This window comes from Anas acuta, chromosome 2 (assembly GCF_963932015.1).
Source record: "Anas acuta chromosome 2, bAnaAcu1.1, whole genome shotgun sequence".
Taxonomy (NCBI): domain Eukaryota; kingdom Metazoa; phylum Chordata; class Aves; order Anseriformes; family Anatidae; genus Anas; species Anas acuta.
In genome coordinates, this window is record NC_088980.1 from 27,032,731 (window position 1) to 27,138,155 (window position 105,425).

General features: G+C 38.2%; 2 protein-coding genes across 4 annotated transcripts; one reads left to right on the forward strand and one right to left on the reverse strand.

Moving 5' to 3' along the window:
• Positions 1–1,047: 1,047 nt before the first annotated feature.
• On the reverse strand, positions 1,048–3,904 carry RPA3 (replication protein A3). Its single transcript, XM_068674026.1, has 4 exons — positions 3,745–3,904; positions 3,580–3,654; positions 2,076–2,184; positions 1,048–1,602 (listed from the first exon to the last, which is right to left on the reverse strand). The coding sequence occupies exons 1-4, from the start codon at positions 3,844–3,846 to the stop codon at positions 1,520–1,522; spliced, it is 369 nt and encodes a 122-aa protein (XP_068530127.1). The 5' UTR covers positions 3,847–3,904; the 3' UTR covers positions 1,048–1,519.
• A 12-nt stretch (positions 3,905–3,916) lies between these two features.
• UMAD1 (UBAP1-MVB12-associated (UMA) domain containing 1) lies at positions 3,917–83,486 on the forward strand. Of its 3 annotated transcripts, none has more exons than XM_068674022.1 (4): positions 3,917–4,029; positions 9,334–9,446; positions 63,769–63,854; positions 81,880–83,486. In XM_068674022.1, exons 2-4 carry the CDS (start codon positions 9,365–9,367, stop codon positions 82,135–82,137), a joined length of 426 nt encoding a protein of 141 aa, XP_068530123.1. In that variant the 5' UTR covers positions 3,917–4,029; positions 9,334–9,364; the 3' UTR covers positions 82,138–83,486. The 3 variants fall into 3 exon arrangements, with proteins under 3 accessions (XP_068530123.1, XP_068530126.1, XP_068530124.1); XM_068674025.1 differs by lacking the exon at positions 3,917–4,029 and adding an exon at positions 7,020–7,060; XM_068674023.1 differs by lacking the exon at positions 3,917–4,029 and adding an exon at positions 7,956–8,074.
• Positions 83,487–105,425: the final 21,939 nt, after the last annotated feature.

Sequence of the window (105,425 nt, forward strand, 5' to 3'; positions counted from 1 at the left end):
TGTCAGGGTAAAGTGCTATAGCCATCTAGTGGTGGAATCTAGTCTTTTAGGCTCAGATAGGCCTTGGTAAGGACTACTTGCACGTAACATTTTACTGAACATACATGTATATATAAGCACGTATTTTTTTCTAAAGAATAATTCCTAAGAATTAAATGCTAGTAAAATAACCATGTAATTATTAACAACATTTTATTTTGCTAAGCACTAAAATATAGCAGGGACAGCATTACAGGACAAAGCGTGGTATTGTGCCATTGGCACCTTCTTGTTTGCTGTATGAGACTGACCCACACTTCAGATGTTGTTCTTCCTTCCAGTGACAGTAACTTTGTCACTTTCTGTCTTCTAAGTATCTGGAAAAAACAGATCACCTGTTAACTTGATCACCCACCCTGTGGATGGGTGAACTAATAATCCATTAATGATTTGCACAAATTAAGAGTAGGGCTGTCATTTGTGGTAACTTTGATAAATAAGGAGTCTTTAAAACATAAATTTCTTGACTGAAAATTGAGATATCCATGAACAAGCACAATGCTAGCAATCTTAATAAGGCACTAAATCTCATTGTTAAAACTGCAGCCTGTTTTTCTTAAATATTAATGAACATGGATCCAAATAAAATATTTATTTAAAATGCTTTGAACTGTTTCACTTTTTACTTCATAGTAAGTATTTCAGAAGTTAGATTTCACTTTGTGTTACTTTAAGAAGTGTAAGAATTCTATGTGCTGTTAAATAGCCTGGATAGTAATGAAACTGGGAATTGTGTGGAAGTTTGTATGATTAAAGTCATCATGACATGCCAGCTGAATCCTGGTACTTCTACCTTGACGTCCACCAAGAACGAAGGTTGTGATGGGAACTCAATAGCACTTGAAATTCTCAAGCTCAATTAGACACTTACAGCTTTAAACTGTTTAACATCAGTGCAAAAGGCAAGTACCTAGTACTCAATTTCGTTAAATTATGTGTGCAGGTAGAATAGGAATCACCCTGTATCACTGAAAACAGCACTCAAAGATAAAATACTGACACAAGTAGTTAAACATAATCAGACCTTTTTATTGTAGAAGTGACCATTATCAAGATGCAAAATAAATCTCCCCTCCCCATTTAATAAATTGATACCAAAGCAAATGAAATTAAAAAATATTTTTTACATTAAAACCCCACCGAATGTCTTCAATACAAGTTTTGTGTTAAATATCCTGGAACCTCAATAAACAACAACAACAAAAAAATGCCTACAAAACTTCCATTTCTAGCAAGTCAAATCCTGCAAGAGACCATTCCTCATGAATGCAAAAGGGTTAAATATATACAGACAGTGAGACAGCCACAGAAATGTTCTGCTTCTTCCTTTTCAATTTCAGAGAAAGTAAATTTCACCAGCCACACCTGGTGCATACAACAGCTGCATGGTGGAAACTAATGCAACTATTATCATGCTGTCAAGCAGGAAAGCTAAGGTACTGCTGCACCCTCTGAAGCTCTAAATATATGCTAAGAAGAATCAATTGTTCCTCCCGGTGCCAAATGGGAAGTATTCAGGGAATTCGTGAATAATTTTCAGTGCTTCGTTGTAGAGTTCCAGATCTGAAAGAGGGCAAGGAAAAGCTTGTTAAGTTCCCCACTAGCAAACCACAGCATTAAAGCACTGCTTATTTGAAAGCAGTACAGCAGAGTGTTTTCAGTCCCTCTCACCCTCCCCAGTTTTCCCAAGCCTGCCACATCTCATTGCTTTCTACCTGGAGGATTATTTTTTTGACCTGCTAACTGGACAATCACAAAAGGAGTACAAGGCAAGGGAAGACAAAGAATCCGGGACTGGGAGAATGATCAGACCAAGACAAGGACCTTGACCAGCTCAGGCCTTGAGTCAGTCCCTGCTTTTCACCTGTAAAACAGCATATTCAGTATGTAATTCCCACACCTGTGTCCATTTACTATTTTTCAGTGAGCTTGAAGAATAACGTTGTCCATAAGAACAGATAATCATGCTCTTCTCACTTAATGAAGAAATGTTCAGAACACGAATTTGATTTCTCTTAACATATATCCTTACTTACCAAATGGACTTTTATCTTCTCTGAACTGGACGTATGACATGCACATAATGGTTGCCTGATTTGTTACTCTTCCCACCACTTCAATAACTCCTGAGATCTCTTCATCTAGCTAGAAAACACACCAAAAATCAAATTAGCATCACCAAATTACCTGCTGATTCTGCTGCACAGCACTGGAGCTAGGAACAACAAATTGCTTGAAATTCCATATCAAGCAATACGCTGCTACTGGGGAAACTACTGGAAATGTGGTACCACTTCACTTATGTCCTTCCAATATAGAACTCCTGCACGTTATTTCTGCACATACCAAGTTTCTTCCTTACATACTTATTACAGCAGTGGAACAGGCTGTGAAGTGGCTAACACTGTAGCTACATATTTATAAAATTTACCCATTTACTCTTTCCCAGAAAGCTGGAGAATCATTGGTTGGATGCTGACATGCAACGTTGTAACAGTCCAACACAGGAAACACACAGACTCAGGAAAGATTTACATACAGGCCAGAACTTCTAGGAAAGACATTTTCTTGCTATTTGGAAATGAAGACAGCAAGTTTCACAATTGTACGACAGAACTCCTCACTAGAAGAAACTGCATTTTTTTTTTTTAATCAACAGGACTCAAGTCTTGAAAGTCAAGGTATCACATTCAAATATTTCATATCAAAATGGACAGACTTGCCAGCATTTAACGACTCATTCAGCGGGAAAAATGGGACAACTACTGACATGCTCAATTTAGCCATCAAGCGGTGTCATAGCCATAATAATCCTTCAGTCACAACATTTCTCAGAGGCAAAAATAAACACACAGAAGAAAATGCCTGGGTCTTAGCCCATTACCAATACTTGACATCAAAGCTATATTTCTGCACATTAGTTACAATGCAATGGGTATAGGAATTGCTTAGTTGACTTTCTAACCAATAAGTAATTCCTATACTTGAAGCATTCACATTTTCAAAGATTGGAATGCTATTCATTCTTAAGAAAGAACGCTTTGAGCAAACTCTGAAGTTTACTGAAATGCTACGAGAAGTATTTTAGGATGGGAGTGAAAGGTCAACTCAACAAACTCCTAAGAATGTCATATTCTTGAGGTTTTTGGATTATCTTTAAAAAATACTCTCTTAGGGATAGGAAGACAGTGAATAAAAAGGCAAAGGAAGAAGTGCAAGGAAAATGAAACTAAGATGAGGAAGACAAAGTAGCCACACAGGGATGTGTCTGAAAAGGAAGGAAATGCCTCTCCCAACTCCAGCCGAAAATTTATAGGCTGGTATGATGCTGGAAGGGACCCACGAGGGCCACCGAGTCTAACTGCTGGCTCCACACAGAACCACCCCACGGCCGAGGATAACTGACAAAGATAACTAATTAACATCAAGACCGCGGTAGCTGGCTTGAAGATGGGCGGAGCAGGGACGGTGCCAAACGGCGAAGCGGGAAAATTGCGCCCAGATTTAAAAACAGGAACCCGAGGAGAGGCCGTAACTCACGGGCTCGCTCAGCTCCACGGTGGCCTGCTTGCCCTCGCCGTCCACCAGCACGAAGAGCTTCCCGCTGGGGTGCACCTGCAAAACAAACCGCGTGTCCCCGGGGGCTCCGACACCCTCGCAGCATCCCCCAGCGGCCGGGCCCGACCCCGTGCCGCGTCCCCAGACCTTGTGGAGCCGCCCCACGAAGCAGACGGGCCGGCCGATGTGCTGCGCCAGCTGGGCGGCGGCGATGCGGTGCCGCGGCGCCTCATGCGCGTCCTCCATCATGGCGGCGGCTCCCCCCCCCGTGGCGGCCGCCCCTTCCCGCCCGTCTCCCTTAGCAACGGGGAAGCGGGGAGGAAGGGGCGAGGTTTGGCCAATCGGCTGGCCGCGCTGCTCTGACGTCAGCGGAAGAGCGGGCGTTGCTAGGGGGGACTCGGCGAGGCGGAAGTGGAGGCGGCGGCCGGGCCGGTGGGTGACCGCGGGCCGGGGCGGGGGAGGCGGGCGCTTGGTGTTTCTGGTTCCCTTCGGTTTTAAAAGCTATGGAAATAAATATTCAGATTGAATTTAAGAAAAAATGCCTTCCTTAGTGTTTTGTTAAGTATATAAATATATCTATATTGGTATTTGTACTCCTCTTGGCGCTTATTTTCCTTCCTTATACTGTGAAAAAGCCTAAACTACGGGAATAAGACTGATGTTAATGCCAGATAAAGAAATAATCTATCTATTTATTTATTTATTTAATTATTCACATATTAAATTATACTAGGTTAAAAGCTTTTAAACTCATCTCCTGGCGTCACAGAAAAAAAAATCTTTTTGACATGCGTGGTCTTGACCCTAAATTGGTCGGTTTCGTGTCCTAAGCGGGTTGTGCAGTGCTATGAACTGTGCGGCCTCGCTGCGCTTGCTGTTAGTTTATTGACGAATAACGGTGGGTGTTTACATGGAGGAGAGAATCGCCCTCTTGTTTTCTGTTTCCATAGTCTGTGTAGCTTAAACAGCCGCCTGTGAAATGAGTCTGTTTCTTAAAGATCAGCTTTGCATCTTTTCTGAGCTATTTTCATCATTTATTTACCAGCAGTGCCACTGCAGTTCTGCTTTGCTGAATTCCCAAGCATCCTCTCTTTACCTTAGTCTACATCTTTGCAATTCTGCTTTGCTGAATTCCCAAGCATCCTCTCTTTATCTTAGTCTACATCTTTGCTTTTTTTTTTTTAAATACTGAATTATCTTCCTTCTTCTGCCACTTGTGAACATGCAGGAGAAAGCTGAAAAGTAATGCTAAAAATGCTAGGGTCCTTACTGCATACAAAAAATGGTATTGGGATGTAACATATTGGTTTGGCTCAAAGGTCACCCATAGCTCTTGTCGAAGGAGACTGGCAAAGTGCACGAGGAATAAATTAACCCCTTTGTGCAGCTCTGTAACTCATCTTTGCCCAATCCCATGTATGGTCTCAGAGCCTCACGTAAAGACAAAATATTTCTTGCAGCCTCACAGAATTGTTACAGTTTGCAGTTTATTACTTGTTAATGACTGAAGCGGTGCCAAAAGCATTATTCTTAACAACTGAGATTGGAGAAAGGAAAAAAAAACTATGCTCGCTTTTTGGTGAGGGGGAAACATGAGGAGACGGGAATTGCATATTCCTGCCAAGGGAGATTTTTATCTTTAGGCAGTGAATTCAATTTCAGGTCTCTTACAGAAATACAATTAAACCCATCTGGAAGTGGAAAGTGCTGTGCTATATAGGATAGATTACTGCAGAAACGTGGTGCTGTCTCTGACTGGTGGATGTGTTTTCTGTGATTTTGTGCTGACTGCTTCATTTAAAAAAAAAAAGCAGAACATGAATAAACCCACCACCATCGACAAAAAATCCTTTAATGCTTTTCTGTCTGGTTTATGTGAACATGCATCCAGATTTGCCAGCTTCAGATTTAGTTTTTACTCTGAAATGAAATTTGTGCAGAAATCAGTTGTTTTCAGCTTTAGTTAAATGAAACCTCAACTTACCTACAAGTAGTAAAACTCAGCCTGACTCTGTAAGTGCTTAAACTGTGCTCCTATCTTCCAGAGCGTGAGTGTTTCCATTCAACTCTGTGTTTCTTTGTTCTGTTTTTAACATGTAATTCAAGAAACAGTGTTTGCATTTCACATTGCTGGAGAGATTTATATTTGCTTTTGAAGTACCAGTTGATAAAATTCTTAAAGAGAGCAAATATCACTAATGTATTGCCCATCTAGGACTTTTCCTTTACCTATACCATACTTAATACAGCTCTACTTGTTGTTTCTGTGCCCCCCCCCCTCCTTTTTTTCTTTTTTGTTTCTTATTTAATTTAAAGTTAATTGTATTCAGGAACGATACTGAAATATAGCAAGTAATAGTCAGTGAGTTCCTGCCTCCACATCAGTTACACAGACCTGGGTGATCTACAGGCACAAGTTTTGTTTTGAAGTGGTGAACACCCAGAGAAGGAAATGGCCTCACAAAGCATGCTCTTCTGTTTTAATATGCAGATTCCTTACCACCCTCCCAACATTCACAATCCCCAAGCACAGCGTATTTCTCACTGCTGGCCCAGTGGTTTTATCAGAGTAAGAATTTGAGGCCTGAGTTTATGGGGTACTTTGTTTCTTTTTCTGCTTCAAACAAAAAGATGTGTTTATTTCTCTAGAAGGAAAAACAAATAAACTGCTGGCTGTGCAATTTAGGTAAAGAAGCCACTTCACAAACTGAAAGCTACAAAGTAAAGATTGAGCCTTATGTAGATAGGATGAGTTTCATCTTTTTCTCAGTATCCCATTTTTTTCCCAAAAGTTTCATCTTTTGTCAACAGCAACAAAAAAAGAGCACATGAAAGTGCTTGTAATGTTAATTTGGCTAGATCAAATCATACCGATTGTTAATCTACTCTGAGTTGTAATGGCTGCAGTGTTTGTTTTTTTGTTGTTGTTGTTTTTCAAAACACTGAAGATTATGTTAAATATGCAGGATTTAAAAGATTACATTCATGGTTTCCTATACAACTTTATTGTGCAGATGTTACGTATATATGTAAGATGCTTTTCTGTGTGCAAGCAAGAGAGGAGGGAGAACGGTGCCCGACACAGCTGCAAACTGTACGGTAACACAGATCTCCAAGAGAAAAATGTGATTGGAGCAACTGCAGCTCTGGCACCTTAAGTGGCTGGCTGGAATCTGAGTCTTTACCAAAGCTACCTATAAGATTTTACACATCACGTTGATTTTCCTTCTTGTTGCGTGCTTAGGAAGAAGGTAAAATTGCATTTTAAACTGTTCCACAACTGCCTCCCCTTCATACATCATTGGAGCAGAAACCTGACTCTGGAGCATTGCAGCACAGGTTTTTACCACTTGAACTATGGGACTGACAACCCTAATTGGTAGCAGCAGAAGACTTATTCCCTAAGGGCTAAAAAAGGAATATGCTGCTGGCGCCATGTGTTGAGCCCGGGCGTGGGGGGAAGGTAAGGAATAAATGAGGCAATTAGGAGTTTGCGCTATGCAATCTCCACGGGGCTGGAAATATCAGTATTTCACGTGCTAAGGTAAGAAAACAAGCGCAAAAGAATAAAGTGCAGATAATTAACATTTATTTTTGGTATTACCACGTACCTGAGACTGGCTGGTTGATTGATAGAAATTCCACTGCGTCAGCATAGCAAGCAGTAGCTGGCCAGCCTCTGGGGTACTCTATTTCATTCGTGGGTATCGGCCCCCGGCTTGAATCGCTGCTGATTTTTGCAACGTGCTATTTATACGCCCTTCTGAAAGCTGATGCTTACACTTCAGAAAGGGCTTTCTGTGATGTGCTGCGTGCAAGTATTTGATGTGCTCCTAACGGCAGGGTGCGAGGTGGTTTATACTTGGTGAATAGTTGGTGCTGATTGTCAAGTGAAGTGCTGCAGGTCACTGGCCAGGGCACAAAAAGTCTTGCTTATGGTATCATGAATACTTGGGTGGGAAGTGAGGAATTTTGGCAAATAATTAATCCAGCAGTTTGGTTTTATATTTTTTTGAATACAAATATTACATTGTGGTCTTCTGTGGTTCACTCATCATAATTCTTCTTTGTTAGATATAGTGCAAACCAATATTATCAGTGGTGTGCCTATTTTCTTCAGGTTTGGCTTTGATTTTCCTGGGTGTGTATGTTAGGGTGTATGCGTTGCTGTCAGTTTGTCACTCCCTTCACCTTGAAATGTGTGTCGGGGAAGTTAATCAGGGTTCTACTCCTCAAACTCTGCCTTGGACTCAAAAATTATTCGACTTTCTCTATTTGATACTGCTATGTTAGCAGAGAAAGGTTTTCTGTACCTTTCCTTAAACCCTGGTGGCTGTTTGACACCCGGCACTTTGAGCCAGACCACGTGCAGGCTGCTGCGCAGGGCAGCGATGTCCAGGGGCCCGTGGCAGCACTCGGGGCACTTCTCTGCCAGGGAGCTGGAGGAGGGCTAATAATGTCCAAGTGGCAGCTGCTGGTGAGTGCTGCTTTCCTTTTTTTGTTGTCTCAGCTCTGTAGAAGTGTTAGAGTTAGAGTTGCTGCACTGCACGGTGTGCACTTTATATAGAGCACAGAAAGTAGGTGGTGGCACATCAGTAGTCCTCTCAGTCAGCTGAACCTGTACATACGTGCTTTGTGGCTTCTGTTGTTTGGTCTTCAGAAGAGTGCGGCTTGCTTAGGAAGTTTTTCTTACAACCCCGGTAATTAAAGGAATGAATCTTCCTCAAGTCTGCAACTTAAAGTTCAGAATCATTAGAGAATTTGCTTAGAACAACGTTTCTTGATCTGTCCAACTATATGGGATGCATAGGACTTAATTTGGTAAAAGCTGGCCCCTTTGGCCATCGTGTGGCTAATGCTTATAAGGTTTTTCAGATGGATTTGTCCTTTTTAAGCTATTAACATTGCTTCAATATTGTCTTCTGCCCCTGAAAGAGATACTGAGCGTAATCTTTTCCAGTTAACACATCCATCCCATTCGTGTTATGCTTTACCTGCTTTTTTCTAGCTGATGTGAAGTCATAGTTCCTACCCAGTTTGGAAGATTATGAATTATTGAGTGAATTACTGTTATGAAAAACTGCTCAATCCTGTTGCAGTTTCTTTTAAGGGAGTTAGTGTTAACTTAATCAAATGCACCAAAATGTTAAGCTGTCTGTAGGTTTACAAACTTGAAAAATGAAAATGGATATTTGCAGATATTGTGTATTTTGTTGTTGTTGTTTTATCTTTATAACTGATGCACAGATGCTTAAGACTTAGTATCTACTGTAACTTCATTCAGTATCTACTGTTAGTTCATTCAAGTACTGCTGCATTATGAAGTTGCATTTCCTATAGGATTGTGTTTTGGGCTTCCAAGTTTAAGAACTTGAGAACTAACTACAGTTAGTTTGTGTAACAACAGCTTGAAGTAGCAGAAGAACACGGAAAAGTGCTTGGTAAAAGCTTACAGTAGTTTCCTTCTTTTACTTTCCCTTAGAAAGATTGATATTTTTTTTAATAGTTCTACTCCATAACTTCATAGAAGAGCCTTTTGTAATTTATTCTTTTTGCTTGTTGAAGTCAATTGCTACATTAACAAGGTACTCTGTCTGATGTGCAAATGCCTGCTACTTCAACTCTGTTAATAGAGATTTAGCTGTATTATCATGTATTTTGCATTCAGAGGGGTATGAACTTCTTATGCTATTCTGCTATCTTGTATTTACTTAACGTGTATTGTCTTCGTTTTAGATAACAACTTAGAGGAAGAAAAAAAGAGGCTATGTTCAGCTTCTTCCGAAAAAGTCAAGATTCAAAGAAGATTGCAGTGCCAGAGAGAGAAGCAGATGGATTTGTTATTGTGGGTAAGTGATGCTTCTGTATGAAATGATTCTTGTCATCTTTGAAATGTAAAGAGGTCTTTGAGATGCTTAGATCAAATAAAAAGATTTAAAATAAGCCATGACAAAAATTACTCGGAATTCTTACTGTTCCTGAAGGAGTTTATATGCCTACCCTCATTATACAGACTAAATAGCTGAAACTTTGTGTCTTCATGTTGTTTTCTGAATAGGTGCAAACTCTTATTCAAGATCATTGAAAATGCAATTTTGTATTTTCCTTTCATATTATAAACAAGGAGACGTTATTTCCTTACAGAGCAAGAAACTTCAAAGTTGATGCTTCTAGCTTTATGGTTAGGGTTAAGAATATATCATTGCAGCTGTTAGATGACTTTCGTTATTAGTTTCCCTCCTTTTGGCGTTACCCCAAATGTCTTTTTATATTAGAAGGCAAGGTGAGTGGGTGTTCTAATTCAGAATGTGACTCTTGATTAGTTTAAAACCCTAAACTGATTTATTTTCATCAAAGTCTTTATGTTATTCAAAATTTAATCTCGAGTGTGTTCACCTGTGAACTGGCCAAATCTGCAGCTTTAGGTAAGCTCTTTCACAGTCCTGTAGGATGGCTCAAGCATGCAGGGGATACAGAAATTATTGTTGCCAAGCTGCAACTGATCCTTTCCATTTTTTCTTCTTTTGAAAAATTGAGTTTTCTTCCTTGTAAGACTATCATCATTAATACTCAGTTTCTGCTGCTTTAATTTACTGAGTTCTTATCAGGAATCTTGCAGTGTTTACCTATGCAAATGTTGCTTGAGCATTCTGAAATCGAGAGAGCCGCTGGATTATCAAAATCTAATAATACGAGAGACTACTGGAACTCATTCTTAGGAGAGCTTACTTACATCCTTTGTAATAGTTTTCCATTAAAATAAATATCCCCAACTATCTACCAGTTGTTAAAATAGATCTGATTTCACATGTGACTCTGTGTTTTGATGTCTACATCAAATTGCTCCAGCACTTTCACTCTGGAAAGGTGGAAGGGGATACACCATTATCCCGCAAAATTTGGAGGCTATTTAGAGCTTCAAATTGTGTAATAGGCAGAGAGATCTGCATCCAAAGATTGCTTATGTGCCACAACTGCTGGTCCCAATTCTGTTTTTAATTTAGCTTTGTTCCTTTTTCCTTAAATGCTCTCAGTGACTATTTAAATTTTGAAGAATTATCAATTATGCTTTAATTTTCTGTTATTTCTATTTACTATTTTTTTGTTTGGACAGCAATTAATTTTGCAGACCATGATGAAATAGACTGTCTATTCATCCTAACTTCTACTTGGCAAAAGAATTACTGTCAGTCTCACCAGTTGAGCACATTGTCTTGCTGTGTACAGATAGTTGCAGAATTAAATACATGTAAGTAGATATGTAGAAGTTTTGTTTGTCTATGAATAGTGGCAGTCCAAAAACCATAGCTATTCTGCAAGTTTGTTTTTTCTTGCTCAGATGGGAGGTATTGAAACTTTTTAAAATTCAGATGTAAGTGTTCTAGAACACCACCACTAAAAGCCTTCAGCTAATCTCAGCAGTAGTTTAAGGACAGCCATCTTTAGAACTGCACTTCCAGGTTGTTAATGTGAATACTGCTTTAGGCAGTGAACAGTGTCAAAGGGAGGTAAGAATTAAGTTTTGTATGTTTTAGGTTGGTTCCTAAATCCAGTCTTTCATTCAAAGCATATAAGAACAAAAAGCCTCATTCACTAATACTCTGTGGACAAGTGAGGAAGTTCTTTGCTTCTCTTTCATGGAGAAAAAAGAGAAAAATACATCTTCAGGGGATGCTTTCTCCTGATTTCCACTCTTGTAATACGGAGAAGCTTGTCTGTTACAAATTCCTTGCAAGGCTGTTCATACCATGCACCACTAATAAGGGCATTAAGGAATCTTACTGGGGGTCTCAAAGAGACTTATCAAGAAATAATCAAATGCTGTGTCCTTCACAAGTATAAAATAAGTCTATATAATAATGTAATGAGAGTATTTGGCATCCCAATTCAGTGTAGATGAAATTAACAATATGTAATTATTTTCTCTCTGTATCATCTGATTTTTGAAAACGGGGGAAAGAGGTTTGATGTTTATTGAGAAAGTACCACCAGAGCTATCCCCTGTGAAATCTTGAGGATATTTTTTGCTTTTTTTTTTTCTTAACTCCTTCAAGTGCTGTTATGTGTTTCAATATTTTAAAAATATACTTGTAGAATATTTATATATTTGGAATTTCAATATCTGAATTAAATTCTTCTAGTAAAAGGACAACTCATAAAAACATCAGAAGCAGCAAAAATCAACTTTGCAGCATAGTAACTCAAAGAAATTCTGTATTTTAATTTTAGGGAGAAATCATTGCCTACAGAGGAGCTAAGAAAAAAATATCGACTCATTCTCTACAAAATAAATATAAAATATGATTTTAATAACAAAAACTGAAGCATTTTTATGCCTGATTACCAGTTCACCCATTTTCCAGATGCTGGTCGTCTCATCTCTTTGTGAATCTGAAAAAGTGATGCTTGTTTTGAAACAAGCACAGCTATTATTCTGAAAAATATGAGATATGCACAGCACATGCAATTGATTTTAAACCGTGAATCAAACATAGAGGTATGAAAAATGTTTTAAGGGTTTGTCTGATCATCACAAATTGCTTTTCAAGTTAATGTTCTGAATGCCATTGTTTGTTTTGAGTTAGCTTAGGGTTCTTGAAGAGCAGCTGTTTTTTAAGGATTTTTTTTGGCTTTTATTACACACATTCCAGTCTATCATCCATTCTTATTATTGATAGCCATGTAGAAGAAGACGTGTTAGTACTAGTGCATTGGTTTGACACACAGCTGAAAATCTCCCATCAGATATCAAAGATGCACGTGATTGGTACTCCTATTATCTGTCAAAGATCACGAATTGGAGAATTGAGGCAGCAGTGCTGTTTCTGTGTGTTTTTTTGGCAAGACGATCAGAAACTCTGCAAACATCCACATAACGCTGATGGTTCTGCTGTGATGGGTGGTGAGAGGTTTTTCTGTTAGTTTGAAGACAACTGAAATCTTACTTGTTGCAGGATATTGTTCTGCACGTTCTCTTAAAAAACTACTGCTAACTGTTCATTTTTTTTCAGATTTATTTTAAGATGCTGATGTGCAGGGTCTTAATTACTCTTGCAGCAAAATTAGAAATAAGCCAGTGTTCAGGAGCAGCGAGGGCGGCTGCTCCATAGGGCAGGTAAGCCTGCAGCCAGTGGAGGTGATGAGAGGACAGGCAGGCACGGGCAGAGACCTCGCCAAGGAGGGGCATAGCCCCATGCTGCCTAAACAAGGAGACCAGAACATCTCTAAGCTGTGGGAAAAATCCTGGTCCACGTCCTTTCGTTCTGCTACATCAGTGCCATCCATGGGCACAGACAGCCAAACCCATGGAGCTGGGGAAGAGGCTGCAGAGCCTGATGGGTGCACTTGGGGCTGGACAGAGTTGACTTCCTAGTATTTGGAGGAGATCTTTGACGGTGCCCAATTTCAAGTCTGCTTTATCTATTTTTATTTATGTTTTGAAGACCGTTCTGTTTCATGGATTTAAGAGTTGTTTTATTGTTTTGTTTTGTTTCAGGGGACTTTTTATGTGGCAAATTGGAATGGAGTAAGTGGCTTGGAGAAATAGTTCAGTTGCTGATACTGATAAGCCTGATTTGTAAAAGTATCTAACTTTTAGGGACTATTATTGCAGCTGACTGTCACCTAGAGGTCTTTTTCTGAGGTCAAACTATTCAGTTGCAGAATTTTTCAAAGATACAAGAGTAAGTATTCAAGGAAAAAATGGCAAGGTATGGGATTCTCAGTGGAGTGGAATTACTGTCACAGTCACAGAGGAGTTATGATCATGACTAGAAGGGTTGGCAGGAACTTCGAGAAGACAGGTCTTTTCTATAAGCCTACCTTTTCCCGACTGCCTTCTAGATTCTTGGAGGCCATGCAGAAATAGTAAACAACTTTTGGATTAATACCTGTTTATTACGTTTATCATTACTAGAGTAAGTGTGATTTTTGCCTGTTACTTTTCCTCTAAAAAGAATACAAGTAGTCATACACAAAAAAAAAAAAAAAAAAAATTTCAAACCACTTTTGCCGTTAAGGAGAAGGACTTGTGATATTTAAGTGAATCCAGGTGAATTGAATTAACCACTGCTCCTGTCTAAAGAGAAGGAGTTCAACTACACAAGTGTGGTCAGACTTGCAACTAGTTTGATAAATTATGGTAGCAGATATTCTTGTGTCCAAATTTTAGTTGTCAGTTATGACTTCCTATCTTAACCCAATCTCTGCAAAGCAATCATACTTTGGTTTTATCTGCAGTGAAGTACTTGAACCTTCCTCTGATATATTCAGAATGTATATTACTGAGTTAATTCAGTATTATAACTCCTTTTATATGGACTTATCCTCATCTGTAGGCAGAAGCATCATCATTTAGCTATGAGACTGTGAAAGGTATGATTTACAGCCACCTGAATGTTTCCCTGTGTTAACTGTAGTTACATTGCAAATTAATATCCTTAAATCAGGAAGTCTTCTGTACCAGAGATATAAAATAGTAAAATGATTGACACCAGTCAGTCTTTAGTTTTGGAAAACAGAAAAACTATGTTTTTTTGTAGAGTAATATTGCATATATTGTTTCTCTCGTCATTTCTGTGTTTCCATTAATTTAATCTACATACGGATATTTTTGGGGGTACTCTATTTTGGAATGAAGAACTGGTTAAATTGCACATTTGAATTAAGGGACACCCACATTGTCACTCAATGTGTAAATATGTCTTAAAATAAAATCTGTATTGTTTACATGTTGTCCTTAGTAAAATAGATCTCTACATCCATGTTGAAGATCTTAAATTTGGGGTTCTGAGAAAAATCTGCAGTTTTAAAATTTTCAAGAGTGAATGTATTATGACAGAGAAATATACTGACCCTTCCAAATAAAAGGACTACCTCCATACTATTTTATTAGTACAATTCAAACAGTTTTTTGGCTTTTCCTGTGTGTATGTATACCTCGGAGATGAAATGCATCAAGAAAGATCTGTAAGATCTTGGTGTTGCTGCTGCTGTTTGGTTTCTATGAGTTGGTAGTGACGTGTAGTAGATTCCTGTGAATCTCTACGCTGTTTTTTTCATTAATATTTGAAGAGCTTTTAGTGGCACTAGTAAGGAAGGCCGGGATGTTGCAGTGTTTTAAAATATACTATTACGTTTAAGAAATGCACGAGGCTTTGTACCAGTTGGAAAAAAGCAGTGGCTCACAGTCCTCTTTCTTTCTGCATCAGTAGGCTTATGTTATGTTTTTGTTTTATTTTTTTTTTTATATGAGTGTTTGTGTATCTCTTTCCAATGTTGCAGTTTTCCAAAAAAAAAAAAAAAGCTGCCTTTTTTTTTGTTTGTTTATGTTTAGGTTTAAAACCTTTAATACTAACTTTACAATAATCTGAGATTTTAGGGAATTCTATATAATATTTCATATGTGTTAACTTACACCAAGGTAAGTGATTGCTTTGGTGCACTCCAAGAAGTTGCTGTATTAAGTGACCTATTTCTTGAACTGCTGCTTTCTGGATTTTAAACTTAAAAATAGCTCATCTGGGCATTGAATTTTCCAGTTAGAGTTGACTGAAAAGAGAGGGGGGAAGAACTCAGAAAGAGAAGAAACAGTCCTCTCCTGTTACTGATCTTTAGCAGCATAAGGAGGTAATGGCTACCCTCCATTCAGTAATGAAGTCAAACTAATCCTCCTGGGTACTGATTTTTTCACAAAAACAAACTGCATTTTTCCATAGTACCGCTAGATGGTGATTTCTCTTGTATTCAGTAGTTGTAGTGCTTTTCTCTGTCTCGCTCATACGCCCGCGCGCGTGCACACAAAGTCGAGGAGTAGTAATTATCAGTACACCATTTTATTAGACTGTAGGTTTTCATCAGATTTATAAAAAGCTTTTAAAAACCTAATATCAAATTTATAATGGCATTCCAGACTAATAAAAATAATGAAGCTTGAAATGTTGACAGCATGTATCTAGATGTTGGCTTGTAATTCCTTCCAAGCAGATCTGTTGAGGCCCATGTGGGACCTAAATAACACAAAGAAGTAAATTTGCATATTTTACAGCAGGGGGAAAAACAGAATGCAAAAACATGAATAATTAGGAGCACAAGCTTCATGCTATATTAATACTGTTGAAAAGCATGTGTTGATTGTATTCTGAAAGCCAGTAGTGATTTGGTTGAGTGAACTCAGTCAGCATCTCTTATGCAGATTAAAGGAACTGGGTTACAGAACAACCGAAATTCATTGTTTTGCTGCATAAGTAGGTATATTTCTTAAAGGAAATATTTTTTCCTAAACGCTGTACAGTGCAGAAAATCTTTTTTTTAATGCCTCATCAAAGTGGATTTTTCTGTCAACAAAGGACTGTTGGATTGTTCATTTACTGGTGTACTTCTAGATTTTAAAATAGTTTTCTCAGTCACAGATCAGATGTTAGAATGTTTAGCACTTTAGTGTACATGACCTACTTTTCATTTCATTACATTTTTCTTTGCTTTCCTAGGCTTGAGACCCTATAAACACAATTATGATATGTATTTGATTTTTTAATTTAAATTTGCAAAAATGCCTTTTAAATGTTAGCATACAGATGAATTTTGAGTATGAATAATGCAAATCAATGTATTTATGTCTGTTGGTTACAATGAAAGATATATAACATACTTTTTATGATAAAAATGCTTTAAAATGGTAAAAAGGCATTAACACATTTTTTTTTCTTTGATGGTTAGGCTAAATGCTGTCTTGGCCCCTTTATTCACAGCTATATTAAAGTTATCTCATTTTGAATTTGACTAAAGGAAGGAGAAAAGAAGGAAGATAAATACTTTTTGTTTAACTCTTATAGCAGTTTTATTCCTGGGGAGGAAAAAATAAGTTTAAATATTTGCTGGTGTATTAGAGGTAATTATTTTGAGGCTTTAAGATAGATGAAATTGCACAGAAACAAACATTTTTAATCAGTCTTTTAAGTACATATTCTTAATTTGCATAACCAAAGGAGGAAAATGGTAAAATGTACCATTCTTCTTAGAAATTGATGTAATTGTAAGAGGTTAAAGAGGCATCTGGCAAAAGGTTGTTTTGAGGTCACACATGCATTTGACAGTTTGCTGCCAGCCCTCTAAGAAAATATTGGTTGGAGTTGTGTTCCTGTTTTTCATATTAACTGCCTTCTGACTTGATATATAATAGTCACCTTCTAAGTGTGCAGGTCTCCAAAGTGCTCCTGAGAGGTTTGTTCCTACTGATTGTAAAACTTGAAAATAGTGATGGAAGCAGAATATGCTTAAGAAAATCCCCTTCCCCCAGCCCCTTTTACTCCCCCCCCCACTTATCCTCAGGAAAGATCTGGGCATTCCTTGGACTTGACAGTCCTGCAGCGATGTATTTACATAGTTGTCCTCATGTTCTTTAACCCTTGTTCATAGTGTTCTGTTCGCTTCTGACACCTGGATTCTGGCAATTTTACTCCCATACATAGTACAATGATACTAAGTATGTAGCGCCTTAGTCTGGTGACGGTGGTCTGTGTAGCGTTCTTGAAGCAATGTGTGGTTGGAATATAAGAAAGGAAAATCCTGGCTGCTTATTGTAAGAACAGCAAAATGTAGAGTAGAAGTAGGGATTTTCAAATGCTGGCTGTAAACTTTATTTCCCAACTTATGCTGGTCCTTAAATCGATTCTAGCAGCAGAAACTTCTTTATGATGCAGAGAAAATTGTTCAAGATCTGTAGGAAAATGAGGTTTGGACTAAAAAAGGCATCAGACGAACTTACGGCTCGGCTAACTGAAAAACAGAGTGGTGGAAAATGTGTTCCAGGAGTGTAAGTTGCTATCCTGGCAAATGATAAATTCAGGTTGGAGTCTGTCTTTTAGCAATTTACAGCATAGTTAGAACATCATTCTTTCCAAAGAGAGCCCTAGTCATTAGCCCATGCAATCACTGTCTGTCTGGTTGAAGTCATTCAGCCTTACACAGATGTTAACCACTGTTAATTTTCTCCGAAGGAAATGTCATGTTGAGCTGATTTTACACACGTCCCCTCCTATCTCTGGTAAATGTTTTGGTGCATTTTTTCATTAGATGAAGAAAAGATACCAAACTGTAGACTGTTTACCTCTTTTTATCTGAGAGACGTGAGAGCCTGAGAGACATTGTCTTATTTTTATGTGTTTTTATTTTTTTATTTAGGTAATATAAAGGAACTCAAACAGTTTACCTTCTGTGTTTCACAAATGTTTCAGGTCACTAACATTGTAGGCATCCATGTGAAAAGTGACTTGTTACCTTGTGCATAAAGGTGTTTTTTCCCTAGCTGCTCTTTCTTGATACACTAGTTAGAACCTTTCAGTAAGGGCCAAAGAAATTAAAGGATATGGATGATTTATCCAGGCAATTGTTTTGCACTTCAGCGCTATTTCATCTACTTTTGCCATTACACATCTTTGGTGCTTGCCAAAAATGTAATGTACTTTCTGATCTCTGCTCATGCAGACGAATGATCTTCAGCTTCTTCATGCTGCTTTCCCCCAGCAATTGAGGGCTGCACAGAGTCAGTTCTGAAATTATTCTCTCTTCTATCTGCCAGAAGTAAGCTTTTGTTCACAACATTGACCAGGGATTACTATATGGATTTTTGTTTGTTTGTTTTGGGAGCGTGGGTGATCATGATCACTTCCCTTTATGATTTTTGCATGTTTAAATAAATTATTCTTGTAATGCTACCACTGTTATGAGGATATCCTGTGACATGATATAAAAAAAAAAGTTTTTAAAAAAAGAGTGGGGGTGTGTGGAATGAGGGAATAAAAGGCCTTCCTAAAGTCGTGGGCTGCCTTGGGACAGCATGAGCAATTTGAAAAGTTTGTGTAATGTTTCTGTAATAATTAGCATACAGTTTGATGTTGTTATAGTTAACTGTGTTGATCACAAGCTGCAATCACAATCTTAATTTTGTGTATTGGTTCCTCAGTTTAAGCTTGGTAACTTGCTACAAAAGCTGTGTGTGTGGCAAAAATGATGATGGGACAGAAAATCATGCAAAAGCTTAAGTCAGTTGAAGTCAGGAATATTGTTAAGATGTGAATGTCTCTGCTTTGACCCCTTCTCAGCAGTTGTGATAAATGTGGGACTTCAAATACACTCAGTACATATATACAGCCTTTTATGTCCTTGGTTTTTTGTGCTAGTGTTGCTGGTGTGGTTGTTTTTGTTTGTTTGTTTTTGTCAGGGCATCTAGGTGAATATGGATTTCTGTATTTTGTCTAGGAGAATGAGCACAAACTGTGGAGAGAGCTCTCGTAGCCAGTATTAGTAAGCTGTCGGTTGTGAGTGTGTCTTTTGGTTTGTTCTGGTGTTTTCTTTTTGTTTTCTTCCAGTTATGCCCAGATTAATGACGAGGTCTTTAGCATCTGACCACCATTAAACACATACAGTATTCTCATTATTTTTTCAAAACAGGCAAACTTCCTTAAAATGATTCAGAGTCCCAGGCCTATCCTGGGGGAGGCAGGGAGAGGATTTTTCCTGACAGACCATATCATTCTAAAGCTCTTTCTGCTCAGACCTGTCTAGACCAGGAATATACTGCAGTTGCTCAGGAGTTCAAGCTCATAGCTTTCCTGTTCCAGGGTGAGTAAGGGGGAGGAACAACATAAACCCCCTGGGATTACTTTTTATCCTTGTTTCATTTTGTATGTTTTTTTTTGTTTTTTTTTTGTTTTTTTTTGAGAAGTAGAGAATGGGAATTCATGGCTATTTCTTTGCCTTTTTTTTTTTTTTTTTTTTAAAGGAAACCTGCCTAAATTTCTTCCGAATGATTTCATGTTTGGTTCTTGCTGCTGGGGAAAGCTACAACAAAAGAAGATTTGATTTACAAAAGCATTACCATAGCTGTTGTATCAGAAAGCAGTCAGTATTATCTTTAAAGCATGGATATTAAGTACACATACCAGTGCACACTTTATTAGGATAGAGAATAAGGAGAGAGATTTGTTTTTTTCCTAGAACTATTTTCTTTTACTAACTCACAAATTAAGTCAACACAGTTATGAGGAGGTGCACAAGGAGGAGCTTTGCTAAGATTTAAAGGAAATTGGATATACTGACTCAAGTTGAATATAAACTTCATATTTCTTCATATATAGAAGAATATAAACTTCATATATTCATATGTATATACAGATTCTGAACTTACAAAAATTTACTCCTGCTTTACTGCTCTGTGAGCTAGAGCTGAGACCCAGAAAGAAGCCACACAGAGTTTCCAACTTGTGCATTTTGTTATAGAAAATTAGGAAAGAGTGAGCTGATAAATTGAATTAAACATCTCTGAAATTCAGCTTACGGAATGTTTTGAGCATATTTGCCTAAAATGACCCACTAACCAAGGAGTAAGCTTGAATTCTTGGTATGCTCTGGAGCTAAAGTGTTAGAATCAAGGCACTGTACATCAGGCACATCTGTCCACTTGATTCAAAACCAAAAGCTGAAGTTACAAAATGTTCTTCTTGAAATGCGTTTGGTGTCTATTTGTGCTTATTCAAGCATTCATCCAAGAAGTAGGAGACCTCAAAATCTAGTTTTGCATGGGCTTAGCACATTGTCTAGCATCAAAGTCTAGAACAGCCCAGAAGGGAGGACAACCACTATTTATTCTGTTTGCACAGTGGTTCTACTTCAATAATGCACAATGTAGGAACTTCTCTGATACTGCATAACTCATTGAGCTGCAGCGATATCAGAGTAGGGAAACTGGAATAGTGGTCTCTGCTCCCTAGCCGGTGTATGTTGTAATTTTTGTTTTCTTTAATTGAGATGACAAAAGATTAAAAACAAAAAGACCATAAAACAGTGTGAAGAGACGTTAACGTGTTGCCATCTCTTAGGCATCAGGCTCTTGGCCCCTTTGTGGCTTGGTTCAACTCTGTCCAAGGTGACCATTCCTTTCTGTGTGAGCCAGGTCCAGCCTCTAATGGAAGGGGAAAAAGGTGCCCCAAGCAAATTCAAGTATAGGTGACCAGGAGGGCTCTTTGTGATGGGCAGGACCCTGAATACCTTCAGACTGTGGAGCCCAAATCTCATGTTCATTGCATCTAGGGTGGGCCGGTTAGGAAGTGAGGAGAAAAGTGAGATCTGCTCTGGTTTCCCCTGTTCGTTTGTTTTTCAGGAAAAAAAAAAAAAAAAAAAAAAAAAAGGTGCTGGTTATGCTTGCAGTGTGCCACAAGGGAGGCAAGGCAAGGCAGGAGTTAAGCTGCTTCCCGGTCAGATCCAGGACACTTCTGTTCATGTGCAGAAGCTACAGCTAATGAATTTAGATCTGTAATTCTTTTTGTGGCTTGAGACAGCTGCTTTTTTTGATTATTGTTTTGGATATGCCTTTCCAGACATCATACCCATCCTAATCTTGTTGTTGATAGCAAAATATGCGTACTGTGTGAAGATAATGAGTTGTGGTTTGTTATAATATGCTTTTGATTTTAAATAGAATTTGACTACAGTTTAGTACTATATCAGATCTTTGCTATTAGACTAAATTACCATTTTAGAAATATTAAGAAAATATGAGGAGAAAAAACTTTAAGCAAAACAATTAAAGATCATACTTTTTGGCAACTTGTCACAGCCTTAAGCTGGGAGGTGTGTTGCAGGCACAGGTTTCGAGCAGCAGAGCTCCTCTGGGCTCCCTCTGCTGCCAGCACTGAGACCTGACCAGTGTGGACCTTTTCCAGCTCCTTTGGGGACTGGGGCTGACAACACTGGCTTGTAAAAGAAATGGGGTTGTCTTCTCTTTAAATCAAACAAATAAATAAGTAAAAGCTGTCTGCCACATTCTTGTTCTATGTGTGATTGTAAGAAGTTATTGAATATTTTACATTTTGAAGTTCTCAGTAAATACTCAGTAAATATTATTTCTCTGCATATATATATATATATATATATATATATATATATGTACGTATATATTTTAAGCCTGAAGCAGGCAGTACTGCTGTGGAAATTGGTTTAAAATAAAACAGGGCTTTTACCTGTTAATAAGGGTCTAGAGCACAAGTTTTATGAGGGGCGGTTGAGGGAACTGGGGTTGTTTAGTCTGGAGAAGAGGAGGCTCAGGGGAGACCTCATTGCTCTCTACAACTACCTGAAAGCAAGGTGTGGGGAGCTGGGGGTCGGCCTCTTCTCACAGGTAACTAGCAATAGGATTAGAGGGAATGGCCTCAAGCTGTGCCAGGGGAGGTTCAGGTTGGAAATGAGGAGACATTTCTGCTCAGAAAGAGCAGTTGGGCATTGGGACAGGTTGCCCAGGTAGACTCACTGACCCTGGGGGTGGTCAAGGAAATGTTGGATGTGGTTTAGTGGGTGGCATTGGTGGTAGGGGGATGGTTGGACCAGACAATCTTGGAGGTCTTTTCCAACCATTACAATTCCATGATTCCATGATATTCTCCTGATACCTTTCACTGGTTGAGCAACACAAGCTTAACCTTAAGCAGGTACATGTATCTTTCAGCTGCCCATCTTATTCACTTACCTTCTTAGCAGCTACACTTGAGCAATAAATGCTTTCTTTTATAGCCTCTCTTTGATAAATTAGATGGAAAGCTAAAGATGTTCATATTGTTCTTTTGTGTTCTCATTTGAGAAGGCGTGGTATGTGTGTTTTTGCCTACTACCTCCCTCGTCTCCTCTCCCACCCTCTCCCTTGGGTCCAGTGAAACTTCCGAATCCTCTGCATGTTCCTGGCAGCATAAGACATCTGTTTGCTTACAGCCTGTACCTAAAGTCAATGAACTTCATGTGCAGAGGATAAATTACAAAGTTAAGGCCTTTCTGGTGAGAACATGTCTAGGCACTTCTGATCTAGACTCTGAAGATCAACCTTAATGTGGGACAGAAACAACATGTTATTAGGGGCTCTTACTTCAAAACCTCTCTTTCCGCTCTGCTACTGATGGCTTTTCTCAAATATACCCTCTGTTATCTTTGCCAAATGGAGAACAACCAACAATTAATTTTGTTGTCTTGTCTGTGTGACTTAAACTAACAGAAGTGCTCACATGTGACATTTGGAGTGTTAAGGGCCAGCCTGTCAATCTAACGTGTCAAAGTCCAGTGTGTTCAGCCCCTTTTGAAAGGACTGAAAGGATGATGTGCCACAACGATGACCTGCAAGCAGAAGATGATAGCTGGTATACTGTGGGGATGTTATTTGACTTCTGCTCATAGTTCTACTCTGTGAGTGTGTCTCATGTGTTTTTTGTTACTGTTAAACCACCCGGAAGAACAGAACTGGTGTTGAAATTAAAAAACAAAAAAAAAAGAGCAGTTGGTGGGGACTTGGGCTATATTCTTTAAGATAATTAAACAGATAAATGCAATATAAACTGCATCCAGAAATAATCTGCAAGCTAGAACAGAATGTAACATTGTCCTTGTCCTCCTTTTCTCCCTCCAAAACACCCAGTGCTTCTAGCTGGGATGCCATATTCAGAATTAGAAATTGAAGGCCCTGTATGAAACGTAGTTGCTGTAGTACAATGTGCAGGTATTTAGAATAAGTAATATGACCCTCACTGCTTTAGAAATGTGCTGAATTGCTAGTCAAGTGCATTTAGTATTTCCAGTTGTTGAAATCCTCTCTACTTTTAAATATTTAAAGTTTCTGGTATATTTATTAAAGACAGTTAAAAGAGTCTTGGATTGTATATTTGGCAGACAAAATGCATCTAAAGGAACATGTATAAGCTCTCTCTCTCTGTGTATATATATATATATATATATATATATATATATATATATATATATATATGCACGCATTACATTTGATGGGATACTAGTTAATACAAAATAATTTTCCTCCTTAAATGGAAGCATGTCTTGACATCTTATTCGTACTTACTGAAGCACCATTAAGCTAAGCATGGTGGACTCTCACTGAGGTATCTAGTGAAGAAACTTGGGGACAGTTTGTATATTCCCTTGAAACCTTAAAAAACATGTGGATTGAGGGTCATGGTCATGTCTCTGGCCTTCTTGCTCTCCCAAGTTGGATTTATATGCAATTATTTTTGTTGGTTGAGCTCTTCGGGTTCTCTTGGTGGTGACAGTAAGCCATGATACAGTTATGAGAGAAATGTTTGGATGTTTTGGATCTTGATGTAAGTTTTGATGTAGATGGGTTGAATAAATATAGCTTGAATAAATATAAATTAAGTAAACAGCGTTATGGATGGGAGAGGCTACGTTATATTTAGTTTGATGTAAACTGAGTGTCTGGTTACCTTTTTCCCCCTAAAATCAGCCCATATTTTAGCATTGAACGATAATTGTTGCCTTTATTTTCATGTTTTACAAAATACAGAGGAAATATTACACTGTGGAATTGATTCTTAATGAATGTTACTAAAATTTTGCTGCACTACCTGCTTCTGAACAAAATATTTTTAGTGCATTAAATGTATATGGTTTTCAGTTGCCAATCTGAGTTTAATGAATTATTTTTGTCACAGTGAATTGAAGAAGTAGCTTCAATTAAAATAAGTGTGTGCACTGGAAATGATTTTGGTGTAGTACTGAAAAGATCAAAGTTAAATTCTAAGTTAATCAAGTGAAGCAGAGTTCCACAGTTCCTGACTTTTTGCTGTTAGATCTCCCATTGAACACCCTCAAACAGTCAAATAACAGGTAAGCAGAGTAGAAAAAGACAAAAAGGGTAAATATCTGGTCCAGTCTCACAACACCATTTCTTTCTGGCATTCACTGGAAGAATGCCAGGATGTAGGGAGGAGTATTAGTATCATCCATGATCATGCCCTCTTGACAGAGGCGAATTTCAGAGCATTAAACATTGCATGTAATGGAACTACAGCAATTAAATTGTAGATGCTCTGTAAATGCCTTGGAACATGAGAAGAAATGGGGAAGGGACCAAGTATGTCTTTAATTTACCCTTGAACTAACCAAATTCAGGTGGCCTGTCCACTAGATTAGTTTGTCCATGTAAATTAGAGTGCCCTTCTGCCCCTAAACCTAACAAATTTTAAAATGAATAGGTAGACAAGTAGAAAAAACGTAACTTACAAAAGACATAATGCAAAATATTAGCTATCCCTGTTCAGAATTCATCTTCTGGTGCTCAAAAGACTTAAATCTTAGTGTAATGAATAGCTCTTGGCCAGATTCCAGGCATTTGGAGGGAAACTTTAGGTTATAATTATGTTTTACAGCTTCTTTTAATTAAAAAAAAAAAATACAAAACAACTCCACGCTGCCAACAATTTACTTTGTATTTAAGTGCTTTCGTTAAAATAAATGTTGTACCATTGTGGAAATTTAGTTCTTAAGGAAATGAATATAATTGTTTGTAGTTTTTATATGTGAATATATTCTGCAGAGATATGTGATTATCTATGCAAATTGTTAGTTTTGAGACCTGGTCACAGCAAAGTTGTTTTTCCCTGTGTAAACTGAAAGTAGTGTTAGTGTGCTTTCTAGTGAGGTTCCCTACTAGTTTTTGCACTGGATATAAGTTGAAAGCTGATGACATCTATTTTGTATGCAGCTGTCTGTGCATTTTCAGTATAGGAGGAAATACAATCAGTTCTACATGACTGGATTACTATAAATAGTTCTAGAAAATACCTTCATTTCCTCTCCAGATTTATTTTTGTCATATGCATTACTGACTCTTTAAAAATCTGTGTGATGTAATGAAAGTTGAGTATGATATATTTATTTTAAACATTTGAAGTTATGGCACAGAATGGTGCCTGTGCCCAAGAAAAATAGTAACAAAATAAAGTGTGTCTTATCCGAAAAAAAAAAGGCATGCTTTGTTCATTGGTTTTTAGGGAGGTAAAGAATTTACTTATCATAGATCAGTCATGATCTTTGGCATTAAAAAAATAAATAGTTTTTTTGGTAACAGTTCACTTCTGCATTGATGGAAAAAATATCAGTCTTAGTTTTTCTTTCCAGAGGAAGCTAATTAAATAAAAAATTATATATGTATATATTTACAGTATTTCTAACTTACTATTTATTTCTAGGTGTAAAAATTGAAGTTCTAATAGGATAGTTATGCTCTTTAAATGTATCATCATCTACTAAACTTGTGGCTTGCAGGCTTCTAACTAGGTAAGAAAATTATGCATTCTGTGAGTCAAATGAGTGCTCTACAATGAAATAAATATATAATGCCTCCAAAAGTAAAAACTTTTCAAAATAACTGCTAGTTGCATCACGAGCAAAACCAATATAGTCTGGCCTCCTGTGGCTTTGTTACATGCTAGCCTTAGCTAGCACGTAACTTCTTTTTCTCCTGCAGTCCCATCATTTCACCCATGAAGCTGTCCTTTAACTCTGGCCTTGCAGCATGGCAAGAACTGGCACTCTGGAGACAAGCTAGTGTGCTTGTCCGAAGTCATGCAGTCATGCATCTCAGCTGGCACTCTCATCCTGGCAGAATGCTTAGCTCTGGGCTGCTGGTGGGCGACAAAAGGCTTTGAGAGGCAGCGTGCAGTCGTGCAACCCTTGCCTGTGCTGAGCTGGTTTAGCAGCTCTATTTTAGAGACTTTCCTGAGGCTTAATTGACTCAGGTCAATGATCATAAAGTTATTAATGAGTAACGAAGGAAAACAGGCCATGCAACTGCAAAAACCTATTTTTTTTTTGTACCTGTGAAGGGGTATTGTTATTCTAAACTAACCTTTTGTTTTAGAAATAATTTCCAACCTTTTACAATTTTTTTCATTTGTTGCAACATTTACATAAAACTTTATTAAAAGTAGGAAAAATCTTAAACTTTGACTAGCTGCTGTTATTTTTCTTTTAAAATGGAGTGGTTCAGCACTGTATTTTATTGTGCGGTGTTGTGCATATATACAAGACTAGGTAGTTAAGGTTTACAAAAACTCAAGTGTCTGTAGCTCAGCTGGTTTCACAGCACAATTGCAGTCTTGCTATACTGTAACTGTTTTGGTTTGGTATGGTGTTTATTTTATTATTATTATTATTATTTTTGATTTAGAATAGAACAACAGTTCAGTTGGAAGGGCCACACAAAGACCATGGAGTCTCTGCCCGACCCCTCCAGGACTGACCATAAGCAGAAGCATGTCACCGAGGGCATTGTCCAAACGTCCCTTGAGCACTGACAGGCACGGGGCACCACCCATCACGATGTCTGTTCTGTTTGTTTGTCTGGAATTATCAGATTTGTTTTTTTTTTTTTACACCCTAGGGTGGGAAATAGTTAAGAGATTCCTTGAAGGAAAAGTGCTGGAGTGTGCAGCTCTTAGCATGGTCTGCCAGTGTGCAGAAGACATTTGTTCCCATTCCCTACTATCTCCATCAGGGAGAATAAAATTCTGTTCACATCACTTCATAAATTCTGCAGTTTTTTACCCCACACTTAATCTTTTTTTTTTTTTTTTTTTTTGGTGGTGTTAGTGGTCATTTTTTGATTTTAAGAAGTCTATACTTGACTTGCCTTGGTAAGAAAGGAATTCTCAGGAGTCCCACAAAAAGGTGGTATGTTTCAGTTGAGAAAAACATTAGCACTGGTGGTTCCCATGGACTGCATTCTCACTGTTCTATGTGGCACGTCAGTTTTTCATCATTTGTGCCCATGCCAGAGGAAGTTGAGAAGCCATCTAGCTCTTACATAAACTTGGGTGTTACGGGATGTGCTTTCCTGACAGAAAACTCGTTGAAACCCGCAAATTAAAGTAGATGCAAATGTGTGCAAGGTATCAAGAAGTAAGCGTGCAGTGAAACAAATGTGCAGGAGCATGCATTGGGTGGGGTGACTGCAGAAATAAAGCTATGAACTTTGCAGTCTCTAAAAGCATCTTACTAGGTAAATTGAAAGTCTGGCACTGGTGAGCTCACAGGTTTGAGCAGTAACAACTATAGGCAACTTGGCTGAGAGCAACCACATGCCAAAAGCCACCTTGAGAATATGTAAGGCAATGATGGGTCACAGGTGCATCATTCTGTAGAAGAAAGTTGCTTGCTTTTGCGAATATCTGTGCTAACTAGATACCTGGATTATTTGATATCTCAGACGGAGTTCTCAAAAAAGGAGTAGCGATAATACAAGATAAATGTTTTAGAACAAACAAAGTTTGGGGTTTTTAGAAGTCCCATGAAAGGGGACTGCTTCGATCCTAAGAGCACAAGTTTCCACCTGGGGTTGTAGTGAAAGTGACTGAGAATAGATGAATGAAGAGTGATATGTAGTAGAAGAAAGCAGACAACTCTACGGAAGTATTGCTTGATAGCTTCAGATCCACGTAACTATTAAAACCAAGTGTCATCCAAACAATACAGATTCCTAAATTGATTGATGTTGTTGGAAAAAATACTGATGTAGTGCTTGGATGTATATGGATGCATCTGTGTAGCCATTGCAAATTTGATGTTTAAGCTGGTAGATTTCAGGGTGTTTTCAACTGAAGCTTAGGTGGTTTTACTGGTATGTTTAAGGTGCTTACTACAACACCTGGTTACATTTAAGAAAGCATGTTTCTTAAATTAGAACTTTTTCAGAAGTGGAGTGAAAGCAGTTTTTTTCACAGGAATTATGTACGTATGCTGTGTCCCACAGTGAATTCAGGTTGAAGAAGGTTGGGAAACTTATTCCAGTGCTAGCATAAAAGATAGCTGACTAACAGCAGACTCAGGTGAATTTGGAACATTTTGTCAGGCTGCAAAAAAAAATAAATATCTGTAAATCTTCAAGAGAAGTAGAATTATAATCTGTATTTCTGCTCTCTATATACAGACTTCTCTGTTTTTTCTCCTTCCTCCATGTTGACCAGGTTAGCTTTCATTAAGAATTGTGAAGTCTTGATATGATTAAGTGAAGTTTATAGAAAGTTAAACAGTTTTGTATACTTAACACATTGAGATAAGGTGCTTAATATTGCCTAAAGATAGTACCTTCAAGTTTATTTTTAATAAAGTATAAGTGCTTAAGAATTCACAAGTGCTGAGCAGAGCATTTGTCACCTTGAAAGTTTACAGTGGCAAGTCTTAGCTTGTACTAACTCAGTGGGGAGGAGACATCTTTTAGTTTTTCCATTCACCATGCTGATTTGTGAGTATAACACAGTGTAGCTGGTAGATTTGATTTGATATTGAAAGAGTTCTACATTGTCTCCATTGCTGTAAGTCCTTGTAGTAAGTAAACGTTGGTAAATTTTGGGGGCCTAGAAAATACAGAATAGAAGCATGTAGCCCTTTCTGCTGTATTTGAAGCTTATTCTCAAGTATAAGCTTCAAGTATTCAAGTATAAACTTCAAAAGTATATAAAAATATACTTTTATACTTTAAAAGTATACCCACACTTTTAAAGTAGATTTTGGGAAACAGATGGGTAAGGGCAGAACTAATACCAAACTATTGCCCATTTTCTGAAATCTTCAGATTGTTGATGGATAAAAAGCAAGAAAAAACAGGATAAAGTCCTAGTGGTTGTATTATGTAGGAAGAGATGGATAAGGTGAATCTCATGTTTTTTTCAAATAATAAAATTCAACAAGACAAAGACAAAATATCTTATTTTGCTGTCTTGCACAGATTTTAATTCTAGCATTTATCCACATGTTCTTTTGTTTCGTTGCTTGTCTGGTATAGACCAAATACTGTAGTGAACAGTAAATTTGGCTAGATTGACAAAGCTGCAATTAAGATGAAGATGTTCATATGCCATGCGTAAATCAGGTTTGCTGTGCTTCATCTTTAAATTATGTTTCAGTAGAGGTGACTGGAACATTATCCTTCCATTTCTTCACCTAAAGCTCTGCGGAAATGTCAGAATATGAAGGTACAGTAATACAAAAAAATGTTTGGTATAAAAGTAAGGGAGCTGCAGCAATTCATGAAATGGATTGTGTTACGCAGGGAAGTTGAGTGAGGTCTGGTTGTGTTTGCTCTGCTGACCAAAGCTTAATGCTATTATCAGCCAAGGAAGATTGATTGACTTCTCCTTCACTTCCTTATGCACTTCTGTTGATGAAGTCTTCTGTGGCATCTGCACAATAGTAGAAGCTTAGTATTTTGGCCTCTTTGTGGAAATGTAAATAAGTCTGTTAGGACTTCTGGTTCTGTATACTCATGTGTTACTGATCCAGATCTCATATGATATATCTGCACCAATTATGGATATTATTTCCCACACTGTTGAATTCCATCCTTTCCATATGCAAAGTGAACTGTAGTTGAATCTTCCAGTGCCACAGCTGGTAAGTACATAAGTCAATGTATATGTGTTAAATTAATTGTTCTGTGTGTTCAGGACAGTGTGTTCCAGAGCAAGAGAGCTACCCCTGCCCACCTGGCCACATGTTGACCACGCTGATGTCTCACAACCTGATTACTCTAGATGATTTTGCCAGTTGGTGCTGCATCAAGGTTGAAGATTTTATAGTTACTGGAAGACAAAAGGAGTTAGGTCTGTTCTAGAGGGGGACTTCCCTGTTCTAGGTGGAGCAATTTCCCTTCTCTGTACATAGTCCACCAGGGGGAGATGAACACCAAAATTTGCCAGAAGAGCACATGAGCAGAAGGTTTGGCTAGGCCTGGCTTTTTTCATCTGAGTACAACACCTCATTGCCACTCCTGTGTGTCAGAATCAAGATGTGAAGTGGTGGGTGCTCTTGAGCAAATAATAAGGCCATCACTGTATTTTAAACTTTTTGCTGCTATGTCTTTGCCTTAGTAAAATGTTATAGGAAAGAATAACAGTGATACTGCTGCAGATTTTCTTAAGCCCTTCTGTGTGGATGGTCTGTGGCTTTTGCAGTTGATTTCACTCATCTTCATTGTGTCTGGGTTTGTCTGTATGGATAAGCCCAGCCAGAGTCCAGTTCATTTTGCAGGTAGGTTTTCTAGACGTGGAACTTCCACGCTGATTTTAAATGCAACAGAGTTTACCTGTGCCTGAGCTGATGACCTGCTGAGAGGAAGGTTTTGGAGATCTTGAACCTACTGACACAGTAATGGAGCTACATGGTTCAAGGTGGAGCTGCCTTGTCTCCTGCTGGTGTAGAAAGGTTGTCAATGGAGCTTGTCTGCCATCATATAGCTATATACGCACATCCTCAGTCTCAGTGGCAAATGTGTTACTTATTTGTGTCTTGTGTCCAGAAACCATGTGGTTTAAAAGATTATCGAGGTGATACTTCAAGTTCATAAGACCAGTAGAACTTAAATATGTAACAGCTACTAGTCATATATATACATATATATATATATATATATGAAATTTATACCATAACTTATTGTCAAATATAACGCAGGGAGGCTGCATTTGAACTTCAGGTCACATGTCTTACAGTCGTTTTAGCAGATTCAAGGAAAGGAAACCATACTAAATGCCTTTTTTGTGTATCAAAACCCAATCCAAACCTGTTTATTAAGAAGTTCACTTAAATCTGTTATCAACTGTTACCATTTTCCCAGTAGAGATTATTTTTAGTGAAGCGTTTTGATTGCATTTGGGCACTTTCCTTAAAGCCTAGTATTTAACTCAAATAACTATAACATTTTGTCATTCTTAAAAAAGCATATGCTGTGATAGACTTTCTTCAGTTGTGTCCAAATGTCATGTCGTCTTCAGAAACTGAAGTAGAGTTGTGCTTTTGAGTTGTTTTTTTTTTCTTATTGCAACTTATTGATCAAGTGGTCAGAGACAGATCATTTGATTTTTAGAACAATCATCTCCTTCCCTGTGCATTAGTAAACAGAAGAAATGGAAAAAAATATATATGTAGATTCTACCTAATTTTAGATCTTCATTGGCAGACCCTGTACATTGTCAAGGCACAGTATAGCATCTTACATGGCAGGGTATCTGAATATCTCTTCCTATTCTTCACACTGTGCTTACCAGAAATCTGCTGTTTTTATAGTAATGTTGTCTATGGTTCTGGCCCACTCTTCAGATAAATAGGTTGTCCAAAATAGGATGGAAACAAACGTCTGAGGATTTGGGGACTTGCCAATAAAAAAAATTGTTTACTTCTCCGCAAGGATATGTTTAATGCTTCCTTAACTAAAATAAAAAAATAGTGAGTAATCTCTTCTGTGGCCAAATGTGCTGGATATGAATACTTCCTTGATTGAGAGAAGTCAAAAAGGCTTCTCCTGCTCTGTGAATCTGATACCAGCATATGACTTCGCTGTTCTTACAGATGTTATGTTGTTCAAAACATCAGCTGAGTGGGGATGCATAGAAATATTCATTTAGCCATAGGTGTTGCCACGTTTTGTAAAGATTTATTTTAACACTGTTAAGACTATAGTCATTTGCATTTTATCTTGGTCTAAAAGTGTTTTGTATATATTTGTAGTTGACAAGAAAAAGAAAGTTGGAGAGAGGACAATGTTTTTTTTTTTTTCCGCATTTTGTTTAAAATAACATAGCAAAATTAGCCAGGTTGGCAGGGCCTGATGTTAGAAGTCTTATGAGGAGTTTTCCATTAACTGGAAAATCCTGTAGATGTCAACTTACAAGGTAAAATAGTTAAAGTTGTGTACAACATATCGTAAATAGTTGTCAGATATATTTACATTTGATTTTTGCCATGGTATTTCTGGCCAGCTGCTGATTTTAGGAGAGCCACTAAAATTGCAGATGTGGAATATTTTGAAGACTCTTTTGGTTTTGATATTTTTGTTTGCTCAAGAATTTTTTTCTTTGACAGATAGCATAAATCTGGTGTAGTGAAAAGTTGTACAGATGATCTGTAATAGTTCAATCTCAGCTGATCTGTAATAGTTCAATCTAACTGTTTACTAAAGAGCTTGTCTGTTTCTTTGCTGTTTGTTTGATATTAAGGACCACATTTACCTACTTGGAAGGCATGGGGAAATTCAGACTTTACCAGTAATTATTTCCCTTTAGAACTTTATCCTGATTTGTGCATGTTGATGGTTTTGTGTTTGTTTGGTTTTTGTATTGTAAATTTCTATGGTGAACCAGGTTAATTTCCCACTACATCCTGTGATAAGCATGTTTAGCTAGCAGAGAACCTCATCCTTGATCTTTTTCTTTCACTTTTGTGTTTGTCTGGTCCTGAATAATGTATTAAAAATGAATTCACTGAGATCTCTTGTTGACATTTGTATTCAGTGAGTCACTGTAGTGTATTGCTGTATGATTAAGATCTATTTTGGCTTTTAATCATACATCCACGCAGTGTAATCTTGAAAACAATTATTTGAACATTGAAAATTCTGATTTCTGTCTTACCAATTTATTGAAGTCTAAATCTCTGTAAGATACAAAACTTAGAGGCTCTCCATTGGCTGAATAAATCAGGACTCAGCTGTAGCACACTTCTTGTGCAGCAAACACTTTCATTGGTAATAACACAGATAGTTTTGGTGACCCAGTACAGACTCTGTAGTATAGTAAACAGAAGTTTTCATCAAGTGTGCCAATTAAGGACACTCCTAGTGCTTTACAAGAAGACATCTAGAATCTAAGCTTCAGCTAATTAATTTCAAATGACGCAAACAACCTGCTAGAGTGGAGAGTAACTTGTTCCTTCAATTGTGATTGAAAGAATTCTGTCATTTGGTTACCATGTGAAACAAGAATAAGAAAAACCCCAAACCCACTTATTGTAAGACCTGGGGTAAGTAGTTTTTTTGTACATGAAAAGTTATACTGTCTGTAAAATGATTGTAGGGTGGATACAGAGCATATATAAAGCAAATCAATGTGTCATTTGCCAAATAACACATGTGGAAATCTATATTCCATTGTTTATTGTAATTACTCCTAACCATGACATTTGCTGTCTTGCATGCTATTTTGGGAGAGGCTTGCAGATTGTTTTTTTGCAAGCCTATATGTGTAACCCCTGAAAAGTAACAGCCACACACATTCCATGTGCCAACGTTACTGGTGTGGCTTTGCATTGGTTGGGTAAAGAACTGATCAAGGAATCAGCTATGTGTTGGTAGTCTGGCCAGGATGGTGATGTGGTGGCAGTGTGGCCTTTTTCTGCTGCAGCTTGTACTTCAGTTGGTTATATTGACTGTGAAAACAGCCCTGGTGTATACACCTCTGTGTGTGTACTACTAAATTTTTGAGAAGAAAAATGTGATGAGGAAAATCTAGCACAATTTATGACATGATTATTACAGTTCTTGGAATTTTTGTTGTAAATGCTCTTGTTTTTTCATGTGTGAATTCTAGGGTGCTTTGATCAGAAGAGGTATGTAGGGCAATGCAAGGGAGGCTTGTTTTCAGTAGTGGTTCTTTTTCTGAAAAATGACCACTTTTAAAACTCAAGAGTAGGAAAAAATACCAAGAAATATATCTCACAATTAAGCAGAAAATATGTTGAAGTAAATGAAAACTCAGTTTGAGTTAGTGTATCATCCCTGTAGTGATTTCACGCACACAGTTATTCAGTAGTTCACCCTCTGGGTGTTGGTCTAACTTGATAGTCTTACTGAATTTAATTGCCTTTGTGTTGCACAGGTAGACTCAGCAGGTTAAACTATTGAGGAGGTAGAGATCACAATACAGTATGCAGATCTCTGACGGGCTTTTGTGGCCCTTTAGGCTTGGTTAGAATTTTCTGTAGGTGCAAAATTCTGTTCTGACAAAGTTTAAGGCAAATACAGGCCTTGGTTTCTAGGTAAGGAATATACTTTAAGCAGCTGATAGAGTCTTGGTATTAAACAAGAAAAAATTTCTTCCATAAAAAATCAGACTGAAAACTTCTAATTTCTGAGTTCATTTATGGTGTGTTTTGACATTTATTTTATGACTAACAGTGTTTTTCGTGCAGTTTCTTTTTATTTTACTTTTTGTTTTTGCAAGAGTATCGCCAAACTGAGCAAAGATTAGTGCATTCTTAACATTCAGAAAGACCCTCCTCCCTCCCCCCCATATGTTTAACATGTTGGGGATTTTAGGCATTCTCACTTAACAGTTTAAAACCAGGACATACTGCTTCATAGGAAATCTTAAGAAGTTTGTGTGAAAACCCTAGTAAAACTAGCTCCTTCCTTGCACTGTGTTTCAGTGCTATTTGCAGCTTTGCTTAAAATCACACAGATGGAGAGGGTTCTTAAATGCCAGCAAAGATCGATGTGCATGCTTTTCATAGGCATGGTATTTTACCTGTATTTGCAGTAATGAAAAATATAATATTAATATTTTTTTCAGTTTTTAAAAGAAAAAGGTTGTCTAGTTTGCCTGATTACTTGATTGTGACTTCCTGTTAGGTGACATCATTTAGAAATTTGTTTTTACCGAAAAGTTCTGTTAAATGCAGACCAAGAGTAATTTGCTCCTTAAAATTGTGGGGTAGGAGGGTATGTGAAAATAGATATCTATTCGATACCTACAGAATGTACAGCTTTAATTTACCATTCTGAACCTTTGGGTCTCAATCTAGTGCTGTATTCAAATCCTAGCCTTCACAGAGCATGGGACTAGGGGCATGTCAGTTCAAAACAATTATTCGTGTACTGTCACTGCTCACTAACCTTAGGAAAATATGCAGATACTGACACAATGTATTACCAATATAATGTTTCAGTCTTGATCAGCCATACTTTTAAAAACTCGTAGTTTGTCAAGAATTAAATCTCACTTTGAGATACACATGCACATTAAAAATCTGTAACCAATTCAACTTTCAAATAATGTGCAAGTAGCCAATGAAAAAAACTACAGAATGAAAGAGAAAAATCACCTCTGCTTTAATGTATAAACAATGTTCTTGTAGAGCATTGGCCAAGTAATAAATCTTCATATTTACCAAACTTTTATGTAACAGAAATATATATCCAATTGATAAGAGTTTGGTTTTTATAGCTTCATTTATGGCACTATCCCCATCCCCAGAACTCGGAATGTAATAAATGACTCCCAGCAGCAGATCAACTGAATTATAGTTTAATGCAATAGTGATGGGTACAGTGGAGGAGTGATTACACTGCCTGAACACTCCTGCTGGCTACTCATTAGAGGAACGGACATTGGATTATTTTCTGAGAGTCTTGTTCTGAAGTCCTTGCTGAAGCAAAACTCTTTTTTTCAAAAAAGATTTTATTGGGTTAGTTCAGGGGCTATAGCTTGAAAAGAAACAGTCCATTAGAGCAAAATAAAAGGTAATAAACTACCTTAATTTCTGTATTGGACATGGACATATTAAAGGCCAAAGCCAGACACTTCACTTTAGGGATGCAATAAAAAAGGTTGCACATAGCTTCCAGAAAATTACAGCTGCAGTTACTTACTCTCTTTTCCATCTCATCCCCTTTGTCTTTGTAATAAAAGCTATATTTCAGCTCATATTTAAACAAAATCATTGTATAGCAGTAATTCCTGTTGGGTAATAACTTAGTTTTGTCTAGCAGCCAACTGTATGATACAGTGATATGGAAGGTGTGTGCATATCACAATTAACTTTTTTGTGATATGCATACCCTAAGAATTTGTCATCTGAAAGATAGATAAGAGATGCATAAATCAATAAAAATATGGAAGGTTGTGGAGGTGTTTGTCTTGGTTTTTGGTTTTGGTTTTGATTTCCTCTGAAATAAAGTTGGGATGGTTGTTACCAAGTGGCAATTTGGTCTACATGTTCCAGCAGGGTTTGGGGAACTGTCTTGAAAACTCTTATGAATATTGTAATTTGGAAAAGAAAAATAGCAGCAATAAACATAGAGAAGGTTTATTCAGATGAAGGAGCTAATATGGAAAGGTTAGAAATGAGATGGAGTCAGAAAAGGATCTTAGAATGATTTTGGCATCAGCAGTAATTTGGTAATTATCTGGAGCACATCTTCACAGTCTGAGCTGTAATGATGCCTAAGCCATGCACACAGCAGTCGAGGTGGGGCGGCTAAATGCAGCAGGAGGGAGGATCACCTGGCTGGCTGTGCTATGCTCAGGGCACCCCAAAATGGGGTTTGCCCTCCTGGCTGCCAAGGCACGCTGCTGGCTCTCTCTGCACCTGCTGTCACTGGCACCCCCAGGTCCCTTTCTGCTGAGCTGCTCCCAGCCACTCGTCACCCAGCCTGGGCCTGGCATCGCTCCATCCCAGCTGCAGCACCCGGCATTTCCCTTGTTGAGTTCCACGCCACTGATGGCTGTCCAGTGCAGTCATGTCTAGTCTGTCTAGATCCCTCTGCGAGGCCTCTCTTCCCTCCAGGGAAGTTAACAGCACCTTCCAGTTCAGTGTCATTGGCAAACTTCCCGAGGATGTACTCCACTCCTGCATCCTGATCACCGATACAAATGTGGGACAGGACTGGCCCTACAGCTGAGCCCTGTGGAACATCTCTAGTGACCAACCACCAGCCAGATGTAGCCTCATTTACTGCAACCCTTTGAACTTTACCATTGAGCCAGTTCATCACCTCGGATAGCGTGAACCTGTTCATCTCACAGTTGGCCAACTTGTCCAGGAGGGTGCTGTGAGGGACGGTATCAAAGACCTTACTGAAATCCAGAAAGATTATATCCACTGCCTTCCCTTCATCCACCAAGTAGGTGACCTTATCATAGAAGGAAATCAAATTGTTATCTGGACTGTGATAACATGCGAGGCCATACATGAGGTTTTGTACAGATGGTGTCAGTTATGGAACCGAGAACCAAACTCAGGAAATGCACAAGTTAAGGCTTGATTACACCGTGTTAACTGTTTGTCTGTACATGTCACAGTAACGGCTCTAATTAATGACAACAGGCTATTTTAAAACAGAAATGTTTAAGATGTGACCGTGTGTTGCCTTCTGTGCTTAAAAATGATCTTTGCCTTGTGCCATGAATTATTTGGTCTAATGTCTTTGAACTTAAAATTACAGAAATGTAATTGAATTTGCTTCATGTTTCAAAAGCAGATTAGTCTTTGAATTTTTAGTTCAGATCTTCTCTCGCTAAATCACGTTGTATGAAAACATACTTGCATGCTATATTGAAAGCTTCCGTATTTCTGCCCTACTTCTGAAAGGCAAGTAGGAAGTGTGAGGTAACCTGAGCTCTCTGCAGCTAGCATAAAGTTTGTCTTTCAGGATTATTTTTTATTCATTTAAGTCGTATTTTACATATTTTATCTGTTTGTTTGGTAAAAAGCCTTGAGGCAGGACAACTGTCAAAGGCAGAGGTAATATCTCCCATTAACCACAAATGTCTTTACAAAAAAAAACAAACAAGACTAGGTTTTTGGAGAGACTAGCCCTTCTTCAGGTGTAAAAAGGAAAGCTGCAGCTCCTCAGCCACATAGCATCCGAGACAGCGGCTCAAAATGTAGGTAAACAGCCCCATCCTGGGAAGAGAAATGGCTGGTGCTTTTGAAAGGGGAGGAAGAGCTGATGAGGTGGGAAGAAAGATGACGGATTCATTTTTTTTTACAGGGAGAAAATAAGCATTTAGAATTGCTGTGAAATGAGGATCTTTTCTGAGGCCATGATTTTTAGTGTCCATCAGATAAAATAACAGGTAGTACTTACAAACCGTGTAAATCTGTAGTCAGCTTTGAACAATCATTTTGCATTTGTTGCTCGTTTTTGAAGCTATAGCTTCCAGTTTTAGGCTCAAAGGGTGTCTGAGACCCAAAGCCTAATATTTCTGTCTACTCTAGTTGATCTAATAAGATATATTACACTACCTCTGCCTATAGACTTTGTCCTGCCTGCAGTTCTTAGACCTTTATAACTACAACAACATTGTCACAGTTGCTTTTAAAAGTCACTTGCTATTTGTTCATGCTCTAACACTTTTATTTTATTCTGGTACCTACCCATTTTTTGTACGCTTTTGCCTTTTGTTAAGAAACCAATCTTAAATAACACCTTTTGACTGACAACCAAAACAATTCCTGTTTTATTACTTGATCTTTTGGCAGTTACGTATGCTAGCTTTTTAATTTTGAGTTCACATACTTTAACTGTTGTAAAAGTAGTAGAAAGATCCTGTTCTTCTTTGGCAAATCAATTTTAGTTATCTGAGAGTGTGCATGGTAATACCAAGAGGTCATCCTGGATATTTTCCCCTTCACTCTTTCTTTAACAGCCATTTTACATCTACCATAATCTACTATGTGGGTTCTCTGTCAGGTTTGGGATCTCTAGCACTTGTTCTAGCACTTGTTTTTCAGTGAGATAAGTAGACATTAGTATCCCAAAGATAGCTCCATTATATTATTACTAGATCCATTATATTATTATTAGGACCAAAGCAAAGCATGCGCTTCAAATGGCAAGTCGAGCTTATTTAAAGTGCCAGCCCAATTTAACTTTTCTCGCAGTCCCAGTAAATGCAGCACTTGTGTTTGTCTGTTGTTTCCAAGGCAATTATTCGCATACGTTTAAAAAGCAATCAGATCTGGTCTGTTAGGTCAAGATAATATGAACATAAATGCACATTCTTACTAATAAGCTTCCCTAAAATATAAAGTAGAAAAACAAATGTAGTGTGAAATGTTATGTAAAACGCAGGCATGGCGTAATTAACAAAGGACAGTAGAAATGCTGTTTGTTAGGACTCGAATAGTAACAGTCAATTAATTTCTCACAACGGGAAACAGCAAAGCATTTAACAAAGAAACATCATCTGTCTCTACAGCATGAAGGCTATACAAAGAATCACAAAACTGAGACAATTAATAGATCAGAAGTCAAGAAGTTTTGTGTTGATTTTTTTTTTTAAAGGGTGTTTGCAAATAAATCTGTGTATGTTTTAATAATAGATTTTTTTTTTTAAATAGCAGATGAATGATGCTATTTTATATAAAAACAAATACACAAAGCACAGCTAGGTGTGTAGGTTGTGGTAAATGTGATTGTAGGCTTGATAATCTAGGTATAGCAATCGTTATTCAAACTAACTGCAAAAATCTCAAATTATCAGCTGAAAGTTAGCAAGTAAGGATATGATTAATGTTTCTTCCCTTCCTTTTCCTTAGTAGCTGAATAATGGCAGTGTTTTAAGTTAGAAAAACAGGGAGGTGAGGAAGCATTATTGTGTTATATGCAGAGAGAAAACAGTTAGAAACAAATCAAGAACTCTCGTTACAGAGTCAAATCTTACTATAAAACATTTGGCTTTTCTACTTCAATACTTTAAAGTGCCCCCCAGAAAGCATTGGTGACTGTGTTAACTCACTAGGCTCTAATGTAGGTGCCTTCATTGAATTCCTTGTATTGGATCATGTGGTTATCTGTGTAAAGCTCATTTTTGATATATAGATAGTGGAACCTTCCTCCTCCAAGAGTAGGTTTAATCCTGTATCACTAAAGCTGCCTACTTACTTTTCATAGGACTGGGATCAAACCCCATGAGAGGATACAAGGATATTTTAAAGGTAACACAATTAAGGGAAGCAATAACACTATCTGAAAACATTGTTATCTGGAATTTCTGGCTTCTCTGCAGCTTTTCCAAGCATTACGTGTCAGGGCTATTGGAATAGTACAAATTTCCATTTAGTCTCCAAATCGCATGGGGATCTGAGTGGCATTTTTTTTATGTATTTTTTTTTATGTATTATGAAGAAGACTGACGCCAAGTAGATGTTCAGGAGAGTTTTAAAAGATGTGCTAAGTTTGCTAATGATAACAGCTGGTCTTTACTTGTTTACTTAATGATTTTAAAATTTCTATTGCAAAACATACATAACTTCATAGTACTCCTCTGGTTATGAGCAAAAAAAAAACACACAAAAAAAAACCACAAATCCTTCCTTCTTTCCCCATCCAACATTAATAATAATAATAATAATAAAGGAAATATTGGGCCTCATTTAAAAGGGAGAGGTAAAAATGCAATCCTAATCTAAGTCAACTCCAGAAACAGTGAACAGGAAGGGAACAGAATGTGGGGGGGGAAAACAACTTGACTCTGCATTGCCTCTTTTACCTACAAATGAATGGTGCCAACAAGAATATGGACTTGTTGGAAATTAAGTAAAGCAATCCTTATCAGAGCACACAAAGAGTAAAATAAATATGTCTGAGTTGTAGGCATTTTGAATGTGGTTTTTATCGGCTTCTGGGCCAGTACAGTAGTTGTTAGTCTCTGCAGCCTAGCCCAAGGACCATACGTAGTGTAATATTCTTGATCTAGTGGTGCTGCAGTCAGATAAGAGCATGCAAACCTTGTCCAACAGCTTGTTTTGTCTTTGGTTTGCATGCTTACAACTTTTTTTTTTTTTCTTCTGCAGTGTTTTAAGACCTTTGTCCACTGTAGAGGTGATTTAAATGTAATGTTGGGCAACAGTGGCAACATCCTAGAAATTGTGAATGCCCCAAAACATTTGGTATTCAGTGTTTGAAAATGTACTGATATCTTAGGATACACAGAATAGGAATTACAGACTCAAATGCAAATGAAATCTGGGGTATGCACAGCATGGTGTTTTACACTAAATCCCAGGTTGCAATTTAAAGAAGTCATTTGGATTCCATTGGACATGCATGAAGTGATTTTTTTAAAAATTCCTCTCTTTCATTTTCAGCAGAGCTATAATAGTTTTTTTGTTTTGTTTTGTGTTTTTTTTCTTCTCCTCTGTGGGGGTACTACTCTGCCATTGCAACTATAAAATGCCAGCAGCTTCTGCTGTGAAGAATTTTAAGGAAATATTCTATTTATGGTGGGTAATTTCAGAGCAGGAGGAATTTGAAAACAATCCCTCATGCCTGCCCCTGAAGAAACCCATCACAAATATTTAATATAAAATAGCACCAAAGAAATGGTGCATTATTATTGGTGGACTTGTATATTAAAACTTGGTGCAGTAAACACTGTCCTACTAACGTGTAATAAGTGATGAAATTTTAGAGCTCAGTGGATCACTGTTTTTTTATTATTATCTGAAATTGTCTGTAATATTATCTGCAATAGTTATCTTTTGGTTTTCACACACACACCCCAGTTCTGAGGCACAGTCCAGAACTAGCTTCAAGTACCATTTTAAAACATCCTTTTGTTTAAAAGGAAAAAAAAAAAAAAGGCAAGATAATTTGTGAATAGTGGAGACTAATCTCATGGGGCTTCACCCAGAAGAGGCTCCCACTTAAGGTGTCGATAGGACTGATGAGTTAATTTAACAGATCTGTGTCACCAAGAGGGGCTTGGCCTTTTCTCCCCTGTGCCTGGAGTCAGTCTCGCCACTTGTCTGATTTCTTGGTAATTTGATTCATTTCACTAAGCTGGTGAAAAACAAGTCACCCCCCCCCCCCCCCCCCCCCACACACACACACGTGTTGGGGTTTCCTGCCTGCTTAGCAAACTGAACTCTCAGCAAAGCATCAGGTGATGAGCAGACACGGTGTGAAGGGCCAGCACTTCTGCTGGCAGCAAGGACTTAATTTGGTCTATAATTTGTAAGAAACAAAGTCATGTTACTTCAGGTAAATGCTTTGTAAAATCAGCTCGAGATACTATTCAGAGGTAATGTGTTCTGAGCTGCAGTAAAAGCGCAGAGATGCTCTGCTGGTGTTGAACAAAGGTGCAGCAGTAATGAGAGCACAGAAAGGAAGTGGCAGAACTGCGTAGAAGAGCTTCATTAAGAGCAAAGAAAGACAGGAGGTGTTGAACGAAGGGATGACTTTTTTTTTTGTTCTGCTAGCAATAGCCCTGGAAGATGAATATTGCTGTCAAGAACCTCCAATCTAAGCTGTGGGGAGTATCTTTTAGCCCACAGCAGCACAGTCTTCCCAAATGTTAATTCCTATTTACCTTAACTTGTAAATGGGCCCAAGCAGCATTACGGCATATTTTTCTGCTGTTTCACAAATAAATAATTTTCTAAGTCTTTAACCCTTTTATAGCCAGTACCCTGATGTTTGCATTGGTTCATTAGACCAAAGAAATATATATTGATCACTAACAAATGTTTTATTAGTTAAATGAAAGCTTGCAGACAGCAATATGCTGATTTTGTGTACTAGTTACATCACTCCTCTAATCTCAAAAATATGCAAATGATAAAATCAGCCTTTGACAGTTCTCTGAAATGGTGCAAATTTAGCAAGAAATATGACCAAAACTGTGCAGAAGCCACTTGGCCTCTGATCTAATGCTGAGAAAGGAGGTCACCCTGCAAACTGGGTGGTGTCTTTGTGAAATGTGACAATGGAAACTTGGCCACACAGTGGCTCTAGTAGCGTAGACCAAAGCTTTTGTAGGCAAGTTATATTACAAAAACACAGAGCCTTTGTTTTCTGCTCCCGCTCCGTATGTCAGTGACCTTAGCCTCTCAGTCTTACCTTCCAGGCCTGTAGCTTGCTGCTCACACTGCCTCTTTCTGAACTGACTTATTACCTTCTCAGGACAAAGTTGTGTCAATAAGTGCTGTGTAAGGAAATAAAATTGTCACCTATCATGATCAATAAAACAGAATGCAAACTATAAAGCTCATCCTTCAATGACTGTCTATACAATCATTGCTCTAGGTTGCTCACCCATGTCTTGAATGTTGGGATAGAAAAATAATAAGGGAATGAGAAGGTAAGCTTTATGGGATATGGAAAGCATTCCATCACAGTAAAAAGACGCTAGTGTTGCTTTTTCCTACATGTCCACTTATTTTTAATGTTAGTGTAGCAGTACTGAAGCTAATCCATTGTCTCTTGAAATTACCTCTTTCAGTTGTCCAGAGAGAAAAGGACCTGTATAATTATTCTTTTTTGAATGGAAAAAATGTCATGGATTCTGAATCTGGATATGTTGTATGTTTCCAAGCATTAGTATTAGCACTGCTATTTTCAAATTAATGGAAGTGCAGATGACTGAGAACAAAGGGTTCATGTGATTTGAATGGTTTTAATCCTGGATTATTTCAGCCAGAACTCGACCTTAAAACATACTAATACTAAGTGGGAGGAAAATGCCTGGGATTTTACTGCTTTTCATAGTAAGTGACAATGTATATAGCTTGTTCAAAACATTTATCAAGATTCACTTCTAAACAAAGATTATGATAGTATCCAGTTGATTCCATTACTGCTAGGATATTTTATCAAAGTGGGAATTGAATCCAAACACTCCCTCTTGCCCGCTGGAATACTCTTAGGTCTGTTTATTTCTGCTTCTGATATTATTTTTGATCTAGACTTTGGAGATTGTGCCTTGTGCTCTGTCACAAAATCCCCATCAATCTTAACTAGCTGGGATTTCAGAAAAGGTATTTTATTGCCTTGTAATACCCAGCACAAACCTTCATACCGGCTAAATGACTAACAACAACTGCTGTATGTGTATGGTGCATTTTGGTGTTCATAAAGTTATATCGATTGTGGTTAGTTTTTATTTTACTTTTCTGAATGTCTGAACGAGGTTAGCTTCCTTTTGAAGTAGCTATTTACGAAGAATGTGTTTGTAAGTGCAGACCTCAAGACTTTTTTGAAGCTGACTCATTTTTGACCTTAGTTTATGTACTCTTTACTAGCTTTCTCTTGAGCCCTTGAGGAATGTCACCTGATTTATCTTACTAACATTGCTGCAGTAGCAGGTCTTCCATCTGAGTGAATTGGAGAGTATTATCAAAAGTAAAAACTACAATAGTGGTTTCATAATACTCTGTTATATTTAAAAACAGTTTCTTTAATTTGCACCGTAATGATGATTCTGCATTTAATTTAATTCAGATCCTCCTTACTAGCTAATGTTCTTGATAAAGCAGTTATTACATTATTAAAGATCGGACTCTTCTCTTAACTTTCTCAGTCTCCCAGTTAAGAAATACTCAGTTGCCAAACAAGTAATCCATAGAGTGCAAAAATGGTGTCACGGGAGATGCACAACATAACAGATCAAATGGATTTTCCACCAAAACTTGTAGTATTTGTCTCTCCCCATCCCACTGCCACATGTTTGATGAATTCAAGTGAGACGTTTTCCTGCTGGGCCCACCCATGATTTAATGGTGAGCTTTGAATCAGGGGAGCAGCCAGCAAAGAAGTACCTTGGTCTCTCTCTAAAAATCTTGGAGAGCTTGGAGTAGATAAGGATGCAAATATTCAAAAGTGAATATAGGTTCAGTAAGTAGGTCCTGGGGGTCCTGTCAGTCCCTCCTTCTTCCCCTCTGCTCCTTGCACATGACAGTTAACCTGAAGAAAAAATTAAAATAAAAAAAGAGAGTGAGAATTACACTGGTGGTTTTTGGGAATTATTGCAGTCCTGACTTCTATGGATTTGTCTCATTTGCAAGATCTGTCAGAAGGTTTTTCTGCAGTTGGAGTGTTACTTTCTGTCTGTCCCTCTCCTTTGTTCACAAAACCTGTGAAGATGTAATTGGTTTTGAGACTTACATCCATTTGTCACTTGGTCGAAATGGGTTGCTTGCTCCTCTTAGAAGACCACATTGAAATAGCGGCTGTTGCATGCATTGTTGAATGTGTTGGTTTTTTTTTTTGTGTGTGTGTGTTTTTGTTTGTTTGTTTGTTTTTCAGTCTTAATGTGGCATGAATATTGCTAGAAACTGTACTTTGAGGAAAATTTTAAGCACTCTCTCTTTACTGAGTTATAATGTATAGAGTAGTGCGCATAATTCTCCAAATACCAGAAATTCGACAATATTTTCAAGTCTTTTCCTTGCCAGGTGGGCTCCATACAGCCTGAATTTTCCTTGTCTTCTGAAGTAGCAGTGTTGAAAATGGAAAGCACAGCAGGATTCTTTTCTCTGTCTTTCGATAAATATGTATGCTAGAGTGAAAATCAAATGCATTTTCAATGTGTTAGGCTCTGTTCTTAGCATTAGTATAGAAAATTCATATTTCTATTTTGTATGCAGTCTTATTAAAGTGAAAGTATTGTTCAACAATTACTAAAGAGTAACTCTAAAATTAAGTAAAAAAGTACTTCTGTTTAACAAAGTTCAAAATTCATGCTGAATTTAACTGCTTGAAAGACAATTAAAAAAAATGGAAGTGGCAGAATAACTTTGTGACAGGAGCTGCAGTTAAACCCTTGTAAATCCTTATTTTTCTTAGGGACAAAACTTTTCTATTAAAAATAAAATACCCAAACAGATCAGTTCTGTGCCATGGAATATAAGGTTTTCAGAAAATAGTCTTTCCTTTGAAATCTTTGTTTGTTTGCAGATAAACATTCTTTCTCTTCATCTTTCACAGTGTCTTTTTTCTTTGCAGCAGAGACTAAAAAAAAATCTTTAGAAGCAATTTACAAACCTGCTAACCTCTTCATATGGAGTATATTGATTTGTGAAGCAAAACCCATCAACCATTTTGTTTTCAAAATGCTGAGTTGTTTTTTTTCTGTTTGTTTTTGTTTTTGTTTTTTAATACTTAAAAGATATCCAGTGGTGGTAGTTTATTATCCTCAGTTACTACTCTCAGACTACATTTTAAAAGCAACAAAAATTTTAGTTTTGCTTGAATTTAATTTTGCTAAAATGCTGCAGTGCTATGTATAGCCTAAAAATTGTTCTCATTAATTGGCAACACAAAGTCAAAACTTTTCTAATTCCTAAAGATAAAAAGAAAAGTAAGATAGATTAAGTTTTTTGTTTTTTCCTCTTATTCTGTGCTAAAAATACAGTGTTCTGAAGCATTGTATAATGTATAATGTCTACAGTGTATTTAACCTGGTTTGTCGTAATCTAGCTCAACTACAATAGGAATAAAGACAAAATAAATTAAATAAAGACAATATTTTAAAGAAAATTCCCCAATGAAACTCAACTTTTTTTTATGACCTAATTTGCCCCACTTTGACTGTAGCAAGATTGTTTTATTTCATATGCTGTAGAAAAAACAGGTAAGTTCTTGGAGTGCAAGTGATCAGGCGTTGACTGACATTTTTTCTTGATGAATAAAATTATGGCTTCTTTCCATCATTGTGTTAACATATATAAATAATTATTATATCTCCCTTGAGTTATCGTATCACTGAATATGGCACTAAACAGCATGAGTAAAGATCGGCTGATGAGCAGTATCTCTTGGGTTATTTTTTTGTTTAAAGTTGAGCACTGCTGTTCCTATTTAATAAATCTGCAAACTTGTTGTAAATAATTATTAAGGGCATCTCCAGGAACCCATGGGGTGTGTGTGTGCATGCTTGGGGGAGGGGTTGTTTTTGGTTTTGTTTTTTTTTTTTTAATTCATAGAGGAACACTGACGTAGAAATCAAAAGTCCAGACTAAAAAGAAAACACTTGTTTCCAGAATAGAGGAGACCTTTTTTCTTCTTCATCGTCTTTTCTTTTCTTTTTTTAAAGTCTTTGACAATTTGGGAGTAGTGTGGTTTGTTTTTATTGTGAAAACTCTCAGGAAGAACAATTCATAGTCGGTGCCATTCTTCCCAGCTGAATGGTGCTCGGTTTGTGAAATGGAGCAGCTGCGGTAGTTTTAGCTTGGCTCACAAAACCATTTGCTTTTTAATCAAGAACTTCAGATTCTGCGGTGGTTGTTCATGATGGAGATGGCCAGCTCTGCCCTGTGAGACAGCTGTAGTATAATTGAGACAGACTATGTGAAGCAAATATAAATGCCGAATGGGTGTCTTAAAAGCAGAAAACTGTTCACTAAACTGTTACTGAATTTTTAAAGGGTTGAGAAGCATTTATACAGATGGGAATTTACTACATGATGAAACATTTTACATAGAGAAATGTTCTTAAATATATTGCATAAAAAAGGGCTTAAGTGTTCAGCATTAGCATGGAAGTTATAGCATGGAATAATAATGCAGGTTTTGGTGACAATGTGTGTGTACATAACTGCACACCAAGAAATGCTCCACATTTCCAAAAACTTTGTTACAAATATAGCTGAGGTCTCTTTCTTAAATTGTCTGGGATGTGTTGTTTATCTGCATGGCAATACTTAATGCATGTTATACTTTAATACATATGCTTATTTTAACAAATAATGTCGCTTGTATTTTATCAGGTGGAATAGAAGGTTACTGGAGGCACAAGGGGCAGTCATTAATCTTTAGTGGCAGTTACGGCAGTTACACATTTAGAAGAACTTTTTGAAGCAGGTTAAGTACAGGGAAATAAGTGTTCCATCCCCTATAATGTGAAACCTCAGACTGACAGTTTGTTTTAGAAGGGAATTTTCTAAATAGCAGTGTTTGACTGAAACAAAAATATCTTGTTTCGGATCACAAATCAGAAAGTGCTGCCCATGTGAAAGAGAAAAGAAAAAAAAAAGAGAAGAGAAAAAAAATTGAGTTTTAACATTTTGTAGTAATTCTATAGCCACAGCTAATAAGTAGTTTGAACTTGAAGTGGCCAGTTGTATGTTTCATGCTGAACTATACATTCCTCATATACGTGACCAGTTTGCTATGGATCTGTGTTTAATTATACAGATCAGAGTGTTTCACTCTTTCCAGACCATCTATTTCATTCTTTTGATGCCTTTTACATAACATTTAGCCTAACTTTTAAAAAATAATAAATACTATTTCCAGTTGTATAAAGGGACCCCTGAAGATAGCAGTCCTTGCGGCAGATACTATCTTGCTCCTCTGTGTCCTCCTTTGTTTTCAAACACTTTGTCCCATTTTATGTTTCCGATGTGTGCAGTCTCTAACCTCTTTGATGCTGACTAATTGGGGGGGGTGGGGAAGACAATGTAAAAGGGTTAATCCGTTACACTGGTATTAATGAGTCAGCTGGATCCCTGCCATTCTCTCTTTTCTGGTTCACTTAGCACCGATTATCACAAATGACACTTAGTTTTGTGGGGAGCAAGCTGGAAGGATGTCAGGTAAAGCAGACCTTGGACAAGAACAGCCCTGGTCTCAGGTTAATACAGGTAAATGTATCCATGCCATGTGGGTCGAGATAAGAAAATAATCCTGTTTTCCTGCTGGACCCCTGGGAACAATGGGAGTGTTGGTAGGGCTGGGATATTTTAAGCTTACACGTGGTAGATCAAAAAGTGGTCAAGTTGTGCTCTGAACTCCCTTCTCTGATGTGCTGCTGGAAGCTCTGGCTGTGGGTGTGCTCACCTGGCACCGTTTTAGAAGTCAGGTGATAAAGGAAGAAAGTCACTATTTGCATAGCTGTGCAACTATTTGCAGGGTCTGTTCAACCTAAAGCCCCTGTCTTAAACCCAACATCTCTTGTAACGTATTAATACAGCAATAATGTTTCTATGATCTATCCTGAGCTTTTAATTTATGATTCTGGGAAAGTAGTAAAGAGATGCTAATTCCAAGATGTAGTGTGTTTTCATTACTTTTGATTGCAACTACAACAATAAACTGATTAAAGCAGCAGATGGGGAGAAGGAAGTCATGCTTCTGAAGGCTTTTGTAGTTGTTGCTTTTTACGGTGCTTTTTATTAATTTAGAAGCAAATTCAAGCAAGGCAAACTCCGAATCCCTGTCTTATATGTATACATTGGAAGAAGCTTTGAGTCCAGACAAAGCATCTGCTCCTGTCCCCTGCTGCTTCTGGCTTGGATCTTCCCATGATTAAGGCAGAGATCCATGTTCACAGGTCATTCTTTCACTGCAGGCATTGTTTTGCCTGCACTGATGCCTAAAAGGAAGCATATGCGGGGCGGCAGCAATTTGGGATGGACCTCAGGTAGCTAAAGGGGGTGGGGGCATCTCTTGTGCTCTGAAGCATTTTCTTCTCCCCCCAAATCTCTTCAGTGGCTGGGGGCTGTAGAAGCATGCCCACAACCCCCCTCTGAACTTGCTGTCAGTATTAGCAGAGCTTTTCTCCCGATTGCAGCCCTTCAGGAGGGCTGCCTAGATAAGATCTACCCTTCATGCTGCAGAATGCTGCAGGAATCAGCAATTAGATCATTTACAGGAGTGTTTGACTTCAGATCCCTTCATTTGGGAGCAATTCTTCTAACTTAGTCACTGGATGGAAAGACACTTCTCTGCATATGGAGCAGGTGTATAATTTAGGTGCCTCCTTCACACCTTTTGAAGAAGTCTGTTAGCAGTAACAGCGTGGTCTCCTAACTTAGGTGTCTGTTGAGCTGTTCCCTTCCCCTTAAATGAGCCCCAAAGTAGTCTGTACATTTGTACACCACACCTACATTTTAGCACACTCAAAACAGGCATGGTCTTCTATCTTTCAAGTTGCCTAGAAGTTGGAGACTGGTTTTGAGGCCTTAGTTCCTAATTAATCCCTTTAAGGCAGGACAGTAAAGCAAAGGAATTCTGTCTAACGACAAAAGCTTTACAGTTAACTACTGTGGGATATCTCAAAGGCAAAATCCTTCATGTCATCTTCTCTCGTGTCTGATCTTAGAGTTACTCATCTTAGAGCTGTTTGGCTAGTATTGTTTTTGAGAGAGAGGATAATCTGATTTTGTCAGCTTGTTGCCACCCAAAATCAAAGGTTCTACTTTCCTTCACTTCAGTGGATCTTTCTTTGCTCCCAGCTTCAATGTTTCCTGGACTTCTTTGTGAACCAGCTCAATTCTCAGAAAAAAATGTTGTGAAGATTTCTGCTGGGTTAGGTCGCAGGAAGGGCAGGGCATTTGAGGGTGAGGGAAGAAGAATTCCGTTCCTCAGTGGCAGCAAGCAATTCTGTCAGCTCTCCTGGTCCCACACACCTTATCCAAGCAAAAATTGAAGATGACTGATCACATTGCACACAGCAATAGTTGCTCTGTTGAGGAAATCTCTCTGTCTTAGGCTAGCTCTGTATGTAGCTGGGTTGATTTTTTGGCCTCCTGGGGGAGGGCCAGGTTCTTCATCCCACTGCAGACTCTGCAGGCTCGCCATTTGATTTTCTGCAATTTTGTGAGCTGTTTCTCTTCTGGGTTAGTGTTGTGTTGCCCTAGCAAAGGGAATTGGCTCAAAGGGGTTGAGTGATAGAGCCAGGGAAGGGAAGAAGGAAGACAGAGTGCTGAGGAAAAGGGAAGAGTGAATGGAAACACATCCTTGAGCATGGGTGAGCTGCTCGATTACCTCCTAGTGTCTCATGGGGCAGTACTATTCAGGTGCCTGCTAGTGAGACTAAGAAGACAGCAAATTCAGCCAGCAGAAAGAGACACCTTTTGGATTAGAGTGCTGAACCGAAGCCCTCGAGGAACTGGACTAGTCCCAAAATGGATGAGGTCAAAGGCAAGAGCAAACAGCCCAAAGCAAAGAGGAAGGAAGGGCCTATACACTGTGGCAGCACTGAGTTGTCCCGATGGCAACCATGTGTGATATGTGTCCTGTGGCAGTGTTTGTGTTTGTAGGCCTCTGGGCACTCAGCCTGCCTTCCTCACCTCCTCTTAGAAGGAGATTTGTAATTATTTGCCTTCGAGACAGATGCCGTGTTCTTTGGCAAAGAAAGGAGTATCATTTAGAGCTCATGGCCCTTGGTTTTATTTTTTCCCCTTCTATTTTTTGTCACATACCAGGCTGCAAAATGATTGTGGGCAGGTTGTGGCACAATAATTTCAGGTTCCAAATACAGGACATGCTTCCGAGTAGAGTACATGTAATATGATAACTTCATTATGGAAACTGAATTTGGTCTTGTTTGGGGAAAATCATTAATCTACCATAGCAGCTGCCTATCAGATACAAATGTTCAGGCCTTTGTGACCTAGAAATTCATCTGCTAGTCCTCCACCAGTTGAATAGGATCCCTTTGTGTGGGCTGGGTTAGTTTGCTGGCTTGTTTTATATGAAAACAGCACAGTGATAGTGTTGGTTCATGCTTTTCTCTAAATGAGTACTGAATTCAAAATTAAGTTGGTTAGGAATATGGCTAAAAATGGGAAAGAATATGGCTATGAATGTTTTGGTGTCAACTTTGCAAAATTCCCCATCTTCAGGGTTCACGTAAGTGCATCCTAAACAGAACTTATAAAAGTTGCATGACCTTACATACATTTTAAGTGATATACCAACAAGAAATAAAGTACTTGCCTGGGCTCTTTGACCAAGTAAAATTTCAGATTTTCCATAAAATTATTTTGCCCGTAATAATTCTTAAAGCCCATTTATGTAAATCCTGACAGATGTGTCATCCGGACTAATGTTGTTTGCTTCAAGAGGTGGCTCCTTGAACACAGCGATTCAGCTTTGCATGGTGGGTGTTGACTTGTCTGATTCCCAGGGGTTGCCAACACAAAAGCTTATGCAAGTTTCTCAAGAGGATAAAGCAAAAGATAGCTGTGCTGTTGACCACTTGGGAGGGAAAAGGGGAAAACTAAAAATACATATTTCTCTCATTTCTTACATCCCACTGATATCAGTATCTGTTCTGGGAAAAAAAAAAAAAAAAAAAAAAAAGAGCATTTCCTAATATAATAAATTGTTCTTTTTTTTTTTTTTCCTGTTCTGGTTCAATGGGCTGAGGTGGCTGACAAGACCTCAGTGGGAGTCACCACAAAGACAACTGCAGGAGTAGCGGGGCATCGATGGGACCAGGGGAAGAGGCAGGGCTGCTCCTTTTGGCAGCACTGAGCTGTGAGCCTGGCTCAGCCACGGGGTGAAAACTCACCCTTGGGTGATAGCGATCGTGCTACATATTGAATGACACTTCTTCAAATAGCAGCCAGACGGGAGTTGCCAGATGTGTGTGGTTTGTTTTTGTAGGGTGGCTTTGGCTGTTTTCGGTGTGTTGGGTTTCGAAATAGATACTCAGTTTTCATGCAATGACACAATCATTCTGCAGAAAAGTTGCATGTATTGGGCATACCTGGGAACTTGACATTGAGCAACTAGGTAAGCTGGAAAAATTTGTACATCAGACTCTGAATCAGTCTGCCTATTGGATTTGGGGGAGTTTACGAGCCTTTGTACTGCTGAATCTTGCAAGCTTGACAGCCTGGGACAGCTTCATCTTTGAGCATTAGGATGTTTTTCTCATATCTGATAGCCCCCTTTAACATCACTGCCTTGCACCTCGGGCTCCCATATGTCTGACGTTCTCTGGGAACCCTGGCTGCAGAGCATGAAACCCACTGCAGGTCACCCCACCAGGTCCCAGGGGCTGCTGGGGAGGTGCGTGGTTGCTGCATCAGGAAACCAGAAGTGCTGCTCGTCAAAAACTGCCTGTCTCCCTTTGTGCTCTTGAAGCTCACGCAATCCTACGTGGGTTCCTTGTCAATGGGTTTGGACAGTTGAAATGCTTTGGTTTCAGTTGGAAGATGCCGTTTCCTTGCAGAGTTCAGGGAAGGGATTAATGTACAGTGTAGGCATAACTTGGTATATATGATCGCTGCCGTCAGGCACTTCCACAGCATTAACAGTTGGTGATAAAAGTCAGAGCCGGCTGTGGTCTTTGTTAAGTTTCTCCTTGCATTATAAGAATATAGTACAAAGCCCTGGCAATTTTATTTTAATGAAAAATTGAAATACTGCACATTTTTTAAAGTAATTTCTTCCTCGTTGCTTTGTGGGCAGTGTTAATATCACTTTCTTGTGTGTATGCAAATGTTTGGACGTTTCATTGAACAACACAAGCAAAAACATTCCAGCTAGACTTTTTTGATCTGTTATCATTGTAAACAGATATTTTAACATTTTTTTCTTTTAGACTACATAAACTATGCTTTTCTGTCTCTTCAGAAATTGTCACTTTCTCTCCCCCGCTATTTCTTTAATAGCTTCTGCCTTCCTTTTAGTATGGTTTTAAGGAATTCTGCTAGTGTTTTTTTGCTGATGCTTCAAATTCTCACAAATCTATGCCATTCTGTGTAACACAGAAATGCAGTTTGAGGGCCCAAGCAGTGGTTAGAAAGGTTTTAACGTACTTAATCAAACATACTAAAAATCTGTGAATTTTTGATGCTATTTATCCCACTGTCTTTAAAATCATGTGGTCTACTGATCATATGTTAAAGTGAACATTTCCATGTTGTTTACCTACAAGTCAAAAGTAAACAAGAAGTTCCATGCTGTAGTTTCTTCTACAAAGATAGATTTAAAATAAAGTTCCTAGAAGTACTAACCCTGCTTAAACCACAAAAGTAATCGGAAAATAACACTTTAATCCTACTTAATCCACATTATTGACCTCTGTGCTCTAAATAAATAAATAAATAAATAAAAATATGCAGTCCTTTAATCATCTGTATGAAGCTAGTTATTCATGAGAGAAGTCTGATCCAAAGATTAGCTACTGTGCTGTTTTTGCCATTTCTGAGGACGGGTTAAATGGATTCATGTTTAATTTTTTGAGGAGACTGCCTACTTGTTAACCTCTTTTGTTAGTTTGCTTTTCAATGTTATTATCTTTTTCCTAACATTGAAGTAAATCAGATGGTGGTAGCAATAAAATGAAATTAATATTAGAAGCCAAAACTAATATTTCAAGAAGTTTTGGAGTCAGAGACACTTTGCTTTTTTCATTAAATAATGTATTACAATTGCTTTTGGATGTAGGTTTTCTTTTTTTATATTCACAATCTCTGTATAACAATTGTGAGTGTATTCAGAAACTTGTGTTTGTTAGTATGCAAACTCCTAACAGAGAACTTACGCTTCTTTTTAGAGGAAAGCAAAATATGCTGTGCTCTAAAATATCATGCAAGCATATGTCTGAAATGCAAAAGCAGAAAAAAGAGGGTAACAGAACTTTGTGAGCCAGAATATTTATAAGCCTTGTCTAAAGCACATTGGACAGAAGCTTGGCTATTATGACTTAATTTCTGCATCAGGTGTATTGGTGCCTGTGTATCACACAGTGTTACCGGTGCATAGATATAACTTTATGTGAGTTGTTTATGTTTTAAATTCATTCTGCTTAATTTTGTTTTGGAGTTGAGTGGGGGACTGCCACATATCTGGGACCATGGTAGTGCTCTGAATTGGAAGTGGTGATGATTTCAGAGAATATTTCTTACAATTTTGTACCATAAAAGATACCTTAAATGAGTGTTCTGTCCTAGGTATTAATTCTTCTTCCAGGAGGCATTAAATCAGCTTTCAGAGTTTCTAGAAGACCAAAATAAAAGTTCTTAATAACTAACATGAATGTCCTAGGTAGCTGCTCATGCAAGGCAGAATAAAATGTGATCCGTGGAATAGGGGAAACGCTGGCACTCAGTTTCTCAGCAACCTCTTTGCTTAGTCCTACTCCTTCACAATAGCCATAGCTATTTCCATGCATTGTTTAGGGAGTTTTGCTTCTTGCTTTTCCCTTACCATCATTCACAGGGACCAACCACAGTGATATTTGCTAGTTGTGCTACCAGCAGGCCAAGAAGTACAGAGTGCAATGGGTTTTTCCTGCAGATGATGATATTCTGTAAAAATCTGGTTCTTCTGTATCTGTCCAGTTTGAACCACATTTGACAATGTTTTCCTGTCTTATCAGGGGACAGAAGAGTGATGATATAAATCCAATTCCTTAGGAAAGCAGCTTAAATTTACATTTACATCAGGTTTTCTAGCATAATTTGCATTTATGTAGCAACTTTCACATGCAAATATGAGATGATGAGCACCAAAATTTTTGTCAGGCAAATAATTTCAATGCATGCTGGCCTTATTGGCATGCAAGTTCAGTGTCTGTCTGAACAGGCAGACCACGCTGCAGATTTTAAAGTGCTAGGAAAATGTTCTTCTGTCCTGACCAAAATGGGGTTCAAAATGCTGTTTTCATTCTGGCCTGGATTGCCTTCAGAACCACACCATGAATAAAATGGGTGGGAGCCTTAACCTCACAGTGAAACAAGGATAGTAAAATAAGCTTAACTTCATAGTGAAAAGTTGAGTGTTATAATAAATGTCTCTTTCTGATATAGGTTTTATTAGTTAGTGGAACTAATAGCAAGGAAACGATACTGCTAAGTGTTTCTAAGGGGAGGTTGCTCACCAACAGTATGCTCTGTGAGCTCGGCTGTAGTCTTCAGTGAAGTTTGTTGTTGTTACTGTTTCCCCGTAGCCTTTCGCCACTCATCAGGAACTGAAGAGGTAAAAACTTGTATTGTTCGAAGTTTAAACTTCTTATCGTCCTTCCAATTCAAGTAAGAAAATGCAGGAGGGATTGTGATGATCATGTCTGCCATATCATTCAGTTAAGCAAGAGACATAGAACAAATAAATGCAAATAATATTATCTTTACCTCCCTCCTTTGAAAAAGCAAACAGGATTTGTGAAAAGACTGTAACCTTAGGAGAAAGTCTGGCTTGCAAACTGAGGCTGCTATTGCAGTTGCTGCGTACCAGACTCACCATATAACAAAGTTGGATTGTGCTAAGTCACTACCCAGGAAGCAGATTTGAGCTTGAGATGTAAAGGAAAGAGATAATATAATTTAAGTCTAAATTTCTTCAAATATATAAAATTTTAAGGGACTTCTTTTTCTATTCTTAACCTTAACGCAGCCTAGTTATTCTAGGATGGTTGAGCTGGTCTAGATGACCATGACAGTAAATTCTCAGTGATTATGTAAACAGTAAGTCTAAAGAAAGAAGAAACTAATTTATTAAAAAAAAAAAAAAAAAAAAGTAGGTTAGATGGCTTACTTCCCCAGTAAAGTATGATTCACTTGGGCTTAGGAGGTTGCATTTGTTTTGATATGAAGAGAAGGGGCTTTATTGACAGCTAGAGTGAATGACAGGAAGAACTAAAGATTCTCTAGGAATGTCAAGAACTGCAACCAAATGCATGTGGAGACTGGCATGTGGCATCTAATCTATGCCTTCCAGGCAGTCCTGTAGATTTTTTTGCAGGGGCAACATTCATGAAAAATGCTAACACATAATAGATATGGTGTGACTTATCCATAAAGCAGTAGCAGTAGTAGTAACACAGGAAGAGTAGTGAATAGTTGTGAAGTTCTCCCTTAGGCACGGGCAATACACTGATAACAAAGTATGAAAGGTGTGGCAGCATATAGGGTAGTGAATTTGAGAATGGGATTTCCAAACAGCAAAATGGATAAGTGAAAGTGATGAGGGGATTCGGTGTTCTTGTGGGCCACTTAGAAAGGTTGGTAGGAGAGCATAATGGGGAAATTTCTTACATGGAAGCATAAAACAGAATGGGATTGATCCTCAACCTTTCTTTTTGCTTGACATGGAGGTATTGTAAGTTATTTAAAATAAAAAAAAAAGTAAAACTTCATCATAAGGGGGAAACATAACAAGTCATTAATGAATGAATTCTACAGCTTTCTTTGAAATGTGTCTGTGGGTTGGAGGGATCAAATAGTAAAGGGATAGATTTAAATGAGAGCTGAGAGGCTGTGGAATCTGCATCTTTGGAGACTTTAAAAATTCATCTGGACAAGGACCTGAGCAACATGGTTTAACTTTGAAGTTAGCTCCACGCTGAACTAGAGATTGGACTAATGTGACCTCCAGGGATCCCTTCCAACCAAGATTTTGTTGAATATTACAATTAATCAGTTTTCTGAAAGACCTTACCACCCCTAAAAGGAAGCCTGGTAACTGCAGGGAGAGGGAATTCTTTAGTCTCACTGAAGTGGGTGATGGATTGGGTTTTAAGCTGTAAGATTCTGTTGTCTTAGGAAAGCTTTGAAAGAAGTCAAACTTTAAGAAGCTGGATATAAATTATAAAAATTATAAAAAATAAAAACACAGGAATAAAAAGCTTTTTGCAAATTTATCAGTGTGTGGATCTGTGATACTGAAACTCTACAGGAGGTACATGAGAAACTCTTGTAATGTTTTTTCTGTTGCCATCGTCGAAGAGCTTCAGCTTGGAAAAAAAAAAAGTCTGCTGGGGAGTGTTTGATCTGTGGTCTTGATAGTGGGATGTGGGTTGAGAAGACTGTGACATAATTGTTTAGCAAGATGGAGACTCTGCATTAAGATCACCTACAGAAGGATGGGATGCCAAAATACAACCAGGTGGAAATTTGGAGTTGCACGCCTATGATCTTTGGTAGCATGTGCAGAGGTTTGATTTACTGTTCCTCTTAATAAGGACTGGACTATTTAGCTTCATGTCTGCAAATGGAAGAACATTTATGATAATGTTTACCTTGTTACATTTTCCTCCCTTCCCTTTTTACAAATTTGAAGAAATCAGCCTTTCTGGGTCCTCACTCTGCAAACTTTATACAAATTTTCTCATGGTTCATCAGAATAACTAGGGTAGATACTGGTAAGTTTTACTACTGATAAAAGGTTCATTTATAGGACCCCGTAATATCCAGCCATAAAAGCACTGTTAAAATTCCACATAGGGCTGCCAAAACCTTACTGTGGGCCTGCTTAGACTAACACAGACCTGTGCTTTAGCATGGGCTTACTCAGACTTCCTTCTCTTTTACCCATATGCAGTATAAACTCTTAAACTTTTGTTTTGCTGAAAATTGCAGATGTGGAGATTCTTTTTGCTGATATATTGGATTTTTAGGAGGTATTATTAGCTTGTTGAAATGAAACTGCTGTTAATATGAAAAGCTTTAATATGAAACCAGGATGAGGTGACCTGAAACTAGGATGACCTCATTGTTTTGCCAACTATACATAGAAGCTAACGAGAGTTAATGTATAGGTTGCACAGCATTAATGCTATACAAAATGGTAGTCCTACTTTAAGAAAAAAGAACCACCCATCCATCCATGTCCTATCTCATTCATTGAAGAGGACAGCACCTGGTCGGTGCCTTATGTGATTCAGGTGAATCAGTGAGTGTTACGTTAATCCGTAATGGCAAGTGTCAAATCACAATTTATTCCACTTTGCTGTATTTGAATACAACATGTGCTCATAAGCAAAGATTTCCAAAGTTCTGGAAATAGCTGTGTTCCCTGGAACCACCCCACCGCAGTCCACAGCTCACTCATTGGCCAAGTGGTGCCTGGAAAAGATATATGGAAATATATACATGGAAAACATCTTTGACTGATATTCTGGAGTGGCAGCTCTGCACTCTTCTTTGGGGCTAAATGTGGCTGTGGACTCTTCTTAAAAGCAACTGCAGCTGTTGAGACAAGGTTTGAGGATGGAAATGGCAGGGAGGAAAACAGCAGCTTGTTGTCCATTGCTGATTGCTCGTGTGTTGTGTGCACAGAGAAAGGAGAAGAGGAACTTTTGACTAAAAAAGCTTGGATCTGGAAACCAATGGAAGTTGAAGTCACCGGAAGCTGCTAAATGAGGCTGAGAGAAGAGCAGGACTGAAAAGCGATACTATCAAACCACACTTCTGCACACAAGCGAGATTGTAGGCAGACCTGAGAGTCAGATGATCAGAGGGGAGAGGGAACTTCAGTACTTCCTAAACACCTCCCTAGGTCGATAGTGTTATAGTGGTACAACTGTTGATGAACTGAAGCTTGAAGTTCTGTTAGTGACTTAAACTTGGTGTGTCTGTTCCTTCTTCCTTATCTGAGGGAAGGAGGGGAAGATTTATGAATAGAAAAGAGGGGCAAGAAACGGCAATAAAACTTTTATGCTTCCATGGCATTAGCTTCCCCCATTTTCAGATCCCACTAATCCTTTCTTCAATTTCTAAGCAGAAGCCAGAATACTACTATCCCGCCATTTTTAGGTAGGATAGAAAAAGCAGTGACAGGCAAGAAATAGTTAAAGAACTAACTAAAGTATAATGAAAAATAACTGTCTTCCTTTTGAAGCTGAATATGATGTGGAAATTTGTGTATTTGATATCTAGTTACTGCTTGCTGTGCTGCACATGGTTCACTTTCTCACAGATTCTTGCACAGAGCACAACAAATGGCAGACCAAGTTACAGAGGACTTTAACATGTATTTACAATTCTTTTTTCTACTCTGAGGGTACGATAGACTTTTAAATGCTGTCTGTTGATCAAGAGACTACACAGCTTGAGGATGACAAAATGCTGGAAGAGGAAAGAGTATAAATAGAAACCCCACTTCCTTGTTGAGTAGAAGCCAAACTTGTGGTTGAACCTTTATATACAAGAGTTTGCTGAGGTCCAGATAGGAAGGTAAATGCCGATTTTTGAAGATGCCAAAAAATCTGAGGTGGGGCAGGGAGGTGTAGAGAGTACATACTGTAGACTAGGCTGCGTTTTTCTTTCCTGGGCAACACCTGTCTGCACCTCATGGAAAAAGAAGGTGCCAGTGAAGCTTGGGGAGTGCTGGTGCAAATCCAGCACCAGCTCAGCGGAACGAAAAACCTATCTCTGACCTTGAAGTGCAACATCATTCATTTGGACCTGCAAGAGGCTTCATGTAGCTTAAAAACAAGACTGAGGACTTGAAATACGTCTTCATCTGGGCAGTAGGATAAAAGTCTACTGCTCTCCTTTCAAACATGAAAATATATTTTCATTGATAAGTAAAGGAATTTTTTACAGGAATGAGCGTGACTTTTTTTCCTGATAAATTCCCCCAGTGATGTCCTGCATATCTGGATTATGCGACTGGTGTTTGAACCACATTACACTGCACACAGCATCCCTTTGTTTCTAATTCGTATGTTCTCTGAATAGTGTATGACATTTTAGGTACATGACTTCATTTTTTAATAGGAGTTTTATGACTAAAACTTTGCATAATGCTTTTAAACCAAGGGATATATGAGCCAGGAATCTAATTGTCTTGTAAAATGAATCATTTTGCCTGTTATCTCTTAATTAAAATACAGCTTTAAACTTGCTCTAGTTCAAACAAATTAATTCAAGAAATCTTATAGCCTATATTTATACAGGAGGTTAGGCAGGATGATTACAATGGTCCCTCTGGCCCTGTGAACAGATTTGCTATTCAGTTCTGATGAAAGACTGGACCGGGGGGAGGGAGGCGAGCTGATAGCCCTGTTGACTAATGTTATGTGCTCTTGATTTTTTCAGAGCCAGATTTCAGTTGCTTAGTTTGGCAAAATTGTAATTACATACCTGTTTATGTCAGGATTGTGTACTTTTTTTTTTTTTCTCTCTTTCCATTAAAAAACTGCAAACCTGGGGGTGTAAGGTGTTCACAGGAACCTATCTTAGTTCCTGCTCCCAAGGCTGTCTGTCTGATCAGCATTCACCTTTATCCGCCTTTCTAACATCTCGACAGACAAGAAAAGAAGGTTGTAGGGCTGCAGCAGAGAAGAGTAAAACCAGATCAGAAGGAGAAAGCATTTGAGAGGCAGAGACTGAAGAGGGAAGAGAAACTTTGAATTGCACTGAAGGAAGAGATTAGAACTGAGGTCAATAGGAAACCAAGGCAAGCTGAACAAAAAATTTGGGTGTGGTGAGACAAGATGCATCGGTTATGGCAAGCATAATAGGTTGGGAACTGTTGGAGCTGGGAGAGGCTGGGATTGGGGAGGTATGTGAAAGTCAATTCATCACTTGGGCTAGCAGAAATAGAGTGATAATAATGTTGATTAATCTATTTGGATATTTGAGAAAGGAAGCTTTCAAAGAAGTACACCAAAAATATTTTTTTTTCTCTAGAAAACTATACTATCCAAGTGGATGTCTTAGGTAGCTTAGTGTGCAGCTGCCTATAACTGCTTTAATTCCATTAAGTCAAATAATACCAATCTGTGTGAAGATTGATGGGTTATCTTTGCATATACCTGAAAATCTGGGAACATGTTGAGGTTTTCTCATTTGCATTTTTTTTTAACAAGGAGATCTGCATTAAAGTTCAGTTTACAAAGTCAATTCAGGTTGTGAAACACCAGATACCACAAACTTCCCACCTGTGGGAGTTGGATGTCAAAGTTCTAAGTCAAAAAAATGTTTAATTTCTCTCCCAGTGAGCTGTTCTTATTCCTTTTTTCCTGTGAAGGTTTTTACATTTTTGACCTTTTGGTCCAGATTTCAAGCAATGATTTTCATCTTAAGGAAAGCCAATCATAGGAAAAAAAAAAAAAAGTATATTCTGGATAGCACTAACACATATCAATTAGGTCTTGTGTTTCTTCGAATATAAAAACTTTCAAGTACTTTTTCAGGAATAGTATGTAAGGATGAGGAGGAAGAAGTTGGTTCATGTGTTTCTTAGATCTCCAGTGTAAGTCTTTCAGTATGTTTCTTCATACTACCAGCTTTACCCAATACGAGTCCTCTCCTTTCTATTACCTGTCCCTTTGCTGCAGACTGGCTACCCAGCCCTTACACACTTGCTTAGCCTTTGTCCAGCTAGCTGCAGTCTGCTTGCATCTTCACAAGTCTCCGTGCAGCCAGTATCTGCCTGTTCCCTTGACGAATCATGATCTCAGGGAGGGGTATCCTGTGTTTTTCCTCCCGCATCTTTCACAGAGCACAGGACTGGGAGGGAATACAAAAGGTCATTCATCCTCCTTGTCTTGGCAGGGCTGAAGCCATTCATAACAGATGTTTCTTCAGCCTCTCTCCGCAGCCCTTTAGAGGGGGACATTCCACTACTTCCTGAAGCAGTTGATCCAAGCGCTCAACCAGCCTCGCTTCTGGAGAAGCTGATCTAGCCTCAATTTGCTATGATTTCAACTTGTTTGCACTCTCATCCACAGCAAATGTACCAAAAATATGTTTTATTCTCCTCTTCATACATCTGCCAACTATTTTCATGCCTCTCCAAGTTTTTGCAATATTTCATTGCAGATGGCATTTACAAGGCCTCTAATAATTTTTCTTTGCAGACTTCTACTTCAGTACATATGTAAACTAATTGATTGACATGATTTATTTTAATGGCAATTACTTATATCATAATCTTAAAGGTGCTTACAATTTTCATTTTTCACAGTGTCATGTGGAGGTATTGAAGTTGCTCTGACTCCCCTTCTCCTGTGTTCTCTTCCCACTTTTTTTGCACTTCTCCCCTTCCCTCATGCATTTATCTTTTTTTTTTTTTTTTTTTAAAGAGATGCTATGAATGCAAGTACTTTGGAGTATTTTATGTACAGGCTACAGGCTAACTGAGAGGCATTTTTCAACTCCAGGAAGGTTCTAGAAAGGTGTAGGCATTAATGACATACAACATGTATTTACTGATGATGCTTCTGACACTCTTGACACTGTTAGGAATTATCCTAGAGTATTAAAACAAACCTGATGACTAAACACTACTGCTAGATTTCATAAGGTACTTTTCCAAATATTGCAGTGTACCCAGGGGTCTGACTGTGGGTCCTTGGGGGTGGGTAACAGCTTGGTGCAAGCACACGCAGCTTCCAGGCTGACTGGGAACGGGCAGAAGCTGGCTGCTGGTCACTGCAGCCTCTGCCAGGTGCACCACTTCTAAACAAACCTCTGGAGAAAAGGGCACAGGAAAGCCAAAAACACAGGCTTAGCGAAGGAGTTAAGCTACAGTAACTCAAACCCCTTCATTTAGAACTGTGGCGGCAGGACTTTTTAAGAAGACAGGCTTCCAAAATAATCCATTACAGAAAGCACCATCAGTTCAAATAAAAATAAAACCAGAATGACACAACTGAATCTTTTTTCATCTTTCTAAGTTGTCTCTTCTTACCAACTATTTGCTGAGTTGCACTAACAGCATAAAGAGATAATCCACAAGATTTTTACAGTTTTTTGTACAACATCCCACAGTCAAAGACAATTAGAGAAATAAGTTAGATTTTTTTTACCATATCTGAGAAACACTGCTTTTTTGTTTTACTGCCTTTACATTTTTACTAAAATTACTGATGTAACTTTTCTCTCTAAAATAAACTTAAATACTCTGCCTCTAGTTTATTGCTGTGATCTACCCATCTTAGATTGGTACCAGCTGCAGCTTTTGGGAGATCACGTCTCAGCTGCAAAATCCTAGAAAGAGGTAGCCACGTCCATGCAATGGGATGAGGTTAATATCCAGCCTGCCCAGTAGTCATTTTCCCTGTATGGCCAAAACCAGGGAATTTCTTTTTTTATGCTGCATCTCTTTTTTGAAACTTGTGCACAGATATCTCCTGTACAGAAACTAGGTTGTAAATGAGGATAGAATAACCATGCACATGTCCTCCTAGCTTGACTTGGAGAGACGTGACTGATGTTTGTACCAGCCTTTGCACTGCTACATCTCCTTTGCTTGACACTTTGCCATTATTAGAATTTAATGGCCAGTCCTAAGTGTTCAAAAATAGGGGACCCCTTTTTTATTATTATTTTTTCTTTCTTTTTCTTTGTTTCTCTGTATTTTTCACTTTAACAAATTGAGACAGATTTAGTCCTGGTTTTCACAGACCACTACTCAGTGCTTGTTTTCTCATGTTCAAAACTGTAAAATATAAATATAAACAGAGTTCTTCCTTTCCCAATGAATTATACTATTTGGTTTTAGGGAAACTCAAGGTCTTTTCTTACTCCCTATAACACATGAAGGATTTCAGTGATTTAATAGGTATTTTCTTTCTTTGCTAGGTGAGACAGCTGATGATCAAAACAGAGAGTCAAAGGACAAAACTTCATTTCCAGAGACCAGACCGACCTACAGCCAACCTTCACAGGTAGGAGATTATGTCTTTACTCATGCATGGTGAAACTTTGATAGCAGATCATTTGAGAAGTATGAATGTCCTGCAGGAGAAGGTCTCAATGCATTCACATCCTCTGCAGACTAAGTGCCTACTCAAAAAAGAAGCATTACTAGTAATTAGATGACAATACTGTCAAGGCCACCAATATTGATTTGAAAAAGAAACAGTAAGAAGGGAAGGCTGGGCTGTATGCTATTGCTCTTTATCTTACTTTTATACTTAAGATTTGAAAGCATGGAACTGTAGCTGGAGTGTTAATGAATTGCATACAAGTATTAGTGTAGTGAGCAGTGATGGAAAATGTCAAACGTTTACATAAGTTATTTATTTCCCCAGTTACCGTTATACGTTACATGTTGTAAATGTGTGAGTATAATAGACTGTCTTTATTGTGTATTTATTTTGTTTCAGTACTGTGTGGCTGTAAATCTGGACTTCTTTTTCTTCATCTGGTTTATTTAATATTTAATCTGGGTATGCCAAAAAGGGCTTTACAGAAGATTTTTGCATATGGTGTACACGTATTTTTCTTCTTCACCTCCTCTGAAAATGTTTTTGCAATGAGTATGAACCTGTTTTCCATTGCCGTGTAGTCCTAGATATGTGCAAGATAACTATAAAACATTTTGTTTGTATTTTTATGCTTTTGTGGTGCCTTTTTTTTTTTTCTTAACCCATTCTTTTTCTCTCTCTTTCTCGTATCTAACATTGACACTAACAGTGTCTCTGTCTCTCCTCTCAGTGACATTGTAATATATATTGGTAAGTCCCTTGGTATATCAGAAGTGTGTGCGTTGATGTTGCTCATCTAAGAATGCTCAATGTGTGTGTGGGTGTGTTCTAGAGCTCCATTTTTTCTTTGTAAATTAAAAACCGGGCCTGACACAGAAATCTTTCATTCATCAAAACTTTAGTCTGATTTCTGTATCTATGCACATCTGAGCAAGGTGTTTTGCCACTGAAGTCCTGCAGTTTTGAGGCACTAAAATGCATTGGTATTGTTACTGCACAAACGTGGTTTCCCTTAATGTGGTGTTCTTGCTAGGTATGGTGAACTGATGGTCATTATAGCAACATGGTTTGTTCAGTTCTGTGGAGCTTCAGAAAATAGGAACTTGTAGAATGTTACAGATTAAAGTTTTTATGAGATAGAGAAAAGAAGCAATTTTCAAAATAAAATATCAGATTTGTATGTTGCAAAAATGTTTGTACAAATCGACAACATCAACTAAGTTAAGATACATTTTAATTCCAGTCTCTGGATTTGGGTGTTTGGACTTCACATTTACTCAAAGGAGTTCTCAGTTTCTCAAATTAAATGTAGTAACTGAGGATCATCAAATGAAATGGATAATTTGGGATATTAGAAAAACAATATTTCCATTTGCAGTAATGAGTATGCTTTTATAAATTTGTGGCAGAAATCTACCAATTTAGCAAAACTGGAAAAGCATTGTATTATCTACTCAATATGTCGTTGAGACATAGAACATTAATTGAAGTAATAATATTGTTAGCATTAGAACAAAAATCCTTCATAAACACAGTGCAGTATGTTAAAAGATATTTGTTTGACTGCAAAGTAGTACCAGATATTTGTCGTGCATAGTTGAACAGAAAAGTGTTTAGTTCTTCAACTGAATCTTTCAGTTTCTGGAAACTTGCTTTTGTTTTTAAATATTATCTGTTTGACATCTTAATAGATGTCAACTTTGTGGAACATGAACAAGTGCTTTTAGAAATGTGATTTAAAGAAGGATAAAGTAATGCTTTGTTCGTGGGTCACTTCCTTAGTCAAAAGGGAAATGAAGCTGAGGTTGATTTTTGAACAAAATGTTTTCTGGAATATTTTTTGTAACTGTCATTGTCTTTGGAATTTCCCACTTACTTAGGTACTATTGGAGTTGTTTTCTGCACAATTATTGAATTCTCCAATACATATTTCTCTATAATATTGCTTACTTTATGTAAACTACCGCAGAAATAAAAGCTTGGAACAAGACCATCTTGCTGCAGCTAGCAACATTTAACAGAACCTCCCTTAAGAATTGCAGTACCAGCACTCTGCATTGTTTTACGAGGTTTTCGCATTGCATGTAGTGCTGTCAGAGGAACTGCAGATATTTAGAAACTTGTAGGAGGAAAGGTGTTTTCAGCTTTAGTCTCAAAGTTTATCCTTTTGCTGCAAGGGGTGGGAACAGAAGCTCCTGCTTTGAACAGTCCCATGTGGAGCATCCTCTCCATCACCAGCGACTAGACAGAGGCTTGGGGGGTCATCTCCTGATGCCAGGTTTGTCCTAGGGAGACGGGTCATCCTGCAGGCTAATGAGTGCTCTGGGCCTAATCAAGCATGTACGATCCCACTGAAGTTGCTTCAGGCTCATGAACTAAAAGTTAGACGTGCATTTAAGTGCTTTTCTGGATGGGGGCCAAAATGCTTAGCACTCTGCAGGACCGAGAAATTAGTCTCTTTGTGACTATGAAATGCAAAGCTAATTTTAACAGTGCAACACCATTGTAATAGAAACAGATATTATGGTCTTATTTTTTTCATGCTTGTGGGTTTTCCATTATTATAGTACAATTTCCAGATAATTCAATCTTTATCTGCTTTCATTGGGAATTTAAGCTTATAGATAGTAACCAAATGGAAAGGTTCGTTTTGATATATGAAGAGTGCTGGAAACTCCAGTAATGTGGTGGGGTTATTTTTGATAATGAGCTATTCCATTGGTAAAGCAAATTAGCGCAACCATATTTTTTTGTCCTACTGTGAAAGCAATTATGTAGCATATCTATTAGGAGACATAAAAAATATTTTTGACAGATGGTACGGCTGTGAATTAGGATTTATGAAGATTATTGTATGTCTGGTGTCCAGGGCACCTGGGATTATTAAATTGATGCAAGAAAGAAAAAAAATCTGATAATAGCTGCAGTGTTTTGCATCTCCATACTGTCACCTTAAGAAGCAGCTCGTGTTTATTTGATATTGCACTTCTTGATAATCTGACATGCGCTCTTTAGCCAACAGATGTCAGCAGATTTAATGGGTGGAAACTGTACCAGTAAGTGCATTAAAATAAACTACCAAAAATGAGAGCCATGTTTAGATTGTAAATTAAGATTTTCCTCACACTGTGTGTTGGTTTTTGGTTTTCTTTATAGTCCTATTTCTCCCTCAAATACTTAATTGCTATTGCCTTCTATCTAAGGAGCTTGTTATACGTTTTCTAGGGCAAGAGAGAATCCTCCAAGGGACTGCTTAATCCATAATTATCTAATTTATATGTTGCTGTTATAGCCACTCTTAATTATATACCTTGCTGTTATACTTATCATTGTAGGGCATAGCTTTTGTTATGAATTGCAGTTGTTGTGTTATAGTTCTTGTGACCTTTCTTTGCATAATTTGATACTACAAACTGAGAAGTAGCAGACAGAAAGGACATGTTTCCTGACCTAAATTTAAAATTATCTATGGCTTTCTCCATATAGATACTACTGTGCACTATTTTGGCTGAGTATTCAAATAAATTGGAAAAAAAAATATACCAGAATGTGAAGAGAATATCTTCATTAAATTGATCTTTTTTAAAGCTCTGCTGTTTAAGAATTTTGAATAGATGTAAATAACAGGTTCTTTTGTGTTTGTTTTGGGGCCATACTTTTCAGTTGGGAAGACGGAAATATCATAAGATATAAAATACCAACGAAAACATTGTGCAAGTTGTAAGTGCACAGTATAAAAATGAAGGAAAAAAAAAAGACTTTATTGTTACTTTTAATCTTCTACAGAAATTAGTAAGTACTGCTGAAGCTGATAGACTTTTAAGATCTCCTTTTAGGCAGATCCCCTAGCAATCATCTGATGCAATTCCAGCACATGAATAACACTAATGCTGCCTTGTTTTCTTTTTAAATATATATATATGTATGTATATGTGTATTAATTAATCAGTTCTTCCAGACCTGTTATCATCTAGTGTTTACTAAAGCTTGGCTGGCATTAATATTTTTACAAGTTACCAGATAAAGAGATGCCAACTCTTAGGTTATGGTTCAGAAGATTCCAGATTTAAAAATTCAGGGAGGATGTTCTGGGTTAGATTTGCTGCATCATTTCAAATTCCCTACTTTTGCTTTAGAGTAGGTGGCTGATATTTCAAAATTATTGGCCAACGTTTGTAATTAGTTTGCTTCATTTTGACAAATTTTAATGTTTATAGAAAATGTAACAGCTAAGATTAGCAGATTAGGGTTTTTTGTTTTGTTTCTTTTCTTTCTTTTTTTTTTTTTAAAGCCCTCTTAAAATAGGATTCTAGTTGTGGCCTGGTTAGATTAATTGCTTGTCATATGTCATATTAACTACAAGTACTTCTTCACCTATAAAGCCCTTAAAGCAAGTTGCTCCATATTTTCTCTCTTCTTAATTGGGTATGTAAGCAGTAATCACTTAATGAAATTATCCACTCTTAGAAGGGACTGGAATAAGGCTGTCTGCATCAGGTCATCAAGCACACACTTTTCTCTGAATGCTGGTACCTTCAGAAGAAGGTCTTATGTTTTATTCAAATGTTATGTATAAGCTGTAGGAAGTGAAGTTTTTACATTAATTTTAAAAGAGGTGAAGTTTTCAGTATTGGTGCTTGCAGTGGACACCTTCTTTCTTAGCTCTCTGCATCCTTTGCATGTGCAGTAGGTATGTAGCTGGCAGGTTTTTGGGGGACCTGCATTTACCACACAGCCTTAGGCACAGACTGAGAGTGCCTACAAAGCAAAGCTGCCATATAATGAGAAGGTTGCGGTACATGGTTGTGACCTTACTGAGAAAGAAGGTAAATAGCCCCGTCAGCTAAAAGTCAGCAATTACATTGTAATAGATATTTACTTCATAGAGCTTAATTACATTGTAATGTTCATATTGCTACCTGATTGATAATTGCTCAAAATACCTAAGAGTCTTAAGAAGACCAAAGACTAAGAGGTCTTAGGAAGACCAAGGAAGATCTCCAGAACTTGCTGACCAGTGGACTTCTGGCACTCCATAGTTGGTCACCTTGGGGGTGTGTGGGTGTGTACATATATTATGTATACACACATGCACGTGTAAAATTTAAGCAATGTGATCGTCCATAAGAAAGACTGCGTATACACGTCACGAAGGATAAGTTACTGTGGCCTCACAAAAAATACTGTGTGAACTCAGATTCAAGCAATCTATTGACCTAGAGTCAACCAGTGAGACCTGGGCTTGTCTTATAAGAATACCACCTTGTCTTATAAGAGTACCACCTTCAGAATTTTTTTTCAATTCTGAAGTGAATAGTTAGACTCATTATCTGTGTAATGTGATATACAGTTGGGGTTACATCAGATACTTAGCAATCATAGTAACATCAAGAAGGCTATGTCAATGGTCTTTTTTTTAAGGGAAGTGTTATGTTTTTAGATATAGGGAACTGGAGTGGGAATGGAGAGATGTGAATTAACGTGGTTGCCACCAGCTTCCTATCTGAATTCATCAAAACCAGTTTATTTTCAAAAATGTAATGCAGCTTTCTTACAATGTGTTTTCCTACAGCAGTTTGCAAGTTAACTGCTACTTGTAACATCATCCCTTTGTTTAACATCTGTTGAGATTTCATTGTGACAAGAACTGAGGATGCTTAACCTTCTTTTAAGAGACTTGAATGTCCTGCCTGGTTAGCAAATACTTGTAAGCAGAAGCCAAGCACCAACACGGGCATTTTGGACATCCCTGCCTCCCACCACCATGTTCGGGGAGCACGGAGCCACTGCTGTGATCGGTCGGTACCACTGGGGAGGTTTGCACAGCACCAGACATAGCCACCTCCTGTAGGGAAAAAGTGGCCCACAAGCATCATTGTTTACTTACCTTGTTTACTGCCTACAGATAGCAAAGTATATGCCCACATGGAGAAGTTATAAAACAGTAAAATCAGCCTAATTGGCAGCCTCTTCATTTGGAGACCTAGGCTTTAGTAAAGGCATGTGTACTCCAACTAATGACCAAGGCACATGTATCCAGAAGCACAATTCGCATATCTCGCTATTTAGTTTGTGCAGAGACTTGCTATATGCTTTATGAAATTGCGTGCTTATTCGGTTACGCTTGCTGGTTATTTGTAGTAGGAGATGCTCAAATTAGGTGCCCAGATGTTCCCACTCACATTTTTTAGCCTTTGTCTAATTTTGGAATCTTCTGACTAAGTTAATCCCCAGATAAAACTACTGATTATCCTGTATCTCTTGCCCAAACACATGCGGTTGGACTAAAAGCCAGTAATGCTGGTTCACTTTGCTGCTGTCAACACATTGATCGGTCAGTCATCCTGCCTCTGGGAGTAACCCTTCTGGGCTTTCAAAATATTAAAATTGATCTAAAATACAATGTAGATCATACATCATTTGATGAGACAGCATGCTAATATAGCCTGATGGTACAGTGATATTTACAACATGATGCATTAGTGTAAAATGGTGGCTAAAAGACTGTGGTATAGGGCAGCTTATTAATAATTACTCTAAACACCACGTAAGGAAAGTAATAGTGTTTTTAGGTTAGTTTCACTGTCAGTGTCACAAAACAAACCAACCAACCAAAAAAAAAAACCAGCAGTACCCAGTCCATTTTAATGGAAAGGAAAAAAACACACAAAAATGCCTCGTTTCAGTCCAAAATGCAAGGTTGATAAGACGGGAATATGTTTTTCTGTACTTTCCATCAGTGTGATTTGATGATTTTATTGATTATTTCTTCGTAATGTGCTACTGCTTTAATTTCAATCTTAAAAAAAATCTCCCAAAATTTCTCATCTGCATCAGATTTTTAAAGGACCCTGCACTGGGTAGCACACAGTCAAATTTTGTTCTGAAGTATTTTTTAAAAATACATCAAGATAAAATTTGTTTGCACATTTTTGTTTGTTTGTTTCCACATTGTTACAAATTTTAAGAATACTTTTCTAGTGTTGCGATGCAAATAGGAGATCTACTTTCTAGAAAAACAAGTCTATTTTAAACATTAAAAAATTACATTTCTTCATTTTCATTGTGGTTCAATTGTCTTCCTTCCACAGAAAACCAGGAGGCCGCAGGAGGCCTACATAATCGAAAGAGGTGGCCAATATTTGTTTATTATTTATTTATTTATTTATTTATTTGGTGCTTTTCTGCTTTGAGAGTCATCTTACTCTTATTCCTGTGTCTCAAAAGCCTAAGCAGTAAATGCTGAGGACAACTTAGTCTTTGTAATTACTGTTTGTAGATCCAAGCCTGACAGACTCCGGCTCCTGGTAAGCTCTTTGCTGAGGGTGCTCTTGATGAGTGCTCCAGCTACACGATGTGTATGGAGGAACTTGGAGTCAAATATCTAGCCTTCCTTTCTCTTATTTCTCACTTGAATCTCTGTGGGGAGAGCAGGTAGAAAGTTGCATTAGGCAACTTGCCTAATTCACCACTTCAGACTTAGAATGTTTTTAATTTTGAGAGAGAACGTAGTGCTACTCTTGCCACAAGCTTGGGTTTATATATATGCAACAGGATTAAAAAAAAAATAACTCAGAACAAAGCACTTAGTGCAGTGATTTTTATTCATACATCTGCCTGAGGATCCATTTATGTTCTTCAAGACTGAGGAGAGAGATTGCTGGAAAGATCTGGGGATTCAGTTGCCAACTAAAACTTTGTGAAGGACTGCAAAAACATTGGTTGCAGTTATCACTGGAGAAAAGCTTCACCTGGGTTCAGACTAGTAATTTTCATTTCTTTCCTGTAATAGCTATAACCAATTAGCACTTTCAGAAGGCCAAAAGACCAAATCCAAGAAAATTTTGCTCTTGCTGTAGATGGAAGTGACCCATCTGTCTTCTTCCTCCCACTGATGCTTACATTCCAGGGAGACATTTTCTGGATGTCTTTACTACTGTGACAACTCAAGGAGAGATTTACTTTTCTTGTCAAATAATAACATCATTTTAACTTCACATTTAGGCAACTTTTCCCAGTTGGTCCTATTTGCTGAAAAAATTACAGATTTCTTTTGTGAAACCATGTTGGCTAACTATTTTCCTACTAGTCTCTTATTTTCAATTGACTTTTCTAGGTTCTTTTCTGAAGTAGACAGCTTTCTCTCCCATTCGAGTCCTTGGATTTTCATACATTTAGGAGTAGAACAATGAGAATGAAGTGTTACCCTTTTTTTTAGAGGTTTTGCTCCACGCCCATCTACCATCTCAGAGAAACTGTCGTCTTTCTTCTGTCACAGTAGATTACTGTTTTGGAGCTTCTACAATAGCAGGGGTTGGGAACAAGATATGGAAGCAGGGACTCAGTTTGTCTGAGCTCCTCCCATTCAGGATGTCACATGTCCAAAAGGTCTTAAGGTTTTATTTATTTTTTTGCCTGGAGCAGTATAGAGAAACTCAAATCTTGTCGCTACAAGTGACCTAGAGATAACTACAGTGACTAAATGTAGCTGCTAAATTAAAATGGGTTATTTAAATAGTGTTTATTTAAATATGCAATTAATATTTTATGGAAAATTCATTTCTTAGTATGTTCTCTGGCTCTATCAAAAAGTTAAAATATAAACTGTGCTCCTGATTTCCGCCCAATTAGAAGAGTATTTTTGGGGGGATAAGTAACATTGGCATTCCAGTTGCTCAAAAAATACTGCTCCACATACAAAGAATTCATTCATGGCTCAAAGTTGCTTCAATAGATAACTGAATTTTAGCAGTGCATATCAAAGGTTTGTATTCCAGAAGAAATGAAGGTAGCAGCAAAATAAATGTGAGTATTTTGTGCTTTGGGATGACCCTGAAGTTGCAGAAGAAATCCATTATCAGCAGTTATCAGACTTCTCTGTTCATTTTGCAGTATATTGCCTTGTCCTTCACCTCTGCCTTCGGGCTGAGGAATGCACTGCTGGATGGCTGGAGTAGCCCATTTTTTCAGTTGCAGTTCTTCTGGCTGGTAGTTTGCTCACTGTAGTGATCTTCATGAACTTTTTAATCTTTAGGCATATGTGCTACAGCAAAAAATATAACAATCTGGCCTAGTTAGCAACGTTTCCTGGCACTGGCACGAGCACAACGTGTTGAATATTGTTCATGTTGCTTATTATACTGTATGAGGTCTTTGCTATGAATAGCTTGCACAGCGCTTCAAAGGAACAGAGGAACTAGATAAATTGTTCCTTACTGAACCCACATCTCTCTGTCTCTTCTAAGATAATCCTTATCATGGTATTCATGTTGTAAAGGGGAAAGTTGTCAAAAATTCACGTATTAAGACTGTGTCCTGTGCTCTAGGGCCTGCAGAGGGGTGCAGGAATGCAGCAGGAAAGGGAACCCTGCTGCTGAGGGTGCCTGAAGGCTGGTATGCATCTTACATTTTAATATTCAGAAGTGCTGGAATTGGTTGCAATTGAAGGGACGAAAAGGAGGGGATTAAAGTTTTTATTCCAATACAAATGTAATTGTTCAAAAATTATTTTTAGTATAAAAACATTTTGCTGTAGAAGGATCCCATGATACAGTATTGTTCTAAGACAGAAGTGAGTTCTGACATCTTAAATTGGTGACAAAATCGTTTGTGTGCTGGAATATCCCTGGTTCCAGGAAAGGGGAACAAGAAAATGAATTCTGTTAAAGAAAAAAGAAATTTGGGCACTAAAAACAAAACAAAACAAAAATGGCCCTTCTCTGGCCCTACCTCACCTACATAGGGCTTAATGCAGAAACTAGGCGTGTATGTTTTGTTTTGTTTTTTCTTTTTTGCATCTTTTATTTCAAACCTCACATCATGATCAGCATGAAGATCAGGCATTCTTTTCAATGTGGTATTTTTCTACACTGAGTGACAAAGCTCCAAATCTGTGGCAGGCTCAGAGCAGTATCACCTCTTACTCAGATCAGTTACTATTTTTGGATCTTTGAGGTTCTGCATTTTTGGCTTGTACAATTTGGTGTTATTTTCATTGTATGGAGACCTAGATGTATTCATTGTAAAAGTTTATATAGCCCAAATTCATTTGGCTAAAATATTATTTTAATTATGGTGGGAAATTAGGACCTATTTTTAATGAAGATTTAGAATTATTTTCTGCCTTCTTCCTATTTTTACTTTTTGTTAGTTCTACAGTTTTTCCTCATGTTGCATCCCTGTTCACAATTATGTAATTTCCTGTTCTAGATGCCCATATTTGAGATGTTATGATTTTCTGTCTTTAAACAATGAATAAAACAGTTAAGTAAAATAAATGGTATTAGGAATAAAGGTATAGAAGTAGGACTTAGAAATAAAAATTTCATTCTACAATCTCAGTTATATGAAGTTCAATATCTTAGCTAAATTTATCACCAAACACCCTCCAAGTATTTCATGTGTCAAATCATTATTATAGGGGTTTGAGTAAAACAGAAGCTTAATCTTATTTCAGTTGGAGTTTGTAAAATTGTTAACTAAGAAAAACAACGTTTTTCTTCTAGCATTAATAAGGGCATAGATGCTTTAGACTCCAGATATGCAGTCTTTTGTGTTACTTAAAACTTTTCAGGGTGGAATTGCATTTTACAAGTGTTAACAGGCATCTCTAGTATTTACTAGGATAATTAACACACTTTAACCACGCAACTATTCAAAGTATCACAAGTTCAAATGGCAACCTTGCAGTGCTTCCCTTCTAGAGTGATTAACAGTTTTAGCTGTTTGAGGGGGCAAGGAGCATGTATTAAATACAGGCAGTTCATTCTGCATTTAGAATATCAAATTGTTCCTGCATGACTGAAAAAGCCAGTTCTGAACAATTATACTTTTCTAATTGCTTTAAGTCCAATAAGGAAGTAGAAATGCATATCATTGCTAATACGAAAGTGTGGTTTAGCAGAGATTCCCCTATTGCTGTCAGTGTGCTAGAATACTCTGTGGGGAGCTTTTCTATTATAATAATAAAATAAAATAAACTGTAGAATGTCAGAGGCACTTTTTACTATTTCTTTAGAATTTTATTTAAGATCTCAGGAACGTTAACCTGATTCTGTCCTAGTCTAGGAAAAAGCTGAAAAGCGTGCTTTAAAGAGGAAGAGAGAAAAGAAAAATACCTAAAATATATGTCACAAATCAGTAAAAAATATACTTAAAAGCTTATTTTAGAACCTGGTTCTGTGTTATTCGGAGTAGCAATATTGATAAATGGAGAAAAAAACATGCTGTGTACTAAGACATGACATTTGTGCAGGTAGCAGGAGCTCTTTAAGAAAGACAGATCGGTGCTGTATTACAGACTATGAGTCATGAAAAGTTGGGAAACGAGAGCCCAAAGCAAACAGGAAAGCTGATTTCCATTGACAGCCATTGTTGCTCTAAAAGCCTCTCCAAGGACTCGATCTTCGCCAGGAGCTTTCAGCGTGCAAGTCGTCCTTGTTGGAACCAATGACAACACCGATCTGAGACTAGGATTACAATTACATTCGCTGCATTTCTCTTCAGAAAGAAATACACTGACCAGAAGCCATTACGGTACTGCAGCCAGCCACTACGAGGTCTCCTGCACTTTTTCTTCCACCTGCTTTTGTTGTTCCAAAGCAGAAACAAATTTCTTCTGGAGTCCCTGGAGGGGATGCTGAGTAAACTTTCAATTGAACCTCGAAAGAATAGCAGCTCCCAACATTCATGTGAAGTTTTCTGAGCCTTTTCAGTGGCTTCTGTATTTTACTAGTCTGGGTGAATTCTGTAAAGATGTTGGCCATATACTTGTTGTTGTATATCTGGTATGGTTTTTGTTTGTTTGTTTGGTTTTCTTCTGTTTCTGTTGTTTTGAGTTTGTTTCTTTGTGATATTTAGAAGCTATCATGTCATGTACACTTTTCCTCCCCTCCAGCAAGGTCTTACTGATCCTTTTCTCCTCGCTTAGACTTCTGAATACAATGTGCTAAACATTCAGCGAGCCTTGCAAGTAATTCTTCTTTTCCCATCTGTTCCTCTTTTCAAATAAGAAAAGTAATGGCAAAGATCATTATCATCACTGGTGATGCTCACTCTGGAATTCCTACAAATTTTCTAAAGAGGCCCAGTGAATATCTTAAAAGCATCAGTTGAAACACAATTGGAAGATGAATCCACTGAGACAATTTCCATTTCTAGATACATCAGAAATAACTGCATAATGCTGCCTACGTTGTAAGACACATTATAACACACTACGGGCTGTAATACCGCAAAATTGCTTGAATTAAAGATAATATTTCTATATCAACATCAGTGTTGTAGGTCTCTGTCTTTGGCATAGGTATGATATTGTGGGGATGCTGAACCTACTGCTGGTTTCTTAAGGCTGGCTTTTTAAGGAAAATTGATCTGCTTCTCAGAAAAAAGAAAAAAAAAGCCTCTTTTACAGAAAGTACACATTTCTTGAGATAAATCACTTTTTGGTCGGAAACCTTGTTCAATAATTTGGATGATAATAATGCTGGCACTGATCTTTGATTTTGCTTCAGAGCACTGTAAATCCAGCTTCCCAGTACATTGTAAACTGCATTTTTTCTTCCTTATGAGGCTCTTGGCAGACTTTGCGGTTAGCACACATAGATGCAGCGAATTAGATGTTTTTAAAGGCATCTGAGGGATATAAAAATAAAGATATAAGAGCGTAAGAGGAGGAATTTACTTTAGATGATAATTTTATACGTTGTTGATTTTGAAATAACATATAACACCCTTGCTGTCACAATTAGTAGCCGGTAGCCAGCTACCATATATGTTTCCATACTGCTTCTTTCAACCCTCTTCATTTGGGTTCCAAGCCAAGAACGAAGAAAACACCTTTCTTGTTTGAATTAAATCTGAGTACCATACCTTCTGTAATTTTAACTGATTTTTTGAACTCCCCAGTGCTTGGCGAAATGTAAATTGTTTGGTGATATTCTAAGTGCATTCAATTAATATTTCTCATAGCGGGATTGTGTGTCATAGCATTTGGCAGTGCTTTGTTTAGCTAATGTCCAGAGAATATGCTCTGAATAGATTGTGTTCTGGATAAATAAGTTAGACATTTAAGTAGAAAGCAGTGTGACTAATGTGAGATATCAAATTCTCTAGGACTTGCAGTTCTATATGTGCCTGAGGAATGCGTGCATGAGAACATAAGCCATTTCATAACCTTGGCTTTGGTTGCGTAACGCAGCTTTCTGCTGGTGTTTGCAGTGTAACCAGCTTGGTGATTTAGCCCTGATGGGTGATGGATGTTCTCTACTAGGGTGTCCAGTTCTTCCTTCCAGTACCACGGACACCATAACAGCCTGCTGGTCAGGTTGGCCCCATCAAGCTCTGTTCGCTGATGTGGGTTCTCCAGCATATGAGTGAAATATGTCTCAGCCCTTGTATAGGACGCCTTTATGATTAGGACAAAGACAAACATATCTAGCTTGGTAAGATCTTACACATGAGGCCATTATCTGAATATCATTTTAAGAGCGTTCAGAAACAATTCTTCATAGCGAAGACCAAAAATTGCCTGCAATGACTGCACTGGGCAAAACTGTAAAAATACTTTGTGCAACCTGAATTTTTCAGGACAGGAACCTTTTGTCTGTGTATGTAGATAGCTGGCAGGTACTGGGCACTGCCAAAGTGGACATGAAACTGTACCAGGTAAAAAGATGAGGTCCACAATATTCAAGGATTTAAACTGCAAATGTGACCATTTTTCCAGCTGTCCATCCTCAATGCCGGGCATTGCTTATACTGTCTATCACAGCCTCCATCTCTGCACACTGGAGCAGTTGTTCTTGCTTTTGGAAGGGGACAAAGTGTCCAAAGAGTCAACTTTGCAGCATACTTTAATGCTGCCCCTTGCATTTTTAAGCCCTGCTTATCTGACCAGCATAGGAGCAGGGAGGTATGGCCAGGTTGACTTTGGCCAGTGTGTTTCTACCACACTTGGGTTTTGCACACTGCGTTGAACAGGCATCCTCCCCAGGTTATGTTTTTTTCACATTGCATAATTTGCAGGGAAGTCAGTCCAATAAAGTAAGATGTGACTTTCTAGAAATGAGAAAGTGAACATGAGCATTTTAAGATAATTTAAAAAAACAAACAAACAAAAAGCTTTTTTTTTCTTGGGAGTTAGTGGTGGTTTATGTGTGGAACTGAAATAGGAAATCTTGAGTTCTTTTCTCATTTCTGATGTAAGCTTGTGATATTGCACCCAAGGCCTTCTCGTGAGGGGTTGGATGGACTGAGACCCAAGTACTATTGGATCAGAGGTCAGATTATAGCATTTGTTATACTGACCAGACACATTTTTTTCCTTTGTTCCCGACTTGTCTGCACTGTGTTCCTCCCATCCCTTCTAGACTTTGTTTATTATATTGTTTTGTTCATTTAAATAGTATCAGCATCTACAGACTATTAAGAACTTCACAACCTCATATAGCGATTGAGTATGGTAAAGTAGTGTTTAACTATAAAATATTTCTGACGTAATTCATCCTTCCTTCCTTTGAAACTTGGAGTGGGACTGAGAATAAGGACAGCTGGTCGTTGCCCTATCTCTGTCAATACACAGTATCTGCTGTGTGCAGAAAGGGTTTCATTTCTGGGGCTGCCCATTTGGCACCCTTCTAACAACTGTAAGGCTCCTGGGAGAAAAAAGAAGATCCAAGATGCTTTGTGCTGTCTCCCATTTTTTTCCCTCTTTGAAGTTAGTTTTGCCACATGATGGTCTAATTTGCATTGTAAATTGAGTTCATCCAGCTTGAGGGACAATTAAGATAGAAACAGGTGTTCTTAAATGTATGATTTGCCAAACAAAATAAACATTGCATTGTAGGGATTTCTGATTATCATCCGAGCTATGGGAATAGGACAACGAGTGAGAGATCATTTTTCCCTGGAATGTGGGAGTGGGGGAGGCAGGAGGTCCTTTGAAGATTTTGTTTAATTGATTCCTAGATGTAACCTTTTCCTGTTTTTCATTTTGGGCTTTCTGGCTTTGCTCTCCTCTTCAGAATACAGGACTGATGACATACAAGCAAATACCAGCACCTCAATAAAAGCTCCGCCAGTTTTTTCTTTCAGGAGGGAATATAAGAAATTTGTGCATAGTAGACTTTACAGGGAAGCTTTGAAATATACAGCAGCTGCAAGTTTGAAGTGTGCTGTTTCTTGTTTTGTTTTGTTTTTCCAGATAAACATCATTAACATAAATACATGTTCTGTGTGTTTGGTAGTGTTCTTAGTAAACCTGCATGTCTATATCAGAAATATCTTGTTGAATTTGTTCTGATGCACACCCTGAGCCTATTCGGCCATGACAAGAAGGAAGGCTTCCCTGTAAGTGTTGCTAATTGATTAGCAACTACAGAAGCTAAGATCTCCTTTAAAGTGAGAGCTGCAGGTCTTCAACTTGAAGATAACTGTGCTGATCAGAAGAGACAAATAAAAGAGGTTTTAGGGTTTTTCCTGAACTTACAGACTATGGTGCTATTGCTTGTGGTGTGTTTTTTCTTTTTTCTTTTTCGTCTAATTTTTATTTTTATTTTTATTTTTTTAATTTTATTTATTTCTCAGAGCTTGGAAAGCTGCCATAAGACAGCTCTGCAGGCTATCTTTCTAACTTATCTGCTAGCTTCCCTATGTTCCTTACCCTCTAAAGGTACCAGAATCAGCAAGCAAAGCTAAAAGAAATCTTTATCAACTCTTGCCTTTACTGTTGCATGTCACTTTCTGAATTGCTGTTACGTACTCATAAGAATAAAGAAGAGAAGAAAGGAAAGCTGAGGGATATGACAGAAAGACCTGTAAACTGGAACTGGAGGAATTGCGTAGTACAGACATGTCAGAATTACAGTGGCTCAGAGGCAGGGTGCAGAATATTGTGAAAACAGGAGAAACCCAGACGTGTATCTTGTTTATCTCCAGAAAGCTCTGAAGTGGCCTGGAAGAATAGGTAAAGATGAGACTACTCTGTCCTTTCTGATACCTATTAAAAAGAATGAAGTTTAATACCAATCAGTAAGAAAGTGATCTGAAAGAGAGGAAAAAAATCAAATAGGATGTATACTGGGAAGCAAGTCCCAGCAGCTGGGTAGGAAGCTGCTTTCATTACTTGCCTGCTTTGGAGCTCCTCTGCTCCTCTTCTGTATTGGGTGATAATCTGGCAGTCATTCCTTTTATTAAAACTTCTTAGCCTTAGGGAATTTTACATTCATATGCTGTGTCATACTGGTAATGGATCTTGGGAAGCTTAGCTTAAGCTTTGGATGTCCAGTCATCATGACTAACAACAAAAGCTTCCAAATCTGGTTCACTTCAGAGCGTGGAGCACCACTAACTCCTTCTGTCCCTACAGCACATGGAGCAGTGAGCTTCTGCTCAGCAAAGAAAAGTGTTTGGCTTGGATGGGCAAGATTATCTGTCTGTTTAACTGTTGATACTTAAATAGGTTTAATGTTTGTTTATCCATCCTACTAGGTGAGATTTTGGATTGTGTAAGGAATGACTAGTTCTCCGGTTGCGCTCAAGTCAGCTCCAGCACTTCCTTTAAGAAGCAGATGGAGTGCCCTGTACGTGGCTAAATGCTTAGGTTATGTACTCTCCAAGGTACATATGCCCCACCACTGCCACCTCACCACCCAAAACTCTCCTCCCACCAAACAGCCATGGCCTCAGATTCTCTGTACTAACCACGGTCTGTAACGTTCATCGCTAGCACAGGTCAGATCTGGAGAAGCACAACTCACCTTCGGATCGTGACATAATTTAGGAGGAAAGCAACCTCCATAACAACTAAACCCGTTTGACTCTTATGATCAGCTGAACATCAGATTAGCAAATGTAAAGCTTTCAGTGCTTTCCTTTCCCCAATAACAGTGTAAGTTTTGGATTTTTCTGGATGTGTGGGTTGAAAGGAAGAAGTCAGGACTGCAATCAGAAATTCATGTACAATGTTTTTAGCTGACGTGACTTGTTAAGCACTTTTGAACAAGTCAAATTTAAATATTTATGTATGTGCTTATATGTATTAGAAATCCCTATGGCAATCATCTTACTCTTTGAGACGATGTGAGGACTATTGGTTTATAAAGCACATTGTTGCTACAAATAGTAAAGGAAGTTAGATTTGCTTTCAGAGGCAGAGTAAATAGTATTTTCTTTGTTTTTAAAATGGTGGAACTTTTAGGATAGACACTTAATAAGGTCATTTTGGTAAGCCAATATCAAAGCTTGTAAGACTGTTGGGTCCAGCATCCTATCTGATGGCATTTTTTGTAAATTATATTGATTTATTCTGTATGGCAGGGCATTTTATTTCATTGTTTGTTTTGGTTTAGAGGGTTTGTTTGTTTGTTTGTTTTAGTTTTGTTAACTGGGCTTTTCTAATAATCTATAAAGCACATATTTGTCAACGCATAAATTGACATATTACAGGCCTTACCGGCTAGTGAAACAACTCTGTTTCAAATTGGAAATCAATACTGGGAATACTTTGAAAGAACTAGGCTAGGAAGGTTTTGTTGTTGTTGTTGTTTTAATAACCAGAGTCCTACATTTGTAGGATGACTTCTGAAAAGGGGTGGGAGAACAAAATTCTGTGTTTCAGAAAGTTCTTTATCGGTTTAAGAAAGAAATTATATGCAGTAATTTCCCCTAAACAAGACTAGACTTGATGACAAAAAGTACCCTCAGCCTTTGTTTTCTTAAATGCAGAATAACATTAGATAGAGAAATTACACTAAACCATTCAAGAAATAAAATGTTGTTTTCAGCCTTAATTAAAATCAACTTAATCCAAAGTATTGTATCGATATGCATTAGGATTTGCTAATTCAGATCTACCTGAACTAAACTCTGCAACTATTTTTATTATTATTATTATTATTCACTAATAGGTCATGATGGTTCTAAGTAAAAAGCCTTAGCTGCCTGGTCTGTAGTGTCTAAATCATTGTTCTTCTGTTCTCTTCAGACAAATACCGGGCACCGATCGCAGTTGACGGTATCAAGTGCAGAGATGGGAAATGGAAGGAGTCAAAATTTGGAAAGCAGCCCTTTCATGTCAGATCTTCTGAGTGATGTACCCTTTGCCCTAGCACCACATGTGTTAGCAGTACAGGGCACCCGTAATGACGTTCCTGACCGACTGCTCACCTATGACATCAATGACAATTTATCAAGATTTTGGTACGACTTTACACTTGAAAATTCAGTGCTTTGTGATCTGTAATGTTTTCTTGATCTTTTCTGTATGTGTCAAGGAAAAAGTCTTAACGTGAACATAAAAACTCATTTTAAACATCTTGATATTTTGGGGGCCTACCACTGGATGTGAGATCCATTGGATCCAAAGGATTATTATTCGGTACTATGTTATATTCTTTTGCTTTAAGTGAACTGTAACTTGCTATGTAAGGTATTCTGTTTATCTCCAAAGAAATCAAGTAAAGCTGTTTCAGCCTGGGCTGGCTGTTGGTATCTACTTCCCGTAGGTAGGCTGTAGGCGCAAACATTTCATAACTTTAAGATGAAGTCTACGCACATCTGCACTGTTTTGTTATTTCACTCTGATACTAAGCGCATATATCCTGTTCTACATGTTTCTTTAAGATCACCTTTGATTTTCTGCAGATAGAAGCCAGTATTAATGTTACAGCAATGCTTCTTTGTTCTACTGGACAGAGAGCTTCCCAGCCAAAGACTTTTAAAACCCAGGCTTAATTCTGAGTACTGAAATAGTTAGGAGTACTTCACCCAGTCAATTAAACTTACTGATTCAAAAGTTACAACCAGTTACTGCGCTGTCTTCCCATTAGATGGTATTTGTGGCCTCCCCGTTTTGTGCCGCTCCTGTTGCCTGGAGAAGTCCTCCTGGGCTGCCTGTTGGCTGCTGTTTGTTCTCACTGCCACATGTGTTCCTGATTTATACACGGATCAGCTTTTCCATTTTAACCTCTTTGCCCCCTAAAGAAGGAAATCTCAGGACACGTACTTTTAATGGTCACACCCTTCTTTTTTTAATTTGTGTGCCAGAGATACAGATGGCAATGTTTAACAACAGGAAAACATTACATTGTTCCTTATCCAGCTAAATTAGATGGCTAAGTACCTAAACATGCTTTCTCACAAACCACCGTGTCCCCTGCTCACCACCTTTGGGTTTTTCCAACTAAAACAAGAGTTGCTGTTGTAACATCACAATTTGCGTGAATAACAATCTGTGTATCTCAAAAGATTACACTGTGTTGTTTTTTTTCTCTTGGGGTAGAATATTTGCATTGTGCCAAATGCTAGTAGATATTTTCATATAATTTTTATGCTCTGTGATAGCTTAATATATGCAGATTTTCAGACCTGTGTCCTCTTGTGTTAGAGATAAAAAACATAAATAATGGAGAAATTACATTGTGAATGTGTCTTAGGCTGTTAAATATTTGTTTTCCAGATTTTTTTTTAATGTATGTATTTAAGTATATTTGTTAGCATATTTTTGACAATTTATGTTCATAAATGTTTTGAAGTAATTGTTTCAGGGAAAGTATCTGTGCTGCACTCTCAATAAAAATGTGTTAAATAATGTGTGAGAGTTTAATTTGGCTTGACCTGTGTTGTTCTCTATAGCTGTGACCATTCAGCTTTACAGGAGTTTGAGCTTGCTTTAATTTGGAATTATTATTTTTTTCAGTGCCATTTAAAAGTCAGGACCTGATTTTAAAAGGAAAAAAAAAAAAGTCCTTTTGAGCAAGTATATCACACCTTTACCTGATGTCTTCTGTATACCGTGTTGGGGACCTGCAAAGGTTGCTGGTGTCCATGACACTGTTCAGAGAACAGTACTGCTGTGAGCTAGGAGGTGCTCAGACTTCTTAGAAGGAAGAATTATTTTTACAAAGCTGCTTTGTACTGTTTTGTGTGCTGAGTTTTCTAGTTAACAAGTACCTGAAGCACTAACTTTAATTTCCATGTTTGTTTTATATTTAACCTTTAAAAATTAACCATTCTGCAAATAGCTTGTTTCCATTCAAGCTGTTCGTTTCAAGTCTGAAATGTTTCCCTGGCTCTAGAAGCAGAACTGCATGACGCTGCTGGAAAGCCAACAAACTCACAATACTTGTTCTTTCCTTCTTAGCTGACATAGCATATAACTTTTCTGGCATTCATTTTTTACTAGTCTTAGATAATTCATCTAAAATAATTATATCTTGTCAAAATTGTGCTCTGTTACACTCACAAGCCAATATCCCATCCTTTCAAAAGAAAATAAAATGCAAAGGAGGGTGGGGAGGAGGTTTTATTCACCCATGATGAGAAATATGGACAGTAGGTTAAACATTTGGCCTGCATCCTTAGCCATGTTCCATAAAGGGTAAAATTTACACATAGCAAGAATACTCATAATGAGCAGGGGTACCGGGAATGCGTCTCCTCACTGCCCTCTCTCCAGCAAGGGTTGGGGCTCAGATCTCTCCCTTGCTTGACATCATCCATAAAAAGTGGCTTGAAGCCTAATGGTATCCAGACAGCAAAGGTGAAGTTCTTCCCACTGGGAAAAGAAAAAATACACTTAAACTGTTATAAATTACTAAGATTTATGGATATTACTATTTGCCCACTAATAACATGAAGATGGCACAAAATCTTCATAAAATGAAAGACTTCAAACAGTCTTAATTCATATAAAAATGCGTAGCACTTGTGTGTGGCATAGTTAGCATCGTATGCTAGGTGATTGTTACATAGAAAACAAAATTCCTCTGTCACTGTGAGCACTGAATGGTTCTATATAATGGCCTTCAAACATTTGATGAAAGATTTTAACCCACATTATTATAATCAATACTAGGATCAAAATGCTAAAATGCCCTGGCAGTCCTTTCTGTATGTTCTTTGTATGAAAATGAGAACTTGAACAGAACTGTTTGCTTTGTGTTATGAATACACACGTAAATTGTTTAGACAGAACTGAAAGATACTTCATAGCTGGTATCAGCAACATCAAGGCAAATTGTCAGCTCCAGAACTAATAATGAAAGGCTGAGGTGTGATCCTGTGCCAGTGGAGTGCTGTAAATGGCGGCTTCGTTACTGCCATTAGTGGACATAATACTAGGCCTTTACTCCTCCATTTAACAGTTTATTTAGGTTGAGTTTGGTTGATGGGAGAGTTTGAGTTTTGTTTGCAGTTCTGTACATTTTCCTTGCAAGAGGTGTACTCTGCTTTGTGTGATAGCTTCCTTATGGAGCTTTCCAATAAATCAAACATAACAAGACACTTCCTATTTCCTCTGGAAAAGTTGTAAATACAGGCCTCTGGAAAAGTCCAATTTTAAATGTAGAAAAAGGAGAGCGAAACCCACATGTTCAGAGGTAAATCAAAGAATAATTGCATCCAGAACAGCCCAACGGAAGGCTGAGCGTGAGCTAGTCCCTGCAGACAATTCCCTGGTGGCGAAACCCGAAGTGGAACCAGACAACGCGGTGCACAGGAGGTCAGTCAAGGAGATGGCTGCAGATCCACTTTCTGACATTTTCTGTAAAGTATGATCTGAACCTCGATGCTACAGTAGTACTGCAGCTGGCAATGCACACTTGTGTGGTCACAGATGAGAGGTTTTGACCCTAGAGCAAAAAAAGGGAAAAGACAAGGAGCATAGTCACTATGGTAATTACAATAGCTCAAAATAATACACAGTTCATTGCATTTTAGCTAGAGAACCTGTCACGTTAAAAAAAAGAAAAAAAAAAAAAAAAAAAAAAAAAAAAAAGCTGCCTCCCCTGCAAGACAAGTGGGTTGTTAGAACAATAGCCTGAAACTTGTGCTTGAGAAACCGCTTTTCTCTCCTCCCCACCACCTCCCTTTTGTTATGACATGACGATTCATCTTGCTTTGGGTTTTCTGTTCTCAGCCTAGTGAGCATGGAGAGGAACCAGAACTGCAACTAATAGGGGATAACTCCTTCCCTTCTTGGGTAACTGCAACTGCTCCTCTGGTGACGAGGCAATTCCAGATTGACCAGATTTCCTTTCAAAGCCAGTCAGTGTCTGTTACAGCAACAGAGAGGCAGAACCCACCGAATAACTCCTTAAAATCCAAAGGCAGGCTCCTTTTTAGTGCTGAGGGAAGAGGAAGGTTTAAGCCACTCTGGGTTCCTTCAACCTTTCTGTGGTGCTTCATCTCTTCATGAGCATAGGCTTTCATGGAGGATGCTAGAGGTCTCGACTAAGCCTGACATGTCTTGACTATTCTGCATGCAATGACTTTGAGGCAATTAAAAATTACTGGCTTTGTACAAAAATCTACCTACTATCACATGGCAGAGTTCTCATGTATCCATTATTTCTTTTAGTTGCTTAGAAGGAAAAATACATAGTAGAATTAAATTAAACTGGGGTGGGGGATGATGACGGGATGGACAGGAAAGACGTAGAGAAGTTTTCATTGTGCATTATTTCTATAGCAGCTAACACTGGCTGTAATGAAAATGCAGAAACTAAATGAAGTGCAGGTGGTAACAATATGACAATAATATATTGGTGATCCAAACCAAGAAGCAAATTGGTACTGTGCCCTGTGGTGTATGTTTTTGTTGTGTGTATGTGTAGTAGCTAGCACAGTGGTCCCTAATGGTAATGCCTCTGTGCATTAATATAGATAGTGGGAGAGGAACGACTGAACTCATATTTCTTTCAACATCTCAGCACAAATACTTGTTTTCTGTCTGCAACCTTCCATGTTGTAGTCTTTCTAGACTGTATTTTACCCAAAAAAAAAAAAAAAAGGACAGTGAATATTAAAGTTTGCTTTCTCATGAGGCATCAGGGTAGCTCACAGAGTTTTGCTGTATCAGAGCTCAGTGGCTTATCCAACACATTCCTTCTACAGAAGCAAAACAATCTGAGTGTGCTGCATGGTTCATACAATAAACCAGGAGCTGCAGAGCTTTCAGCATTGTGCTGCAGGTTATGATGAAATGCCAGAGAAGCCTTTTTTTAATTCTTCAGCAAAATAGAGTATCTAGTGGTGGAAGTGGAAACTGTGATGACCCCAGAAGGATGTAGCAGCTGTAGAACAGAGGAAAGAGGGGGCTTAGTTCTGCCAGCCAATTCAATTCACTTTTCCTTGCTGCAAAGATAAAATAAACTCTTGAGATCAAAGATCTCATTTACAAGGCTGTCCTCTTAAGTCATTCAACACATGCACTTCAATAACAGAACATAAAAGAAACTGCTCAGAAGCAAACAAAAAAAAGATGAGCCTCAATTATAAACATCCCTCATCCAACTGTTTGTGGGTATCAGCAGTATGGCTAGAGTAGCCACTCATATCCAAATGTTCATGGAACTGCTCCGAGAGGTCAGCTTTGGGCATCCATCTAAATCACGCTGGAAAAGAAGCCAGATGAGCTCAGGAAACAGAGCCTCAGGTAAAGTGGGCCACCATGATGAGAAGAGAATTGCTTACTTAAAGGAACTGATACTTGTTAGAACGGAAAAAGACTGGGACTTCAGTCTGACCATTGTGTCACCCTTTTTTTGTGAAGAAATCTGCTGTTTGTTTTCCTCAAGAAAACCAAGAAATGTGTGGTGCTTTGGGAACTATGCTGTAATTTCCTTTTTCAGCTGTTTTTAGAAACTACTGGTGCATCTGCTTGGCTTATTCTGCTCTTAGACATTTTTAGATTCCTGTAGCTCTGATTTTGTCTATTTTATGTTTATATAGGGCTTTTGTCAAAGATGTAATATTTATCTTACCAACTTGAGTCAAAGGATCCTTTTGTTTTTGTTTGACTTTAATGTCTTTTGTAGTTTAGTTAGTTCTCCTTCAGTTGTCTCAAATAAAAAACATTTACACTTCTCCACTTCTCCCTCTACTTGATAGGATGGAATAGAACATATGCATTAAATTTATCCCAGAAAGGATTGCCAAATTTTATTTCAAGTAGCTTTACAGTACTTGTAGGTATTATAGATCTGTCTTAGAATAGTTATGGACAAATTTTTATCATGGTTGACAGGGTTAACTTATTCTCTGTATTACTGATGTAGGTTAATTCATATTGTAATTTAACTTGCGCTTTTTGGGCAGACAAACTGGTAAGGTGTCATATGGGCAATGGATATTGGATTAATACAAGGATTTAAAATTACTACCTTTATAATTTTTACTGCATGTGCTGTGCAGTATATGCATCCACTGTCAATGATGAAGTTAAAATTACTGCTTCAAAGCTAGAAGTTGCCATCAGATTTTTAAATGGCATCAAATAAGAGGCTGTTGATTGAGAAATTGCAATGCAGCATTTTGCTGTAGATCTCTAAAAAGCTTTACAGTAGAAATCAGTATTAATATTCATTTTGAATCTTAATAGAAATTAAATTGAAGACAAATTTTAAGTCTTAAGACAGCTGTAAAAATTAGAGTGAATGATCAAAAGCAGATGATGTATTTTGTTTACTTAGAGACTAGCTAGTGAAATTACCTCTATTCATGTTGCAGTTATTTCTGTAAAAAAAAAAATGTATGACAAACTCCTTCTAGCTGTTCATGTATACAAATCTGAGAGAATTGTCTAGGAAAAAAAAAAACTATTCCAAGATTATAGGTTTCATCCAAGCTAGTTCACTGCCATATTTAAGACCTCTAAGTGTGGTTATAATCTCTGCATTTCTCAAATCTTCCCCAGCACCTCCAGTGGCCCTCCCTCCTTCAGCAGAGGGACTTCAGAGAGTGCCCTGTGTCAGGGACATCAGTTGAATGCCTCTCAGGGGATACTCTGCTCCATCCCCTTGGGTCTTGCCAGATGCTTTTCTTCTGGGTTAAGGCATATCCTGGTAGACAAGTATCTCAGTGCTTATAGTCCTTAAAAAAGCATGTCCTACACTGATACCCTGTGGGCAAAAGCAATACAGACTGGATCAAATTCCATTTCTGTCTCCTACATGACTATTCATGTAACAACAGAGACTTGACACAATTGTTTCAAGCATGTAAGGTCATGCTGAAATCTTACTTTGTCTTCTTGATAAACCAGATATTTTTAAATACTTTGAACTGAGCAAGATCAACTTATAGTATTCCATCAATCTTAGCAGATTGCCTGAGCCATTTCACCTTGTTTAGACCACAATGGGAGATGCAGGCCAAGATGCTAAAGGCTATCTCCTGGATGGTGAAGTTATCCCCAGACTGATTATACACATCTTAGACATCAAGAAGAAGCCAGAGAAGACTTGTTCTGTGAGGATCTTGTGTAGCAATGGCACTCTGTCTGTTCATAAGAATACGTGCACAGTGACTAAAAAAAAGTACTCTGTAGTGATCACTTAGGTAGGGTTGTTCACCCTCATCTTCATGACATGCAACAGGAACAGTGTTCCTAACATGTCTTGAAAACCTGAAACTTGAGAGTAGAATATTGTTTTAGACGAATTACAATTAGTCTGGAAAGCAAGGCCTTTCTGAGACGTACTGCATCATCTTGACTCTAATTATTTTCACTCATCCACAGGCTGACAGTCTTCTCTGAAGAAGCAATCTATGAATATAATGCTGAAAAAGTTCTCCTTTTAAATACGTTTGACTTCTGATTTGCCATTTTAGTCTGGGAATGAGGACCCAGTAACCTGCCAGTCCATGGTAACTCAGTAAAACTTGGCTTACTCTGTTTACCTTTTCCCCCTGTATATATCTATTGATCTTAAACTCCTTTGACCTAGAGAAAGCCTCTTCTGTGGTGTTTATTATATTACTGAGATGATGAAATATGGAGTAAACAGAGAAGAGAGAAGATTCTTATCTGAGAATTTCCGCCCTTGAACTTTTTGTCCCAGACACATCCAACCCGCACTTTTAGGTGCCTAATACACTGTGCAGGCTCGATGCAGGCCAGAAGGTCCAAGAGGAAAATTTCTCAGATGCAAATCTCTGTTCTCTGTTTTCTTCATGCTTATGTACCTAATTACAATCCCAGCCATCCGAGTTTCCATATACTTGCAGGAGAGGAGGAAAAGAAGTTCTTCAGCCAGCTTTAAGATCAGAATTACCTTCTGGCTCGTCCTCTCTTCCTTTGGCTGTCTACAAGGGGAGCCAAGTGTGGCTGTTACTGCCAGCCATGGCTCCAGCTAAGTGCTTGGAAATCGGCTGAATTTATCTCAGCCTTTTTGCCCTACTTCTCTTCTGATGAATTATTTCTGTGGAGATCAGGCCTGTCATTAAGAGTGGAAGGCTGTATTACAAATGGGAATTCATTTACTTTTAAATAAGTATTTTGATTTGTTCAGAGTGTTTAAGTACTGAAAATGTGGTCTGGGAAAGGCTCAGTAAAGTGTTTCTTTGCTCCAAATATAATGAAAGAGCTGGTGTGCTGCCAGCCATGGAGGGAGAAGGGGGAAATTAGAATATGTAGCATTTAAAGAAAAAGTCAAATAAAAATAATAATTAATTTTGTATGCGCAGTTTTAGTTATGCTGTGAACAACAGTTCAAAGTAGTGAGATGTAGAGAAAGTTAATTTATAATGACCACTTCCTAAAAAGGATTTATTCTGAATTCAGAACATACACTTTATTGTAGGACTTGTAGTTTTTTGATCTTCTTCTTTCTCCAAACACATGGGAAATTGTCCTTGTGAGCTCACATATTTTTCAGGAAGCTCAATTTCCAGTTGTTGCCTACATCTTGTCCACATCATGGAGATATTATGCACGCACACACACAAAAGCAGTTCTGAAAGGAAAAGGAGATTTTTTCATAAACTTGAGTTTCATCAAAGTTGTTATAATTAACATTGTCATAACTGAGAACAAGACTTGTCCTAAAGCTTATAGCAAAAGCTATAAAAAAAGTTTGGGTAGCAGAACCGTGTTTTAAGCTCATAAATATATGAGCTCATGATATATATATATAGTGTGTGTGTGCATATATATATATAAATATGTATATATAATATATATATATAAATAAAATGGTTATTCACAAAGAAATGTGTTGCTTTCAGCTTTTCCTGAAGAATTTTCTTACGTCCTTTTAGTTCAGATGTCAGATGCTTCACATGGCTCTACTGGCTGGAATCCTGTGTTGTTTTGCCATGTCTCCTGTTAATAACAATTACCAGATAATTCACCTGAAGAAAAAAAAAAAAAAGATTATGTTTTTTGTTGTTGTGGTGGTGTTGGTGGTTTTTGTTTATTATTGTTTTTGTTGTTAGTAGTATTATTATTATTTTATACCCAATGGAAATAGTACTCAAAATTTTCCCAATTGCCGTTTGTGTGAAGTGGCTAATTACAAGTGGCTATACACATAGGTGAAGGTGCAATTTCTAGATCTGAGTCTTTGATAACTTCATGTGAGCAATGTACCTTTAAGAACTACTCTCTATCCTCATAATTCCTTATTAGAGGAAATTGCAGTTGGCAGCAATCAGGTTAAGTATTTAAATATTTTACATTTAATTGAGGAGATTAAATTCACATTTCCAATTTAAAATGTTTTCCCATCTTAACTACAAAACCTGATCGTATGTTTTTAAAGCTTTTATTGAATGTTAATACTGATTTTGTATGAAAATATTTTTCATGAACACAAAAGAAAACTCACCATTACATTTTTCTCATCATTTATTACAGATATATCTAACAGGAACGAAATTGTTTATTATTTTGATTGCTGCCTTTCCTTCACTCCCCATCTCATCCCTCTCCTGGTGATTGATTTTAAGTGTTAAATGTGGGGAAAATCATCATAACAAAAGAACTGGCAAAATATGGTCAAGAACACTGATCCCTCTTGTTAGGGAGACGTCTAAACATATCACATGTCTTTTGTCTGTTTATCTACATTTTCCTATTTTCCTACTTTTTTTTTTTTTTTTTCAAGTGTAAGCAACTTGGTTATTTCCAAGACTTAAGCTCGGGAAAAAGAATTGTGGTGACCTCTTCTTCAAAGAAGGACTAAAAATGGACAGGGAGAAAGTCTATTCACTGGTGGCTGGCTTCCATGCTTGTTAAAAATGTAAAAATGTGCTGTTTGCGTGCGCAATGCCTGCCAAGGAGCCTGCGTGCGACTTGTGTGTTCTCATTAACAGGACTCACCCCATGATTGCATCTCATTGCTATTTTTAGGCAACTACGTCTCACCTTTTTTCGGCTCTACTAAGCAGGGAAATTCATTGGTATAGTCTGCTGTGTCTGGATGCTTTCAGCGATCAGCCTGGTGGGGGTGTTGGAGCTTGGTGGTGTTGATAGCCCAGGTGGCATGGCAACTGGAGCCAACGTGATGGGATCCTGGGCAAGAGCTGGGTCTGCCTTGCCCTGGGGTTGTTTCTCTTTCTTAAATCTAGGCAATTACAAACGTATCAATTCTGATCTACAAGAGCGTCAAGATTGCAAAGCTGAGCAGGAGAATTCTCCTTCTTTGGGGGGAATAGTCTCTGTCTGGAGTATTTCCAGAAACTCAGCAAAGTAGCTGTTACTGCAGGGATCCTAAAAGGCAGCAGCTGACATGGGAGCTGTGCTTTGTAGGGTAGCACGTTCAGCTAATTGCCTGTCTCGCTGACATGGATTTGAGCCTGCAGCCCCTCACTGGGTTCTCCTGCTGTTCCTGGAGACAGAGCGATCATTGATCTCAGTGGAAGCGAGGAGATCAATTGGAAGCCAGGAGCTTTGCTTTCCTACAAAGGCAAAATTTTGCTCCTGTGCCTCGTTGCTGCCCCCATTTCCAAGCTCCTGCTGGATCTGAACTCTGTTTCTCACAGACACCAGCTCTTGTGTCACAGTTCCTAGTAATTACACATCTAATTCAGGAGTTAGAGACACCGACTTCCAGACTCAGACACACACCCAAGCTGCGTCCCGGGTGCACAGCAAGACGAGGCCTTGGCACCTACTGTTTTTTCCCTGTGTTGCCTTCACATGGAAAGAATGTGTGTGGGTAGAGATGTGGTGCCTTTCTGCACATCCCCACCCGGAACGACAGAGATCTGGGACCTCAGTCCTCAGCACCCTGTGTCCCGGAGCATCCCTCCCCAAGGCCATGCTCAGCAGCAGCATGACGGCTTTCCTGAGGGGTTCTCGAGTCAGAATTTAATCCTTGCCTTCCTCCTCCACCTCAGACAGAGGAGTCTGTGTTCTACTTTTACAGGCTGGATATAATGAACAGAAAGCTTTAAGAAAAACAATCCAAGAGAGATCATTCGAGTAGTCTGTTCACAGTCAAAATAAAAATACCATTGAAAAACAAATGTTCCCAGGTGTTGCAGTGAAGGAGGAACTAAGCCTGATGTCATGGGCAAACAAGTTCTCCACGCTTGGTTTCACCACAGCAACACCGCAGCTCCCTCGGGGCAGAGCGGTGAGGTCTCTGCTGGCTGTGAAAGTGTTGCTCCTCTGCAGGAGGCTCCAGGACCAAATCTCACATACAGCCAGCACCAGCTCTATCCAGCACTTGGAGAGTCAGCAGGGCCAACGTAAAATCAGTCTTAGTAGGGCGACTGGTAAGACTTCTCTTTTTGGGCCTGGTGCAATCACAGCTTCTGAATGTGCTGTGCAAGTCCTTGAAGGAACCTGGGAGCAGCAAACAGTGGAATAGCTTGGTTTGAAGTTCCTATGGGATGGCCACGTCTGTGGAGAACGTGAGATTTTCAGAAAATCCCAAGACCCCTTCATTCTCTTAAACTTGGCATCAGTTTAAGATTATACTCTGGGTACTGTACTCAGGGTATTAACACTTCCCTTTAGCTATGACCATGCTCTAGTAAATAAAGCAGGCTAACAGGAGTGGATCTGGAGGGTAAAAAGCTTGAGGCTGAGGGCTCAACACCCACCCTAACACACATTTCTAGGTCAGATTGTTGTTGCTGTTGTCCAATGGGCCAAATGCCCGCTTGACTCTGCAGCACATCTTCTGGTGTTATCTTCTTTCGTTCATTCAAAGGAAACGAGTTTGCACACTCCAAAATTACTCCAGGACTCAAACAAAAGCACGGTAAGTTGGGATGACCAGGAGACTGACTTCCAAGACGAAATGCCAACATACATGTATATGTGCCCCTTGTATTTAAACAGGACTTCACTGCAAGGATTCCTCAGGCACAGAATTAAAGGGCAGAGATAATGTATGTTCTTGTGAAGTCACAAAAGTGGGATTTGTTATGACAATTACATAATTATTATGTAATTATTACAAAAGCGGGATTTGTCATAATCGGTTAATTCTTATCCTCTCAATACAGATCATGTAACTATATTTTTATTTCAGAATATCACCCAGCTTCTGACTTTCATTCACTCTCTGGGCATACTTAAATACTCCAGTAGATTATTCTGAAATGTCTCCTGTTTCTCCATGCTTTGCCTTTTATACACATAACTGCTAGGGAGGCAGAATTTGTATTTTGTGGTAAAAATGTTTAAATTAACATTCCCAAACAAACTCATCATGGAGTGAAACACAAAACAGGTCATTGATGTGTTTGCATTACTTAAAAATATAAAATCATATAAAAGTATTTTCTGCTTTTAGTATCTATTTTTAGCGAAGTGATTCAAAAAACAATTTAGAAATCTTAAAGATGTGGAAATACCACAAAAAGCATTGAAATAGATACCAATGAAGGAAAATTATTTTTTTCCTTCCAAATTTGCCAGACTAGTGAAAAGTTTAAATTTTGATGACTACCAGCACTCCAGTGGAAACTACAGTCAGTAAAACTGATTAGTTGCTTCTCTACAAATCAGGAGGAAGATAAACAAGGCTTAGTTAGAACATTTCTTAATCTGACCCAAAAGGAAAAGCACCTATAAGGCTTGAAAGCTCCTCCAGGTTCTTCTTAGCCATTCTCTGAGATAGCTTTCAAATTATGGTTGCCACCATTACTGAACTTCATGATGAGGACTTTTTTCAACTGTAAAAGGATTTAGGAATGTGACTTGCGTTTTGTGTTTGGTGCACATGCTTTTAGATCTTTTTCCTAATCCACCACAAGATGTAACACAGCCTAGTGGTATCTCCTAAGAGTTTTGGTCAAAAGAAGAAGCTGTTTCCACTACAGAGCCTTCAGATGTAGCTCTGTAGTGGCTCCTTTATTGAGGAGCATTATATTTCTCCTCGAAACACAGTCATCTCCACCGATCCATATTGTATTGAACAATTTGAAAATAACGTTATTAATGGGAAGGTAGTCACCCACAGAAAGCATAATCACATTTGATTTTGAAAAATAATTATAAATTGAACATGCTGCCTGGCTCTCACTTGCCTATTTGCTTTTTACAAAATGATATGGGGGCTATGGATAATTTATAAACAAATAGTATTATATTATTGATCACTAATCTCCATGGTTACTGGGCTCCTCCAGTTTCATCTTGGCTTCTGTGTGATTAAGCCTTACTGCACACACACTGCAGTGCAAGTTGGAGTAGGCTGGAAGCACACAAATCGTTACAGAGGACAAAGACAAAAATTTCCTTTATTTTTGTGCCACTGCACAACTGGCAAAGCCGCTTTGTCTGTATGTGTAGGATTGGTGAAGAAAAGGCAATGCTGTGCTCAAACACCCGAACCTGAGTGCTTGTGGGTCAGAGTGCCCCGCAGTCAGTGGGGTAGGGATGAGAGAAGGTCCTCATTTTGGCCACAGCACTGGTGCACATCTCCTTGGCACTCACTGCCCGCTGGTGTACTGGGATCTACAAGCATGCTGCCAGCTTGAAAGTTGCTCTGTTCTAAAGTGATTTTAAAGTAGTGGTGAGGCTTGTACTGCTCGTTTTAAAAATGCATTTATTTTTTCATTGTTCCTACTAGAAAGACACAATCAATAGGAATATTTTCATTTAAAAACAAAACAAAAAAGCAATAAGAAAATACCTACACATACAATATTAAGAGACAAAAAATTGAACTTTCTCTCCACCTCCATTTTTCACTTACAGTAATCTCGAATAGTCCTTGGAGCAACAGTATGTTAAAGTTTAAAGTAAACTTCAGCAAAGTTTATTTTTTTAGCAGACATGTTTTGGATACTCTTCTGTGTCACCTTTGAACTGACCCGAAGCAGGTTAGTCCTCTTCTAGATACCTTGAGTCCAAGATACCGAAGTATTTTAAAATGCAAATAGGAAACAGTGGAGGAAGCATTTGCATCTTGAAATAACTTATTAAAAATGTCTCCCTTTTAGTCTCCATGCACTGATTATTCATTCACTTCTCCTTATCAGACTGTTTCCCATTTAATTTTAGTTTCCCTGTTTCTGGATTCAATTTCCCCCTCGCTTCACCTTTGTGGCATATTTATTGTGCTGCAGGGTGCTCCCGAGGCTGTGGATATCTGCTTCCTCATCTAACTGCAGAGGCAACTGCTCTGAAGGGCATGGTCACCTCTACCAGGGCAGCTACCACGGGGCTCACCCACTGCTCCTTCCCATTCCATCCCACAGTATTTTCAACCCATTGCTTATTATTCCTGTCAATATTTTCATATTCTGCTGTCTCTCTCCTCCCTTTCTATTTTTTAAAGCCCGTCTTGGGCCATGGAAACCTTCCCAAATAAAGCATGTTGATCATTTTTTTCTCGTTCCACTGCAGGCCCACTTCCAAATATGCTGCTTTTGGCATCTATCGTATCTCTTGAGGGCTCCCAGTGGAATGGATGCTCACAACTAGTAGCAGATATTAAAAAAACAAAAATGGCATTTACAAAGGGGTTTTACAGGGCGCTCTTCCACATAATCCATTTCACAAAAAGCAGCTGAAATAAAAGGGTTTCAATACAGAAAAAGAACCATAAAGCCATTAAACCAAGATGCTTAGATGCTGCTTAAGTCACAGAAGGACCATAAGTGACAAAGAAATCTACTTTTAAAACACAAAGTATATACAAGACCATAGAAAACAAAACATTACAAGGATGGAAAGAGGTTTTATGGATGTTTTTACATAGATGAAGTCCCAACAGATGAAAAGAGGAGTCATTCCAGAACTGCATTTAGATGACACTTCCATAAAAAACAATGAGGCAACAACATAATTCTGTCCATGTTCCTGCACAGCTGCCTCATCCCCACACACAGACGTCTAATTCCCCTAAACTTCTCCATCTCCAAAAAGAAAACAGCGGCAAAGAAGAGAACCCAAATGAGCCCATTAGTGAGGACTGAAAGTAGGGATTTGCAAAAAGCAGAGTCTGTGGAAAATTACCATAAGAAATATATATTTAAAATGGTAAAAAATGGCTTTGGAAATCAGACAGAGTGGTTTGGTCTTCATTGCTTTCTAAATAAGAATAATAGTTGGCAAAATATGCAAGGCTGGATCACATTAGAGAGTTCTCATAAATTATATATGACATGGTTGGACATTAAACTGTTAATACAAGAAAGCTTGAGAGCATGGGTTTCCAATTTCTACTTTATGAATTTTTGTCAACACAGCTTCCTGTGGTCAGATGACTTACTCTGTCAGTGGTAGTCTTTTTTTTTTTTTTTCCCCAAAAAATACTTAATTGAATTTTAATGTCAGGCAGAAACTCATGTACTGGTGTTTTGTTGAGACACAGCACTAGAGATCATTTGAGTATTTTGCCTCTGAGTGTACCTTTGTGATTTCTGATGATATTAATTCTTGCGAGCACCTTCCATTTTCTCACCAAAGACCTAGCCGTGTGAGCCTTTAATTAAACATGTCAGTAGTCATGGAACAATTAAAGTAAGTCTTCATTAGGAACAATTGGTCTGTAGGGAAGAGGAGTGGTACAGTAAGTGTGCTGTGTGCCTGCGCTTTATTTACAGAGGCCACACTGAAAAAAAAAAAAAAAAAAAAAAAGAGAAAAGATCAAATCAATAGCAGTTTGCCTAAAGAAGGAGCTATAATGTCTCATGGATTGAGACACTAAAGTCTTCTTCTTGCCTATTATTCTTAATGCACAGCCACTGTCATGGAGCTTAATCAGAATTCATGAAGCTGCTAAAGCAGGGGAAGATTATTGATCTTATTAAAGATGTAGCAGCACCAGACTGAGAAGACAGAGCCTCCAGAGGAAGGACAAAACAGGAGCCTCTGAGGGAAGCCTAGCAGCTATACTTTACCCTGCCTTTAGCTTGCAGTTTCACCACTGCAAGAACCCAGCGGCATTTTTCTTCTACAGATAAGGATCTTCAAAGCCTGGCCACAACTGACCCACTGCCCCATATTGAGCATCTAAATCTCTTTACCTGTAGCTTCTGACTATGCCTTCCTGATCGACACCACCAACATTTTCATTAACTCTGAGGACTCAATTCCTTCTGCAGTTAATCCTATATAATGCCACTGAAAACAAAGGAGTGGCATAGGTGTAACTGGATGGGAATTTAAAAATTGTAGATTATAAACATGTCACTGATGGCCTAATTTCACTGACATAGTGCTAGTAACACAAAGAGAAATAACCTAGGTGTACTTTTGTGTCCTAGTTGTTTTGTTGTTATTCTTTTTTTTTTTTCTCTGTACAAGCTCTTTTTAGTGTGCAGAGTGCTTGCTATATTTATACAAAATATTCAGTCATAACAGTGGAGCTAGAACCGTGCTGATGATTTTTTGATCAGTTGCCAAACTGAAAAATTAAAAATAAATTAAAATTTATTTGGACTGACTCACAATGAATGTTTTCAATTTTTCTTGATGAAAAGAAAAACTAAAGAAGTTTCAATTTGCATACGTTTTTCCATTGTGTGGGAAGTTTGATGCTTTATTTAGGGGTAGTTAGAAAATAGGAAAAATCAAAGGGCTTGTTTCACAGAAGTTTAGAGTCATGGGTTCCACCTGCTTAACAGCTGCATGACCACACTGTTGGTCTTTTAGGGAGATGTAAGAACCTGGGTTAAATTCCCCACCCAACCCATGGAGAAAACAGTGGAGTTGGGATGGATCCCACAGCCTCAAGAGACAGGAGGGTGACAACTCTTCCATCCTGCTTCTGTACAAAATGCACACCAAATACTGGCTCTCACCTCCCATCACCAGCTGAGGAGAGCAGAAGAGCCTGCAGGTGTGCACCTTCACGGTCCCCTTGAGCTCCTCCAAGCCTTCCCCATGCCCTGCTTGCAGCCATGGCAAGGTGCTGGGCAGTGGTTGGTTACACACACAATATACGCCAGTATCATGAGCAGGGACTGAGGACTGCACCCAGGAAAAACACGATAATTAGACGATGAATTTATGTAGGAAAATAAAAATCTGAATCCATATAGTTCCATGAAGAGGAAGGTCTTGAATATAGAGCCCCCATGTTGTACATCATTCAAGTGCTGGATACTGTGTTAAAGGAGGCAGGAACGTTTCCTTTTCCTCCTCCAGATCTATTTATCTGGGAAAAAGGTCATCAGAAACTATTTGGCAAATCTCATTCAGATTAAAGTGGGGAGGACTAAAACCAGTTGTTTTGATAATTACTGTAGTCATCCAAAGCATTCACCCAGCTTTAAACTGAACATTGCAGTGGTATTCTTGCAGCACACCTGTGCAGGCAGGATCTTCAAGCTGAACTGGAATTCATTTTATCTTTCCACAGCAGGTGAAAATTAAAACTCAAAACCCGAAGGGAGTGACACAGGTTTCTTGGCCAGCAAGCACTCTATAGATAACAGGTGACATGCAGCTGCTCCTATCGGTGTCAAAGCTACAGCCAGATGGGTAGGAAGGAAATTTTGGGTTCATTCCCATTTCTGCATTGCAAGGAGCTGCTGGGCGAATGCCGCCACTGTGAGAAAGCCTTTCTGGCCCCCTGCTCTTTCCAGGAATTGTCCTTTCTGCTGTGCTGTGCTCCCTTACACACCTGCCTGGGCAAATCCTTGCTTGTTGAGGAGGAACCTCCAGTGGCGAGCTGCTCTGCATGGGCCTTCCTGCTGTGCAGGCACGTGGGGTGCTGGACGTGCCTGCCAGTGATGCATTTCCTTGAAACCATGGCTCAGGCTAGTCTTTCAGTTCCACTGTGTTCATCATGTACTTGCATAGTGGTTTGTGTTTGTTTTTTTTTTGTTTTGTTTCCCACCTACAATCTATATATTTTGTATTTATGTATTTATGTATTTACGTATTTATGTATTTATGATCTATCCAATACATTTGAGAGACTTTTAATTGTGAAGAGATCCGACTTCATAGAGAAAGTGATTAGAAAATTTTCATCTCGGTCTTAAGAAGCTAGGCAGAATATTTGCAGTGTGTATCTTGTTGCAAAGATAATTTTTGTTCTGACTTTCCTAAATTAGGAAAGCAAGCTTTTGCCCCTTAACATTATCCTTTGGAAACAACCTTGACAGTTTCTATGGAGTGTTGAGCTGAGCTTGCAGCTGTGAACCCTACTGTGTCAACTCATACATGTCATGCATGTTTTAAGCAAAAATTTCATGCCTAATATCATTTACCTTCCACATCAATGGGAATAGTTAATAAATGTAAATTCTTAGTATTAGGTATTAATTGATAAAATGATTTGTAGCATGGAATCTACTATAAAAACAGTTAATACTTTACACGCAAACAAGAGATGCTGCCCAGAAGCATGGCACTCTTGCAATTTTTTTTTTTTTTGTATCGCTACACGTCTTCAAAAGCTTGAACACTAGCATAAGTAAGAGTAGTTGTATAGTGTTTTATTTCTAGACTGGCACACCATTCCAGGATAGGCAGCACAGAAGAGAGGCCAGGAGGTTGGGTTTCTTCATAGGGAAGAAATGGATGTTGATAAAACTCTCCTTCATATTTTGGAGGTGATGGCAAAAAGACCAGTGAAGAGACATGACTTAGACCAAGACGTTGTGTTACTCATCGATAATCTGTGCAAGGCCACTGTGTGCAGGGCAGTATTGGTCTCTCATAACAAAAGAAAGATTATCTCCATATAGAGAGAAAGACAGGAAACATCAGTTAAAGAAAAAAAAAAAAAAAGAAAAAGACAATAGGACAACTAAATGTTGCATAATAACAGCAATGTAGTACACACATATATATAATAAACTATATATTCCTACTTTAGGGAAGAGTTCTTCACCCTTGCAGTGTAAATGTACAGAAACAAGTACCAAAGATGTGTTTTAAGAAATCATATACAGTACATTTATGACTGATTTGGTAAACTGTGAAAAAGCATCTCATAGGAAATCCATTGACATATTTTATTGGTTCAAATAGTTACATATTTCTCTGTGTACATCAAATATTCCTTCTGTCTCTGGAGGAAAATATGTTGATATAAAACTTAAGTGGTAATTCTGACTCTCATCATCCAATTAATTTCTTCTAGAATTTTCTTCCTTGGATAAATTATGGATTATATCAGCTCACTATAGCATTTACTATGTTGTTATTCTATCGATGTACCATTATTATTTCGATATAGGGTAACAGTAAATCAAAATCAAGGTTTCCCTTTCCAATCTGCTGATATATAGCAGAATTTGGCACAACAACTAACTTCCTTGGTTTTCTGAAAAGTCTATCATGTAATTACTACAAACATTCCCTGTTCTCTCTGAATGTAAATGAATTCATAACGGTGTACTTTTATAATAAATGCTTTGCTTCTACAGATTCAGGTTTCCTTGTTCTGCTGATTCCTTTTAATTAAAGCATGCCTATGAAAGCTGGAATGTCGGAGGATGATGTTTGTTGGAGCTGCTGCTGGGTGCTCATGAGTTTGCTGCAGATCTCGAAAGAAAATGGTGGTTTTGAGACAAGCCTAAATGTCTTCGAACAGCTTGCTCTGTACTTATAATTTATGCTTCTTTTTTAAACATGTTAAATTTTAGTTTATACGTAGGCTCAGCCCAGTACTTTTGTACCAAGTGTGTAAAGCTGCTGAGGCGAATGATGCACTCACTACAAGCTATAATTTAGGGCAGGTGGGAACTGCTTGAAATACATGTATCTTCAGAAGTTATTCCTAAAACGCTATTATTACCTAAACTCTCTCTAGTTTCAGAACTAACTATCCTTCCATCCCCCCTGCCCTTTTTCTCTGCTTCAAGAAGAGACTGGTGGAGAGGTGCCTGATTCAGACTTGGGGTTTTAAAAAGTTTTAGCAGCCGTTCATCTACAAGCAACCGTCTTCTGTGAGTTGCAGCCACGCTTGGGCTTCAGGATCCACAGCGGGGAATACAGGAGAGTCAGCAGCAAAGACCCAGCTGCCGAATTTCCGCTTTTTCTCAATTGCTGGAATTTATACACTCCCTGCTCATCCCTGTATATTTAACAGAGTGTTAGCCCCATATGCAGAGAGAATATTTGTCTTTGGCTGTCTGTCTGTGTGCCACGGAGAAGCAGTGGGGGAGGAGGTTATTTTTGTATTTTCATGGCTGTGGAGCTGTTTTCATGGCCAGTGCCTCCCAGAGCCTGCGTGAGCCGAGGGATGCAGCTGTACTGCTGAGCGCTGCTCTAGGTCTGCCCAAAGCAGGGCTTACCCAGACACAAAGAAAGCCTCAGAAAGCCTGTGTGGGACTACCAGCACACATAATGAAGCTGGTACACAAATACAAAAGGCCCACCTACCTGTTACAAACTTCTGAAAGTGAGCAGCACGAATTAATGTAGCACTCAGATGTGTCAGTGATGCCCATTCAATGCATCCTGGTGCTGGGCTCAAAGGATCATGCCAGTGTGTTTTATGGTGTCCAGATAAATTACTTAAAGTGCTGTTGCAAAAGTTAAACCCATGTGATCTTTCTTCTCATAAATCTTAAATTTATTCTTTGCATTGTGGCTCATATGGAAGACTTTTGCACAGCTATTCAAATCCTTGAGTGCTTCTACAAAACTAGCACTAATTAAAATTCTTCACTTGCATATAATAAAGTGGGATATTTTGGGTGTTACTTAGCACAGTGAATGTGTATATATGGAAAATAGCTATAAAATGCTGAAATTTAAATTTAATAAACTGCTAGATGGGAAGTTGTAAATGAGAACTCTTATTTAGAAAGTTTGCCACTTGAAAGAGGGCAACTCGCACTCCTACTGGATAGGATATTCCAGTTTTTAGGACCATAACGCATTGCCTGAAGCAATTACCTCAGATGGCGTCCTGCCAACTGCACTGCTTTCCAGGTTTTCAGTTTCTTCTGTGTATGCTCCAGTCAGATGTTTTGAGGTCACCATTAAAGATGTGACCAAATCTCAGGACTTCTTCCATCTTCATGGCCTGTGATGTTAGTGATCCTACTGTGACTCTGAACTCTCTGTCTCTTGTTTTCTTTTCCAAATCATTGCCAATTCTTTAACCTTTCTTTCAGCAGTGGGAGATCCCCCCATCCAAGCTTTCTCTTTCGACAGAAATCTCACCAGGCTCTATTTCTACCTCTTATTCTATTTGTGTGTTTTCTTAGGTGATTTCTTGTGATTGCATCATCTCAGCTATCACCTCTACAATGCAAGTACTCCTCTTTTCATTATACACACCTGGTTCCCCCTGGGGCTAACATGCTGAAGTCAAGATGACCTTCCTGAATTCTTGCTATGATTTTATCAGCCTGGCTTTGTATCTTTTCCTGGCATACTTCTTTCCTGCAATTCTGAATACAAATTAGGGCCATACAAGTTATGGCCATCCGTTGGACACTCATTTATAACCTTATCTTGTATTTTATCATGCAGTTCTTTGTTCTGAGCTAGTTATGCCCATGCATCTCTTCCTCTCAGAAGTGCTCTCATTCACTTCTTTCAGACTTTATTCTAGAAAACTATCCCCAAAATAGATTTTAAAAGCTTCTCAACCTTCCTTCTAAGCTATTTCAAATTCCACTACTTTCATGAAGCATTTGGGAAACTGAGAGTTGGTATTGGCCTGGGACATTTTCATCAGGGAAATATTTTTATTATTATTATTTTTTGTAGCCTTATAAATATATTGTATGCCGCATTTTGTATTACAGAAATCTAGTCTATACTATATAAATACTCAGCTTTATTTTTGCTCCCTTCTTGTTTGTTACTTCAGTTTATCTTATAAACATTATAAGCTCGTTTGCTTTAAGACCTGCCTTTTTTGGGTGTGTAGAGTATGCAGTACGATATCCCATGACACAACAAATAACACTAATTATTATTATTTTTAGCTCTACTAACGTAGCATTGCTGAGATTTCCAAAAACACCTGTTCTCCCTGAACACCTGTAGTAACACATGCATAGCAGTAAGAATCAGCACTGAATACCGTAATGGTAAAAAGTGAATTAAGTTGAAAAAGTTTAGATAGATTGAGGCATTATTCCTGTGTCATGCCAGCCCATTTCATTGCATCAAAACAATGTAAAAAAAACCAACAGTGTGTAAACCAAACTTGTGCAGTATCACATGGCTCAGTCTGGTCAATCTGGTCAGGATTTCACCCTGATTTTTAGGATATTGAGACAGACAGATCCCCTGCTGCCAGTCAGAACAGCATGTATCAGGAGAGGAGGAGGGGATGGAGAAGTACTTACGGACTGTGTATGTACAATGCCAGACATAACAGGATCATGATTAATCACTCAGTCACTCGGCTGCTATGACAGTAAACAGGAAAAACGGTTCAATTAAAGAAGGCTGAGGATTATTCTGAATTTAGTTTCTTAAAGGTGTGACAATCCCAGGTCTTGTCAGATTCAGTGTGTTCTACTTTGGTATAATACCAGCAGCTCAGGCCCACTGAATTGCATAATTTATAAATCACTTCAAGGGAGTTCAGTGTGAAAGGTGATATGAAAGTGCAAGTTGTTAACCACCACTGCAGCTGGCTGAGCGTTTTGTTTATTCGCTAACCATATTCTGCGTCAGGAGCCTGTACCACAACTAATTAACCATAATGCTTTATAATTGTATAAACAGAATATATAATAGATCTGTATGATATATAATTAATTCTGCCCTTAAGGAAAGCTTTTGTAACTCAAACCACGTGCTCTTTGAGAACTGCCTCTTTATGCTCTCACTTACAAGGCATATGCCCCTGCTGGCAGAGCTTGAGGAACCTTCTAGAAAACAGCGTTCGTTAAGCCTGGCCAGGTGTTTTTGTGCAGGACTGAATACTCGTAGCCACATCTCCGATGCAGAGGTGGCTGCAGCTGCCCCTGTGCCTTCCTTTAGGCAGCCAGCAGGGAGGAGAGGGGCTCCTGCACAGAAGTTTATTCATTAAAAACAAAACAAAACAAAAAATCCCAACAGCATCAGACTGACCTGCTGTTTTTGTAATCATTTGTAACTAAAAAAAAAAAAAAATAAGTCATTTTTTGTAATCTTGAATTTTGTTGCCCTTACTTTTTTGTATTTGTGTATGTGTGTGTGGTGAGTCCAGGCTTAACTCCCTTAGAGCTACTGGACCCACAACACCAGAACAAAACTTGAAACAAACACAAATGTATTTTTTTCTGGATTATGATCCATAAATAAGCACAGCCTGGTGTGGTTAGAGGATTACCACCCTCCTGGCTGGTGTTTGATTTGCTTATCCATCCTTCCTAACAAAAATTAAAAAGGCACACCAGACTTCAGGACACAAGACTTCAGGAGACCCG

Bases quoted from the DNA above. Each gene is read 5' to 3' on its own strand.
- RPA3 (XM_068674026.1), bottom strand. From the start codon at position 3,846: ATGATGGAGGACGCGCATGAGGCGCCGCGGCACCGCATCGCCGCCGCC. The intron at 3,655-3,744 runs GTCTGGGGACGC...TTTGTTTTGCAG, and splicing joins TCGTGGGGCGGCTCCACAAG to GTGCACCCCAGCGGGAAGCT. The intron at 1,603-2,075 runs GTAAGTAAGGAT...GCCCTCTTTCAG, and splicing joins AGAAGATAAAAGTCCATTTG to ATCTGGAACTCTACAACGAA.
- UMAD1 (XM_068674022.1), top strand. From the start codon at position 9,365: ATGTTCAGCTTCTTCCGAAAAAGTCAAGATTCAAAGAAGATTGCAGTG. The intron at 9,447-63,768 runs GTAAGTGATGCT...TTTCTTTGCTAG, and splicing joins AGATGGATTTGTTATTGTGG to GTGAGACAGCTGATGATCAA. The intron at 63,855-81,879 runs GTAGGAGATTAT...TGTTCTCTTCAG, and splicing joins CCTACAGCCAACCTTCACAG to ACAAATACCGGGCACCGATC.